Genomic DNA, 104468 nt, shown 5'->3' with positions numbered 1-104468 from the left:
TAAATCATTAAATTACTCACGAGTCACGAGTTGAGCTTTAGTTAGCCCATTACCCTAATTAACATTGATAAGCATAAGCTGGACTGAGAAGTGACAAGATGGAAACCAACCATAAATATACCTTTAATCCAAAGGGTACGTACAATACGTACAAGTTACAGGACATATGCAATTAGACGGTTGTTCTTGCCCTTTCTTATATGTTTCATTTTCATATGTGAATGCTTTGAAAAGCCACACTTAATGTATTCATAATAATGCATGTGGAACATGACGGTGGGAATTGCATCCACAGTGTTTTCTTCTTTTCTCAATCTTTTTGGTCTTAAATTAATGAGTTCAGTACCCACCACCAGCACCAGCAACAGCAACACAGAAAAAAGACAAGAAAAAAGACGACAATTTAACTCATACACCGACACAGAAGGAGGCCAAACTGCATGCATGGTTGGTATAGTTACCGTACGTTTACTTGACCCAAGTTTGAATGTACTCACATCCCCCTTTGAGATACAGCTGTTACTCATTTATGTACATAAAATTATAGTACTGTTTATAACTATCAAATTCAAGGGTTTGGGTCCATCAAGTGCTCTGCACATCTTCCACCGCCAAAGGGAATTTATTCTTCTTTAGTTTGTTTTTTTCATTGATCAACGAGGGAGAAGTGATTCGGACTTAGGAAGATGGGGTAGATAAGTACTGCTAAATCAAGAGCTAGTTGGAATCGAACTTAAGATCTCGGTAAATACTCTTAATCATTTGAACTACAAAATGTTCGACTTTAACTCAATATCACTAAACTAAAAACTGATTAACAAATATTATACAACAAAAGTGTATTTCAAATTAACGCGTGCTGTGCTGTGTTGAAGTTTGTCATTGTCGATTCGATCAATATAAGAAAGTATATATTGCAAATCAGTACGAATTGCAATCAATGACTAATTTGGAGTTTTTCCTCTGGTTGAATCTGACTCACCAAATAAGAATTTTGACAGTATTTGATAGTTTCTTTAACTTCTTTTGGAATATTTATGAGCAAAATGATAGAGGCACATGAGTTGGGTAAAAACGATGATTACTTCTGAAAGAGCCTGGCTGTGACAAGTCGTTTCATCTTCCCCTTTTAGGAGAGCAAGCAATATGAGCTACAGAACATGAAACATTAATCTTCCAAAACATTTTTTTTTTTTACCTTTCTTATTGAGAGGAACGATAATATCACACACACTACATGGATGTTAGAACTCGAACCCATGACCTTTTTCGGGAGAACAATTGCTCCAAACTACTACACTAGTGGTGCTTTGCTATAATCTTCCAAAACATAAAAACCAAGAAGTAAAATCTAAGCAAAGATTTCCAAATAAAGCTCGAGCCCCGTATAATTGAATCGAATCATATATAGATTGGAAGGTGAAACGATAGGTTAGGCTTTATATATCTAGCTTGAACAAAGTGATGATATATTGACTTGTGACCAGTGAGAAAGCATCTTTAAAGGTCACTTTAAAAAGTTTTGACTATTTTATTCAACCTTTTTATCCTGGATGTAAAGCTTTTGCATTAAGCTTGGGGGATCATAAAAAAGTGCAATGCATATATAGATTGACTATTTGCTCTCACAATCTCATTTCCAGCTGCAATGCAAGGCAATGATTAGGGTTAGATGTAAAAAAAATGGTTTTCTAATGATCATAATCAACATTTTGATTGCATTTTTTCCAAGATTTTGGAGCCCACTATTTCCCCTCATATGTTTTTTGGTTGGTTGGTCGAGCAAAGATCAACAACATTACCTTAAGCTTGATTTTCGCACAAAAGCAAAGATTTAGTAAACCATAAACCATGTGAATGTGGGGTTAATTAACACAATGCATCATCTTGTCCAAGCCATTTTGATGAAATTTAATTATAATCTAGTTAGGCAAGAATGCCAGGAACTAACAAGCTGTAGGGCACAAGGTGATTTTATACTAAAAAGTTTCAAATAATATTGAGTTAATATTTACTACTGTAATAAGGTTGAGGATTACAATTAACTTCATATTGAGGGTTAATAATCATTCATTTTTAAATATATTTTGTTCGGCTGTCCCTAAACCCTAGCCTCCCTTCGCTCTCTCAAACCTCTTTAGCTATTTCCGAGGAGAGGGGGAGGAGGCCACTCCTCCTCCTCTCTCCCTCTCTCTCTTTTAATTACCTCCCCACTTATTTTCCTATTCCCCACCTATTGGATTTGGGGTTTTAATTGTGGGGAGGTTACTTGTGTCTAGATCTGCTTGGATTTGTGGTTTTGTTGGTTGGTGTCTTAGTTGGAAGGTGACTGGCTGCAATCTCGGTGGTGTTCTTTGTCTCCAAGGCGGCAACAACGTCTATGGTGGCGGTGACAACAACGGCAGTAGTGGCTCTATTGGTTTTTGGTTGTTTGTTTGCAATTTCCTTATTTTGTAATAATTGCATCAACTCCTTGTGAGTTGGGTGTTTGATTGTTTTCTAGTCTCTATTTATATTTTGTACTTGTGAGAGTTAAAAGTTATAGTTGATTTGGGCGACGTGATTCATGTCTGGTTTGTTGCATGTATCTGGAGTAACCCTAGCTATGAGGTTACTATGCTTCTATATTTGTATTACCTCTTTATGGGCATTTGTATTTGCCCTTATGGTTGATGGTCTTTTTGCCTAATTTATGAATACAATTTTTTTTTCTTTTGTTTTTTTTTAAAACCATTCATTTTTAACACTTGTCGTTTTTTGGAACAATCACTCTACAAGAAGTTACTTCATCTTTCCTCCATGTTTGACTATTGGATTGCCTTGTTTTTTTTCATTCTTTTTATTTGGTATAGGAAGGGGGAGGGGGAGTATTAAATTGAGTTGCCTCAAGTTTGTCTTCTACGTGAATCGAACTTGGGTGCACTTAAGGGGGAAGAGGGAGAGTTTGGTCCACTTTTCCACTGTCGTACCACCCTACGACTATTGGATTGCCTTGTTGCTCTCACGTTTTTTGTCTATGCTTCCAGCAGATATAAGCATTCCTATCTCCACCATCTTCTCTTTTGAGGCTCTCCATCATCCGAAAGAAGTTTTCAACATCCACATTCGAGTCGAGAAAAGCTCAATGTTGGACATCCACATTAGAAGCAACCATTCATTTACAAATTGAAAAACATGGTTTAGCCAAAGAATTTACTACTGAAGTACAGTTCTCTAGAAAACTTTAAAAGACTGGGGTTTTTTTTTTTGGTCAAACGATAGGTGTATTGCATTTATGATGAGAGTGAGTTTACATAATTTGCTAATGTTGGATGAAGCCAATTCGGTGGCCACCTATTCCAAACATAAGCGCCATCAAGTTTTGCTGCAAACCCAGCATCTTCATGAGCTGCCATATTGCAACAGCGCGGTGCATGAGAAAAAGAGACACTGCAGAAGTATGTCAACAATTCTTTGTTAATTAGACCTTACAAAAATCTGCTTGACAAGGTCGCAAGTGCACGTCCTCAGTCGCTTCAATTCAATTCCCCAATATTGCATGGCACAGTACCTGAAATTGTAGAGGTGAAGAATTACGTCTAAGGGGAAAGAAGGCAACAAAAACCTTCTTGACTAAGTTAAAACACATTTCATGCTTATACAACATGATAAAGTATGTATTTCCCATCCCATAATCCTTACCCCAAATAAACATAGAGGAGTTAACGCCCCTATCACATTAACCCGTACTTTCCGACGGTAAAAGTTTATTCATACATGCCCCTTTAGAGCTGTTTACTAACCACATGGAATTAAAATAGGGAGTTGATTCTTATTGTTAATATTTATTAATTCTCATCATTAATCACAATCTAAACTATTGTTTGGAAATATAGGAGAAAATGAATGTCAATTGAGTCAACTATCTTTCTAGTTGGTTTAGTTACTGTTTTCGAGAGTATTGGATTACGTATTTTAAGACGAAACTCACATATTTTTTGTGTTAGTAAACGTGAGTGGAGTCATGCAAATGTGGCTTACGCCATAGTTGGTCAAGGCAATGTGCTCGCCTCCTTACATCCGAGTTTGAACCTCCTTCTCGTACATTCGAAATGTTAAAAACAAAAAAAAAAACTTGAGTGGAATCATAAATTAATACATTATCTGAAATGTTTGTAAAAAGAACTTATTAATTTATTCCATGCACATCCATACCATATCTAGCATATGTCGTGGTCTTCTTCTTCTTCTTCTTGTTTTTTTTTTCCTCTCTCTTAAATAGTAAATGCATACCATAGGTTGAAAGCTAATAAGGCCTTCATATTTTGGAAGGTTATTCTTGTCATAAAGAGACGTATCTTGAAAATATTATGTGATTATATTAAGTCGTGGAGTGATTTGTGGCTATAAATTACTATTTTATTCATCAAGAGGATCTAAAATATATTAGGCCATAACTTTTTCCTCAATTTAAATTACAAAAATACAAAATACATCATTTTATGAAGATCTCTCCCATTCCCCTCAATATTTTAACCAAAGAAAACAAACGCCAACTTTTCTGATTATAAAATCCAAACAAAACCATTTTTTTTGGGTGACCAATGTTAAAGTTTAATAGAAAATGCTGTTTTTATATATTAATAAAAATTAAAAAAAGAGAAACATACCATAACAGATCAGCTTTATTCTCTGTCAACCATCAAAACCTTTTTTCTCTCTCTCTCTCTCTCTCTCTCTCTCTCTGTGGATAAGAAGCTTTTCAAAGAGAAGATTCTTTCAGTTGGGAGATGGTCGCTTTGCATTTGCACCAACCTCCACCCTGCTTTGACCGTACGTACAATCCACGTGGACTCCCTGCTGACGTGTCAGATAGGAAGCCCCGCGAATCACTCCGCAAGCAAAAATAATTTCGATATTCCATTTAAAAAAAGAAAAGAAATATATAAGTAAATAAAAATGAGGAAAGTTCCTTAATGAGCGCTGCTGGGTGTGGGTGGGCATGTGAGTAGGCATTGCCATGTGACTCTATAGTCGGTTAGTTCATTTCTGGGTCCCACTGCGGACCCCAACCAACATTCGGGACCCACGACAAACTTTTGGGTTTTGGGAGAAAAGAGGTGGTTGGGGGTTCAGGCTTCGACCACCCATTTAATCCCCCACCGGAGGCTGGAGCCTGGAGATGGAGATGGGTGCGATGTTTGGTTGCTGAGAACGTGAGAGAAAAGAGAGAGAAAATGATTTATAAGATTTGACACTTTGCATTGCATCCAATTGTGTGCTTGCATAAATTGGGGTCTCTTTGCATCCAACTGTATTTATAAATAATGGGAAACTTATCTCTCTAAATAAATAAATAAATAATGTGGGACTAGACTATACAATTCTATGGAACTCTTTGATCTAACTATTTGCTTCTTCTTCCCCCCTTTTAAACTTTCATTTCCAGTTTCATGCAATACTATTTGTGTTGCAACCTCACGAAACTACTTTAATTTACAATAATATAGGAGTGCAATGTATACACATATGAAAGGGTGGGGTCCATGAAATTAAGAAAATTAATAATATCTCGTTGCATCACACATAATTTAATTTAGGTTAAAGTATGTAGACGCGAGTTAGGTCAACTAATCAAAGTAGCGTGTCTAATCCTTTTCACCTGAGTTCGATTCCCTATTTCATAATTAGAGCAGTTATCTCTCTCTCTCTCTCTTCTCGTAAATCCGTAATTGACTATTAATAAATAAAAACACATGTTATAATATGAGTGAATTAATAATAACTTAAAAAATTTTGCCGGCATAGACACATATATATGTATCATCTCATTCATGTTTTAAATCCATCGAATATATATTTATTGAATTAGATAGTTAATAGGTGGTGAAATTGGATCCGAAAATAACAAGTGAGCGAGTGAGCAGCATAAATCGTTCTCCATCCAAACAAGAAAAAGAAAATAAATGTGGTATTTAATATTTTGGTTAGATATGATTTGATTGCAACTCCTTAAATTTGCTAAAATAATATACAGAGGATTCATATATAGGTGATGTGTACAGTGTACAGTGTACGTACAAATGGTTCCACCATGCACATGGCAGTCACATGCATAATGTTGTAGCTCGATTGTCACCTCCCAACCAATGTACGTACCATCATCTTCGCTTGCAATTGGGATTGGATATATTCCGAAGTCAAATTAAATTAGGCCATGGAAAAACGAACACTTATCCAAATTATTTTTCAAAATTAATGTCATCATTTTCAAGACAATGTTGCATTGTATATATATGAGTGGTTGTGCACCAAGATCATACCATGTGCTGATGTGAACCATTATATATATATCATCATCATCATCATCAAGCACAAACCTAATCTGATTCAATATGAATTATTGAAGGACAATTATATATAGTTTTATTCTTTTTCTTTAAAGAATAATTTGAGTGCATTTGTTGGGACGACGACGCTGGCAACAATGTGTTGAAAAAGAGTTTCTTCAAATTTTCCTTTTTCTGAAGTCAACTGGGTAAGTGAAAAGAAAGGGGGATCTGTTCATCTAACAAAATTATTTTGATGGAGAGTGATTGATAGTCTTCTATGATTAATCCTTTAATGAAGTTTATTAGCGCGATGCCAAATTAACCATGCTTGCTAGGGTTGTAATTCCGTTCTCCAGTCCTAGAACAATGAGTTTCAGGACTGTAAAAATAACATCTAAAAGTCACTGAATGCGCGTTATATTTCCCTAGCTATTGAAGTAGGCGAAATGCCTAAATTCGTATTTTGTACGTACATTGCTGCGTTCGGTACTTTAGCAAACCATGTTTAGGTATATTAAATATTTGGTGGGCTTTCAATATTATCCCCATCCTTTTCTATGAGGTTAGCCACCCTACATGCTTCAATGCAGTATATATAATAACTACTTGCCTAATCCAACAACAAGTCATTTTGTTGGAAGCGAATGCGACCTAATGACATAACCCCCAAAATTACCAAATAGATCTACTAATTCGAGGTTGGTGAGATAATTAAGGGGCTAAAGGACGTCCATGGAAATTTCTGCTCCAATTGTGATATCTTGACACCATTATTTTGTTTGGGTTCAGTTTATGCATACAAGAGTGTTTTAGCTACTATAGGTTTGTTTGTTTAGTTTAGGATACCTTTGATTTGATTCAAGACGCCCTTTTTAATGAAATGTCTATTTTAGGTCAAGCATGAATGAATCTATCTAATGACAAAGTAGTTTTAAGCTTAAGGAAGTGGCTAATTATGATATTAACTGATAATCTAAGCCCCACACAGCCTATGCTAACCCACCAAGCCTCAACATGAACAAACTGTTCGGTCTGCTAGTTTTTGCTTAAGAGTGTTTCGTGTTCAATGTCACTTGATAAGTTGGAAGGGTGATAGCTCAAGCCTTTAAAACATGATTTTGGGGAAAACTCGGGGATCTTCTAACCCAAGATTATCGAGTTTATTTGGAGTGAAGTTAGGGTTCGTTTTGAGTGATTCTAAGACGGCCATAATCACTTATGGAGAGAAGCGCCTCCCACGTACTTCTCCATATAAAGTGATTATGGGCATGTATTTCTCCATAAAATCACTTAAACAAACCCTTAGTGTTATATTAATCGATGAAGTGATATTGAATACAAAAATTGCCGTTGCACGTTAAAGCCAAAGTTATACAAAATCGACAGAAGTTGAAGAATTGATAAGAGAAATAAACCAACATGGGTAAAATTATAAAATTGAAACCACATTTATCAAGATTGAAAATTGTGATAAACCATAAGCACCATGGCATAAGAATATGTAAAGAGAATCTAAAAAAAGGAAAAAAAAAATAGGTTGATTGGTTAATGGCCGAAATACTCGGCGGCTCAAAATGGTCCGTCCATTAGAGAACATTCCATTGCATAAATCAAGGCTCGGTCTCAAGTGAAGACTGTGCAAGTCCTGGCTGCAACTCACTTGCTTTGGGTAAAGGGGAAAAAAGCACAAAAGCTAATCCACTTCTGGTAGCAAAGCAAACATTGCCCTACGAAATCTGTCTTTTACTTTTCATTATGTAAAAAGATGCAATTGAGTAAAAATTAGAAGTCTCAAAAGCAACTCTCTCTCTCTCTCTCTCTCTCTCTCTCTCTCTCTTGCGTGTATGTCAAGTGTGAAGATTGTTCGTGCTTGATGGTTTTGTGGGGCCTCCTTCAATAATCTCACTCATCAACGTACCAAATTGACTAATCAAAAACAGTGATTATTATTAAAGCAAAAGAGAGAAATTAATTAACTTGGAAGTTGTTAATCTCAAGGGACAGAGATTCATTATGGTTAACTACATATCTGATTAGATGCAACCAATGTTGTGGACCATATCTGATTAGATGCAATACTTAATTTTTGCAAATATGTTTAGAGATCATAAGCGGTTTTACAAACTAACATAAACAGAGGTTTTACACAAATATTCATTAGGTATTTGAGGATTTCGAATCTCTGCCTACGTGGGTAAAGGTGGAAGAGCTCAACCAATTGAGCTATATATACCCGACCGACTATATTAATTGGATTATTCTTAATTTACTAAAGACACTCCTCTAATCTTAATTTGTTTCATAATATTAAGACAGCTTGTGACATTAGTAAAACACTTTTTTCTTAAAAGCATGTAGAAATAGCGTTGTTTTACTTTTACTTTTTTACAAGTTAATGATTCAATTAAGCTTGTTAACTCAAAAAGTCAAAGCTCTCTCAGAACCCAAACCCATGCAGCAAGATTGGTCCATACAATCAATGGCGCTGGTTCGAGTAGAAGATGATGATGGTGTTCCTGTGCATGTGTACCTTTTTGTACTGCATGATGAGAATTAAGGGCAAGACCTCAAGCAAATGGAAAGGCGTGACAAGTTTGCCATCATAAGAACCACTGGGTTTTTGCATAATAATCGTGCCCCCGAAAAGTTAATTAGTGAAAACCCTCCAAAATTCAAATTCCATTTGCCTAATTACCATTTAAACCTTTATTTGGCCCATTTTCTTGGGTCTAGCAACATTCAAGTTTGTGTTCCCACTTCCAAGTCCAACTTAACTACTGTTTCTTTTTTATTTTGCTACTTTTTTCGAATCGATTTTTTATTTATTTATGTGTTTCATTGCGGTGAATAAGTAAAACTTTAAAGTAATTAATTAGGGTTAGTTTGGGTCAAAAGGAAAGACAATTAGGGCATTTCTTGTGAACCGAGCAAAAACCCTAATTAGATATTACTTGCCCTCTTCTATTTTAACTTATTGATGTCTCCTTGTGGTGAATAAATAGAACGATAGGCTAATTAGAACGATAGAGTTTTGAACGTAAGATCATTTACGGAATTTCTTGTGAACCAAGAAAATACAAATTCCCTAATTAGATCATCACATACGGTACCTACCACTATGTACACACACATATAGACAGTACTTAAACGTATTTACTGCTTCTGCTTGTAATAATTTAGCATAAAATATAAAAGAATCGTAGCTCATAATTTATTTCATGGGAGGTTCCTATTGAAGATAAGAAGATGTATATAGTCACTGACGGACCTACATAGAGCCTAGTGTGAGCATCTGCCTACACTTAATTTACTCTTCAACCATGTAATTAAGCTACAATAAATAAGACATTTGACTAACAAATAAATAAAACCTTCAAGATTTTAACCCATATTTCCCGTATTCAAAATATTAAGGCCCCAAAGTTGAAAAAATATCAAGGCCCCACTGTAATATTGCAGTCCTACACTGAAATTCTATTGCATCATCCCTGTGTTTGAAACATATATCTATACATGCATATAGTTTGAGATGATAATCACCAATATATATCTGGTTGTTGTAGAGCGTTTAGAGAATTATCCGTTTAAACCCTAAGTTACCAATATAATGACAATACCTGCACCCTTGGAAAGTTTTATTTTCGTTTAGCATTAGTTATGCTCTGAAAGCGATCTCAAGTTTGAATCACAAACAATAAAAAATAGCTTAAAAGAAACGAAAGCGATTAGATGAATGATAAAAATATGAGTTGAGCTGAGATTGATAACTAATTTTGATAACGAAAAGGTGTCATATATTTTTGGGCTAGAAGAAAGGGCTGAAGACTTTGGCCACAATTTATCGAGCATTAAATTCCTATGCATTTTAGCATTTATAGCTGAAATTGATGGCTTCAATTCTGTTGCTACCAAACCAAATACGATCCCCGACTGAGAGTTTCATTTAACATGTGAAAGCTTTAATCATTCTTGAATCTGGTGCCTTGCACACATAGTAATTTATAATTCAAAATGAGCTTTCAAATTAACATCTTGTGTTGATGTCCAAATCTGGATACAACTTGTGGGGGGTTGAGATCTCCGGCAAAGGACGTAAGATTTGCAAAGGAAAGAAAAGAGCGATCATCAAGACCTTGGCACCGGTTTAGTTATGGATATGCATGGTTCAAAGTCTTTGTTGCCAAATTTGAATACTCAGTTTGTCTTTGGAATTTCCACACTCAAATTCTACACTGAATTATATAAATTTTAGCTTCACATGGGGATTTGCTGGAAATTGACGTTTTGAGTGAGTTGGTAACCACCATATAGCCATTAGAAGACTTCAAAGTTCAAGCCACGACCTAAAAAGAGAGAAAATTTAATTAAAAATAAAGACAGAAAAGCTGGGAATAAAGCCCTTTAAAACTGCCACCAAACAATGCCTTCAATTCCACAGCAAAATTAAATAAAACCCAAAGAGAAATATATTGCGTACACAGGCTGTAAGCATTGCCCCTCTAACCACTTGAAACAATGGGGGTAGTCAAACAAAGCCTTATGGCCGTGATTACCGCCTCGAATTGCATTTCGACCCAAACACGCCATTATAAAAAATAATAATTAAAAAAAAGGAATTTGCGTTTTAGTTTACTTCTTTTAATCCTAGCGCAAAACCAGCAGAATACCGTGACATCTGTTCCCGTGACAGTCCGTACTCTCTCTCTCTCTCTCTCTCTCTCTCTCTCTCTCCTCCGTAACGGCCGCTGCTGATGTGGCAAGAAAAGGCGTCGGTCGGATAGGCCTGCGGTAAAATGTTAGTTGGGGGTCTCGCAGTAAAAAGCAGTAAAAAGTAAAAAGGCGTCTGTATAGAGGGGCTGTGTTTGTTTGGGTGAGAGCAGTTAATGTTGGTGGTGGAGGTTGTTTGGTTGTTGGGTTAGAGTGAACCTAATCCCGGGGAGTCAAAAAAAATCAACGCTGATATTGGTGTTAGTTAGATAACTGTAAACGACTAAACGGCGTTAAAGAAAGGAGTGGGTGCACAATGCGGGTGTCTATATAAATGGGAGTGATTGTGTGAGCTTCCTCATTCTCTGACTCACACTTGTTTTTCTCTTTGCTCTCTCTCTCTCTCTCTCTCTCTCTCTCCCTCTGCATTTCACATTCATTTCTTTGTGTGTTTGTGTGTGGGCGTGTCTTTAATTTCTCTGCTCCACTTCACATTCTCTCCTCACAGCAACACAGAGAGATTGCAATGGCGGTGTTTGAGAGTAAGAGATGGGTTACTGGTGCTTTCTTGGCGGTGCTTCTTGTGCTTTGCTTCGTTGCTGCAATTGCTGAGATCTCTGGAAACAGGTTTACTTTTGCTTCTCTCTCTCTCTCTCTACTTCTCTGTTTCTATGGGCTTGTTTGGTTCAGTGGAATTTGAGTGAGTGAGGCAAAAGAGTGCTTTGCTACTTTAAGAGAAATGGGGTTCCTTAGTGGAAAAATGGAGCTACATTCGTCGTACTTTAGTAGAAATTACAGGTTTCTAGAATTTTGGCCAACCCCATTTTTCATGGCATTTTCCTTTTCTTCCTTAATTTCTCTTCTCAAAGTAGCAGAGCAACAAGAGCTCACTTGAACCTTAAAGAATTAGAGAAAGAGAGAGAGAGGGAGTTCTTGAACTTGTCCGTCAATGGGGGTGTTTGCTTATTTTCTGTGCTTGAATTTCATGTCATTACCTTTTATTTATGTTTCTTTTTTAATTTTGGAATTTTTTTCTCTGCAGAAATGGAGGAACAGAGGAGTTGCAGAGCTCAAGCAACTCATCAATGGCGGCCAGGTCCGTAACCAAACCAAAAACCCCTCCCAACGTTAATTCTTTCTTTTAGTTTTTATTATTTGTTCTTGTCCACGTGGATGGATCTAAACCGTTTCGTTTGTCCCCTCCTCCCGTTTAAGCCGTTGGATGATTCTGTTCTGTTCTTATCCCAACGGCTAATAACAATCTCAACCGTCAAGATCTGGATCTAAAGATCTGGGCCGTTTATTCCGTTATGTTTGTTCCCCTCGGATTCTCTCTCTCTGTGGCTTCTCATTTTACAACATTTCCATAATTGCCCTCAGCCAATACACTTAATTCCACATCTGCCCTCTCGCCGACTAGTTTTTTCTTCCCTCTGCACAAAAAACGCCCCTTAACGGTTTTTAGTCGACAGTGTCTACCCCTCGGCTATGGCCTCGAGCACTGCACTCGTACACACTGTGAATCGTGCTTTCCATAGACGCTGTGTCTTTTACTTTTTGTTTCCTACTCGCTTCCTGCGACTGAAACGTGTCAATCTCCGATTCGCCAATTTTTTTATTGGTCAGTTTGACCCAACCCAACGGTTTTTTTGGTGACAGTGAATGTTTTGGAGGTTTATGGTTTATTGGGTTTTGGTAATTTTTCTGGGTTTGGTTTTTGCTCAATTTTTTGTTGTTGTTGCTTAATTGCTTTTTCAGGGTGGCTGAGGATGATGAGAGCTTCAATAAGCATGCAGTTGATGACCCAGAGGAGGTTGTTGCCATGGTTGACATGTGGGTCTCTCTCTCTCTCTCTCTCTCTCTCTCTCTCTCAACTTTTATGTGTCACCACTGTGTCTATATTTTCTGGTATGAGCATGTGACTGTGAAATGCACATGGGGTATAATAAAATAAACCAAATTTTATCTCAAAAGAAGAAAGAGAACTGAGCAGATGAACATTTGACTGCATTCACTGATGAGAGGTTTTGGTGGGTGGGGTAGCTAGCTCTTATGAATTTGGACCTAACCCAACTGACCCAATTGGCAATTGCAATTAACTCAGTTTCTAATTTTGCAAATGCCTGAAGTCGTTTGCATTCTCATGAATTGGCCCTGCCTTCTATTTATGCCATTTTCACTTTGCCTTTTCTGTCATAAATGCTTGAAGTTGTTTGCATTATGCATTTTCTACTTTCCCTTTTCTGTCGGTCGTATTTTCCCTGTTCCATGTTAGACTTGGCATATACTTTCCCTTTTCCACATGCCTCTTTCCTTGTCTAAACATACACTATGTCCTACATTTGAAGGGTACCAAGCTTTTAGCTTTAGTTCTGTGTACTGAATTTGATAGTGTCTAGGACACACCACCTATTATAATTGCTGAGTGTTGGTCGAAATTTGATTTGTATATGCATGTCTATGTCACAGATTAGGCCAGCCAATAAAGATGCTATGGGATTTTTACACCCCTCTTTTCCTTGCTTTTAATGATCCTTAGTGTTACTATTATTAATCTTTTTGGTAAATCTTTGGCTGTAATGATTTTGATAGATTTAGATCTTATAGAATCAGGTCGCATTTTGGAACTTTTAACCAAATGTGATAGGTTTCACCCGTGCGCTGCCAAAACAATGATTAGAAGGTGTTTCTGTTTCTGGGCCAAAATCAAGAGAGCAATTTTCTATCCGTTACACTGAGCAATTTTCCCTCACAAATGGACAAAATACTTGCTTTTTCCTCTCTTTGTGTGCTATCCTGTCATGTAGTGTGACTAGGTTTTTGCCAAATACATTACATGACAAATGAAGAAAGTAGGGAGAAATTGCCACCACCAACATCCCAGTAGAAATTACTTTTAACTTTTTAAAGTATGTTTAGGCAATAGTGCTTTGTACTGGACACATATAAAGCAAAGAATAAAAGTAATTGTGTTTTTAATTGTGGTGAAAGAGCTTTTGTTTGAATTATGATGAAAGAGCTTTTGTTTTTTACAATAATGTTGACAGTAAAAAGAAACACTGTTGATATTGCAGGAGTATCCGAAACAGCACTGAGAGAAGGAAGCTGGGCTTCTTCTCATGTGGAACTGGCAATCCAATTGATGACTGCTGGCGTTGTGATCCAAACTGGCAGAAAAACCGCAAGCGTCTTGCAGACTGCGGCATTGGTTTTGGCAGAAATGCCATTGGTGGTCGTGATGGTCGCTTCTATGTTGTCACTGACCCTGGTGATGATGATCCTGTTAACCCCAGACCCGGTACTCTTCGCCACGCTGTCATCCAGAACGAGCCTCTCTGGATTGTGTTCAAGCGAGACATGGTGATAGAATTGAAGCAGGAGCTCATCATGAACAGCTTCAAGACCATTGATGGCCGCGGAGTCAATGTTCACATTGCTAATAGAGCATGCATCACAATCCAATTTGTTACAAATATCATAATTCATGGTCTACATATCCATGACTGCAAGCCCACAGGAAATGCTTTGGTGAGGAGCTCTCCATCTCATTTCGGGTGGCGGACAATGGCTGATGGTGATGCTGTCTCCATCTTCGGGTCGAGCCATATATGGGTTGACCACAATTCTCTCTCCAACTGTGCTGATGGTCTTGTTGATGCTGTCATGGGCTCAACTGCAATTACCATTTCCAACAACCACTTTACCCACCACAATGAGGTCTGTAAATTCTTCTGAATCTCTAATTACTATTTACTTCCATGTGTTTACTTTTCTGTTTAAATCTTGACATTGATATCTATGTTATTGAAAACCAGGTGATGCTGTTGGGCCATAGTGACTCTTATACCAGAGACAAGGCAATGCAAGTGACAATTGCTTACAACCACTTTGGGGAGGGACTTATCCAAAGAATGCCAAGGTAAGTCTTCAGTTCAATAATGAAATCAGATTGGCTTATCGACAGCAGAAATGCGATACCAATTTGTTGTACCGCTATTCGTTTTTGGTTCTGATAAGATTAAGACATGGACTATGGACAATGCAGGTGTAGGCACGGGTATTTCCATGTGGTGAACAACGACTACACTCACTGGGAAATGTATGCCATTGGTGGAAGTGCAGAGCCCACCATCAACAGCCAGGGCAACAGATATGCTGCTCCAACCAACCCCTTTGCAAAGGAGGTAATTTAGTCCTAATCATATTTCCTTGTCAAATAATGGTTGTTTGCTATGAATCATGATGAGGTTCACATACTAACTGATTGTTGATGACAAATTTGCATTTTAAAGGTTACCAAGAGGGTCGAGACACCGACAACCCAATGGAAGAGCTGGAACTGGAGATCAGAAGGAGACCTGCTTCTGAATGGTGCTTACTTCACTCCATCCGGAGCTGGAGCTTCAGCAAGCTATGCCAGGGCCTCAAGCTTGGGAGCCAAGTCCTCTTCCATGGTTGGAGCCATAACTTCAGGTTCTGGTGCACTCCCCTGCCGCAGAGGCCATCCCTGCTAGTATCTCATTTCCCATTTTTACCGATTATATAGCTTCTACCCAATTTCCACATATTCCATCAATTGAATTCTACCCTTCATCTTTTCCTATTTTAAAAAAATTTGGCAAGTGTACATTGATTTACACATGTCATCATATCGTCCAATCCATTTGCCTCCCTCCACATTGTCTTTCTGTTATTGGTCAACCTCGGTCTGCTTCAACTGAAAAATACAATGCCATTTTTAGGAGCAGGTGCAGAAGCGTTGTTCATTTTTTTTTCTTTTGCCCCCTTTCTCTTTTTGTTTTCCTTTTGGTCTCATTCTGTTTCATCCCATCATGTTCCAAGTTCTAACCACCGTTTGTGTGTCTATCTTCTTCTTCCTCCCAGTGTCAGTGTTTTTGTCTGCATACATTTGGGTTTTATAGGATATGAATGATTTTGTGGGTTTTTCCTTCTTCTTTTTTCTTTTGTCTAGAGTCTTACAAGCAAGCAAGCAAGCAATAGTATGATATGAATGTCAAATTTGAGTTATGAAAGGACGACTTTGTTTTAGTCAATAGAGCATAGCAGCAATTGCAGTGATGATTTGTTCCTTTTTCACTTTTTAAGCTTTTCTTTTTTCCTTTGGCAAATGGCAATGGAAGCAATCTTTTACTTTTGGTTGTGTAATTGTGGTTTCTCTTTTTCTATCATTATGCTCATTGTCAGTGTTTGTTTCTCTGCCGGCACTCGTTATTCTTCCATGTGCTCTCCCAAACACACCACATGACATCCAAGTCATTTACCAACCAAACCACCATAATCAAATCACCTTTTTCTTACCACTATCATCATCTTTACCAAATGATGAATTACTAGACGCAATTGCTTAATGGAAGAAGACAATAAGCATATTAATCATGATTCGGAATGTAATAACCCCAATATGAAATATGGGTATGTTTAGAATTGAACCAACCATCATCGATCCATGACGATCTACTCTACATAACATCTCCAAGTGAGAAATGAAAATGGTTTTCTAAAAACTAAAAGAGAGTTGTTATCAAAAGAGGGCAATTCAGAAATTCCCTTCTTATCAGATGTTGTCGGGTTGTGAATAAGAACCGGTGGCTAAATAGAATCATATCCTAATATCCTAATGCTTGATTATGATGATTCAGGAAATGCAAGTCATATATCTTGCAAAGTTAAAGGCTAGGGTTATTTGTGGAGGAGAAATTGTTATATCCCAAGTATATATACAATCCTTAAAAATACATAAATACAAACAAACCAATGCTGAGAAAGAAAGCAACGTATTCAAGTGCAACCAAATATCCCTAACGGATATATTCTGAACACTATGCAAGAATGTGCATCAGTTTCAGTGACCCAAATTGGTGTCCCAAATGCCCCACGCCCCACTATGAGTTTGTGGGGACAAGAAAAGAAATAAATGTTGGATTATGGCCTCCCCCCTAACATGTAGTGGCTCAGAGTATGACCACCAAACATGGATGGCGGATAAAGTTGGAAACAAAACAAAGGGGCCTTAGTTCGAAACATGGATATCAAGTTGTGATGTGGTTCCTTCGATACCTAGTTGTGAGTGTATTAATCTTCCAATCGTTTCCAATCGTTTGTGAAAAAAATGACTTGGGGGATTAGATTATAGATAGCCTTGCAATTTGCATGTGAGGCAGGGCCCCATTTGGCATGTGAGGGTTTTGATTCGCCCTAATAAATAGACATGGGATGGGACCATCTCTCATTCTCATTTTCTCTGCTGCCCAACTTCTTATTATTATTATACGCATATATCAACCTTAGCCTTATTGATTTGGCTTTGAATTTTTGAAATAAAAGTGATCTCCTTTTTCATGGGTTGCGTTATCTTGACCTGTAACACAACTTGGTTTCAGTGGTTTCGCATCTTCAGTAAAATTCTGATTATAACGGCAACAACTGTCCTTTCTTAAAGTTAAAAACGAAAAAACTTAATTATAGATATGCCCCCTGAATTCTGACTCGAGTTTCAATTTCCTCTTCTCCAAAACTTAACCCAAAAGAAAGCAAAAATTTCTGTACCAAGAATTCTGGCGTCTTGTACCGACAATCTCATTAGAGAAAAACAATTGAAAAAACAGTGAGATCGTGTTAAGGCTTCACATTGATCACGACACGTTTTCCCAAGACCGAAAAAAAAAAAGGACAAGTAAAGACTTTTGTTTTTTTTCAATTTTCTTGACCTTCAAAAGAAAGTCCATCTGAGAAGGGTATTAGCCAAAATAGTTGAAGTGACCGGGAGGAAGATGGGTGAGATGAATAAAGTGTTCATATACGCAAATCACAAGCGTAAGCATTTTATATTGCCAATCATAAATATGGACCAGTTGATCATTTTGATTTTTTTCTAAATGTGTGGTCCGGATGCGCAATCTGACAACACAAGTATTTGTAATACCGACGTATAGCATCTTCGATTGCCATGAGGTTTTTCAACCCTTGAGAACAAGTCCCTACATTTGACGTATTTTACTTGCGTATACTACGGTTGTTAGTGAGCATAATTTAAGACGAATGAGGCAGCCCTATTTGGTAGGAGTTAGGTAAGATAGGCTTTGAGCATTGCTTGGCAGAAAAAATAAGGTATCCAAATGGTTAATAGTGAACCCAATCTTACTTGTGGTCCAAATTAACTAGTTAAGTACCTTGTAAGTTGCAGTTTACTGGTTCTCCAAACACCAAACCCTACTCTAGATTTGGAACATATACTGAACGCTGCCTAGAACACACTAAATGACAACAACAGGTTCCAAATCTATCTTAAAGATCTTGTTTTAGTAGAACTTGGGAAACTTGTCTTAGGCTTTGAAAAGTAAAACTTGGGAAACTTGTCTTCTGTTTTGAACAGTAAGTCTCTCACTACTTTAACTGGTCTTGATTTTCCTATTAAGATCAACCAACAATACGTAGACTTGGTGCTGGGGTTGCGGCAGCTGAACTTCAGAGAAAGGAAATAAAGAATGGAACCAACGTTGTTTGTGTAAAATGGTCAATGTACAATGTAAGTGAACACCATGAACAGTAATTCGGATGATCAATCGGCAATGCTTTTGATCGACAATAAAGCTCGGCAAAGTCATTTCAAGTGTTTTGGTGCAGCATAAAGCTAGAGCAAGTTATTTCAAGTGTTTCTTGTGCAGTAAGTATAAAATAGGTAATTCACATTGCTTAAAGATTGCATCAATATATGGGGCAGAACAGAACTAGTAAAAATCCAATGGCTCGAAATAGAGTTATTCTTTTTCTATATCTAGTTCATAAATACTTTTGTCTGAAATGTGTGTAATCACTGTTATAAAAGTTTACAGCATATGTGAGAAAGCTGTTCCTCCACACTATCCTCTCCTATAGGGAACTGGAAACACCGCTACTAAGAGAAAAAACTTGCGATACTTTGGAAGCGTCTTATGTTGCAACAAGATAAGGAAAATTCACTCTTACTGAGAGTTAGTCTAGAAAGTGTACTCGGCTTCAGCAAAGTGAGACTTCACCAGTGCAAGAGCTCTGGAGCGATGAGAAATCTTGTTCTTTTCTTCCTTTGGCATCTCAGCATAACTACAGCAAAGGCAAATAACAAAATTCAGCTGCGAGTATTACTATGAACCACAGAGGAAGACAGTAAAAGTTGAGAAGTAATAAGATGAGCTTACGTTTGGTCATAACCATCAGGTTGGAACATTGCATCCCATCCGAAATCAGTTGGCCCCCTTGCTGGAACTATTTTCCCCTAGAATTCATCCACAAATTGCATGTTAGTGCCACATTAGTAAATGTTAGCCATCCTGTATAACCATTTCCAACAACTATATATTCTTTTTCATTTGAAAAAGCCACAAATTTCAAATTTAAAATTCCAATATTTGCCTGCTGAGTTAACAGTTTGCATGTTTTATTTGGATGTCATTCTAACTGAAAAGAAAAATGTTGTCATATAACCTAAGAACATTAGCATTTTTCTTGGGCGGAAGTTACAATCAAGCGGCATATGATGGCCTCAAAACCATGTTTGGAATGTTAAACATAGATAGTATACAAACCTTCTACAGGGGAATATAGCAAAAGAATAAAAGAAAAGAAAAAAGCAGACACAATTCGGATTAGAAACTAACTCTCTACATACCGGAGTTTTACCCAGGAATGTAAGAGGCTCAACGTTAGGTCCAGTTGCAAAAGAGAAGGAACACAATGCATACGCTGACTTATCCTCATATGCCATCAACAAATTGTAGAGACCTAAAGAAAATGAAAGACACATTTGAGAAAAATAGAACCACAAACATTTTCACAACAAGTAATAAAGAAGCAGTGGGAACAAAAATAAAAGGGAAAGTGCACAATAAGTACCTTCATGTCCAAGCTTCTGCAGGAACCACTTGCTGCGTTGTTGTAAAAAATATTAGGATCACATATTTGTTACTTGTTAAAAATGTCTTTATGTTTTTCAAACCAGAGTTGTAAAGAATATTAAGACTGTTAAAGAGACACCACATAACTGGAAGTCTAGCTATTTGTGAAAACAATAAGCATTAGACTAGATGGAGATGAAAAATAGACTGAAGGATCACAAACAAGTTTAAACATTGGAGCAAAATAGAATCAAGAGAAGTATCAACACGTGAGGAGGTTCTCTCTCACTTTAGGCTAAGTTTGGTAGGACGGAGGGGGGAAGGATGGAAAGAGGAAAAAGTGGAAGGAAGGAGAGTCTCGTTATTGTTCAGTAGGAGTGATAGGATCCCCTTTTTGCCCCACCACAACATATCCCTCAAAACATGGATGAGTTGGTGAAGGGAAAGATGAACATCTTAAACACAATACATGGAATAAAATTATCATGCCCAAGTCAACCCGCTATATCAAGGGTACATTTGTAAATAGAGTCTTATATTTTCCTTCCTCCTCTTCCACCAAACAAGGGAAAGGAAAATCACATCTTTCCTTCCCGTCATCCTTCACTCCTGATTTATCCTCTTTATCCTTCAGCTTTTCATCCTACCTAACAATGTTATCAATACTCAAAAGTAAACAAAAAATGAACAAATATAATGGGTCCCATGGGTCAACCAGAAGGAAAAGGAGCAGCAACAAGCAAAGTTACAATAAACTGCCAAATTTAATGAAACAACAGAGAGAAGCAGCAATAACAAATAGCCATCAGGCTGCAAAGGCCAGAGAAAAGTAGGTATGGCATTCATAAATATGATAAAGGATTGAAAAGCATAAAAAATGGAACATAATCATAATGTGCTCACCAAGGATTTGTTCCCTCAAACTCCAATTATTTTCGCAACTATAATAGGAGCAGCAACAACAACAACGACGACAACAACAACAATACTACTTTCTCACATTCTGAAAACTTTTGAAGCCAAATGTACAGATAAAAATACTATTTTATTTTCTCTCAACATTCCATCCATAAGACATTTTTCACCTTTCTCTCCCCCTTGGAATTTTCAGCTTGCACTAATACTTCAGCAATCCAATATATCTTCATGATCAAGAGTTACCGATATTTAGCTACAATTCTTTGAAATGGCTAAGTACTTTAGACAAACAACACCTTTTCTCCAAGTATATCACACATTGAAAAGGTAAAGTTCTAAAGGATTATATAACAATTAATAATAAACTTAGAGGGAAAACATGGAGAGTCCAAGTCATGCTTTACAATTTCTACAAAAACATGTAAACAAATTGTGACCCTGAAACAAAGAGTAGAGAGAGAGAGAGAGAGAGAGAGAGTATTATTCTAAAGTTATCATGTATGCTATTGCAGAAGTGTTCAACACATGTTGATCAATCTATTAGAGGGTAAATGGAACTACGCAACAGAAGAAGAAAAGAAAGGGAAGTGTGATGGGGAAGTTAGCAAGAAGTTGAAGCCTGAAGAAAAAAGAAGATAAGAACCAACCTTTAATAGATCAAGCACTTAAGTAGAATACTTTGTAGCCTTTCAATATTAAAAAAACATAAAGCCAGACTAACAGAGGGGTAAGAAAGAAATTGTCCTTAAATGCCACCAAATGGTTATTTTACATTAGTAGAAAAGATAAGCATAAAATGTTTTGTAGTATAAGCACTGTCATCAAATTCAAGATGCATGAAATGAACAACATCTTGCATCAGAAAACAACATGAAGCATCAAATACCACAAGAAGTGAGAAAATAAGACTGGGGAGAGAGTGAAGAAAAAGTTCATAAAAAAAAAAACAAAAAAGGAACAGAATTCTCCAAGTTCCAAACACCATATCATGAAAGAGAGAGGCCTACACATTTAATAATAAACAAAATGAATAGGGAAAACAAGGGTAAAAAAATTAATCATCACAACCAAATGACCAAAGCAAACAACAATACACACAACCAAATGAACATACTATAACCAAATGAATATAAGTATATGTCAAGGGAAATCCCCTATTTAGCTTCCAGAGATTCAATCTTTAAACCCTCTTTAACGATTCCATCCCTGCCTTTGGGTATGAGTCATGACAAACTAACCAACCAACCATAAAACCTCTTACCCCCCTGCTAATGGACCAGACCAAAGATATGCCGTATCAAATTTCTCCGTTAATAAAAGTTATACTTGAAAGAGGTGGTTTGTGGTTAGTGCCCAAATTTTTACCGCTATCAATATCACAGAAGATCATTAGGGGATAGGTTATGAATGTCTCTAATAGTGTCATCCATTGAATGTCATTCATTCTTTGAAATTAGAAAATAAGTTAAACAGTAACCAATCACTAATATTCACTCATAAAACCTACTAATAACATGAACCGATTAGTAATTAAATGAATTTAAATCTGCCCTTTACTAAAAAGTACAGTAAAATAGAGAGCAGGTAAATAGAACAACACCTGGAGAGAGCAAGCAAGATGAAAAACTTACATGTAAGGTCCTGCATTGAATTTAAAAGAACCCATCAGAAATAAATAATCCCAATATACAGAAAGAAAAAGAAAGGGGGGAACAATCAAGCAAAATACAGAGAGAGAAAGATAAATTAAGAAGGGGGCACTAACCAGGTAGACCTTTGAGGGCATTGAAGCAGAGGCAAGTGTCTTCCACAAGAACAGGACCATTTACCTACCAATCCATTCAATAGCATCATTCACATTATAAAAAAATATATATGTATATGCATATATGGGTATATATATATATATAAGATTGAAATAGAAGAAGAACCTGAAGAGCAGCCAACTTAGCCTTTTCTTTGGAGATTTCCTCCGGTTCGCCTTGCAATTCTGGCACTGCCAAAACCCAAAAAAACAGAAACCCATGTTATTAAATTACAAAATTAGAGAAAAAATGGGAGGAGGAGGACGAGAGGGTTTGCAATTTGTACGTACGGTCAAGCCTGAGGGATTGAAAGGGGATGGAGGAGCCCAAGATGGCACGAACTTCTTCGAGTTTCTTAGCGTTGCCAGTCACAAAAGTCACCGGCTTTGGCAGCACCAGCCCACTTACTCTTGCTCCCATTAGCGCCATTTTCCCGCCTTGTTTCTTTATCGTCAGCTGATCACTTCGGTCTCTCAGAGGCCCTTTGCCTATTTTGGGTTTTGACTCAAGTTAAGGGTGCAAGGGAGGGAGGCCAATTCTCTTTTGTGTGCGATATAAAAAGGAAGTCTCGTGGAATCAACCGAGGGAGACGACCTATTGCAATTTGCATGCGACGAGACTCCTAAAACCATTAACATCCTACTTTTGACAAATTACATTTTAACAGGTGAATTGTGAGCATACAATTTTCCGTCTTTTAATTGAATAAAAAATGTGACCAAAACTGGCTTTTTTCTTGGGTGTCAACTGCACGTTGGGCATGTCCACTTTGGAAGGCCCAAATTTGATAAGTAAAAGAGGGGCCCAACCCAACATGCTTATCCTCAATTCAAATGTATGTAACGGAAATCGGAAATTAAGTCACACATAACGAGTTATTTCATAGTGTTGGCTTTATATAAGGTCCTTAAATGAGGTCTTATCTCTTAATCGTTGGATCAAACTAAATAATTTAATCCAACGGTTTAGAGATAAGGCCTCAGCTATGGCTCTTAAATGAGACCCACATTATAGAATTCTTGCACACGTAATTGCTTCCCTTGCATAAGTTGACTCGATATGTGGCATAACAGGCATGTGTCAACTTATGGTGAGCCCAAACATCACAGGCTTCTAAGTCCGATACAAATCAAGCCCAAGAAGACACATGCATGCTCATGGTTTTGGTGCTGCCATTTTGGAAAGCTTTTAGAAAAGCAACATGGAAAGGAGCAGAAATGCTTTTGTGGCTTGTGCTTTGATCTTGTTTGTAAGTATGCTATTGAAACTGGATAATGATACAAATTCATGTGAATGGTCATGTCACAAATTACTCACACAACTCATCCCCTATGATTGTTAAAAAAAACTTACATGTAACGGGGATGACACTGTTTTACTATCCTCGATCAACTTAGCACTATTTTGCCGTTACAATTTACATGAGATTTTATCTCCTGGGACTGGTGTTTTTCCACTCCCTCCACACAACTAGGCTTTAGCTTGTTAGTTGACATGATAGCCAATTATGGCTAGTGCTACTAGCTAGGCAGCTAAAAAAGTTTTTGCTTCAAGTGAAATTGTGTTCATCTTCTTTTTCTTCAGTTTGGTGCTTGTGGAAAAAATAAAAACTGGGATATATTTTCATGGTCTGGTTAGTTTTGCAGATGAAGATGAAGATGAAGTGAATTATTTTGTGATCAATCTAATCCACTATGTTTATTTAGTCGTGCCAAAAGCAAGGGCGGAACCAGGAATTTTTTAACGGGTGGGCTAGCTAAAGTTATTAGCTTAAAATCTAATGCTCTTTTTATTTTATTTTTATACTTACAATTTCTATATTTTTCTAGAAATAAAAGTATATATTAAATCATATAAACCACACACATAGGGTGACACCACAATAGAAAAGTGGATCAAACTCTCCCTCTCTCCCCCAAGTGCACTCGGGTTCAATTCGCTAGTTCATAACTCCTTTGACTAAAGTTATTAGCCATCAAATCCAATTTTTATACATATTATTTGACATCTCCATTGGAGGTGCTCTTAACTGAGCAAACAAATTAAATATAAGATGATTGTAGGCCTATAGGTTGAGTGGACAAGAGGTTATTAGGCTACATTTGGGTGGACTACTAATCTTTTATAGAGTGAAATCACATAAAAATACATATAATATTTTAAAATATTTTTTAAAGGCTACCTGAGCTAGAGCCCATGGTAGCCTTGTTGCTAGTTCCGCCCATGGCCAAAAGAATACTTGGCGACTAACGCATGTAATCAAATTTGTGTTGAAGTACATATCTGATAAGATTACTATAGCTAGAATTAATCCTCATATCTAAAGCTGAAAATCAATAACAATTCTATTAACTTCTTCATTTCAGTTTGAAGTTATGTGAACTTGCGTTCTAGTATCGTATCAAGCAAAGTAGTTGAAGGCAGCTTGAAGCTACACGTCGTTGCTGGTGAGGTGCCCTTTTGTGTTCTTCTGTACAATTATATATATATATATTCTATTTATTTCTCATTTACATATTTGCTTTGAAAAGATTTGTGAGGTGGTGACAGAAACCCAACGTGTATAGATTCCACTAGGGAAGTTCCCAAAGTCACGACCCTTAAAATAGGGGCCTGCAAGCAGCTGCGCCGTTTACCTTTTTTTTATTTTCTGTCACTTTATGGTCATGTAAAATAGATTAAATCCACTATACTATAATAATATAACATTTCATAAATTACTATAAAATTTGTGACCGTACTAGTTTATTATTAAACACAATGTTTTGTTCAAAAGGGAGTTTGGTTTGGTCAGAAAAACAGAAAGAAATTAGGGGAAGAAACATATTGGATTCCCCATTCTCACGTGGATTGGCCTCAAAATGAGGGATGTGTCTTTGGTCTTGTTGTCTTCTGCTAAAGGGTTGAATTAAAGCTACCAAAACAAATCCACTCAAACCCATTTCCTTCCAAAAACCCTAATTATTTTATCACAAATGGCTTTGTTTTCAAACCCAATTCCCATCCTATCTTTCCTTTTTCTTTTCCTTCTTTTCATGATTGTGGAATGTTAGATTTGATTCACTTCTCATGTAAGGGGCCATGGGAGGGAGATGATCTTTAGGCCACATGATCTCTCACATTTTTGCTTATCATCACAACAATACTAAGATCTCTCTCTCATCCATTAGGTTTTTTTATTTATTATTTCTTAATCCTATATATTTTAAGAAGGAAAGAAGTCTCGTGACCTATATTTCAATTCCTTTACGTTGTTTTATTCATCATATTTAGAAAATATTATTACGCATAACGTGCTCTTCTTTTATTATAATGGGATATGAACTAAAGTTAAGATATATTCAACATAAAAAAATATCGCTAAACTAAAAACTACTTGGTATAATGAAATATTGTACTTAGACAAATTTATATAATGGTTTAGGGGAAAAAAAGATTTAAGATATACAAAACTTACCCATTAACAAAAGTCTGGTAGAAAGTAAAATTAACTCCACATCATGGCATTTCACAGTTGTGCATAATTGTATCGACAATATGATTAATGTCGTGTTCATATCAAGTGTCACATAGGTTGGAAAAATAGTTAAGAGAAAAAAGAGTTCTAGTGCACTTTCTTTTAAGTTTGTGATACTCTGAATCTCGCATCGGTAACCCATCGGGACAATTTAGGGTACTTAAGCAAGGCTTATGAATCTATAAGTTCAAGATTTACGAATGTATAAGTGAACTTCATCTAGCATTTTTGGACGAGGGCTTACATTGTTATTATATTAGAGCCTGGTTTTAGTTTACTTTCGTTGGACGCTCGTTGTCAATGTCAAATTGCTTGGATAAATTTTTTTAATTTTTGATAAAAGCTTGCCAACTTAAAATTATTTTGTTTCGTCAACCGGCATCTCACATCCCACATTTGCGGAATCGGATCGAAAAAATTTAGGGCTTGATGTTTATATCTCTACCGTATGATTGATAGAATGGCCTTTAAAAAGACACATTTGTATCATTCTTGCAATAGGATTATTCAAGCTACTTATGAGCTTGTATGGTCACATTATTTATACTATGTCTTCTTTCTTAGCTTATTACCTAGTTCCAATATAAAATTAACATGGTGACCATCTGATGACATTTGACTGATGAATCTAGGTGGGGCCGCATTGATTGAATGTTGTTGGTGACTCCTATAAGATGGGTAAAACGTGCATATGCATCCGTTGTATACCACATGTCTCATATATAATTATGTGCTACTCACGTGATGTTGTAAAGTGCTACTCACAAGTTTTCCTTCGCATAAAATATGTCTCCAAAATATAATATTGAAGCTATAAACTAAGCAATACTATTAAAATAGGCATGTTTCTGAAAGTCTTGAATTCTTGAGAGCATTCACAAATCACAAGTAAAAACTCTGTGCTCCTTGTGTAAAATACTGAAAGCTGAAGATGCACAGCCCGAAAATGCCATTGGATCCAACGGCAACCTGTTCTAATCCCATTTTTCAATGGATGATACCCTTACATTTGTCAGATTTTTATTTTTATTTTTATTTTTATAAAAGGAAAAATACTACATACGGTCCATACCGACTTGATTAGCGCGTGAATTAACACGTATTAAGATCTAATAATCTATGCAAAATGTTACGTCACGCTTAAGTCGCATGGCTTTGTGTAGCACAAGCTTGCTGAATTAGCAATCTACCATCATCGTTTCCACCCTCTAATCTTACAATTCACATGCATAAATATACATGTTCAGAAATTGTCACAGAATTTCCCATCAAACTTGTATTAATATTGGCACAGACTCAATAACTGTTCTTAAATTGCATTATCTTGTTGTTTGCTTATATTTAAAACTATTATTTTCCTTTTCTTTTTGTGAAGAATTACATGTTGTGATGTTGCATTGGTGGTGAAATTGAAACTGAGGGCTGTGATTAGTCAGGACTGGTCTAAGATCTTGAAGACCAATCTTTGTTATGTGCCCAACATAGGCATAATTAGAGCAGAAAGACTTGTATAACGGGGATATCACTATTTTTCTATTTCCAACCAATCATAGATTGTCACGTGAAAAAATTATCACGTGTGACATGTTGTGATTGGCCGGGGATAGCAAAATAGTGCTATCCCCATTGTACACAAGTGTTTCTCTAATTAGAGGACTGCATGGGATTTATGAGGGTTTTTTTTATCATGCCTCTGCTATTTTTCTAATCTTAACCTTTTTATGGTATAAAAACCAATGGAGAAATGTTATGCAAGGGATTTTGTTTCTCTTTAAGAACCATATGATTGACTTCCCCTGCATTAAATTCTAAACATATTAAAACAGTTTTTACTGAAGGACTCATGGATTGACTACATGCCTGCCCATAAAATTATAGATTGAATTAGTTTGACCCACTTATGAAGCTGCCTGCAGATTCATTTGGATTTCAGTTGACCCATTTATGAGTAGAACCAACTTTCTTTCTTTCTTTCTTTCTTTCTTTCTTTAGAATTGAGTAGAACAAACTTTAAAACTTTAAATGACATTGGTTTTCAAATTAGTTATTTCATGGACATTCCCATCAAACTTTAAATAGAATTACCAAATTAAGTTGGTTAAATAGCATAAGGAAAGAAAACAAAGGCCCTAGTTTCCCAAGTTTTTTTGTTTAAAGAAAAAAGAGATGTAAAATATATAAAAAAATGTTTCTACTTGAATAGTTTTCAATCATTCTAATGTATTTGAAGAATGTTTACTATCTCCTTTTATTTTCTCTTCTCATTCTAATCTTGTACTTTGTTCTCATGCTATCATATCTTAATGAAAATAGTTTTTTTGGTTGATTTTTAGTGAAAATAGTTTAATCATTTGATTATCATCGTTATCATTTTAGTGTTTAATTGAAATATTATGTTCATCTATTTATTTGATAATATATAATGACTCAACAATTTTCCCACCTATCACATAGGTAATCCTAAACAAAACATTGTTTGATGGATGGGAAGTTGAAGAAGCGGAGAAAAAAAGTAGAAATGAGAAGATAACTAGCATTTCTAAATGTTGGAGTTCTCTTGTCAATTAAATTTTAAGAATATTATTGAATTTAGGGTTTCTATATTTTTTACTTAAGCCTTGTTTTGGAATTTTATATTATCAGTTTATCGACTATATTTTAAAACTAATAATATGTTTATGATCTGAATTTGAATTGGATTCAGATTAGGATATAGGTTAATTTAATCCATGTCCAATGCTTTTCCTAAAATAATTTAAACCATTATGCACTCCTCACTCTTGCGAATCAAACTCGAACCGAAAAGGAAAGACTGAAAATGATTTTTTTTTTTTTTTTTTTTTGTTGGTATTTGAAAAAAGTTTAAGAACATGCATTTCATCTAGTCCCAATCCAATGTATAGCATTGCTCTAAAATAAATGGTAAGGTCCCTTGTAATCTATTCCCTTTTATAGATGTTCGACCTCTTTGCAAATAGTGTTCATTTTCTAAAATTGAACCATAATTGTGTTCCCTAATAAAATAAAATGAAGAAAAAAGTACCCTATAAGATTATCATGTACATGGATCACTGCCTGAAATAAAATAGCAAGTGCAACTTTATCTTCATTTTTTACGACAATTTATATTGCAAAAACATGGTAAACAAAACGTTCATTTTGGAAACATGGTAAAAGATAAAATGGCATCCCATAAATGGATGGTAGAGATCAGAGACTCAGAGAAAAGGCCAGTTGAAGATTTGAAATGTAACTGAAGCCCAGAAAAGCTTTCAATCACCAAATGTGTGAGTGTGAGAGTAAGCAGAGTGTCTGTTTGTGCATTTAAATAATGGCTGGCTTCAGATTGAGAGAAAAAACGACATTGGCTTGGAGTTGGAGCTAACTGCTCTCCTCACTTTTACTCTAATGGAGTCAAAAACTACATTAAAATAAGCAGCTCATCTCTCATCATGCATACAGAGAAGAAATACATACAATATATAAATTCATGGGTCTCTGCCATCTAGTGTCTCCCTTAACCTGCGCGTGAACCCACCAAGCTTAGCAACCCCCTTCAATTTTCTATTGAGAGAGAGAGAGAGAGAGAGAGAGAGGCATAAGGTGTGGGGTGGTGGTGGAGGGTGGTGGTGGTGCAGAGTGTTTGTTGATCTCAAGGCAATGGTTTTCATTTCTTTGATTTGTTTATTTGGTTAAGGTGCTTTTGTTTGTGTTCTGTGCTTTGCTTTGTATAGTATAGTTGCAGAAAACTAGTGTACTGGTCCTTGAGTTTGAGTTCAAAGCAAGAAAGCAAAAACACAGAGAGAGAGAGAGAGGAGAGAGAGGAGAGAGAGGAGAGAGAGGCTGCAAAACCCCAATGATGCAAACCCGAGAAGAAAGGTTTGGAAATTGAGGCAAATGTCTACAATGCTGCCCAGCTCGAGGCAATCCTTCTCCTTCTTCTACAACTCCTCCTACTCTTCTTCTTCTTCATTCTCTGTTTTTCTCTGTCTCACACTATTTTTTCTCTACACGCCTCCCTTTGTCTTTGCCACAAACAATGAAGCTTCTCTTCTCTTCTCTTGGCTCCACTCTTCTACTTCACCACCACCTTCTTTCTTTTCTAACTGGAATATCCTTGATTCTAATCCGTGCAACTGGTCCTCCATAACATGCTCTCCAAAAGGCCTTGTCGCAGAAATCACAATCCAATCTGTCCCTCTAGAGCTTCCATTTCCATCCAATCTCTCTTCCTTTGTCTCCCTTCACAAACTCGTCATTTCTGGTGCCAATCTCACTGGAACCATCCCCACTGACATTGGTGACTGCACTGAGCTACAAGTCATTGACCTCAGCTCAAATTCTCTTGTGGGTTCCATCCCTGCAAGCATTGGGAAGCTTCAAAATCTCCAAGACTTGATTTTGAACTCCAATCAGCTCACTGGGAAAATCCCAGTTGAGCTAAGCACCTGTATTGGCCTAAAGAACCTTGTGCTTTTCGATAATCGACTAACCGGGTCTATTCCATCAGAACTTGGGAAGCTTACAAGTCTTGAAGTGCTCAGAGCAGGAGGGAACAAATACATTAGTGGGAGAATCCCAGAGGAGCTTGGAGGCTGCAGCAATTTGACTGTTTTGGGGTTGGCTGATACCCAAGTTTCAGGCTCTTTGCCAGCCTCATTCGGTAGGCTTAGCAAGCTTCAGACACTGTCCATATATACCACTATGATCTCTGGTGAAATTCCTGCTGAAATAGGTAACTGTTCTGAGCTTGTCAACTTGTTTCTTTACGAAAATAGTTTGTCTGGTTCAATTCCACCAGAGCTTGGTAAGCTGCAGAAGCTGCATCAATTAATGTTGTGGCAGAATAGTCTTGTTGGGGTAATCCCAGAAGAGATCGGGAATTGTAGTAGCTTGACGATGATTGATCTTTCTCTAAATTCTCTATCTGGTACCATACCATTGTCTTTAGGAGGGCTTTCAAAGCTTGAGGAGTTTATGATTAGTGACAACAATGTCACCGGCTCGATTCCGTCGAATCTTTCCAATCTTACAAACTTGATGCAGTTGCAACTTGATACTAATCAGATCTCCGGTTTGATTCCATCAGAGATTGGGATGTTGTCAAAGATGACTGTGTTCTTTGCTTGGGCAAACCAGCTTGAAGGAGGCATTCCTGCAAGTTTGGCTAGTTGTAGTAATCTCCAAGCACTAGATTTGTCCCACAATTCACTCACTGGTAGCATACCCGTTGGCTTGTTTCAGCTGAAAAACCTCACTAAGGTTCTCTTGATTTCCAATGACATTTCGGGTTCAATACCACCAAATATTGGTAACTGCAGCTCTCTTGTTCGGCTAAGGCTTGGAGACAACAGGATCGCTGGAGGGATTCCTAGAGCTATTGGAGACCTTAGGAGCTTGAACTTTCTTGATCTGTCTGGGAATCACCTTTCCGGGTCAGTGCCTGATGAGATTGGGAGTTGCACAGAGCTACAAATGATAGACATCAGCAACAATACTTTAGACGGTCCATTGCCTAATACGTTGTCCTCACTATCAGGACTTCAAGTCTTGGATGTATCAATTAATCAATTTTCTGGCCAGATACCAGCAAGCTTGGCTCGTCTTGCTTCATTGAACAAGCTCATTCTAAGCAGGAATTCGATCTCTGGATCAATACCTTCATCGCTTGGCCTGTGTTCGAGTCTGCAATTGCTTGACCTTAGCAGCAACAAGCTCACTGGAACCATTCCAGTGGAACTTGGTAGGATTGAAGCCCTTGAAATTGCTTTAAATTTGAGCTGCAATGGACTCTCTGGGCCCATCCCACCTCAAATATCAGCACTCAACAAGCTTTCCATACTAGACCTTTCACATAACCAGCTTGATGGAGATTTGAGTCCACTTGCTGGGCTTGATAATCTTGTCTCTCTTAATGTGTCTTACAATAAGCTCACTGGCTATCTTCCAGACAACAAACTTTTCAGACAGTTATCACCAATGGACTTGGCTGGAAATGAAGGTCTTTGTTCTTCCAACCATGACTCGTGTTTCTTGAGTGATGTTGGCAGCACAGGACTAGCAAGAAATCGAAATGACATAAGGCGGTCACGGAGGCTTAAGCTAGCAATTGCATTGCTGATCACCCTGACAGTTGCAATGGTGGTTATGGGGATCATTGCAGTGATTAGAGCTCGAAGAGATATTAGAGACGACGATGATTCAGAATTGGGGAATTCATGGGCTTGGCAATTTACTCCATTCCAGAAGCTAAATTTCTCAGTTGAGCAAGTGCTTAGATGCTTAGTGGATGCCAATGTAATAGGAAAAGGGTGTTCTGGGGTTGTTTATCGAGCTGATATGGACAATGGTGAAGTCATTGCAGTGAAGAAGCTCTGGCCAACAACAGTTGCTGCAGACAATGGATGTTGTAATGATGAAAAATGTGGAGTTCGCGATTCATTCTCAGCGGAGGTCAAAACACTTGGCTCAATCCGTCACAAGAACATTGTTAGATTCCTTGGTTGTTGCTGGAACAAGCACACAAGATTGCTCATGTATGATTACATGCCCAATGGAAGCTTGGGCAGTATTCTCCATGAGAGGACAGGACATGCCTTTGAATGGGAAGTTAGGTACCAAATATTGTTGGGTGCTGCCCAAGGCATTGCCTATTTACACCATGATTGCGTTCCTCCAATTGTTCACAGGGATATTAAGGCCAATAACATCCTCATTGGCCTTGAGTTTGAGCCTTACATTGCTGATTTTGGCCTAGCCAAACTCGTTGACGATGGGGATTTTGCTCGGTCCTCCAACACAGTTGCTGGTTCTTATGGGTACATTGCTCCTGGTTAGTGTTCTTCTCTAATCACATACAGTTAGTTTCATGTTTCTCTTAACTTGATTACTTTGTTATGACATTTTGTTTAAAATTCACAAACAATCACATGATTTTCATGTTAATGATCACTTATAAATGCATGATTTAAGCCAATTAGCTACTTGAGCTAACTTCACTGCTCCTTTTCAGAATACGGATACATGATGAAGATCACAGAGAAGAGTGATGTTTACAGCTATGGTGTTGTTGTGTTGGAAGTCTTGACAGGGAAGCAACCAATAGATCCAACAATACCAGATGGGCTACATGTAGTGGATTGGGTAAGACAGAAGAGGGGAAGCATTGAAGTCCTTGACCCAAGCCTACTATCTAGACCAGAATCAGAGATAGAGGAAATGATGCAAGCATTGGGCATAGCCTTGTTATGTGTAAACTCAACCCCTGATGAAAGACCAACTATGAAAGATGTGGCAGCAATGCTAAAGGAAATTAAACATGAAAGGGAGGAATATGCCAAGGTTGATGTGCTTCTCAAAGGATCTCCGGCGAATGATGCTCGAGAAAATAAGAACTCTACTGGAGTTTTAGCATCATCATCAGCAGCAGCAATGAAAAGCTTGTTTGGCAAAAGCAACAACACAAGTTTTTCAGCATCCACACTACTTTACTCATCTTCCTCTAGTGCAAAAATGGGTTTCAAGTAATAAGTTATACAGAGCAGAAGATTGTGATGTTTTTAGTTTCTTCAGTTTCAAAACTCTTTGTGTTATTGATGTAAAGAAGAAAAGTTTGATATTTGTTATAATCAAATGCAGAGAAGCAAAATAAAACCATCAGTTGTTAGTACTCAAATCATTCATATTTTGGACACAGATAATCAAATCAATTCATATCAGAGAAAGATCATTCATGATTTGACCAATTAAAATTCTGTTGGGTAGGTCCCAAAATGAGCTGGCTCTCTGATTCCTTGCATGTGTGGTAGAATAATGGGCCCTGGACTTTATGTTTCACTTTTCCTCATTCCCTAGTCGGTAACAAGTATGAAAGAATTGATTCTCAATTTTGCACTCAGTGTACCTTTCCAAAGATCTTTGACTGATGTGCTGCTTTTATACAGCCAAGGCTTTCTGCACAAAAGGACTTCTGCACTTTCACTGATAAAGGACAGTGTGTGTCTTGTAAAAGACTTTGCACTATTAATTGATTTTTCATTCTTATGGGCATCTAAATTCAAATGATTTCTAAGTGCTAAGAAATCTTTTATTGTTTAGTTCCCAGAGCCAGTGAAAGATTTAAATATTTTCATGCCTATACTGTACTGACTGCTAGAACAATTCTTTTTTGTACCATTCTTGCCAATCTGACTCTCATTATTATCTATGAACAATTACACTAGTTACTAGCTTCTTTTTTTTTGTTGGAGAGAGAGAGAGAGAGCTTATTTGTACATTGAAGGGCTTTTAAAAGACAAACAAAGATTGACAGTTGGAGCACCATTCCTATGTGAGGGGTCTTTTAAAGCAAAAAGAGATTGACAACAGGGACACCATAATGCACTGAATCAAGGAATTACTAGCAGGAACAGTGTTTAGAGCCGGGTCTGGACGGTTAACATTTTACTGGAACAGGAAATCTGTCCTCCTGCTTAAGATGCAAAAACTGTGGGAAAATATACAGCAAAACACAACCTCTAACAGAATGACCAATTTTTTTAAATATATTATTAGAAAGTGATGAGATATACTGAAATCCAGTGGGTGTTTGATACTCTTCTTCAGGGTGAAGCAAGGACCAAGGATCAAGAAAAGCTCCCCAAAGCTTTAATTTTCATGAATGAATTGGCTGCTTGACTTACACATATAACCACATAAGTATCCTATGGAATCTATAAACACTGTAGACTTAAAAAATAATCTACACAATTGTGCTACTTCCATAGATGCAACAGTAGAACGATGATCCTTTTGCTGATGCCAAAGCTAGAGAATAACACAGTAAATTCATATTCCTTACCATCTAAGTATAATAAAAAAGACCATCCAATAAGAGTTTCCTTCTAACATGTTTCACATTGTTTCCCCATGACTTCAATTAACCGGAAAACAAATCTTTCATGGTCCTATCCATGAAATTCAGGGTAGAAGGAAATTAAGTGACATGAGATGTAAGTACAAAAGTCAAGAAAATGCCAAGAACAAGTATAAAATTCATTTCCTCAAAAATAAGTCAGGTTTGTAATTTCACAATGCTAAGTATATAAAGAAACTCACATCAAATGATGGACCATACATACATACATGAAGAAAATGTGGATTAAATTAACTTATTAGTGTTGGTGTTCTTCATGCTCTGTTTTTCACTTGCCCACTACTTTGTCCTTGATAATCTCAGTAGTGTTCTTGGCCACTCCCCATGCGCCTGAGACTGTGCCCTTTGTTTTGTCTGTGATGGTATCTGCTGTTTCAGATACCTTCTCTGTCGTATCTTTGGCCATTTTGGTCATCTGATCTCCCAAAACATTCAGAAGTTTAAGAACAAATGGTTTCATAGTTCAATTCACATTGATAAGTGCTGAATGGATGCAATGTTTTAAGTTAACATGTATATCTTTTGTTATTTTTGTGCATTGCCGGCACTAGCAGAACTAGGATTTTTAGATTAGGGGGTTAAAACTTAAAACTCAATTGTAAATGGCTTTATCATAGAGGGCATGATTTTGGCTTCGCCCCTACATATATATACTACATTCCTTGACCACATTGTAGAGCATACAACCTCTCACAAAATAAACAATAACAAGGTCGGCCTAAAGGTAAAACGCGCAAGCTTACATCTTGGGTTAAATAAACAACCTATTCCTTGGAAAAAAGAAAAGAAAAAAGAAACCCTATTCACTGGATTAAGGCCCTTGTGTTAAATGAAGTTTTATTTATTTGAGAGATTATTGTAAACATGAATTACGATTATTGTAATTAAATAGCTAAATCATTTATAATCGGATTTTTTTTCTTCCAAGAAACTATGATCATTGAGTTATTTGAAAAATAAACAGTTTGGATATGAAATCACATTTATGATCCTTATAAGATGTGAATTAAATAGCCAATTAGTTAGCGTAAAAACTCAGTTTTTTTTCTTAGGTTGGAGAGAAATTCAAGTCCCACAAGAAAATTGTAGATTTAAAACCGATCCACTAATTTGTCTCTGGAATCGCAGTGCTCCTACTCATTCAAGCATGATTAGTTTGTGTGAGTGGGTATTGAGCCTTACTGTTTTGGTAGTCTTTTCGATAGTGTCTCTCATGAATTCACAGGTATGTCTCACTTCTTTGGCTCCATCTTTGACTGCATCTGCTGCTTCTTTCGTCTTTTCACATGCATCTGCCTCGTCGTCCTCCTTCTTGGACTGTGGTTCACCAAAACTTTGTTAAGCAGCATAACATATATATAACATGATCCACACGTTATACAATAAAAGCCATTAAATTTTCAATGTTACTCATATTATAACACGTGTATAGTTATTAACACTATAATCTAAAGTTTAAACATGTTAGTATTGCGTGTTATAATTTTGGGTAGATTGAAATCACCATGTGGCAAGGTTATCGTCACATACAAAAATTTATTTGGTAGCATCATTATTTAAAAGGCCAATCTTATTATAACAAATAGCAAGTGTCTAGCCAATGACACAAAGAGGGGCATTATTTTGATGTTCTTACCATAATTTTTACAAGGTCATTGACCAATCTACAATAACTGCTAGTCTGGTACCGACAATGTCATAAAATATTTAATCAGTTATAAAAAAATGTACTAGGTATTGTAGATTGATACCGCATCGCAAAACAATTTGGCTACGAATTCGAAACATGAATTAGAACTCACTTGCAAAGGTCTTGTAGCAGCAGTGACAAAAACTCTAGTGCTTAGGCTGGTAAGAGCGCCTCTATCAGTTATTGTTTTGGTTGGGAGGGCTGCAGAGAGCTTTGCCATGAGCTTCAAGGATGACATCTTTTGCATATTGTTTGTTTTTATGGTTATGGGTTCACTTGCAGAAAGTAGTTAAATCTCTGGTTGGTCTTGATCTCGGATTACTTATATAACGCTTGGGGGAAGAGGAGGTAAATATGTTGCCATATTTCAATTCCTTAACATGTTGTGTCACAAATTGAGCGTATTTCTCTATTTTGTGGTCGAATGGCTGTTAATGTCAAAATGGAGCCTTCTATTCAGGGCACTCTGGTAGATTTTCCAGGAGTAATGTTAGGTGCTTCTGTTTCATGGTGTCAATCTTTTATATATATATATATGAGGCGGATTGGTGGCTTTATATATATATATTTTTATAGAAGTTATGATACAACTTTTTAACTATTAGGTCTCTAAAATTTCAAGAATTGAGATGTGTTATGGCAAAAATCCCCGCCGGGGCAAAAACAAATTGTAAATCTTAGGTCCAATCACTTTTAGACCCACAGATAAGAACTTGAGTGTGAGAATTTTGGTGTTGCATTGGAGATGACAACGTATCACTATTTATTGGGCTCAAACAAATTAAGAAGCAAATCAAGGAGGAACATCAATCTTTTAATTTTTGTTTTAAGAGAAAAAGAGTAAATGTGTATATGCGGGTTAGGCTAGTTGGCCACGGTAGAGTTCGTCCCCTCTTGCACTTAAATTCGAATACACTTCCTCGTAGATTAGAGTAATTTAGAATATCGCTTGTGTCATAAAAATAGAAGAAGCAAATGATTGAGTAAAGAATCTTATTCATTAATTTGTAGACCGATTAAGCATAATTGTCATAATAATTTATTCAAAAGAGTAATGCTAGGATAAGATTCTGTCTGGGATGCCCTCTCTATATCGTTGTAAGCCAGTCCTCATATAGACTGGCAATTCTGAAGTGAGACATTATGTTTCACAACAACAAAACTGATAAAATGGTGGCTGGCAGTCCCCTCCCTTGAAACCAATTCTCTGGCAAAATGCATTGCAATCAGGCTGGTCTTCACATTTTGCTCGACATTGCAAGTCGGCCATTCCTGAAACAATCCAAAAATTAAAACGTATTAAAACGAATTTAATTTGTAGCAAGAAAATTAATGGTCAAACATTGTATATGATTTCCAAATTTCAACATACCAAGTGAAGAGAAGACCATAGCGATGACAACCAACAAAATGGTTAATTTCTTGGCAATGATGCAAAAATACCCACTGGCCATTTCTCTTTGCTTTTGACTTCAACTCCTTGCAATGACGAGCCAATGGTGAATGGTGATGTTATTTATATGATTAGGAGAAGATCTAATTAAGGAAACATAATCCTAGGCTGACTCATGCAATTATGCCCAATATTTTTTCATCCTTCAATTCTCCTAAGCTTTTAAGGAATCATATCTCACTGTCAACCACTTGCTATATCTTCTATGTACATTATTATTGGGTTATTGTTGTCTAGATTTTTTTCCATTCTTCTGAAGGTAGTAATAGAGTTGCCCTAATAAGTGGATATCCAGCCCCTAGGGCAGTGAAACCTACCTTGATTTTACTTTGAAAAAACAAAACCTACCTTGAAAATGTTAAAAACATGCATTTTTTCTTTTTATATAATAAATATATAGACATTTTTCTCTAAAAAAAATAAAAATAAATACATAGACATTTTCCACATGTTTTCATATTTTTCATTCTTTTCCATGATATTGCATTAATTGAATTGAAGAGTCTATTGGAGCAAAAATGATTCAAGTAGAAAATAAGGCTTTTTCGAATTGTGACGTAGGTCAACAAACTCTATTTGTTTGGTAACTATATTTGCACACATGGATTTGAATTAAGAAGGGGCTTTACCATATAACGACAAATAGGAGGGAACGAAGACAAAATGGTCCAATGCCTCCAAAATTGGACAAATCGGCCCAGTCACTATCGGACAGTGACATGAAATAACTTTGAACAACTCTCGTGTCACTGTCCGACTGTGACATAAGAGTTATTTCATGTTACTATCGAATAGTAACTGGACCGGTTTATCCAAGTTTGGAGGCACTGGACCATTTTAACATTTTGTTTTTTGTAATGGACTTTTTAATCATTTTCTGAATTAAGAATTTCAACTAAAAAATTAAAGTATATTTAATTAAATAAATTTTCTTTAAATAATGCTATAAAATAAATAAATAAAAATTCCCAACCATTTAAATAAGTCATAACAAACTGCCATTTTTATCGTCCAATGTAGTAAACCTAGTGACATTGCAAGAGACGCACACAAGTCACAACACTACCAAATTTGGCAATGCGCAAGAATGACATGACATTAATTGACTTCCTTCAATTTTCCCTTCTTTTGATTCCACCTAACTTCTCAATCGATCTGATCCCAAATTCAAAGCTCTCATTCATTTTCATTTCCCTTCTCGAGACCATTGAAAAGCACCAAGTCGCATGCTCCTCTCCATTAATTACTACAACTCTTTATTAATTACCCTCAACTGTCCCCTCCCTTCGCACCTCTTCATCCCTCCCCTATATAAACCATGCACAAACCCCTCAGGTTTCGTTCAAAGAGAGCAACACCAAGTGTGAGTTAGAGGGTTTAGAGAGAGAGAGAGAGAGAGTGATCACAGATGGAGATGTGGCGTGTCGTTTTGGTGCTTGCTTTGTCATCAGAACTATTGCATGCAAGCAGTGCACGTAAGGTTCCTGGCGATGACCATGTTAGCCATAATGAGCAAACCGTGGTTGTGCATGCAAGTGCACCAACGGCAGAGTCACCTACTGACCTTGGTGACAAGAAGAACTTCATATATGGCGGCGTTGGTGGGTTTGCTGGGATGGGAGGATGGGCTGGAGTTGGCGGTGTGATGCCTATTCTTGGTGGAATTGGTGGTGGGATTGGCAAAGCTGGTGGAATTGGTGGTGGGATTGGCAAAGCTGGCGGAATTGGAGGTGTTGGAGGAGTAGGAGGTATTGGAGGTGTTGGTGGTGGTGCTGGCGGTCTCGGCGGTCTTGGAGGGTTAGGTGGTGGTGCTGGCGGTCTCGGCGGTCTTGGGGGGTTAGGTAGCGGTACCGGTGGAGTTGGTGGTGTTGGCGGGTTAGGTGGTGCTGGCGGAGCTGGCGGTGTGGGTGGTGTAGGTGGTGCTGCTGGCAGTGGAGTTGGTGGTGGAGCTGGTGGCATTCTTCCAAGTCCTTGATCACTTTTTTTCTAAATATTTCATTGCTTTGCATGCATGGCTAGCTGTCTGATTAGTAGAATGGTCTTTTGTTAATTAGGCCTATTAGGGATTTGTCCTTGCTTTTTCGACTTTATTATTATCGGTCTCTAGTTGTAATTGTTGGGTTGTCTCTTTGAGGCATGCATCCAATAATGGTTGTATCTGTTTCCATTGTTTTCTAATTATGTTTGAATTGAATGGAAGTTAGCCTTCATTGTCCTTGAAATTATTAGTCATGATGAATTGATTTATTAAGTTAATCCCCTACAGGCAGCGCTCTATATATCTCTTCAAACAATATAATTTTGATTGTTACCAAGCATAATATTATCATAACAAAAACAAAGTTTCGTTAAACTTCAAAAATGATAAACTTTATGATTTTCATACTGCGAGTTAAATGGCAATTGACTATCACCCTAGTTCAGGTCTTTAGTGTTCTACCAAGTGGTTTTAGGTTCAAGCTTCCTTCCATGGTTCATAGGTTCAAGCTTCCTTCCATGGTATTCGTGTGTGTGAGTTTCCCTCCTCTCGTTTTTAATTTGAAAGAAAAAAGGCCAATTGACTATCATTCCATGATACTTGTGTGCGCGAATTTCCCTCCTCCCTTTTTAATTTCTAAGAAAAAAAGCCAATTGACTATAGTAAAAGAAAGAATGAAATTTGAAATATATAAAAGTCCATAGTTATGTGATCGATACTGAACTTCCGTTTTGCATGGTGAACATCTGTACGGCTTGTTCTTGCCCGCGACAGTGTATGTGTTTGTTCTTAAATTAATGTCAGGCAAGCTCATATCTGACATGTAGTAAATTGGCTGAGATTATTATTAATGATAAAAAAGTTTATCACAAATTATGTCACTCTTATTCCATATGGGCAATTATTTCACACGATTATACTAAAGCATATGATTTGTTTTACATAGATCCAGTGCATGTGTTCAAATTATTGGATTCGGAAGTCATGATATGAAATAATCAACATAAGATTCACCATGTCTAGCAAATCAATTCACAAAATACATCTGAAAATTGAAAAGCTTTAATTTGGGTTAATGCATCCTAGAATCATGCCACAATTCTGAATTGAATTACAAGCTTTTGTGGAAATCCATGACGCTCTTCCTTTAGCCAACCCCACCCCCTCCACCTCCTCCACCCCCACCACCACCACCACCACCACCACCACCACCACCACCACCACCGCCACCACCTCCACTATTTTCATTATTGTTCCCAAAGCCAAAACCTCCACCATATCCCCCTGCATCCCCTCCACCACCACCGCCACCTCCTCCGCCCCCTGCACCACCTCCACCACCACGTCCACCACCAATATTACTACCACCTCCCCCCAAGCCTCCCCCACCATTCACATCTCCACAGCCACAGCAATCATTTTCGGTACCAGCAGCGTTACACTTATTGTCATATTGAAGTCTATTTCCACTCCCAACTCCGGCGCCATTGCTCTCTCCCGGCCTACAATTAATTTTACTCTCATTCAACATATTATCTCTAATCTTGGGCATGAGGCCACTACTCTTATACGATAATATAGACGACACAAGGAGGAGCACATGAAACATGAAAAATATTTCCTTCATGTTTGATGCTCTCAGAAAGCTAAAAGTACATATATTCATTTTACTTTGGAAACCTAATATCCATTTATATGGAGCACTTTAGCTAGAAGACAGACTTGGAGCAGTTGTATTTCAATGAAATACAAGCAAATGTGTTGCATGCATAGCCCCATGTGAATCTGTAAGGTGATATCTGTAACTCTCTCGTGAGCAGTCTCAGCACTGACTTCAGCATATTTGTAGACAGACATTAATTTATGCATGGACAGAGGGTCCTCCCGTCCGTGAATCTGATGGAAATCAGACCAGAACATTTACTGTTCCAATGTGGAATAGGCCCTACATTTCGGTCCATTAGAATTCTATTGGTACCTTATAATGTACTTTTGAATTTTATCAAGACAAAAAAAACTTTTGGATTTCTATTGAACTACATGGAGAGGAAACAAAGTCCACACGTACATTGATTATTAATTTGGACCTTTCATACAAACTCTTTACTATGCTTACTACTCTCCTCGAATTTCAATCCATTCAGGTTTTTAAACAAAATATGTCAAAAGATAATAACAACCAAACACATAGCTAGTAAACTTCAATGATTGTATATTCAATTAGGATTCTAGAGCATTTAAAAATTCGGGTATATTTAATTTGAATGTATATAAATTTTAAAAGAGTTTATTGTTGCTTCGATTCAGCTGCACCAAAATAGATTCAGCTGCATCCTCAACTTGTGATACTCGCAAGTGCACGAGCCGTTTGGTAGTATAGCATATGTAAGTGCGAGGTCGATCCCACGAGGATTGGTGATTGAATGATCCAATTCATTTTCCCTACACAAAACAGAAATGAAAAAGAAAATAAATAAAACAAGAAAAAAAGAAATAACTCAAGCAAATAAGTTCCCAAGTTCAATTAGATTAACGGATTGATTCTAGCTAAAGTATGATTAAGCCATGGTGTTTGGTCATAACCTTGTGTTCCTAATTCCCTAATTTGATCATTTGTTGTCTAACCTAAAACTAAGCATTAGGAACCCATTAAGCATAGAAGAACAATTTAAACAACCAAGCATGTATCTAATCCCTGTTGTCGAATGTCCATACATACTCTTCTTATTCATAGTTCAATTCGAATTAAAGCATGGTGTCTACTCTTAATTCAAACCAAGATAGCTAACATGCAAGCCTAAATGGTGATCAATCATTCAAACTAGCCTATTAACTTATAAGCATAATGAATAAGAACAAAAACCATAATTGAAACTTGGAAACTAATTAAACTTGAATACTTAAGAAAGAATGTACATTACAAATAAAAGTAAAGTAGAACTAAGAAAACTTGAAGGAAAATTTAGTAAACTCATTTTGTTACAACAATTGACAACTTGAAAGGAAACTAAGAGAATTTGAGGGAGAGAAGGGAATGGAGCTCTAGAGAAGTGTTTGAGAGCTCCCCCCCTTGGGGTGTGTTTTGAAGCTTGAAGGCTTCTCTATTTATAGGGCTAAGAGGGAGGAACATCATGATGAACTCCCACACCATCCTTCATCTTTTGCTGCACCTCAAGCATCTTCACATGGGTTCAAAGGTGATCAGTTGTGGCTGCCTTTGCTGCCAACCCATGTGGTTGCCTTTTGGTTGCCAACCCATGTGGTTGCCTTTTGGTTGCTGAAAAACGAGTTTTCTGAACCAGTCTTGGTGTAGGAAGGCTAGAGGTTTCAAAACGTATCCAATGGTGCTCAAATTTGGATATGTTATACTAGACACCCATTGGAACAACTTCTATGAAGAAAGTATTCCCATCGGAGCAGTAGAAGTGTGCGTTTTGGGCCTTGCAAGTTGGCAGCCGAACAGAGACTGGAATTGACTTCATTTCATTTCTTTGCTTTACATGCATGCACATGCTTTCTCTATAATAGCTCCAGCATGTACCAACTTGCTCCTTTAGAATTTCATAGCTGGAATGCCTCCCCACTTCACTCATTATGTTGGATCCAAAGTCAGTTGCAGCATGGGTGAGGCACATGGCTTAAAGGAGGAGACAAGGCTCAAAGCTGGCAGCTGCAAATCCTCCTGAGCATGGTTCAGTGTTGGACGGGCTAAGGACTCCACATATGTTCAATTGGGCTGAATTTTGGATATGTTATACTAGACACCCAATTGAACAACTTCTATGAAGAATGTCTCCTCATCCGAGTTGTCCAGATTGTTGAAATGAGACCTGCAAGGTGACTTACGAAACTGGACTGACAAGGAGTGTGGCCCAACTTTGGTTTTGTCTTTAAGCTCTTGCTCTTTGCCAATCAGCCCTTAACATGCATGGATTGCATCAAATGTGATCTCTTGCTATCTTAACCTACAAAACACACAAAGAGAAGTAAGTGACTCAAAATAAAGAGAAACTAAGCAAAATCAATAAGTAAAGAAGGCATGCAAGTGTATGAAATTATGGACTTATCAAAACAGAAAATGGATTAAAAGCACAAGTTTAACTCAATAACATAACCAAATCATAAGCTAGAAGGGTACAAAATGATATACAATTATGAACCGATCAAATACCCCCAAACCTAGATTTTGCTAGTCCTCGAGCAAAACAAAAGGAAAACAAAGATAAAAACAAAACAAGAAGTTAAGTAAACCACTTCCGCAGGTAACTCGATTGCATTGAGCATATGCAACAAGCCTTTAAACCTCTAGGCATCCCTAGTAGGAGGAGTTTTGTCTCCTGAGGGTTTAACAGAAACGATACCCACAAACGTTTTACTAACTCTACAAAACAAGGTGGTTAGAAAACTTATTAGATTTGTTAGTCCTTAAGCAAAATAAAATAAACACAAAAACCAAAATAAAAATAATTACAAAACCAAAATAAATAAATAAATAAATAAATAAATAAATAAAGTAAAAAGTAAACTCAAAACAATCTTTCCGAACATTTTCTGAAGAGAGATGACTCATGCGCATGACTCAAAAATAAAAGCTCAGTTTTTAGACAATATTTACAAGGTGGCAAAGTTCAAAACACAACATGCTCAAAGTGTAGTAGTGTGATAGCCAAATGCAACAAATTCCCCAATCTTAGTTTTTACACAATTTCAAAAATCATACAAAGCACAAGTTCAACTTCAAATCTCACCAAAGTTGTCCTCTCACAAATGAATCACTCAGAAGAGGGCTACAATGCATCACTCAGTTATAAACATGAGATTAGAGTTAAATCATAAAGGAGTTAACTCAAAATAGGAAGATGAAGAACTTGCATTAATATGATCTCAAGAAGGATGCCAAACACTTAAAAGTAAGAAAATGCATGCAATTCAACCATATGACATTTAAGATCAATTTAGGTCTTTATTATAGGTTGTAATGGGGCCAAGGGTGTAAGGTGAGTAAGAAATGAAAGGTATGGATAAAACAAAGTCCAATGAACTCAAAATGTAAGAGCATAAAATAATTATTTGCAAGACTTCGAATCATCACGATTAGATTTTTTTCTTTTATATGATCAAAACTCCTTATACCTTCATTTACAATGATTCATACTCCTTTCCAAATGCCAATTTATTTTGAAGGCCCAAAAATGAATTTTTAATCAACCACCACTTAATCACAACTTTTTTTTTTTTTTTTCTTTTTTTTCACCAATTGTGTGAATTTCTCTTCTTCTTTTTTTTTCTTTTTTTTTTTTCTTTATGTAATATCCCTTCCCAAACTTAGCATGAAAAACACATCCGAATTAGAGCTCATGAGTTCCTTAGAAAGGTAAATATTTGTTTTTCGGGCTAAGGTGAGGAAATATAATTGGTAAAATGAAAGAAAAGGTTTACATGTAGGCTCAAAATGGTTAACAATGGAAAATCATGCTTAAGCATGCATAAGGTTAGCTTGAAAGGCACAAACGATCCAAAGAGGGCCTTAATATCATTTCTTAAATGTCATGAAATCAAATTGCAAAAGAATGAATGACTTTTAAGTGTTCAACCAAATCAATGAATAATGAGATCAAACAACAACTTTGATGACAAGAAAATAAGAGTATGTGTATAACACTCATGAAATGAAGCACACGGCTCAAAAGCTCACATTATATGGTTATATAAGTCTAATTTATGCTTGATACAATTCTTTGGGTCATGCAAATCCTTTAATTGGAAAATTATGAAACAAATGGCAAGTGCAAAGAAGGTTTCGAACATATCATGCTAGAACGATGCCAAAATTTTATTTTTTTCATAATTAAATAATAATAATAAAATGAAATCCAATTTTAAGTCATGCAAACATTTATCACAATCTCATCATAAGAGTTCGGAAAGTGACTCAAAACAAAACAAGACTCAAAATAAAACAAGCAAGAAATTAATTTAAATTTGTTGTTTTTTTTTTTTTTAAAGAAAAACCAAATTTACTTGCTAAACTCCAATACCCCCAAACCTAGAAATGAACATTGTCCTCAATGTTTAAAAATTAGCCACAAGCAATGTCATAACAAGAAATGAAAGGTATTAAAGTAAATATAAATCACAAAAAAAACACCAAAAAAAAAAAAAAAAAAAAATTTAAAAAAAAATAAAATAATTACAAAAATAAAAATTACAAAGCAAACAACCAAAAGAAACGAAACAGAAAGCCCTAAACAGTCTTATGCAAACCAAAACCCAAACAATTCAAAGCTCAACCCAAAATGCAAACCAAAACCCAAATAATTCAAAGCTCAACCCAAAAGAAAGTTAGCCCACTTTGAAACCTAAACAACGGTGAAAACCCGACCCACAAAGAAATCCGAAGCCCACACATTTTTTATTATTATTATTTTTTATTTTTAAGAAGAAACGTGAATTGGGAGCGCAAAGGCGGGATTTCTGAAAAGAGAAAATGTGGTCCCTAATGCCTCGGTTCCTGGGAAGTCACAGGCAAAAGAGGTGAGGGACGTGTCGGCGCGCAGAGGCCGCTTTCACATCCCCCAAGCTAGAATTATTGGCCTCTTGGGTGAAGCGGGATGACTTACTTGAAGGTGGTGAAAGGTGAAAATGTAATTAAGGGGGGTTGGGAAACGGGTGCGGCGACAAATAGAGATAAGCCGTAAGGGCCGCACATAACCCAGAACCGCAGCGGCTAGGGTTTAGCAGACTAAGTCTATAAAAAGGTAAAAAGAACAGGTGAAAAACAAAAACTCAGAAACACACAAAACAGAAAAGAAAGAAGAACAAAGAGTGAGAAATCAAATGGCCTCTAACTACCCATTTTCGTTGGATCTCAACCTAGCTCCACCGACTCAGACACGAGGCCAAGCAGCGGCACCAGTATGGATGCCCTACTTTGCTTCCGCACGGGGGCCTGTGACAGTAACTGACTCAATACTCCTGGACAACGATGTTGCCATTGGAGTGGGCAGAAATCTGGTGACTCCTAAAGATATACGTGTGCTGGGGAAAAGGGATGACAACCGGGTCGTGAGCGATGCCCTGGCACTGAGCGTGCAGAGTACGGCAACAGTGGCAAGTTTGGGTCATCGCCTACTTGCGAAGTCCCATGAGATAGAGGTGCTAAAAGGTCAGTTGGTGGCGGAGCGAAGTATGGTTGAAGAGTGCCAGAGTGCTATAAAAAGCTTGAAAAGGGAGAGGGCAAGGATAGTGGAGGTGAATCGACACCAGCTAGAAGTATTGCGGGACGAGAATAAAAACCTATCAAAAATGGTAGAGTTGTACTCTCGCGACATGCGAAAACAGCTGGAGGACCTAGACCGATCGGGTAAACGCAAGCAAGCAGATCGCGAGAGTAATTACGCTCAAGCTAAGATTGCGATCTTTGGGAGCTCAAGTGATGAACCCCAAGAGGCTGTGCGTGAAAATCCAGAAGAGGACAGCCATATGGCCAAACTCAAAGCTCCAATGGTCGAGACACCGAGCACTATGAAGAAATGACTTCTACTGCATTATTGTTGTTTTTATTTTATTTTGTTGTTTTTGTATTTGGTTATTTTATTTCGGAAATAAAATAGTAAAGTTGCAGAAGGAAAAAGAAAACGGAAAAGAAAGCGCATCTCCCAAACTTAAATCAAACGAAGACGACAAACAGAAAAGAAAGCACAATTCCCTAACTAAAATAAAATAAAGATGATAGCCGAAAGGAAAAAGCAGAAACACAAAGCTCTAGAAAATGAAAGTAACAGGCAAAAATATTAAACACCAGAAAACACGGAAAAAAGAAAAGTAAAGTGAAAGTTAATGTGCTCCCCCTTGAAGCGATTAGGTCGAGCATGCCCGGGAAATCCGAAATGGTGTTGGTTCTCTCTCATCAGCATATGTCTATTTAAACCACACCTCTGCAAGCGGATGATACCCAGCATTTCTTCCTGCAAACTCAAGGAAAAACATCAAAAAATTCAGAAGCAAAACAAATGGCATCCTCATGCACTCACCTTGATGATCTCAACCTTGAGCTCTCACTTGCACCTCCGAATGCCCAAATAAGGGCTCCTCCAACTCCTGTCTTCCCAAACTCCACATATCATCATGGTACGGCCTCAAACTTTGCTGAGGCAATACCGAACTTTTCTGAGGCAATGCCGAACAGAGCAGTGCTGTTGGGAGGCATGATTGGCAGTATACTCACACCGGCAGATCATCTGCATGTGGCACGTAGGTCTGACAAGATGGCGGTGGATGAGTCCCACTCTTTATCTGTGCTCCATGCGGTCTCGGCTACCAATTTGGGCATGCGATTACTGGCGAGGATGCGGGAGTGCACAGCGCTGAACGAGGAAGTGGATTCCTTGAAGGCTATGGTGGCAGATTTGCAGAAGCGGCTTTACTGTGCCAATCAGCATGTGGAAGCACTGCAGAGAAAGAATGAGGACCATGTAGAGCTGCTGCAGATTCTACAAGTGCGAGAAAATAGAGGCAAGCCATGATGATGATGAAGATGAAGATGAAGAAGAAGATGATGATGATGTTGTTTTTTATTTTTATTGTTTTTTGTTTTTATTGTTTTTTTGTTTTTTTTAATTAAACTTGAAATAAAAATGTGTTTTAACACTCAGAAATAAACTAACCAACCAAACCACGTAAATAAATACATAAACTAACTTAACAAAACAAAAACAAAGACTATACAGAAAAGAAAACAAAGAAAAATAAAAAAATAAAAAAATAAAAAAATAATAATAATAATAAATAAAACTTAATTTAAAAACACACGAATATACAAGCAACTCACGGATGACCAGTTAAGGGCCTCAGAAAACACAGCCAGGGGATCCGGGAGAGATAGGATTCTATCATTCCAGACAACTAGAGAGCAGATTTTGGAGATTTGGAGCTAGGAGAAAGCCAAGGTGCAGCCAAGAAAAGTGGAGAAGAAGACTTCCACCATTGATGATCTTGAAGCTTTCATCATTTTCTGAAAATCTGTAAACTCTTTCTAATTTTATTTTGAGTTTGTATTTGGAATAAGTATGAGCAACTAAACTCCATAGCTAGGGCTTAGGTTGAAGCCCTAAACATGATTACCTTATTGTTTTGATGCTTGAGTGTATGAATTTCTAAATATTGTTGATGAATTCCAATTCACCAAATTAATCTATCCTTGATGTGTGTTTTTCCTTGGTTTGCCATCTTTGAAAGCATGCCTCTTGAGATTGTTGGGATTATGTGTATCTTCATGTTTTCCTAAGCAATAGATGGATGGAGTAAGAACCATCCATGTGAATTGGTTTCTTGAATACCTAATGTAAACACCATGCTATTAGGATTCTTGTGATGTTCATATTCTCTTTGAACTTAATGGGTTTTCCTTGTAATCGAATCGAAGTACGAACCATACCTAGGTTCGGTTATGAGGAGAGCACAAGTATTGTAGCACGAACCATGCACTTTACGTATATTAGAGAGAATCAATGCGTCTTGAGCCACGACCCATGGTCTTGATTGCGAACATTTTCATCAACACGTTTAGAGTTCATCACTTGAGTATTCATGAACTTTGGTATAATTGTTTAGGGTGGATTCCGAAACCCTAGTGTGTGTCACATTTTAATTTCACATCTTGATAATTCATCTATGCCATTCTTGTTAAATTTAGAGTTCATTTACATTCATGCAATAGAAATAGGTCACTTGAAACAAATCAAAACCCCCCCCCCCCCAAAATGTGTGTGTGAGTTGCGTGTTTGACACGTTTTGTGTCTTTGTTACTGAATTTTATTTGTTTCTGTAATTATTTTGGACTTTTGGTCCGCGTTGTGTTCTTGCATTTTCTGTGCTGAATCCAACCGTATAAAGAACGTGAAATTTGGATAAACGGTTGGAAAGTTATAGGCAAAACACTGGACAGAGGTCGAAACTGGAAAAACAGAGAAACGAATCTGCCCAAAAACGACCGGTCGTTACTGTTCAGCGACCGGTCGCACTGTTTACTGTTCACGGCACTGTTCACTGTTCACGGCACTGTTCACAGGTGATAAAGTGGTGATAAAATGGCGATAGAAAATGCTGTTTGTAATTCCCTAATTTGATCATTTGTTGTCTAACCTAAAACTAAGCATTAGGAACCCATTAAGCATAGAAGAACAATTTAAACAACCAAGCATGTATCTAATCCCTGTTGTCGAATGTCCATACATACTCTTCTTATTCATAGTTCAATTAGAATTAAAGCATGGTGTCTACTCTTAATTCAAACCAAGATAGCTAACATGCAAGCCTAAATGGTGATCAATCATTCAAACTAGCCTATTAACTTATAAGCATAATGAATAAGAACAAAAACCATAATTGAAACTTGGAAACTAATTAAACTTGAATACTTAAGAAAGAATGTACATTACAAATAAAAGTAAAGTAGAACTAAGAAAACTTGAAGGAAAATTTAGTAAACTCATTTTGTTACAACAATTGACAACTTGAAAGGAAACTAAGAGAATTTGAGGGAGAGAAGAGAAGGGAGCTCTAGAGAAGTGTTTGAGAGCTCCCCCCCTTGGGGTGTGTTTTGAAGCTTGAAGGCTTCTCTATTTATAGGGCTAAGAGGGAGGAACATCATGATGAACTCCCACACCATCCTTCATCTTTTGCTGCACCTCAAGCATCTTCACATGGGTTCAAAGGTGATCAGTTGTGGCTGCCTTTGCTGCCAACCCATGTGGTTGCCTTTTGGTTGCCAACCCATGTGGTTGCCTTTTGGTTGCTGAAAAACGAGTTTTCTGAACCAGTCTTGGTGTAGGAAGGCTAGAGGTTTCAAAACGTATCCAATGGTGCTCAAATTTGGATATGTTATACTAGACACCCATTGGAACAACTTCTATGAAGAAAGTATTCCCATCGGAGCAGTAGAAGTGTGCGTTTTGGGCCTTGCAAGTTGGCAGCCGAACAGAGACTGGAATTGACTTCATTTCATTTCTTTGCTTTACATGCATGCACATGCTTTCTCTATAATAGCTCCAGCATGTACCAACTTGCTCCTTTAGAATTTCATAGCTGGAATGCCTCCCCACTTCACTCATTATGTTGGATCCAAAGTCAGTTGCAGCATGGGTGAGGCACATGGCTTAAAGGAGGAGACAAGGCTCAAAGCTGGCAGCTGCAAATCCTCCTGAGCATGGTTCAGTGTTGGACGGGCTAAGGACTCCACATATGTTCAATTGGGCTGAATTTTGGATATGTTATACTAGACACCCAATTGAACAACTTCTATGAAGAATGTCTCCTCATCCGAGTTGTCCAGATTGTTGAAATGAGACCTGCAAGGTGACTTACGAAACTGGACTGACAAGGAGTGTGGCCCAACTTTGGTTTTGTCTTTAAGCTCTTGCTCTTTGCCAATCAGCCCTTAACATGCATGGATTGCATCAAATGTGATCTCTTGCTATCTTAACCTACAAAACACACAAAGAGAAGTAAGTGACTCAAAATAAAGAGAAACTAAGCAAAATCAATAAGTAAAGAAGGCATGCAAGTGTATGAAATTATGGACTTATCAAAACAGAAAATGGATTAAAAGCACAAGTTTAACTCAATAACATAACCAAATCATAAGCTAGAAGGGTACAAAATGATATACAATTATGAACCGATCATTTATACAAGTCTAGGTATATTCAATTCAGACTTACAAATATGGGTGTATTCAATTAGAATGATAAAAAAGTGCAATAAAATCTAGGTGTATTTAAAAAGTCATATATTTGGAATGATTTCATTGAGTGATAAATTTTGGTAGGTTTTAAGGCGAGATGTATACACTACTACAAAAAACACTTTGCGCGACGAAATAATTTTGTTGCGCAAAGTACAATTTCGTCGCGCAAAGTTTGCGCGACGAAATTTTGGTCGCGCAAAGTTTGCGCGACGAAATTTTGGTCGCGCAAGTTCTGTCGCGCAAAGATCGTAAAGAAAGGTTTTGCGCGACGAAATTTTTTTTTTGTCTCGCAAAGATACTTTGCGCGACGAACGATAACAACTTTGCGCGACGAATACTAACGTCGCTCAAAGATACTTTGCGCGACGAATTATAACTACTTTGCGCGACGAATACTATCAACTTTGCGCGACGAATATTAATTACTTTGCGCGACGAATAATATTATTTTGCGCGACGAAATATTCAATTTTTTTAAAATTTTGTTTTTTTTTTAAAAAATTTTAATTTTAATTTTATTAAATTTTTTAATTAAAATAAACTAGTTTAATAGTTTGCTCGACGAAATATTTTGTCACCCAAGGTTTTTGACATTTTTTTTTTAATTATTTCTCTTATATCAATTTCATTATATTAATTTTTCAAATTTTTACTTTTTAAATTTAATTTAATTGTATGATTTTATTTTTTTTAATTACTTTAATTTAAATTGAAATATTCAAAATAAAATTACATATGAAAAATAGTGGTCAAATTATCCAATATATATAATATTCAAAATGTACACATAAATTAACAAAGTACAATAATAAAATCTACAAGCCTATTGTGGTGATAGTGGCGGAGGATATGTTTCGATAGCGTCTAAATCCTCAACTTTAGCCGTCAAAGTCTCGATGATTCCCTACAAAAAAAAAACAAATATTGTCAAATAACAAAAAATTAGAATAAACTCAAAACTAACTCCAAAAACACATATTAATGAAAAAAAAAATTAAAGTTTGGAGAGAATATACCTTTTGGCAAGATTTTGAGTGAGTGAGAATGAGAGGGAGAAGTGAGTGTGAGAGAATAGAGAAGATAGTGAGAGAGAGATGAAAGAGTGAGTGAGAGTGAGAGATGATGAAAAGAGAGATAAGAGAGTGAGTGAGAGTGATAGATAGTGAAGAGAGAGATGAGAGATTAAGTGAGAGGAGTGAGTGTGAGAGAAAGGGTAGGATTTGGGGAGAAGGAAAGAGAGAGGAGAGGTAAGAGTAGAAGACATTGAGAAAATGGTGGAGGTGTTATTTTGGTTTTAAAAACCGTATCACTTTGCGCGACGAAACAATATATTGGTCGCGTAAAGTCTCGAAATTTTTTTTAAAAAAAATTTCCAATTTTTGGTGCGCGCCCAAATTTTTAGGGTTTTGCGCGACGAAATTTTGGTCGCTCAAAGTTTTGCGCGACCACAATATTCCCGCTTCCCATTTTTGGTACCCGCCCAAATTTTTCGGGTATACTTTGCGCGACGAACGACTATATATTGGTCCCGCAAAACTTTGCGCGACGAACGACTATATATTTGTCCCACAAAACTTTGCGTGACGAACTATATATTCGTCCCGCAAAGTCCTAATTTTTTTTATTTTTTTTTTTAAATTCCCATTTTTGGTACCCGCCGAAATTTTTAGAGTATACTTTGCGCGACGAATTATTATATTGGTCGCGCAAAGTCTTAAAAAAATTTAAAGCTACTAATAAATATATATACTATTCAATTTCTTAAGTGTTATACGTACAAAATAAACAATTTTAAAGCTACTCAACGATCCAACCGTCAAACTTGTTTGTTTATAATTCGAGATCATATACGCCAAAATTCAGAAAAAATAAACATTAAGAGATCAAGTAATGGGACAAAACATTTCGACGGTTATAAAAGAAAAATCAAGATTTAACGGTTATTTCAACTCTGATTTTGATGATTTTTTACAGCTACACTCCTTGACGCTATATGAATACAATGACTGCATTCGATCATCAATTGAAAATATTTACACTAGTGGATACCACAAAATCTTATGTTATATTTAATGAAAGTATAAATAAACTCTTAATTGTTAGTGAATATATTGTTTTGATGGCATACACATTCTACGAAACTAGTTTCAACGATCCAACCATCAAACTTGTTTGTTTACACATCGAGATCATATACGCCAAAAATCAGTAAAAAAAATATTTTAGAGATCAAGTAACGGGACAAAACATTTTGACGGTTATAAACGAAAAATCAAGATTTAACGGTTATTTCAACTCTGATTTTGATGATTTTTTTACAGCTACACTCCTTGACCCTATATGAATACAATGACTGCATTCGATCGTCAATTTAAAATATTTACACTAGTGGATACCACAAAATCTTATGTTATATTTAATAAAAGTATAAATAAACTCTTAATTGTTAGTGAATATATTGTTTTGATGGCATATGCATTCTACGAAACTAGTTTCAATGATCCAACCGTCAAACTTGTTTGTTTACACTTCGAGATCATATACGCCAAAAATCGGAAAAAATAAACATTCAGAGATTAAGTAATATGACAAAACTTTTCGACGGTTATAAATGAAAAATCACGATTTAACGGTTATTTCAACTCTGATTTTGATGATTTTTTACAGCTACACTCCTTGACCCTATATGAATACAATGACTCCATTTGATCGTCAATTTAAAATATTTACACTAGTGGATACCACAAAATCTTATGTTGTACTTAATGAAAGTATAAATAAACTCTTTCGTCCAAAAAAAAAAAGTATAAATAAACTCTTAATTGTTAGTGAATATATTGTTTTGATGGCATACGCATTCTACGAAACTAGTTTCAAAGATCCAACCATCAAACTTGTTTGTTTATACTTCGAGATCATATACGCCAAAAATCGAAAAAAATAAATATTCAGAGATCAAGTAATAGGACAAAACTTTTCGACGGTTATAAACGAAAAATCATGATTTAACGGTTATTTTAATTTCGAGTTTGATGATTTTTTACAGCTACACTCCTTGACCCTATATGAATACAATGAACCAATTTGATCGTCAATTTAAAATATTATATTTTTCTAACAAAATAATTTTTTTATTTTATTTATTTTTATTTTTGTAAAGACTTTGCGAGACGAAGTTTAGAAATTCGTCGCGCAAAGTCATGCAAAGATTTTTATAAAAAAAATTATTTTATTTATTTTTGTAAAGACTTTGCGAGACGAAACACACTTCGTCGCGCAAGATTTTGTGCACCGAATTTTATTTTTTCGTCGCGCAAAGTCATGAAAGATTTTTACAAATAATTTTTTATTTTCTTTATTTTTGTAAAGACTTTACGAGACGAACCAAACTTCGTCGCGCAAGACTTTGTGCACCGAATTTTATTTTTTCGTCGCGCAAAGTCATCCAAAGATTTTTAAAAATAATTTTTTATTTTGTTTATTTTTGTAAAGACTTTACGAGACGAACCACACTTCGTCGCGCAAAGTGACTTTGTGCGACGATTTGTGTTTCGTTGTTCAACATTTAGTCGCGTAAGACTTTGAGCGACGAAGTTTAATTTTCGTCGCGCAAAGTCACTTTGAGCGACGAATTGTGTTTCGTCACACAAAATTTGGTCGCGCAAGGGGTTTTTTTTACTAGTGATAAATAACAAAGACCATAATAAATCCAACCTCCCCCCAAAGATTTCATCAGACGCTAGTTTTTTCTCTTTGCATACGCCCTAGCTTTTCTCATCTGTGAAGTTACGCTCCCTTTATCTATATACAACTTTATATAATAACAATAAAAATATATGAAAGAGGTGCTGCTGAATCGATGCATGTTTCAAATTCCACTTCTCTTGATTGCATGTTTCAACTTTATTATGCAGTTTAGTTCAAACTCTGATTTGTTGAATGACCAAACACTCGATGAACAACTTGAAAAATGAATATGTATAAATAATAAATAATTAAAGTTATATTGTATGCTTAAATGACCACGTAGACAAACTAGCTTGATATTAACTTTGAATCAAATTAGCATAGAGAATAATTCTTATTAATGGCAGCATCCATGTTTAGTTGGAAGCTGTAGCTACCCTTTTCATTCTATAGGGAACATTGTTTTGATAATTATCTTGATAAGAACGTCCAATCCCTGTAGAGCATTGTTTTGATAATTATCTTTCAACATCTGTAGTGTTTTGTGAGTTTTGTATATTTTTTTTATGCTTTATTTGTAATTGATATGATAAAATTCATAATTGCACCACCCAAATGGAGTGTGTAAATGCACAACAAGTAATCGGAAAAGGGAAGGGCAAACAAGATTATAACGCTTGGAGTGTGGAAAAGAGTAGAATATTGTTGCAACTCATGGTTGATGCTGCATCTCGTGGATAGCGTGATGCTAATGGTATGCTAAGCAAGGCAACCGTAGAAACCAAAATACTCCCCAAGATTAATGAAAAACTTAGGGGGCGTTTAGTATCCTATTCAAATAGGGAACTCAAAAACTTTGATTTTTCTTAAAAACAAGGAGTTCTTAAATCCATTTTTAAGATTCAAAAACTTATTTGGTATGCAACTTGAAAACTGTTTTCAAATCTTAAAAATTTGAGAACTTGTGGGTTGTTAGAAAAAAACTGGAAAAACATATATTTTTTGTTTTTAATAATTGGGGTGTTTTTCAGTTGTTCTTGAGTTTGAGTTTTTAAAAATAGGGCTACCAAACAGGTTTGTTTTGTTTTGGACTCAAATTCTGTTTTTGAGTTTAAAAAGTTGGATTCAAGTTGAATACCAAACAGGCCCTTAGGTGCAACAAGGTATTTTTTATTTTTTTATTTTTTTATTTATAGTTTACATTAGGGCATACATTGGATACTAAAATATGTGTAATCTATTATCAAGTAAATTTTTCTTAGTGGATTGTGGATTTCCAAATCAATGCCAATTTTTAGCTCCATTTCAAGGTGTTCCATATCATCTCCAAGAGTTTGGTGATCAAGGTCATGAACCTGCAAATGAAGTTGAGTTATTTAATCTTGGTCATGCGTCCTTGAGGAATGTCATTGATAGGATATTTGGTATATTTAAATCACAATTCACAATTTTCAAGTCCGCACCTCCATTTCCATATATGACACAAACAGAGCTGGTGTTAGCTTGTGTAGGACTACACAACTTTCTTCGAAAGAAGTGTAGATATGACGAATTTCATGCTGAATTGGAGAACGAATCTTCTTCATATTCATCGTTACAAGTTAATGAAGGGGATCCTAAACTAGTTTTCCAAGCACAAGAACAACAATGACATAATGCTAATGAATGGAAAGTTGGTATAGCTTTGAAGATGTGGAGAGATGCTAGGCAAAATGACAACAATGAGAATCAAGGATAATGAATAAATGTTGAATATTTTCCTTAAACTTTGCTTTCAAATTTGTTATACATTTGTCACTATATTTCTTGTGAATTTCTTATGAATTTTACTTTTCGTTAAACATAATTTTTTTATAAAAGTTGTTTCATGTTGTTCAAGGAAAAGATGTGTTTGAGTAACCAATAATTCATGCTTAGGAATACTAGAGAATTTTGAAAGTGCGATCAGACCTTTTGATAAATGCAACCATGCAGCCCATGCATCATATATGTCTGAAGAATAGGAGGAGATCATGTATGAGATTGCGTGTTGGGCCTGATTGGCTTTTTGATTGTCTAGGTAAGGATGCCAAAGTTAGCATTCGTCTTTAAAGAAATATGTTAAAGAAATTATTGAAGTTTGGAATAAAAGCGATATAAATCTTAAGGAAGTTTATAATAAAATTATATAGAACTCTTCTAAAGTCTATATGAAATCTAAAAGTTCCATGAAATCTGGCACTTAAAAAATAATAATTTAAAATGCTCTAGAATCCTAATTGAATACACCTCAATTTTCCTTTTTCATAGCAAACATAAAAAAGAAAACTTGTCTCTTTGTCCTTGGAACAATAAACTTAAACTGCTAGCATTGAGAATTTTGTTAATGTTGTACCCACGGAAAGTCCCAAATATTGAAAACTATCCGGGGAGAAACTAGAATTGTAAAATTGGGGATGAGAATATGAAACACATCTATATTCAAAAGTTAAAAGTCAGAGCTACTCATGTATAATTTGTTGCAGATGAACCTGCTCTAAGACCACATATTAACATGTGAGCATCCAGTCCAAAATAATATTGACAATAGGTAGAGAAACCCAAAATCTTTTAAAGACTATTTCAAAGCTTCCATCTTCCAATGTGCGGCGCTCTCAACACCACATACATATGTAGCATGGCGTACTTTACGAGTTTGGTGATGCCATGCCATATGCTACAGTGACGATTGGCTTGTTATTAGGGAGCATTTTTCTTACCCAAGTAAGTATCAGTTATCTAGCTTTAACCCCAAACTTGGCTACTGATTGCAGAAAATGTGGAGAAGTCGAAGAAAGATGGAATCTTTTTAAAATCTTTCGGTTAAGCAAATCAAAACCCCCTGTTTCTTCTTTGATCAATATCCAAGTAGCTATACTCCCCTTGAATGTTCTTTTTGCCGGAAAGAAGACAATGCTCTTGTAAGTTGTAACGTCCTATGCGCAGATTTCCTGCAATATCGCATGGCATTAGCCATGAAAGCAGATCATGGCTATTGGCAGCCTTTGATTGTAACGCATGCCACCTCCTAAATTCAAAACAAAGGTGTCACCTTGCTACATGCCCGGTTTCATTTGTTAAATCTAAAAGTTGGAAGGAAACAAAACTTGGAGTTCCCATATTGAAATATGCCTCATCTTGGTAGACTTGGGTTCGATAGTACTTTACCTATCTCGTGAGTTGGCTCCACTCCTTGCCCTATATAAACAGATCATACAATGCAAACCATGCATAAATGTGAAAGTATCATAAAGTGTTTAATTAAACATGGCTCGGACACTACTGATCTACGTAGCCTTTTTCCTTTTCATAAGCTTAGTCCACTCTGTAAGCCCTCCACCGTTTTCTAAGACACCGGCTCCCACACCATCTCCGTCCATCGGCAGTAGAACTGGGGGCGGAGGAGGAGGAGAGGGCGGTGGCGGTGGCAGCAGTGCCGGTCCAGGTAGTGCAGGGTCAGGGTTTGGTTCAGGGAGTGGGTATGGCAGTGGAAGTGGTGGCGGTGGAGGAGGCGGAGGGGGAAGTGGTGGAGGAGGCGGAGGGGGAGGTGGTGGAGGTGGCAGCGGTGGTGGTAGTGGCTCTGGCTTTGGAGGTGGAACTGGCTTTGGAGGTGGTGGTGTTGGCGGTACTGGAGGATTTGATGGCTCTGGAGGTGTAGGCATGCCTGGGAAATTAGATAGGAAGAGTTCCCCAGGCTACCATTAATTTAGAGCAATTAATATACATAAGCTGTGTGTGTTTGCTCCTACAGTTCTACTTGAAAATCTTGTGTTGTGTGCTCTTTCTAGCTAGCTAGGCTTCTCCTACAACAGAGTGAATAAACTAGTAATCACTCTGTCACTTCTCTAAGTGAAGTAGTACTTCATGTGTGTTTACTACGACTATATGTATTGAAGTTTTATTTGTTAATTAAAGGGTTTGTTTGTTATCGATCATTTGATTTAATGACACACAGTTTTCACTTTATTGAAATAGGTACCAACTTAATTGGTAATGTTGAAAATTGTTAACAAATCCCCACAACTATCAATTGATGATTAAAATTATTCTAGCTCGCAACCATGTCTTAGGCAGTAATTATAGTGTGGTACTGTAGTATGGTCACGTGATATAACTTGGCCACGTGTTATAATATAAGTGGATATTTATTGATACTATTTCCTAAGAGTGGGAAGTCAACTATGTCATTCACGCATATTATAACAAGTAGAAGAGTTATACCAGATGATCATACTATATTGCTATACAATCCATGTATTGGGCATTGACATATACCATAATATTGGCCGCACCATGAACAACCAACAATCGTCACACTCGAGGTTAAGAGTTTTACTCTCCACACCCAACAAGATTATCATCACGCTCAGCTCCCGTATTCTGTCCAAACTTCCCAATTTTGACTTAGTATTATTATTTTTATATATTTTTTGAATGTAGTCCATAACCAAGCCCAATTCTTTAGCTTACACCAAAATGTTCCAAGTTCACAAATTTAAAAAACAGAAAGGGCCACGTTGAGAATTTAAACCTCTTAAAGGGGTGAAACTATAAATATGGTTTTCTGTTCAATAAAGTGTAATTATAAATTTGCCTCTTCTTTTTGAAAAGGCGGGAAATCAAATCCACCAGAAGAGAAAGTAGAGAGAGAGAGAGAGAGAGAGAGAGTGAGAGAGAGTGAAGCTGTACTGAGAGAAAGAGAAGGAAATGGAGGGAGGGAGCTCAAGCAGCGAACTGCAGAGTATACAAGACGCCATTAGATGCTCAGATGTATGTAATTTCAGTTTTCCATTTCCAATTTTGCAAAAATTTCAATTTGAATCTTAGGGTTTTCAGTCCATTCATTCTTATCTTTCTATTTCGCTGTAGTTTCTCTCACTCTCAGCTTTTAGCTCTGCATTTCTCAGCTAGGCTTTGTGTAGCTTGTACAAAATTTGAATTTCATTTTAATCAAAACTTGAACTTCATCGCAAATTTGATGGAAGTGGCATTTTCTTCGATTTTTCATTTTTTATTTTAATTCGCGTTTATTGATTTTTATTTAACCATGGCCTGGACTTCTGTGTTATGCAGGTCGTGGAGAATCGTATTGAACTACTTACGAAGCTTGGGGATCTAAAAATAACAGAGAAATCTGAATTGGCTTCCCTTGCGGAATCTCTCACAGTATCCAATTCAATGCTATTGAATTTTTTCTTAATAATATATTCCATTAAACTTATGATTTCTAATCTGTTCAGTGTTTGGAAAATTATGAAAATATGAAATGCACTTATTTTTGTTTTATACAGCCTTTACTACTGCATGGTCATGTGTTTCCCAATTTCAGTGAGAAACTAAGGATTATTTCAATAATGTTGTTTCAATGTCTACGTGCGCATGTAATGAAATGGAAGATAACCCCATTTTTTGGCTTCTTGTTAAGTGTTGATGAGAAAAGCTTTGCCACTGGATCAATTACTTTTTGTTTTCTCAGTGCTCTTATGATGACCTTTGTGTTTCTTTTGATGCAATGTTGTAGGCCATAAAGTTTCTTAGAAATATGTGTTTTCAAATTTACATGCATAGGAAAGCTTTCATGGCTAACCAGCCCACCATTATTTTCTTTTGCAAATGGTCATAATTCGGTATGCAATCCTCTCATGAACTGTTTGCCATGCAATCATCTGTTCATGATTTTGTTCTTAACAACAAACTAGACATTTTGGGAGGACTATACTTGCTTGGATATAAGCCAGTGCATGTTAAATGGGGCTATATTACAGGTGGCTGCAAAATACCTAGAATCTGATATATCCAACTGTCTAGCACATTTCCTTGCCCTTGGGACCAAGGTAATATGTCTTTTCTTGCAGTGTGCTTGGATTAAGAGCATGTATACTAAGTTTTTATTCTTGTTTGGAACCTGTGGTGTCTAATATCTTCAGCATGATTTACCCGTCAGGCCAGCATATGGTGTGGTAAACATCTAAAAATGACTCTTATGTCGACTGAGGAGTCTCAAGAAGAAGAGCATGCCAAGCTGTTCTTTGAGGTAGATGTTACTGCACACTGTCAGTCTTCTTATTTGCTTACAGAAAGAAATGTTACTTTTATATAAAGCATCCTTTGTCTTAACCTGAATACTAACACGACAGATTTCTTAACTTGGAGAGACTTCTCCTCCAGTTTAAAATGATTGAAATTTTTTTCTTGGAAAGTGTGCAAGTAGATGTATTAAATGTTGTTCCTATCAGCTTGTATTTTGTTCTTGAACCAAGTTATACCTTTTATTGGAGGGTCTCATGCTGTTTATTTCTTTGAGGGATTTTCTTCTGAAGTTCGTTGACATGTAGGACATCTGTAACGTTTCAGTCCTTTAGTTGCTGGTATTTTGGATAACATTCCATGCCAGATGTTAGTACACACTCAATAAAAAAAAAGTAGCAGATGCATGAACTGCTTCCATCATCTGTCTGCTGCATTGTGAACCAGCTGTCTTGTAGAATACAGTTTTCATTGACACCATGTACTTCATTTTGCAGCTGCTTCTGAATCTGCTGAGCTTTTCTGGTGCTAGTTTTTCATTTTTGGCAAGATTCCCTGTTTCTGTTGACAAGCTGTCATTGGATATTGTTGAGAAATTCTTCGTGGAACAGTTAAACTTGATCAAAGATTCAATATCAGAGATTAAGGTACTTATTGCATTGTGTTTCCTGTGATAATATTTATGGATCATTTATTCTAATAAAAGTACTTTGTTTATCTTATGGATCTTATATGTTATGTAGTAATTCATATTGAAAGAGGTCACAAACTTTGGGACGCCACAGAACTGTTAATGAAAAGAATGTCTTCACTTTTTTCTTTTCTACATTTTTGAAATTGATATTACTTTTCAAATATTTTCTTTTCGAAATGAATTTTAGTAATAGTTTAAGAAATGCTTTGCTAAATCGGGAACTGCTAAATACTTGGTGAGTCAGGGCTTATGAATTTCTGATGTTTAACAAAGAAAAAAGCTTACATTAACATTAAGGTTCCAATGAAGTGCCAGGGGATTTTGATTGGGTATTGAGACAGTTGTTTATTTGAATGAGCCAAGCTTGAGTGTTGATTTAAATCTTATTTCTTATGAGTTCGGCTAAAATATACCTGTGATGGATTGCATAAATAAATATACATAGGCCACTTTTGAGATATGTGTTACATGATGGTCCAGTATATATTTATGTTTTTATTGAACTTTAAAATATTCTGTTTTATTTAAATGAACACTTGTTGATCAATTGGTCAATTTGCCATTTGTGAACACTAATTATTATATATGTTAGAATACCGATCTCATCTCACATGAGACATTGCACAACCTAAATGCAGAGAATTCAGTGCTTTGAATCAGTAGTAAAGGTCACACTGGAGGTCATTGATGCTGTAATAAGACTATGTGGAGCATATGCCCGAGCTGTAAATTGGGAGTCCTGGGATGAAAAGCTTGCAGGGGACAAAACTGGAATGGACGTTGAAGGCATCAGTAATATGAATCATGTTATTAATGTAACGAAGTATACAATAGAAAAATTGTGTGAGATAGGCATTGTTGCTGCTAATAACGGGGGCAGTCTGGTAAAGGTTCTTAATTTTTCGTGGAAAGGTGTAGTTACTTTGCTTCAGCTTGGTGAGGGGGTACTCGCAACAACGGTGAATGTAGCAGATATAATTTCAAATCTGATCTCATTGGTCAATGAATCATTAAGATGTGCAGCTGAGGCTTGGTCATCGTCTCTGAAGGAAACCATTTCTGTGACAGAAGCTAGAAAGACATTTCTTCCAGTCAAGTTTTATCTGATTAATGCAATAAAAATATCTTCCCTGTATCCATGTCAAGCATATCTGGTACAAGGGGAGATAACAAATTGCATCCTAATGATCTCAACCTTCAAAATTTTATTGAGCAATGAAAAGCTCTTAAAAACTGCCGCTGATGTCTTGACAGAACTCTTGGAGAAAGCATCCTTGGATTTACTCATTTCTTTACTGAATTCATCTCAAATGAAGCAGGAGTTCAAGGGTGAGATTCTAGACTCTCTGTTCAGTAAAGGAAGCTACAGAGATACTGTTTCTAAAGATCTGAGTAAATTTAACAAGATAAGTTCATTGGATGAAATCTTTTCTTTATGTGGGGAAGCATTTCCTGGAGAAAAAGGCTTGTTGCTTGGTCGTGTTTCATTGTTTCTTGGGATTTTGAAATTTTCTGTTGATCTTGAAGAAGATGTAAAACTTGGTATTACCAGAAAGCTTGGTTGGTTCTTGGATATATTAATTGATGAAGATGTATATTCTTCCATTTTGCTTTTGGAAGTTCCTGGGTTATACGGGTCCGGAGAAACAGTGGAAGTTGTCTGGCAGCCTATGTTTTCTTTTCTTTTGAATGCATTGGAAATCTTCATGCTTGTGGTCTCTCCTAGTCCTGCTCGGAGGGAGTTGGAGTCTTTCCTTCTTGAGAATATATTTCATCCTCACTTTCTTTGCTGGGAAATTGTGATGGAACTTTGGTGCTTTATGCTGCGTTATGCTGAGCCAGGGATGGCGAGTGGCATTATTGGTAAACTGTGCTCATTATTAAAGTTTGTGGCATCTGCTGAATCAGTTCTTGTACCTGGTTCTGCTCTGAGAAAATTGGCAAGATCGATCAGCATGCTTCTTACTTTTGGAGCACAATCTATGGTAGACCAGGTTTACATGTCCATTGTTAGTGATGATGGAGCTCAATTATCATCAGTTATGCGTTTGGCCTTGTTCATGGAAGGCTTTCCAGTAAATTTACTCTCAGACAAGATGAAAAGTATAGCAACTCAAAGAATCATTACTGATTACTACGTCTTTGTAGAAAATTTTGATGACAAGTCGATGAGATCTTTCCATTCCGGTGCTTTTGGGGTTCCAGTCTTTGCTTTGTCTGCTTCTTTGCAGTCTCTGTAAGTAACTAGAAACCTTTATGCATGTTACTTGGTAGTAAACTGTTTTAGTCTAAATGATTATTCAACCATACAAGTTTATTTATTCAATATTTTTTTTGAGAACTGTGACTTACTAAGGTTAAAACAAACTTCCCAAACAATATGCTGCACAACCAATATTATTTCACTATGATATAATATTTAGGGGTTGTGAATATCTCTATTCTTTAGCCTATCCATTGTTTCTTGCAGAATTTCAGTTTAACAGTATCTCTATTCATAATTACTTTCTTCTGTATTGTTTTCATGATGCCATAAATTCCTCTTCATCCATTTCCAAAACCACTGTTAAATCATTTTCTTGCACTTTCTTCTCCACCTTTCATCATGGAATCTATTAACCACTATATTTAATGAAGTGTGTTTTTCTCTCTTGAAGCCCGATCAGCATATCTGATATCGATGTGAAGACCCTGAAGTTTTTAGTTGCTATCATTCATAACTACAGGGTTTCCTCCGATAAATTAGTGAAGGAGCGCTACTGCAAGCTTTTGAGTGAAACATTGGGGATCATCTCAAAAATGAACCACCTGTATGCATCTGATGAAATGGAGAAAGTAATCTTTGAGCTCGAAAACCTGTTTATCTCAGGACCTGCAGCTTCTGATACCCAATTGTATGAATGCAAACCAAATCTGGCTCTTTTCATGGCAGGCCTTGCTCATATGGAAATCAATGAAACTAATCAAAGTGCCAAGACCTCTGTTCTGTGGGACTTGTATCACATGTTGTTGAGAGAACGGCATTGGGCATTTATTCATTTGGCCATTGCAGCATTTGGATATTTTTCTGCTAGGACATGCTGCAATGCGCTTTGGAGATTCGTTCCGCAAGATGCAGCGCTTTCATACGATTTAGCATCTGCAAATGAGGCAAGCGTGGAGAGATTCATGTCTCAGTTTAAGATATTTCTTGAGAAGGAAACAGCGCTTCTTGCAATGACGCCTAGCTCTGACCAGCTTGGTCTGCTTGTGAGGGAGGGTCTAACTCTGAAAGAAATGTTTCAAAAGAAATCAAATGTCATTCCAGAGACTACGGTATGTGAAAACATGGAAATCGACTGCAAAAAGCAAACAGGGGAGATTAATGGTGGAAAGCAAACCAATAAGAAAAGGAAACTTCCGGATGGAATTAGGAAGGGAATGGAATTGTTAGAGAGTGGTATGAAGGTCATTGTTGATGGTCTTTCCCAGTGGCAGCGAATTCAATCCAGCTCGGATGAACTTCACGAAAAGTTCTTGTCTAACTTTTCTCGCCTTGAAGATGAAGTTGCTCAACTAATTGGCCTGGCTGGTACGGATTAGGCTGCAAATTTCTGTTCGGTCCTGGAAAGTTGTGTTCCAATGCTTAACAGGTGAGGTACTGAGTTGGATTAGATGTTCTGAAAAATGCTTTTTGTATATATTGTTATTAGAAATATAAATATAAATTTGATCCCTGGCCTTCAAATAAGGTTCCCATTGCAACCTCTACCATATTGGTTGCCTTTTGGTTCTTTACCATTTTGGTTTCAAATTTCACGAAGCTTTTCTCTTTTAAAAAAGGGTTAATTCTCAATTTACCCCCTGAACTTATATGCTACTTTCAATTTGCACCCTCAACTCTTTTTTGGTGGAAAATTAAAGGCTTAAATGTTAAAAAGGTCCCTATGTTTTACTCATTTGGCCAATTTAGTCCCTGTGTTTTTAATTTGGCTAATTTAGCCCTTGTGTTTTACTCCGTTAACCAATATTGTCCATTCTAACAAACTGCCATTAAAAAATTAATAAGAAAATTATTAAGTTCAGTTTGAAATAAAAATAAGAAAATAAGAAAATTTAAATAAAAAAATCAGGAAACCTAATCTTCTTCTCTTATTCCACCACCACCCCATTCTCTCTCTCTCCCCGATTCATCACACCCATGCCCACAACTCCTCCATCTCTCTTTCCTCTCCCTTCTCTGCTCGATTCTTTTTGTACATTTTCTTTTTGATCTATTAATCATTATATTTCTTAAATAATTAGAAATTTTTTTATTAGTTTAAATAATATTTAGAAATTCTTTCACTATCAACATTCATTATTGAACGTTGCACTCCTTCACTATCAACAAAATATGCGGCCAAGAAAACAGAGAGAGAGAGAGAGAGAGAGAGAATGGGGTGGTGACTGGGACTGCTGATGGTGGTGGTGGCGGCGGCATGAGAGAAGAAGATGACATAGAGGTTGTTGGGTTTCCAAATTTTTTATTTATATTTTGTTATTTTGTTATTTTATGTGTAAACTGAACTTAATAAATTTTTATTAATTTTTTTAACGGTACTTTGACGGAATGGACAACATTGGCTAACTGAATAAAATACAAGGGCTCAATTGGCCAAATTGAAAACATGTGGACTAAATTGGCCAAATGAGTATTATAACACAGGGACTATTTTAACATTTAAGCCAAAATTAAATACATGAACTAATTTTTATTGCCAATTCCCCCCATCGTCTAAATCTCAACATTTCATCCACTTTTTTGTTAAATTATTAAATTATAAATTTTGGAAAAAATTGAAGAAAAAGATAACATTAAATATATTTTAAAAAAAAGAAAAAATTTCCTGAGAACCCAGGCCCCCCATTCCCCCATGACCACCAACAGAACCACCTTCCCCCACAAACCCAGAACCTCAAGCCAACAACCACCTAGACACCCCCTACCGCCCCCCTCCCCCCACCCCCTCGGCCCGCGGACTCTTGACCCAAACTTCAGTCCCCAGCCTCGCCTTCATCCTCAAAGCCACTGCCATATAGCTCTTGCCCAGATCCACCAAGCCACTGCTATAAACCACACATGTTCATATGTAAGCCGTTGAGGGAGAGAAAGAGGAAAGGGGAGGTTTGTGTCTGGCAGTGGACGATTGCAAATTTCAACCTCGCGTCATCGTCGCCATTATTCTCTGCATCATCATCTTCGTCTTCAATGTCTACCTTTAAAGGGTCTAGGTTGTGACTGTATTGTGGGGCCTAACTGGGGTGATGGTGGGCATCGAGAAGAAACTTAGGGGCGGTTATTGGGGCTGAGGCCTAGCGGGTGAGGGAAAAAAGAGACAAATAGTTGATGGGCGTGTTGAGAAATTTTTTGGTGAGGAAAGGGGAGTGATTTATGGGGAGGGAAGGGATTATTAGGTGTATGGGTGGTTCGAGCCGCCCAGTCCATTAACGCCCCCTTTCCCCCGACGGGTGTTTTCTTCTCCCCCATTCCCTCATGACCACCACCGCAAACAGACCTTTTCTCCCTTCCACCGTTGTTGTCGCCTCCGTTTTCTCTCAATCTCTCTCTCTCTCATTCGAGCTCCCCATCCCCTCTGTTTTTTGTTTATTAAAATGATTTATTTATTTATTTTAGATTTCATATTATTGTATTTTATAGTATTTAATTATTTTGACATATAAAATGACCAATTTGCCCTCATATTTAACGGCAAATTGGATGAAATGTTGAGATTTAGAGAGTAAGGGGGGAATTGGCAATAAAAATTAGTTCGTGTACTTAATTTTTCACAAAAAAAGTTGAGAGTACAAATTGAAAATAGCGTACAAGTTCGGGGGATAAATCGACATTTAACTATTTAAAAAAAGAATAATTAAAGCAGTCAGTACACTAATCACCCAAGAAAACCCCCTTTCCCAATATTGATCCCCTCCCTCAATAGTCAATATCGCTTGTCTTGGAATGGGCCTATTTGTGGCATGCTGCAAGAATCTTGCCAATATGTGTACACCAATTGTGTGTCTATAAATATTTTTGATTTATTTCTTAAACCCACTCCAATTTTGATTTATTTAACAGTAAAATATTTATTTGATATGAAACATATTCAAGCCACAAATAAATCATATACTAACCTCTTCGTACGCGCTTTCGCACCTGCAAGAGGCTTTTTTTAAAAAAATTTAAATTTATTTTAGAATTAAAAAACATAATGTTGTGTTCCATAAAAATAGGATCCATTATCTGATTTTTCTTTTAATTTTAATTTTTTTAATATGAAAAAGTGTGAATTTACCATATTATTCTCATTTAATTAATAATTTCAATTCTTAATGTTTGCATTAACCAAGAGCATTTTATGGTATTTTGAATGTTTTACCATTCTCTGCCTTTTGCTTTATAGATAACTAGCCTCTCCGCACGCGCTTCCACGCCTGTGAGAGGCTTTTTTTTATTTAAAAAATGTAATTCATTTTAGAATTAAAAAAATAATGGGTAGTTGTGTTCCATAAAAATAGGATCCATTATCTGAATTTTCTTTTAATTTTAATTTTTTTTAATATGAAAAAGTGTAAATTTACCATATTATCCTCATTTAATTAATAATTTCAATTCTTAATGTTTGCATTAACCAAGAGCATTTTCTGGTATTTTGAATGTTTCACCATTCTCTGCATTTTGCTTTATATATATAGATAAACGGTCAACATAAAAAAAATCATAAATTTGAAAAAATCAATTATTGTAATGAAACCATCAAAAAATATTTTCATAAGAGCATGGCTTGGCTCCTTAAAACCACGGAGTAAATGAAAGCATATATAATATGAATTTAATTCAGGCGATTGTCACACAACAGAAATAGTAAAGGTATAGGGGTAGCCATTAAATTATCAGTTTCCATATTAGTGTATTTTTTGGTCAATAAACTTAAGTTGCTGGTTTCAAATTTCACAAATGCTTTTCTATTTAAAGGAAGCTACAGAAGCAGAACATTTTGGCTCGTTTGATAATTATTTCAATTTTAGTTTTTAGTTTTTATTTTTTGTGCTAGAATATAGAGTAAAAAGAGGGAGAATGGAAGTAAGAATGAGAGTGAAGATGAGATTAAGAGGGAAGATGAGAAAGAAGGATGAGAGGAAGGAGTAACAAAAGTGAAAACAAAAACAAAAACATGAAACCTATTTGAAATTGTTTTCACTTTTGTTACTCCTCCCTCCCCTCCTCCCCTCTCAATCTCATCCTCACTCTCATTCTCACCCTCATTTTCCTCTATAACATAGCACAAAAAATGAAAACTAAAAACTAAAATTGAAATGGTTATCAAACAGGCCTTCAATAACCATCTGATCAAGCATCTCCTCTAAGGTTCTGAAACAGTACAAAAATGAACAAACTGCCAAGTTTTCTGCTTCTTCTTCTACTGTCACTGTCCGTATGCAGCTCAATGGCTGATTTTCGGGTGACCCTTTTTAACGACTTGGCCGAAAACACCAATCTGAATGTTCAGTGCCAAGCCACCGGTGTGGATCCAAGCCAGCATTCGATCCTATTTTTACACGAATTTACCTGGAACGTCAACCCTAGTACTGTGTTGTCTTGTGACATGAGTTGGGGAAATGTAAATGGGCATTTCGACATCTTTGATGCTAAAAGAAATTCAACTAGGTGTTCCAGAAATTTCTGCGCTTGGCGTGTGAAGCAGGATGGCTTGTATCTCTTCATCGAGGCGCATAAGAGGTTGGAGTTGTAGTTTACATGGCCTCACTGATAATCAGCACGGCAAATTGCACTGTGGACTTGTTTGGTGTTGTTTAGGACCACATGCATGCAAATAAAGTTTTTCCTAGAAATAATGAAGTAGTTAGCTAGTTTTTTTTTCAATATGCATGCCTGCTTAAAGCAATATGTGGCGCTCACGCTGTTTTACCCATTTTGTTACATGATATTCATGATTTGGGTGTCTTGAGATTTAGCAATACTTTTGGGCAAACGGTTCTATATTACATATTCTTTATTCCTTAAGACCTCATTTGGTGGCTCGACTTGAATTGGATTGGAGTTGAGTTCAAGTGAGTCCTTATGAGTCAAGTTCCACCCCCTCTAGATTAGACTTATAAGAGCATCTCCAACCGATGTGTTAAAAGTGCCACATAGATATTTAACGGCTAAAAATAACATCTCACATCACTCCAACCGATGTGTCAAAACTGATGTGGAATGAAGGCTGGAGGTTGAGATGTTATTTTTGACATCCCAAAAGCAAGATGTCAAATGAATATTTTATTATTATTTATTTTATTTTATTTTTAATTAAAATAAATCAACACTAAAATGTAATAAAATAATTATTTAATTTGACATATCGGGTGGAGCGTAAAGCTGTGTAAGATGTCAAATTGCCACATCAGCCATCATATTTAAATTTGATGTTTGGTATTTGACATTTCCCTTGGAGATGCTCTTAGAGCATCTCCAACTGCGAAGTGTCAAAAGTGCCACATAGACATTTAATGGCTAGAAATAACATTTAACGGCTAGAAATAACATCTCACATCACTCCAACCGATGTGTCAAAGCTGATGTGGAATGAAGGTTGGAGGTTGAGATGTTATTTTTGACATCCCAAAAGCAAGATGTCAAATGAATATTTTATTATTTGTTCTTTTCTTTTCTTTTTAATTAAAAATAAATCAACACTAAAATGTAATAAAATAATAATTTAATTTGACATATCGGGTGGAGTGTAAAGCTATGTAAGATGTCAAATTGCCACATCAGCCATCAAATTTAAATTTGATGTTTGGTATTTGACATCTTCCTAGAGCATCTCCAATCGATGTGTCAAAAGTGCCACATAGACGTTTAACAGCTAGAAATAACATCTCACATCACTCCAACCGATATGTCAAAGCTGATGTGAAATGAAGGTTGGAGGTTGAGATGTTATTTTTGACATCCCAAAAGCAAGATGTCAAATGAATATTTTATTATTTTTTCTTTTCTTTTCTTTTTAATTAAAAATAAATCAACACTAAAATGTAATAAAATAATAATTTAATTTGACATATTGGGTGGAGTATAAAGCTGTGTAAATGTCAAATTGCCACATTAGCCATATTGTTGTCCAATTTAATATGTCTAATCCCAACATATAGGGTTAAAAATCTATATCTAATCACCAAAAAAACAAAAAACAAAAATCTGCAATATTGGAAGTCAAAAAAAGAAGAAACATAAATCACTCATATAGATAAGGTAAATAAATAAAAGGAATTAAAGTTTTTTTTTTTTGGGTTGAGAAAAAATAACAGGAAGGAGAACCAACATCACTGAGGCAGATGGAAACTTTAGAGAAGAAAGAAACAAAAGGGATATTACCTCTTACTTTTTGTTGCTACCCGTTTCTCTTGGCAGGGTAAATGGGCTTTAAAAAAAGTCAAACTATCCTGTTAATTGGCCTAAATTGACCCTAAAAAACGCCTGGATTATTCCTAATGAATGCATCCGTAATTATGTTTCTATATCAAATTTATTGTTTGGCTTCCATGAAGATTTGCTTTCAAGAAAAACCTAATGATTATAGTGGAAAAGAAGATCAAGAAAAAATGTAAACATGAAGAGAAAAAGGAAAACACGTATATATCTCCTTTATCAAAGCATCTACAAGGAGCTCCCTAAACCACCTCCTTAGCTAAAATTTGAGGAGGAATTGAAAAAATGAAAAATGTTAACGCAGCTTTCCTTCCCTAGCCTACACAGAAGTCAACTTCACAATCTTCTCCTAGCAATTAGCCTTTCCTGCTGTAAATTGGATTGTATTCATGTCTATATTATTTCCTACCTTAAGTAGATATCCTGTACTAGCATAAATAGGGACTTTGTGTAATATGTCAAATACAAGGAAATATATTTTCTACAATCTCCTCTAAGGTTCTGAAACAGTACAAAAATGAACAAACTGCCAAGTTTTCTGCTTCTCCTTCTACTGTCCCTGTCCATATGCAGCTCAATGGCTGATTTTCGGGTGACCCTTTTTAACGACTTGGCCGAAAACACCAATCTGAATGTTCAGTGCCAAGCCGCCGGTGTGGATCCAAGCCAGCATTCGATCCTATTTTTACACGACTTTACCTGGAACGTCAACCCTAGTACTGTTTTATCTTGTGACATGAGTTGGGGAAATGTAAATGGGCATTTCGACATCTTTGATGCTCAAAGAGATTCAACTAGGTGTTCCAGAAATTTCTGCGCTTGGCGTGTGAAGCAGGATGGCTTGTATCTCTTCATCGAGGCGCATAAGAGGTTGGAGTTGCAGTTTACATGGGCTCACTGAAAATCAGTACGGCAAATTGCACTGTGGACTTGTTTGGTTTTGTTTAGGACCACATGCATGCAAATAAAGTTTTTCCTAGAAATAATGAAGTAGTTAGCTAGTTTTTTTTTTCAATATGCATGCCTGCTTAAAGCAATATGTGGCGCTCACGCTGTTTTACCCATTTTGTTACATGATATTGATGATATGGGTGTCTTGAGATTTAGCAATACTTTTGGGCAAACGGTTCTATATTACATATTCGTTATTCCTTAAGGCCTCATTTGGTGGCTCGACTTGAATTGGATTGGAGTTGAGTTCAAGTGAGTCCTTATGAGTCGAGTCTCATCCCTTTAGATTAGACTTATAAGACACAATATATTGTATTGTTGTCCAATTTAATATGTCTAATCCCAACATATAGGTTAAAAATCTTCAAAAACCGAATCTATATCTAATCACACACCAAAAAAATAAACAAACAAACTGCAATATTGGAAGTCAAAAAAAGAAGAAGAATAAATCACTCATATAGATAAGGTAAATAAATAAAGGGAATTAAAGTTTTTTTTTTGGGTTGAGAAAAAAGAACAGGAAGGAGAACCACCATCACTGAGGCAGATGGAAATTTTAGAGAAAGAAACAAAAGGGGTATTACCTCTTACTTTTTTGTTGCTACCCGTTTCTCTTGGCAGGGTAAATGGGCATTAAAAAAAGTCAAACTATCCCGTTAATTGGCCTAAATTGACCCTAAAAAAGGCCTGGATTATTCCTAATGAATGCATCCGTTTTTATTTTTCTATATCAAATTTATTGTTTGGCTTCCATGAAGATTTGCTTTCAAGAAAAACCTAATTATTATAGTGGAAAAGAAGATCAAGAAAAAATGTAAACATGAGGAGAAAAAGGAAAACACGTACATATCCCCTTTATTATAATTTTTTGAGGTACAACAGAATGAAAGCATACATGTCTAGGGGTGGGAGCATTTTTGCTCACCACTTTAACCATAGGTGTACCCTCACCACCATCCTCAATGCTTGACACGTGTCCATAGGTGTAATCATGATTCCATAAATACAAAGCAAAAGTTAACTATGGTTATGTCTATGGACACGTGTCAAGCATTGAGGATGGTGGTGAGGGTACACCTATGGTTAAAGTGATGAGCAAAAATGCACCCGTCTAGGGGTTCAGCAGACAGCAATCCTACTAAGTAAAGAATATTTTCCCCATCATCATCATCATCTTCATGTTCTTGTTCTCCAGTCATACATTTTCTCCCACTCTCCAGTCTTGATGTGAAATAAGTAGATTCCACTCTCTTGCGGTCTCCATATGCAATGAGCTCCCACACCTGTCAATAAACGCATCACTTGGATAAAACACATCAAGCGTAACGATGTAATTCGCGTACCACATTGAGCATGTAAAAATTGTGTCCAAGCTAGCTCGAAATTTAAATTCCCACTCCTGCTGGGGAGCAAGAATGCGATAGCCAAGATCGTCCATTATGGATTCACAATGTTAGTTTAGTTGATGGTTGTCGAGCTTGTTCTCAATTCTCACAAAGTGCTTTTTCCAAGGCCAGAAGCCAAAGCAGCTTCTTGGGTCAAATGCCAAAGAAAGGAAGAGCACAAAATAGAACAACTGCCTCATTGCTTTTCCCTTCATTTGCTTCTTGCATTTGCAAATCTGCCTACATATGCTTTTACAGCAAAATTATATTATTTGGTTTTCATATTTGGTTATAATCTTGTCATATATATTTTGAGTAATGCATACACCGGACATAAATGAAAATTATTGTCATACACGTGCATGTTTTTATGGAAAACTGCATAAAGGATTGATTCAGACAGAATGACAACTTATGACAATCTGACGACACAAAAGTCGACCATCGCGAAATTGATGCTTCCGATTAACAATTTGGCACGTTTAGAAACAATAGTGCTAATTATTTCTTAATTTGAATGGATATTTGTCCTTTTGGAAATATAATTAATATTTTCATATAGTCGAAATGATTTTATTTTTTCGTGTTTTTCTTTTTTTTTCAAATTTTATATTTTGTCGAGAATCAAATTTGATACTTCAATTTTTACCATTGTCCCAATTCAGTAGCCAATCTTTAATTTGTGTTATAATTTAGCAGTCCCGTTCTCTTCTCAATCCCATTCTCAATTCCATTATCCTTCTTTTTTCTCTATACTTTAGCACAATAAATGAAAACTAAAAGCTAAACTTGAAATGATTATCAAAAGGGCCGCCCTTAATTAGGTTTTTTGCTGTTGTGTCAAATAAGCACCAAATGGACCAAATGGAATGTCCATACAAATGTTTACCATAAGAACGAAAGTGAAAAATAAGGCAAGCCAAACTAAACTGTAGGACTTAAATTGTCAAAACTCAAAATAAAAATGATAAGAACCAATTGGCAAAAAAAATAAAAATGATAAGAACCAAAGTGAAACATGCAATAAACATGACAAGGAAAACAAAAAGATGTCCCCTTTATTATAATTTTTGTGAGGTACAACAGGACTCCAAGGCACAACATTTCCCCTCTACAATATTCAACAGACAACAGCAACAAACATTTTCCTCAGCACATCTTCATGCTCTAATTTATTGCTGTCCAGTTGTACTTTTCTCCCACTGTTGAGACTTGATGGCCATCATATTATTATAAAATACATCAAAATGAACATGGTAATTCGGGTAGGACATATTGCAGGTAAAATTTATATCCAAGTCAAGATAAAATTTAAATTCCCACACATCATTGGGATTAAGGCTACGATAACCAAGATCATCATCATATGATCGAATGTGGTAGGTAAGTTGTTGGGTGGAGAGCTTGTAAACAATTCTCACGTAGTGCTTTTTCCCAGGAAAGAAATCGCAGCTGCTTGGGCCAAAAGCCAAAGCAAGCCAAGAGCAGAAAATGGTACAGCTTGCGCATTGCTTCTCTTCCCTTCATTTTTTGTTGAAACATTGAAAAAAAAACCTATTTTGAAACATTTTATATTATTATTTTAAAGAAAATACCTTCTTCTTAAATTTTGAAAATCAATAGGCTTTGGAATTGAAACGAGATGATTGATATGCCCTTGGAATATAGTGCGACTCAAGCTTGCTCAATTGGTAATATGTGCTGCAAACTTTTTCGATTGCCCCGATTCAAGTAACACCACACGAGACATATAATTACCCCAAATTTGTTTAGAGAATTTCATTGTAGTCTTCAATATCGTTGAACTCATTTTAAATTCACTAGCTTTACATTGTGGTTTTTTTTCCTTCTGATTGATCCAATCATGGCCTCTACACTACTTGTGGTGAGAATCTCACACCGAAAAAGCCCCAAATGAATTAGGAATGTTTGTGTAATATTTATGAGAAATAATTTCTTAATAGTCTAGGTGAGTCGAGAGCGATTTAAGAGATTATGGTGATGGAGGTAACAATGTTAACCCTGGAGGATATAATTTGTGTGTGCTGAAGGAGAGATGGTGCAAGGAGGTGGCCAAATGGGCTTGGAGTGTTATTTTTCCTTTACATTTTAATTATGTTTTAACAGAGTTAACAATGTTAATATATAGTTGGTTAAGTAAAAGAACATATGTCATTCAATTAAGCAAGGGACACAGAGGGACATGGGTTTGGGGACAGTGGATCTGCTCCTCTCAATTACTAACCCCAAGACGAGTCACAACCACAGCCAACTCAAATATGTAGCAAAGACAATATTTTGAGCTTTCTCTTTAGAGATCTCTACAACTCTGATTGTCAATTGGTTTTTAGGCGGAGTTTTTTTAGGCGGAGTTTCAACTTCTTTCATAATATCAGAGTTACAAGTGCTCCACGTCACATAACATGTATTGTTCAAGTATTAGACTTGAAATTTTGACATGTGAGAATGTGAAATGAAGATGACAAGAAAAAAAAAAAAAACAAGAACATATCCCTTTTATTATAATTTACTGTGGTTGTACAATCTAGGATCCCAAGTTATACAATACTTAGATTTTACTCATAATGTTTTTCCATATATTTCCCAATCATAAGATTTTTCCCAGAGACCAGTCTTGATGTGATATAAGGAGAGTCCAATCTCTTCTGCTCTCCATATGCAATGGGCCCCGCCACACCTGTGAACAAACTTAGTTACTGGGATAAAACACATCGAAATGAGCATGGTGGTTATTTGAGTGCCAAAAATCACAGGTAAAAATGGTCTCGAAGTCGAGATGAAATTTAAATTCCCACTCCTGCTGGGGAGCAAGAGTACGTTGACCGAGATCATCATCTTTTGAATGGCAATGGTAGACAAGTTGCTTGTTGTCGAGCAAGTTAACAATCCGCCCAAAGCGTTTTGTCATGACGGGAAGACCAGAGCAGATATTTAGGGCAAATGCCAAAGCCAAGAAGAGCACAAGAAAATAGTACCACTGCCGCATTGCTTTTCCCTCCCTTTGTTTCATGCCCTCAGTATGGACATTCTAGGCTTCTAGCTTTATGCTTTTATAGCAAAAGAACGCTAATTTTGTTTTCATATTTGGTTGTTTTCTATATACTTGGAGGAATTTTATGGATATATTTTTGCTCAACACTTTAACCCAAGACGTACCCTCATCACCCTTCCCAACACTTGACATGTTGGCGAGTCCTATTCTATTTGGGTTTTATTTATTTTTTCATTTTGTGTAGGTATTATGTAATTAGGATTCCACTTATTTCCTAATTAAACCCTACTAGGGTTTGTAACCTGTATTATAAATACCTTCTTTCGGAGAATGAAATATATCTGAAAATATTATACCCATATTGTTTGACTTGGTATCAGAGCCGACTTTCTGGTGACCTGTGTGTGTTGTGCCCACCCGTGTTCTACTGTGTGCCCTAATTTCTTTTAGGGTTCTTGTGTCTGTGCCTTTGTCGTATTCCGCTGTGTGCTCTGTCGTGTTTGTGCCTCTACTGTGTTCGTGCATCTCCCTCTACTGTGTTTGTGCCTTGTGCTCTGTCGTGTTCGTGCCTTTACTGCGTGCCTCTACTGTGTTCGTGCATCTACCTCTACTGTGTTTGTGCCTCTGTTGTCTTCGTGCATCTGCCATATTTGTGTCTGTGCTGTGATCTGTTGTATACCCTGCGTGATTTGTTGAGTTTCTGCTACAATCATGGGTGATAATTCTATTGTTGGTGCTGCTACTGTAGGAATTTCAAAATATTTTTCCAAAGTTCATTTGAATATTAAACATGCATTTAATCAAATTAATCGCAGCGGAAGTCTAAGGTGGTTGTTTAAATTCAAAAACAAAACTTTCTTCCAAGTATCTTAAGCCATGAACATTGATATGTTTTTCATAAATGAAAATTCAAGAGAAAGGATAAGATCTAATTACCCTTGAAGCAATTATATGAACCAATTTGTGTTTGGTCTTCTCTTGATGATTTCCTCTTTGTTGATCTCCTCTTTGATCTCTGATCTTTGCTCCTTGATCTTTCTCCTCCATGTGAGCCACAAAAGTATATGGCCTCTAAGTCTCCACACCAATGGAACCTTGAGATGAGAAGAAGTATATTGAGAATACTTGGATGCTAGTGCAAGATGCTCAAGATTGGTTTCAATCTAAACCACTTTGAAATATGAAAGTGTTTCACTCTTGAAAACTCTCTTTTTCTCTCTTTGATCTCCCAAACCCATTTGGTTGATGTTGGATTGTGTTTGTATGTCAATGAGCTTATGGAAACAATTCCCATACACATTCACTTAACCATTTTCGGCCAAACCCCATTGGGCTTCCAAAATTGGGCCTTATGACACTTAAACCATAATATTTAGGTGTCTTAAGCCCTTGGGCTTGATACCCAACCATTTGGGCTTTCCGTTAACTATTACTTAGCCCAAATACGTTTTTACACATAGTAAATCATCCACATCAAATCAATCAAATTGATTTCCTCATTCTCATTTGTATTACTCAAAGTTAACCATTTAAGGTGTGCGATCCATTAGGTTCTAATTAGCAAGGCAGTGGGAAAATATTAGAACTCTTTCTAACCAACTGGAATTAAAACCCCTTTTTAATTCTTCCTTTATTTGGATCGATCACAATCAATCCTAGGACTTCCACAAGCCAAGAGTGACATCTAGCAATATATCAAGGCTACCCAAGCTAACCAGAATAGATGAAGAACCTATTCAGTTGGAATTGCAATGCAATACGGTCCTTCTCTTATACAATGTTTCAAATCATATTATTAGGGTACGGATTGTTTATGTCAAACCCCTAATATGATTTATAACCTCATGTGATTCAAAAGAACATGATTAAGAACAACTTTCTAAATCAAGCTCAAAATACTTTGGCCAAAGATTTACTGAGTCACATCTTGAAACATTCTCCTTCTTTATCGAAAGTAGAGATTCCTTATTGTACATTCACATGCCCCTATGATGAATTAAGAGATCCCAACAACACTTAAGACAAATCTTTTACGGCTTGCCTTTAAGAGCTATCAAAGATCAATAACGCATCACAGGACAACCATGATGCCTCAGGTCTAAGGACTAATTTGCATTATTGCAACTATGAGTTCTCATTTGACATGTAGATAAATACTCCATATGAGAACTACGGTTGATCGCGTTCAGTGTACTCATTCACTAATGAGCACCCACATACTTGTATTAGTGTCAACTACACAAATGGTTTGAGACTAACCATCCTCCCAATTGAGCATACATAATATGTGCTAATCTTGACGGTCTATTAATGTCCATTTGATAACCTATGATTAGGAACATTTTGGGATGCTACAGTTAGAGATTAAAGGTCTCATGAATCTAATCTTCTTTAGATTACTTTATCTCTTATTTAGCATACCCTGGACATTTGTTTCTTTAGACGATGTAAAAGATAACAAATTAAGTTTGCCATTTATATATCATATATGAAATGTATTCTAAGGAGATTACATCAAATGTATTGGCTCTTAGGGCACATTTCTAACAGCTACTGCTTCTGCAAATTTGCGTGTTTCTGACTCTATTCCAGGTACTGGCTCTAATACTTGGATAATTGACACTGGTGCTTCTGATCATATGACTTATAATGCTAAATTTTTTGATGAGTTGTCTAGTAACACCCGTGACCCATACATAACTAGTGCTAACGGTTTGCCATCTCCAATTACTGGCGAGGGCACCATTTCTCTCACCCCAACTCTGTCATTGTCTCGTGCGTTATTAGTTCCCAATATCCATTGTAACTTGTTATCTGTTGGTCGCTTACTTGATACATTTAATGCTTCTGCTACTTTCTATCCTACCCATTGCTCTTTTCAGGATCTCAAGACTCACGAGGTGATTGGGCATGGTAAACGGATAGGGGGGTTGTATTATTTGACATTACCTTCTGCACCAGTTCGTGATCGTGTCGTTAATACTGTTCAACGTTGCAGTGTCAAAGACAAATAGCAAATCTGGTTATGGCATCGTCGCTTGGGACACCCGTCATTTGGCTACCTTAAGCGTCTGTTTCCATCTTTATTTCGCTCCTGTGATGAGTCTAGCTTCAAATGTGAGACTTGTGTAATGTCCAAGAGTCACCGTACTGTTTTTCCCTTAAGTAATAATGAAGCTGCCTTGCCTTTTGAGTTAGTCCATTCTGATGTATGGGGTCCTACTCGTGTGACTTTAAATGGTTTCCGTTGGTTTGTTACGTTTATTGATGACTGCACTCGCTTAACATGGGTGTATTTGATGAAGAATAAACATGATGTTGCCTCTATTCTCCCTGTTTTTTGTGCCATGGTGTCTACTCAGTTTCATGCTCATGTTAAAGTTTTTCAGACTGATAATGGCGGTGAATATGTGAATCATACATTGAATCAGTTCTTTCGTGATCACGGTATCATTCACCAAACTACCACTCCATTCACTCCTCAACAGAATGGCGTGTCTGAAAGGAAGAATCGTCAGTTACTTGAAGTTGCCCGCTCTCTTATGTTGGATATGTCTGTTCCCCATCATCTTTGGGGACATGGTGTCTTGGCCGCGGCCTACTTGATTAACCGTACTCCTAGTCGGGTTTTTGATTTCAAGACTCCACTTGATGTGTTATGTGCTCTTACTCCTCCGGTTTCGGTCTCTAAGTTACCTCCGAAGGTGTTTGGGTGTGTTGCGTATGTTCATGTTTACTCTCATCAAAGGAGTAAACTTGATCCTTGTGCTCTCCGCTGTGTCTTCATTGGTTATTCTACGACTCAGAAAGGTTATAAGTGTTATCACCCGCCTACTCAGAAGGTACATGTCACTTTGGATGTCACATTTCATGAAGAAGTACCCTATTATGTTTCTCCCTCCTCTTCAATTCAGGGGGAGAGGGGGAGTGAATTGAAGAGTTTCGGAGTGGAAAATATGGAATTTTTTGGCGAACAGGATGAAAACGACCGGTCGCTCATAGGACGCGACCGGTCGCTCGCGTCGAGCTGGGACTACATTACCGATACGAGCGAAGCGACCGGTCGCAGTGAGGAAACGACCGGTCGCGAATGAATCTGTCTGGATATCCAGACCGATCGTGTAGAAGTGGGCGACCGGTCGCTAATGAATCTGCTTGGAAATGACCGGTCGCACATAGGAAGCGACCGGTCGCCCGCATCGACGAGCGATAACAGTACCGGTACGAGTGACGCGACCGGTGGCGAGGAAAGCCACGACCGGTCGCCAGACGAGAATGATGGTGTTTTCGAGCCTATCTCAGAAGGACATAACAGTGATATTGGCGACTCTCGTACAGATGAAATTGATAATATACCCCCCTCTGCCCTGCCATTGCCTCAATCAAGTTGTGATAATGAGATACTTTCTACTGATATGCATACCTATTCTTTGCCCCCACGTACTACCCTTGGGAAACCTAAAGTACAATATTCTCCTGATATACATGCCAAGTCTAAATATCTCATTAACCATTATATGTCAACTCATCGTTTATCTAAGTCATATGCATCATATTTAGTCAATTATCTAGTGTATGTGTGCCAACTAAGTTGCAGGATGCTCTATTTGATCAAAACTGGGTAGATGCAATGCATGTTGAGATGGAAGCCTTGAATAAGAATGCTACTTGGGAGTTAGTTCCTTTATCAAAAGGAAAAAAGGCAGTTGGGTGCAGATGAGGAAGTGGATTCGGTGGTTTGGGAAACGATATCCATGGCAGCGGAAGGAAAATGGTTAGGGTTTCGGGGTTGTGTTTAGGGTTTCGGGATTCAGGATTCAGGATTCAGAGTGTGTTTAGGGCTTCGGGTTGTGTTTAGGGTTTCGGGATTCAGGATTCAGGATTCAGGATACGAGGATACGGGTTCGTGTTTCAAGGAATTCGATACGAGGGATTCGGGTTTCGAGAAATTCAATACTAGGATTTAGAGACAACCTAGGATCGATTGCTCTGATACCAAGCTAAAATATGAATACGGGTTTTCAATATGTTCAGATGCTTTATTCTTCTCCATAAGGAGGTATATATATGGGTTTACAGAGTGCTTTACAAGGAATAAGATTCAAACAGGAATTAGGAAAGTATCTCATAATTATACACAGATTTGTCAACTAAATGGAATGGGAAAGTAAATCCCTTAATTAATCAAGGAAATAATTCTCCTTGATTAATTAGGAGACTCACGTCAACAATGCTACAACAGACAAACTCACATCAAAAACAAAAAGAGAAGATTTATTTCACATACAAAATTATGTGTCACAATTCCTTCACCTTAGATATTTCTGGCTCTATCAAACGGTTCCAGATAGTGACCTCTACCCAAACAAGAGCGAGAGTTCTCTCTTACCAAATATGGAAGTACGTATAGAAAGTAAGTGAGAAGATGTATATATATGGTTAGCTAACTTGGAAACCGTAATCCACCAATAAAAAGTGGGCCACATGGGCTTACTTAAAACCCACCAAATGGGCTTTCAAACTTAATACCCACTACGGAACATTTTTTATTTATTTACATTTTTAAATATAAAGAATGCTATTTTCTTTTTGGCTTACGTGAAGATTTGATTTCAAGATAAAATCAAAGATATCAGTGAACATGAAGATAAAGCAAGAATCAGAACATTAGATGAACGGATTAATTTTATTCACTGTGAACAATGGCTACATAAACATAACAATTTGGAGGGTTAGGACCATACAAACAACATTTGGTAGAGTCATCCTTGTCAGCCTTATAAATATCGAAATACTGCAACTTACCCGACCATTTGAAGTGGCAAAAGTATAGCGTGGTGCGCATGCCAACAGATTCCCGGGGGCTGCTCTGTTTTCGCTTTTGAAAAGTATAGCCGTGCGGCTATACTCCATTTTTTTTCAAATTTTTTTTATAAAAATAGTATAGCCAAGGGGAGTTACTGGGTTTTTTTTTTAAATTGCCTTTAATAAATAGTATAGAAAAGCGGCTATAGTCTTTTACATATGTATATATATATACGTATTTTTCAACAATACATTCGTGTTCTATACACGTCTCATGTTTTAAAAAAAAAGTAAACATACAATAGTCGTATTGTACATGTACATATGTATTTCTAATGTTTTGTACACGTATTTTTTACAAAATTTTCAGTAAGACACATAAAATTCAAATCTTATACAAATAATTCTCACATATTATTGAATAAGAATAACATATGTTATAGAAATTATATTAAAATATCATATAGTGGAAAATTAATATGTACTTTGGATATGTTGCAAATTAATATAAACCAAAAGGCAGAGAATGGTGAAACATTCAAAATACCAGAAAATGTCATTGGTTAATTCAAACATTAAGAATTGAAATTATTAATTAAATGAGGATAATATGGTAAATTCACATTTTTTTTCCCTTTTAATTAGGAGTAAATTGGGTTTTGTTTTAGGATGATGTGTCAACTTAAATCCCTTAAATTAAATTTTAATGAAGAAGTGTATGGAGAACAAAAGTAAAGCAAATCATGACAGAGAAAATCAGAGCAGAGGATCTGGATCCATAGTTTAGACTATCGCTTATATTCAAAAACAAGATAACAGGGGGAAACAAAGCCATTAATATCAAATTATTTGTTTAGGTACATTAACACAGAAAGAAAGCTAAGCTTGGGGTCTCATCATCTTCTTCATCTATTAAATTCTCTGTATTTCCCAACGGTACATCAGAGACCACTGATCATGCTTGCTGTTGTACAAGGATATCCCATCCTCTTGCGCCCTCCATATGCAATGAACTCCGCCACATTTTTCCAGAAAATGTTTAGTGGCTGTAAATGCTTCGAAGCGATTATGGTAATTGGAGTAGGACATATCACAGCGGTAAAATTTAGTGCGGTAGAGGTTCATGCGAAATCCAAATTCATACTCCTCATTGGTGCCAAGAAGATGCTCACCAAGAAGATCATATGGAGTTTCGGATCCACACTTAACCAAAAGTTGCCTGTTTTGGAGATTGTTAACAAGACGGACGAAGTGCTTTCTCCCGGGGATTGGATGCGGATTAAAGCAGCTAATTTGACCAACAAAGGCTAGGGCAAGCAAGACCGAAAAAAAGTGCAGCTGCCATCTTGGGGTTGATCCCTTCATTTTTCTAATGGTAGTCGACATATAATTTGGTCCACTCTGTGCATTGCGCTCTTGCTGTGTGCTTTTTATAGCGAAGGATATGCTTTTCAATCATGCTTCAGTTTTCTCCATGAGCTTGAATTTTACTTCCATCAGCCTCAAGAGTCATGCCTTGATCATTGCCATCAATAGTCGTTATTGAGGAATTTTTATAGGGTATAATCTAAAAATGACCAGCTAAACTACTGTTAATTGTCTTCCAGTTATGCCTCTGTTCTCTAAATCAGCTTAACTAATCACCTCAATCAGCCATGATTTCTGAGGGATTTGATTTAAGCAGCAGACATATCAGACCTCCTTTAATCATCTCAATCAGCCATGATTTCTGAGGAATTTGATTGGATACTCGAAAGATCATAATAAGCTGAATTAGCTATTCAATCATGCTCAATCACCCTTGATTTCTGAGGAATTTGATTGGATAATTCAAATTATAGTAAGCGTAATCAGCTATCCAATCATGTGCCTTATTTATTTCTCCCCATCAGATTCATCAACCACTGTCATCCCTTAATCACCCCCATGAACTTTGATTTTCTCTTGGCTTGGCTCTTTAAAATTGAGGAGGAGCTCCTCTTTAACACCAATGGAGTTTTGACACTTGTCAGACAAAGTTTCAACAAAATAGAACAAAAAAATTTGACAAGTGTCAAAACCTCATTGGTTGCAAAGAGGAGCTCTTCCCCAGTTTCAACGAGCCAACCTTTTTTCATTATATTTTTTTCTTTATTTTTTTTCCTTTGTAAATATATTTGTGTAAAAACCTCCCCTCCCAATCGCTTGTACTCGAAAAAGATTTTTCACTCTCTCCCCAAGTCTCACACACAAAACCGTTGTCTTTCTTTTCATATATAGTATAGCGGAATGCAGCTTAAACATCTTAAGTAACAACGGAATATAAATTAAGCATTTTAAAAGAAACGGTTAATGTAATATGGACGCAAATGTTTTTTGGTATGTAACCTTCCCGAATCAGATATATGAGATTCCTGCCTTGCTACCTAATGGACAAGAAAACCTGCTCTTCAGGTCGCTACTTTTTTTTAACAAATGGAAATCTATAATATATTTTTCTTACAAAAGAAATATAGATGTTATCCCCGTTGTATGCATATTCTAGAAAAAATTGTTTCGACAGAAAGTAAACATTATAATTCACAACAGCCGATTATAGTTAATAATGTGGTGTGACGTCCAATAGGACTAGAGGTGCAACTTGCAAGTCGGATTGGAAATCCGATTTCGATACGAAAATTTTGAAAAAAGTTGGATTGGAATTAGACTGTATCTCGATATTCTGAAAAATTTTGAATTCCAAAATATATTGGGGTTTCAAGTTTAGACTACATACAATTACTAATTTCATGTTGAACTAAATATCATTTAATGAGCTTCTAAAAAAATATTATTTAATGAGCAAATAGACATAGACATGTTATTTCATGAAGGATAATATAGAGTTTTTCTATTTAACCCCACACTTCTTTTTATCACTCCATATTCTAAGTTCCCCCCAACTTCTAATTCAAATTTCACAATTTCTAAGAAAACCACACTATCTTCCCAAATTACTCTTAAATACACACCCATCAGAAAATAAATAAATAAATAACTCATCAGCCTCACACCCCAAACTCCGCTATCTTGCCCCTCACCACTCTAAGTTCATCTCAACCTCACATTATTACTTAATAATTCTGGGAGGAGTCCCAACCAAGAAATAATCTCACATTACATACCTTAATTGACGACATAGAAGCCACTCTTTGCATACAGTATTTAGGGTTTGTGAAGAGAAAATAAGAGTGTAGTAGGTTTCTTGAATTGAAATAGAAGAGTAATCTAGCAATAGGGTGTAGAGGAGTTTGTGTTTTTCTAAAACTTAATATGGAGAGTGGTGGGGTGTGTGTATAGATGTACTAGGGTTAAGTATTAAGTTGAATGACGTTTTTTTTATCTTTTTACACAATAATAAAACTTAAGAGCTTAATGATTTAAGTATGGGGATGAACAAAGAAAAGTGTGGGTCTAAATAGAAAATCCAACTACTAGCATATAATAGTTTTTCGAGCTTTAGATATGATTTTTCAATTTTGAGTCAATTTTAACCATTCAAATGGTTGAGCATGTTAAAAATTTTGAACTAGTTTCTGAAATTTGATTTAGGGTTTAATATGTTTTTTATACAAGAGATATTGGGAGGGGGGAACCGAACCTAGGACCTCTAGTGTAGGATAAATGCTCTTAACCAATTGAGCTACAAGCCCCTAGCATTTAAAGTTTTGTATTAAAAAATTAGCAATAATGCTATTACATTTTAATAGTCGCTTAAAATAACATAGTTTGGACATATATAATTACTTAATTCAACACATAAAGGACTACAGTTCAGCAGAGGATTTGAACTCCTCGTTTAATTAGAAAAAGAAACATCATGACTATTATTTCGTTATAACTTATATCTACCGAGTATATATACCCCATTTTCTGCTCATGATTAAGTCATGATCCAAGAAAAAAATGTAAAAACTTGAATGAGAAAGAAGACCGAGCAAAAAAGAAATAACAATGAAAACAAAAACATTTCCTCTTACTGCATACAATAAGATCCCAATGGCCGACATTTTCCTTGTCGTATGATGAACAAAAAAACCTAGCAATTGTAACGGAGAATTTAAAAACAAAAACAAAAGAAAAGAAACAGAAAACTAGCAAAACCATATGACTTGGCACACATCTCATCATATATCTTCTTAAAGGTGTGGTTTGTTTTCTGTCCAGCCCAACTCTATATACCATTCGTTCTCTGTGATGCTATACAAGGATATTCCATCCTCTCTGGCCGCCCATATGCAGTGGGCCCCACCACATTTTTCCAAAAAATCATCATCCAGGGCAAACGCTCGAAAATGAGCACTGTAATTTGCGTACCAAAAATCACAGTCCCAGTGTGTCTTGAGGAAGTCATTGCGAAATCCAAACTCCCACTCCCCATTGGGGAGAAGGCTGCGAAGGCCAAGATCATCGTCTGCCGATCGACAATGGTAGTCGAGGTGTTCCTTCTCGAGCTGGTTCACAATTCGCACAAAGTGCTTTTTTCCAGGGAAGATATCAATGCAGTGGCCATTTTGGCCTATAAACCCTAAGACAAGCAACAGCAGAACTGTTGATCCCCTCATTTTTCTAGCACTCGGATTTCTTTTTATCTTTTTTTGTTCTTTTAAGAGTCTACTGCTCGGAACGTTCAACTGTGTGCTTTTATATCCAAAGAGTGGCTTTCAATTATGCCTCAATTTTCTCCGTCAGCTTCCATCATGCCTTAATCACCTACATCATGTCCTGATGATTTTTGAGAAATTTGATAGGGTTATATTTAAAATTTAATAAGCTTAAGTATTGTTAATTACCTTCTAATCATGATTCAATTACTTCATCAGCCTTCTTATATCATACCTTAATCACTTCCATCAGCCACCGTCATCCATTATTATCTCCATTTCTTAGGGTGACTATAGTGAACCATATCGGGGTTGGTCAAATTTAACATTTTAAACGAAACCCCTTAGCACTTGTATATGATCCTCCTTCCGGTACATTAAAATGTTGGTTTGTAATATATATTATATATCTATTGGTTAAAAAAGGAAAAATCTTTTGATCTCGTGAGGACAGTTTTATGATAATATTCCGGTACATTAAAATGTTTGTATGTAATATATATTATATATCTATTGGTTAAAAAAGGAAAAAAAAATTTGATCTCGTGGGCATAGTTTTCTAATAATATTGTTGACGAAACAACAATTAGTTTTATAATAATAATTTATTCTACTAATTAAATAAATAATCTAGCAATACGGAATGAAATAAAAACATGAAATTAAATAACAAATAATAATGAAACACTTACTCTTTGTGCAGAGAGAGGCTTGCTGGATTGCAATGTCGTTGAAAAAGAATATCACCCCTACCAGGAATTTTATTTCTGGCAAATTATGTGTGTTTATCTCTCAGGAAATGCACACAAATATAGTGCTATGTCCTGCGAAGTCGATATTATTCACGGTATGAGGATTAATGATGTTTAAATTGACATACTGACATGTTGGAACATGTATCTGTTAAAGACACAACCCAATGCGGGACTACAAATTTGGTGGTGAATAAGGCATGGCACAAGATAACTCCCATGTGAATTTTGATCTCTTCCCATTTCCAACATTCGCGTAAACATATTTTATTTTATTTTTTCACTTTGTGACATTGCATTTTATATCCCTAGTGAACAAAATCATAAGTTGGAGTTGTATCCTGATCAAGTCCTTACTGATAAAGAGCGTTATCAACGACTTGTGGGGAAATTTATTTATTTAGCTCATACACGTCATGATATTGCATATGCAATGAGTGTCGTGAGTCAATTTATGTATTCTCCTAGTGAAGATCATATGGGAGCTGTGATGCGTATTTTGAGGTATCTGAAAGTAACTTCTAGCAAGGGATTAATGTTTTCCAAGTATGGTCATACATATGTGGAAGGATGTACGACGGATGCTGATTGGGCTGGTTCAATCACTGATAGACGTTCTACGTCTAGGTATTTCACATTTGTTGGTGGTAATCTTATTACTTGGAGTAAAAAGCAAAAAGTAGTGTCTCGATCTAGTGTCGAAGCCGAGTATTGTGGGATGGCTCAAGGTACGAGTTACTAAAGAGAAGGTGGATGCTGAGATTGTTTCTTTTCCGTTTATATCATCCGAGTATCAACTAGCAGATGTACTTACGAAAGTTATGTTGTGTCTGTATGCCGCGCAAATCTCACGGCCTGGAGTTCCGGGCCGAGGGGATGTGCGTTAACACGGGGTTTCCTGCTTTTGGGTGCGGTGCGGTTGTGCGCGGGCGTGCCAGCACGGTTTACCGTGCGTTGATGTTTAGGTGAGTGTTGGATGGGTGAATGATGCGCCTGTTTGATCTGTCTTGCTGGTCAAACGATTGTAGCCGAGAGAGGAACTGGTCTCGGCTGTTAGGTTCACGGCCTGAACTACAAGGCCGTCGAGTGATGGTGTTGGTGGTGGGTTTTGGGCGGTGCTCCGGCGCGCTGCTCAGGGAGCGACGGTCGTGTGATATATGGGGTGAGTGAACGAACAAACAGAGATGGTGCTCCGGCGCCTTGAAAATCAAGGGTCGTATGATATATTGATGAATGGATTCTGCTTACAACCTAACACTACTCCTAGGAAAGCAAGTAAAGATATTGAAAGTGCATTACAGAAGAAAATAAGTTGCTCCGTGGGAGGCTTGTTTTGGTGTTTGAACCCTACTACTCATCCTTGAATGCATGAGTGTATACACAACAATCTGATTCACATCTTCTATACCCAATCTTCATCATGAAAGAATCGAAGCACTTGTTCCACTGTCTTGGAGATTGCTTCAGCCCATACAAAGACTTCTTCAACCTACAAACCAGATTTTCTTTGCTTGCTTCAACGAACAGGTTGGCTCATGTAGATACCTTCCTCCAAGTCCCCATGGAGAAATGCAATCTTCACATCCATTTGCTCCACCTCCATGTTCTCTTGAGCTACTAAGGAGAGTAGTAGCCGTATAGAAGTATGTTTCACAACCGGAGAGAAAATTTCATCATAATCAACTCCCTCCTTTTGCAAGTATCCTTTGGCCACCAACCGAGCTTTGAATATGGTGGCTCTTTTCCCATGCATGTCTTCTTTCTTCATAAACACCCATTTGCAGCCAATAACCTTTTGACCTTTGGGTTTAGGAACTAACTCCCAAACTGAGTTTTGGTGTAGAGATTCCATCTCTTGCATCATAGCTTCCATCCAACTTTCCCGTTCCTCATTCTCAACAGCCTCTTGGAACGTGGTTGGTTCTTCTTCACTAGCATTTAGGGCATAGTGAACTGCGTCCTTATCCCATCCAAACCTTTGAGGTGGTTTGATGGTTCTCTTGGGCCTGGACCGAGCTATAGATGATGGCTCCACCTGTTCTTGAGCCTCTTCTTCTTCTTGAATTTGTTGTTGTTGCCCAGCATCTTCCTCCTCAATGTCGGACTCCACCTCCTCTTGAACGTCTTCAGTTGGCTGTTCTTGTGAAGTTTCCCTAAACACCTTATTGAGTGGAACTTCAATGGTTGTTTCTCTCTCAACAACATCCTCCTTTGCCTCTGAATTCTTGACTTTGTTCATAGGCATAGTCTTCTCATCAAACACAACATCCCTGCTGAGCATCTTCTTTTGGTTCACATGATCCCATAGCTTGTAGCCCTTCACACCACTCTCAAAACCGATGAAAATGCATTCAAGGGATTTTGGCTTCAACTTGGACCTTTCATCACTAGGAATAAGTGCATATGCACTGCATCCAAACACCTTAAGATTTGAATAATCAATTGACTTATTAGACCATACCTCCTCTGCACATTTGAACTCAAGATTTCTAGAAGGCGATCGGTTAACCAAATAGGCAGCGTGGTTAACTGACTCCGCCCAAAATGACTCGGGCAATCCCGCATGAATCCTCATACATCTCTCACGCTCCGTGAGAGTTCTATTCATCCTTTCCGCAGCTCCATTTTGTTGGGGCGTCTTCTTCACAGTAAAGTGCCTCTTAATGCCTTCATTTTTACAAAACTCAAGGAACTTGCTGTCTTTATATTCACCACCATTGTCACTCATTAGGATCTTGATCTTTCTTCCGGTTAGGTTCTCTACTTCTGCCTTCCACTCCTTGAACTTGGTGAAGACTTCGGATTTCTCCTTCATGAAATAGACCCACACCTTCCTTGAAAAATCATCTAAGAAAGTCACGAAATAGCGAGCTCCACCCTTTGATTTAACCGGTGATGGCCCCCATACATCCGTGTGAATATAGTCTAGCACACCCGTGCTTTCTTCCTCTTTGTTTCGCTGCTTGAAAGCCACCTTTGATTGCTTTCCCATGGTACAATATTTGCAGAACTCAAGCTTGCAACTTTGAACACCTTTCAACAACTTTCTGTTATGTAGTTCTTGCATACCCCTCTCACTCATATGCCCTAGCCTCAAATGCCAAAGCTGAGTTTCATCTTCCGAGTCCTTGCTTGTGGATACAGCTGCTCCACCTGTAATTGTTGTACCACACAATCTATATAGGCAATTAGGTTGAACTTCTCCCTTCATAACCACAAGTGAACCTTTTGAGATTATGAGTTTCCCTCCATTGGCTTTAAATGAATAACCATTCTTATCAAGAGTTCCAACGGAAATGAGATTCTTACGCAACTTTGGAATGTGCCTTATCATTCCAAGCGTCCTAACAGCCCCATCATGCATCTTCACCTTGATTGTACCGGTGCCTTTGACTCTACAAATTGAGCCATCCCCCATCATAACTTCACCACCATCTTCTTTCTCATACGTGTCAAACCACTCATTGTTTGAGCACATATGGTATGAGCATCCGAAATCCAAAATCCAATCGGAAGAGAAACAACTTGAAGAATTAGCCAATGCATTTATTTTAACATTGCTACTCACACATAAAAGCTCACCATCACTCTCTGTGACTTCCTCAGCTGTGTTTGCTGCATTCTTCCCTTTGTTCTTCTTCTCATTCCATATGGGGCAATTCTTTTTCCAATGCTCCTTTGACCCACATTCGAAACAACCGTCTTTTGCCTTGGATTTGGACATTCCTCTGTTGCCTTTCTTGCCTTCACGCTTCTTTGAACAGCCTCTCTCTCCGGTCTTTGCAACTAGACCTTCACCTTGAGAGTTCTCTCTCGAACGTTGAGCCATCCTATGGTGTCTCATGATGTCTTGAACCACAGGCTCAAAATCCAGAGTAACCTTCCCGAACATAAGAGTGGTTCGGAAGTGCTTATAGGACGGAGGTAAGGATGTCAATAACATGAGAGCCTTATCCTCCGTACTATAATTAACTTCCATTCTCTGCAAGTCAGCAACACATCTATTGAAACTACTTAGATGTTCCATTAGATTTCCTCCCTCCTCCATTTTAAGATTTAGGAGTTCTTCCTTGAGAAAGAGTTTGTTGGACAGCGACTTCCCTGCAAACATCTCTTTGAGTTTCTCCTATGTTTGCTTCGCCGTATCCTTCATCACGTTGATGAGCACCTCATCGGAGAGGTAGTTTTCGATGGCTCCTCTAGCTAACTCGTCAAGTACTCCCTATTCATCATCTGTCATGCTAGTTGGCTTCTTCTCCTTGCCAACTAACACAACATGGAGATTTTGTTGTGTAAGAGTGTCTGCCGCGCGAATCTCACGGCCTGGAGTTCCGGGCCGAGGGGATGTGCGTTAACACGGGGTTTCCTGCTTTTGGGTGCGGTGCGGTTGTGCGCGGGCGTGCCAGCACGGTTCACCGTGCGTTGATGTTTCGATGAGTGTTGGATGGATGAATGGTGCGCCTGTTTAATCTGTCTTCCTAGTCAAACGATTGTAGCCGAGAGAGGAACTGGTCTCGGCTGTTAGGTTCACGGCCTGAACTACAAGGCCGTCGAGTGATGGTGTTGGTGGTGGATTTTGGGCGGTGCTCCGGCGCGCTGCTCAGGGAGCGACGGTCGTGTGATATATGGGGTGAGTGAACGAACAACAAGGATGGTGCTCCGGCGCCTTGGAAATCAAGGGTCGTATGATATATTGATGAATGGATTCTGCTTACAATCTAACACTACTCCTAGGAAAGCAAGTAAAGATATTGAAAGTGCATTACAGGAAAAAATAAGTTGCTCCGTGGGAGGCTTGTTTTGGTGTTGAACCCTTTGAATGTAGCTCGAGTCTTGTATTTATAGGAAGAGTCCCTGGATGAGTAATCGAGGCTGAATTTAAGCATTGTGGAGTCTGATTAGCGCAAGTGGGCAGTCCAATCGACATTTGGGATCGTGAAGTATGGTGGTGAGACTCCAGAAATCCCGGTGAATCTCGGCCGCCGCTCTCGATCGTGGGTTTTGAACCTCTGGCCGTGGAGACGCATTTATTGCCTGGATAGCTGGTGAACCAACATCTCAAGCTGTCAGAATCCTTGTGAGAATGTCCACGTCTAATCACTCTGATCTTCATCACCAAATCCTGACTTCAGTCACTTCCCACCTTTCCTCATGCATTAAATGCTACTTTGTGGTCAATGGGTTCGCTGCATTAAACAGGCACTACTTCATTAAATGAAGCCTGGGACCCTGTTGTCACGTGATGATTTGCCTTTAATGCCTTGGCCGCAATTTTGTTTGGCCTCGGCCTCGGCCTACGTTTGAGGCCGAGATGATCATGCTTTAGCATTTCTTCTTTTATTCTTTAAGGAAGGCGAAATGCCCTGGCGAAACGCTGTGTTTCAGCCTCTACGAACAAGCGCCAGGGCCGAGAGAAAGGGCTCCTTCGGCCAGCTCATGGCCGTGATTTATCAGGCACAAACAAAGAGCTGACTTCATCCTTCGTTGCCAAAGTGTGAAGTTCTCCTTCCCTGTGAAAGGCTTTAACTCCACCTTCATGCTTGTTGCTTGTGGTTGCTTCAACTGCTGTGAACTGCCACCACTATCAACTTCCTTGTCACTTGCCATCTTCAACACACTAGCACTCCAAAAGAAGAACTAGCACAGCTGCCAACGCAGCTCTGATACCACTTGTTGTGAATTAGGATCAATTCACTCCCCTTTAGACCTTGTTGTTGATGGACTATGGACAAGACTCAATGATGGATGAATCTTACACACACACACTGAAAATAACCAAGCACAAATGACACAAGTGTTTATAGAGGTTCAGCAAAAATTTTGCCTACATCCTCTTGGTGATCCCCTTGAGAAATTTCACTAATGAAAATAGGTTACAACTTTGGTTTACAACTAAAAACCCCCTTAGAACACTACCCTCACAATCTATTTTTCTCTCACCCTTGCTCAACACCTTGATACACTTGAGAACTCTCTCTTCTACTTGACTCACTAGTTTCCAGCTACTTCACTCCAACACTTCTATCTTGCTTCCTCCTCTCTCAAATACACAACCCCTTGGACTTGAGAAAAGCCTAATCACATCTTCCCACGTTTTGCCCTTGTTTTACTGAAGTAGTTCACACCTTAGGCAGGCAAAGGGCTAGATAATGACAGCTACAAGTTCAGCTACCCAATAAAGGACCATAGGATAGGAACACCTTGAAACAAGCCAACATCTTTCCTTAATTTGCTCTCCTTGCTTCCCAGCAACTTGCCACCTTTCATTTAAGTCTGAAGTGACTTAAAATATCCTTGCAAGTGGGTAGAAAATGATAGCACACTAAAGAAACTGTTGAGAAACAGTGCAGATTTGAAACAACACGTGTTGGGCGACTAGTCGCTGGCCTCTTGCGACCGGTCGCTTTTTGGCAGAGTCGAAAGAGACCGGTCGCATGAGCTGGCGACTGGTCCCCAGAAGTTCTTGCTCCAGACTTCGAACCTGCCTGAAAACGACCGGTCGTATTCTTCGTGCGACCGGTCGCTTTTAGGCAGAGTCTCCTGCGACCGGTCGCTTCCTGTTCTGTCTCCGAAGCTTATATCCTTTATGTGAGCCAATTTTCCAACACGTCAGCCTCAGTACTTGTAATTAAAAGCACAACTAGCAGTGCCATAACAACATTTCTAATAGGAGGGCTCATTTTTGTTTCCTGCGGGGAAATGGTTCTTTTTTTCTTCTGGAATTCTTTTGATTGAAGCAGGACAAAGTTCAAGAGGGCCTTGTGGTTCATTTTATAGTACAAATTCCCCACGGCTAGTGTATATTAGATAAGCCATTTCCTAATTCTCCTGGAAATCTAAAGGCTAACAATGTTACCACATTTTCTTATATAAAATTAAAGGTATAATTAGATTCCAATCATTGAGAACCTAATATTTGGATTAATAAGAGTTTGTGTCTATTCCAATTATAGTTTTAGTCCTTTGATTTTTGGCCGCCAGCAATTTATTCTAAGATTTATTTCCAAAAACAATATATGGATGCACAAATGAGAAATGTTATCGTGTAAGCCTTTCCAAACTTGGAGACAAATTCTTTAGTACTCAAACGCTCCTTGCTATATAGGGAGGAAACCTGCGTTCAAGATTGAAGATGACCACTTTTTATAGGACAAAATCGATATGTTATTAGCCATTTTTGTGCTCTTCATAATGGTGACAGGATTGGATTGTATTATATTATATTGGATTGGCAATGATGACATTGTTTGGTGAGTATGATAAGTAGTAGGATTGGATTAGCTAAATCCAATGCCATGTTTGGTGCTAAAAAATGAATGCGGATAGGACACAAGCTAATCCCACCATATTCCCATAACTGAACAACAATTCAGTAGATTCAATTGCCTAGAATAAAAATAAAAAAAGTATTATGTGCATTTTTATATGATAACTTATCCTATAAAAAAAGGCGGGATATTTAATCCCACTACTCCAACCACTTGACCTCAAACCCAAGACTCAAGAGTAGGAATCATGACGTATGACACTAGTGCCAAGAGCAGGAATCATGACATGTGAAACTAGTGCCAATAAAGGATACTTATCATTTCCAATCCAAAATGTGATCCAATCCTATTTCCTAATTCAATCAAATCTTAGTTACCAAACATTGCCGATAAGTATCCTTTATTAGCACTTGTGTCCTTGTTCCTGGGTCTGGATATGAGGTCAACGATTGGAGTACTGGGATTATGTATCCCACCTTAACTATATATAGTATAAGTTATCCTTTAAAAAAATGCACATTCAAATATAGGAGTAAGTTATGATACAAAGGCCAACGTGGTCTAGCCAAGTGAAAAAGGGCCTTAACTTGCAGATAAGATGTCATGAGTTCAAACCCCCATGACATCTTAGTTGTGTGAGAGTGTATGTGAGAAACCTTCCTCCCATGTAATTTAGACTATCACTTGTACTAAAAAAAAGTTATGATACAAAAATGCACATTAAACAGTACCTAGGATTACCTTTTATCATATTCCTATTCATTGTTTAGCAACAATAATGGCATTGGATTAAGCTAACCCAATCCTATTACTTAAAGGAGTATGGTATCAAGGTCAATTGTCTCCCTCAAGCCCAAAAACTTTTATATAGGCTGGCCATTACAAAATTCATCCCAAAGAAATGAAGAAATCCTAGAAATGTTTCACTGGCCCCAACCAGAAGAAATAGATAAACACAAAGGCAAAGGCCCGTATACACTTGGGTTGGACTTTAGACAAGTCCAATTTCAAGTGCTATATAGCTTTTCTTCTTTTCCTTTTTTCTTTTTGTTAAGTGATTTGAAGTGCTAGCAAAGCCTGATAAAAGAGACCTAGAATATTTAGAAAGGAAAGGTGGCTGAATTAAGGTCGTCGGCATTCAATTTTGAAAGTGTTGGGATGTTGGGCAAAAAGAAATTCTTCTGCCATGATCATTATACTAGATTACATATCATAGGTTTTGGCAACAACAAAGAAGATTCCATATCATTGGCTTTGTTGTCGTTTTGCCTAGATTTCTAGCTTTAAGCCATACAGAAGATCTATGGACAACAAAGAACGGATAAAAACCACCTCTTATTCTATCATGTGCGGCTCTTTAACAGCAAAACGCTGCCACTGGCACCACTTGAGATATGCTAGATTACTCTTCATGTTTATCCACCAGCCTACAACTTGGTCTTAGTTTAATGGATCTTTTTCAATCCCCAATTATTACTCGTGGCAGTCCTGGTTGTCACATAAAAATTCAGATTAGGTTTGCTGAAAAGCAATGTTTTAAAAGGCGATGCGTAAGCCTTGAAACATTGAGGGTAAGCCTTTTGAACATTGATTTATTTTAATTAAAAAAATTATAAAGGCTTATTATCATAAAACGTCCCTAAGGTTTATGAAATTATCAAATTGCATCCTTAATGTTTTTTGGTGTCATTCGTGGTCCTCAAAGTTAGTATGTGTAATCACAAATGGTCCATGCCGTTAGGTTCCGTCAAAAACTCTGTTAGTTTGCTGACGTGGCATATATATATATATCACAAAACATCCCTGAGTTCACACACCTATCACAAATAGTCCCTAAAAAAAAAATTAATTTAAAAATATATATTATATTTTAAATACATGTGACATTATATTATTGTAGATGTGGGCTCCGTATATATGCCACATCAACAAACTAGTGGAGTTTTTAAAAAATAATTTAAAAATGAAAAAACTAAGAGTTTAGGGTTCAAAAATGATCCTCAAGATTAAAATCCTTCTATAAATGGTTTTTTCATTTATAAATAATTTTAAAAAGAAAACCAAAATTTTATAATTTTTAAATTAAAAAATTAAAAAATTTCGTAGGGACCATTTGTGATAGGTGTGTGAACCTCATGGATGTTTTGTGATATATATATATATATATATATATATATGTCATGTCAGCAAACTAACGGAGTTTTTGACGGAACCTAATGGCAGGGAGCATTTGTGATCGCACATACTTATCTTGAGGACCACGAGTGACACAAAAATACATTAAGGATGCAATCTGATAGTTTCGTAAACCTTAGGGACGTTTTGTGATAATAAGCCAATTATAAATAATACAATACATATATACTAATTCTTATTGAGCCAAAATATTCTATAAAAAAAATATAAATACTAAATGTCATTCAAGCATAATAATCAATCTCAAAACATAAAATACTTATTCAACATTAAAAGAAAAACTCAATTCATGCATCTCACTCCTCATCACGAAACATAAAATGCTATGATTTTCGGCATTTATGTGTGGACTTAAGTGTTATTTTTAGTGGGTTTTATGGATATTGTGTAGTCTTATAATTCAAGTGATTAAAATTATTTATCTATATACTCGAGGTCTTATCTTCGTATTCGACAAAATGAAAGTTAAGTATCAAATTGAGATAAATAATTTTAATCACTTGAATTATAAGATCTCGCATCAAAGTTAATGGCTGAAAAAGAAAGAAATATATCTGCTTGCTGCGTTGAAGTGTAGCAACGTCCGAATCACAAATAGATAATATCTAAAATGCTGGGAAGTGATGTGATATTGACATTTGCATGCTTTAAATTTATTTGGTATTCGTGTGGAGCCTTGCATAGTTGTACGGATAAAATTTTCATCAATGCAAAAATAGTGGTGGGAAGTTATACATATCACATATGATCTTACCTGTATCACGTATTGCATAACCAATATTAATCGCCTATATACCCAACAGTCTCATATAATTCAAATATTATAAAACCAATTATATCCAGATCTAGCACTGTCAAACATCATGTAAATAACTAAACATAAGGGTTGTGGCCAGATATTGATTAGGCAAGTTACTCGTATACAGTTACACCTGCAACAAAAGTTCGACTCTCACTTTCTCCTCTCCCGAATTAGAAAAGAGAGAAAATGTTGGTTCACTCTCCATGTTGTGTATCACATTACTTTCTTTGATCCTAGGACAGAAAAAAATCTTGTATACTTGTATATTTGGTATAATACTTGGTGGAGGTTGGTATACCATTATGACGTTACCATTTCAAGTTGGAAAACGATTTTTTCTTTATGGCCAGCTTTAAAAGCATTGCTCATTTATCATTTCCACCATAATATTACCTTCACTTCACAAAAATATGAAGATCCTCACCAGCATTCTCCTCATCTGTGGCCTAGCGTCCTTGGTGATCTTCATGTCAATACTACAACCCCAGAACTTCTACGGCATCGAATACGATATTCGAGTCATCAACGGCTTCACAAACAACTCCTCCCTGCCTCTTGTCATCTGGTGTGCATCAGAACACAGTGATCTTGGTGGACGTGCGCTTCAGGAGCATGATGATTTCAGCTGGAGGCTGAGGACCAATTTCTGGGGCACCAACGACCGTTTCAAATGTACAATGAAATGGGACCGAACAAGAAGGAGCTTTGAAGCCTTTAAGGCTCCCAGGGATGCACAGAGGTGCGGTCCTTTTAGGAAGTGTTCTTGGTTGGTCAGAGAAGATGGGTTCTATTTCAGCAATGATGAAGTAAACTGGAGAAAAGATTTTTCATGGTAAGATTAATGATTGGGAAACAGTTCTCATTATAATTAACAAAGTGCATGGACTACTGGAAAAAAAATTTGGAGGGTATTTTTGTTTTTGGGTTCCTTTTTAAAATTAAATATTTCCATGTTGCTTTGCTAAGTCACAGATGGAACCCCAAGTTGAATTGTGTTATGTTAGAAACGACTGTAATGCAATTTTGGTTCAATTATGAGTTTACTCTAAGCAATATGTAATAAAATAGTACTCTTTTTTCCATAGGGCATTGGAATTGTAATGCTTACCTGAATGTTAATGGCAGGCCTTTTGTCGGTTTGGAAAAAAAATTTCTTCCCAAACTTCCTCTGTGGAACTTTGTTTTCTTTTTGCGGTAAAATTGTACAAAAGATCTATCAAACAAAAATATCAAAAAGAAGGAGAAGCCAAATGCAGGCAGAATCCAAATAGTATAATTTCAGGTTTACATGGATTCCATATTTACCATTTCAAGGGCCGTTGCCATGATTAACATTATGTGTCTCATGGCTAAAACATTTGTGCAAGTCCAACTGTTTATTAATTTTCTTTTTTATACAAGCGATATTAGAGAATGGGGGATTCGAACACAGGATCTGAAAGAGTAACTGTTATATTTTCGTCTCACCCAATCCTCATACGATATTTTTACAAACAAAAAAAAAGTAACGGGAGCTATTATTGACATTTCAAACAAGTAATCATAAACTCCTCGAAATACAATTCCTCCCGTGCGTTTTATAACAAGGAAAAAAAGAAGAAAAAACTGTGAGCAGAATGTACGATGTCCCAATGAAGCAGTGCTGGTACTAAAGGATTGAAGAAGCATCATGAGGATATGGCTATGTGTCGATTCAAAACGGCGTGGCCTGGCTTAGTGGAACAAAAGCAAGTTTATCTCTCCCAGAGAATTGAATATAACTTATCAGTGCAAAAGCAAAAGTCACAACAAAACCAACATTTGGCATTTTCAATCCCCATTACGTGCTTCGAAGATAGAGACCATTCATGCCTTGCACCACATCTGCAGTCTTTTTCTGTTTCCGTATCAAGGAAAAACAATTGCTTTCCAACTCTTCATTTTATCTATGCACTGTTCCCTTCACAGTGTTTTTTTTTTCCCAATCTCATAACAGCATAATTCCAGTTACTCTTCTCAATGATATACTTCAAATACAATTGGATGGGGACACACTCTCTTTCATTCAAGTATTAATCAACCTGAAATCAATTGAGTGCGTATCTCAATAATATAGGCTCAAATGTTGGACATGACACGCTCTGATGTGGAAGTATTGGACCCAAAACCAATTGATTACTCATCTCAACAATAATACGGACTTTAAATGTAGTATGAACTAAAAATTAATACGTACTTCAATAATAATACATGATATTACCGAATTTTAATCTAAAATCAATTGTGACGTTCGGAACGGAGGAAGACAAAAAAAAGCCCTTGGAAAGGCCCAATAAGGAGAAATTGCATGGAACCAGAATTTGTACTTTTCTAAGGAAACAAGAAAGTAGAGTCTATAGATATAACTCAGTTGATTGGGTTCTTCCACCTTCACTTACGTGGGCAGAGATTTAAAACCGTGAGGCACCCAATGAATATTTGTAAATCCCCCTCCCCAAATTGCTTGTACTAAAATTAAAGAAAGTAGCAGGGAGGCTATAATGAGGAGTTTAAAGTGAGGAAGCTATTTGAGGAGGTCAATCTCACCATTAACAAATGTAAAGAAATCATGAAACTTAAACATTTTAAATATTTTGATGGTGGGATTAGTCCCCTCAAATAACCTCCTCATTTTAAACTCCTCATTGTAACATCTCCCAAAAAGTAGAGTCTAGATCTCCCGATCTACACTAATCGGGCCAAACATAACATAACATAAAGAAGCCCAAACTTTAAAACAGTGGACATAGGGGCCCAAATAACACAACAACAACAAAAACACCCAATAAAATCAGATGTTGCCGCCATGATCGAGCCACAACCGATCACCGGAAAAGGAGGACCTGAGCGTTGGAAACCAAATCAGTAATGGTAACAGGGGAGTTGGAGAAAAACATTCAATACCCAGTAATTTTCCAGGGAGCTGATTTCCCCACTCCCCTTTTCTCCACTTACACTCCCTTTTGCTTTTTAATACTTTTTAATCAATTTTGTTCTTTCGCTTTCCTATTCTATCCTTACCCTACATTAATTTCTTTTTTACTTCACTTTTATATTATTTCTTTATATTTATACTTAATTTTTCAACTTACACTCCATTTTCAGTATTAAAAGGAAAAAAAACTTAATTTCTTACTTGATTAAAGGAAAAAAAAATACTGAAAATAGAGTGCAAGTTGGAAAATTAAGTATAAAGAAAAGAACTAATATAAAAGTAAAGTAAAAAGAAATTAACGTAGAGTAAGGATAGAATAGGAAAGAGAAAGAACAAAATTGATTAAAAAGTATTAAAAAGCAAAAGGGAGTGTAAGTGGAGAAAAAGGGAGTGGGGAAATCATATCCCATTTTCCATATCCATTGCTTTTCTCAGCTCGGCCCATGCCATTCCTGCTCTTCTGCTGAAACTAGCATCTCAAATCCAACTTGCGCGGTCAAGTTGTCTAGTTTTTTGTTTTTGGTCTGACGGTCAATTTGTCTAGTTAGTATTTTGTATTTGCATGAACTCAACGTATTTTTACTAATGTGTATGGTACCCAACTTTGCAAATTTATTGAACTAATTATAAATAAAAAATGTTCCTTCTTGTAGTTAGAGGATCACCAAGCCAGATGTAAATAATTGAGGATGTAAATGAAGAAACTGCCTGGTATATGGAAAAAAAAACACATACACATTCGCATCTAATTTTACATCTTGTAATGATAACATTACAAGATGTTATCATTGGATTGGAAATGATAACATTAATCCAATGATATGTTTGGTACTACTAAGGACTAAAGTATCGATAATATCGTTGAAATATGGAGGATATTATAGTTTTTTCGGGTCTAGGATATTTTCGAACATATCCATACACATATCGTATAAGTATCGATAATATCGAAAATAATATCGGAAAATATTGACGTCAATAATTTCTCTCACACTTCAGCAACATTTGGCCAAAATATCGCTATAATATCGATAATATCAAGATGATGAAGGCAGTGGAAATTTGAAGAGTTATTTACACTAACACCCCCTAAGGTTTCTTGTGTTTTCACAAAACCCTCTCAAGTCTCAAAAATTACACGAACACCCCATGAGGTTTCAATTTGTTTTCACAAAACCTATTTTCGTTGATTGTTTGTCAAAAAATTGATGATTTCATTGGAAAAAAAAAACTTATGCAAATGACAAAATTAACCTCAATGAAGTATATGCAATCTAATCTCAAAGGTCAACTTTGTCATTTGGGGAATTTTTTTGTATAAAATCATCAATCTTTGGATGAAAAGTCAATGAAAAGGAGTTTTGTGAAAACAATTTAAAACCTCAGGGGGTGTTCTTGTACTATCGATGTTCCGTGTTTTTGGACTATCGATATTTCCGAAACCATCGATATTTTAGACCTTGGGTACTACACAAAATTAAGGGTTGAATTAATTAAAATGTGCTATTACATGACTTAGTAATCCAATCCACCAACTACACAACATTTTTTAGACATAATCCAATCCACCAACTAAATCCCAACGTTTTGGTAAGATTCATAATCCTACTATATTTGGGCCAAGTAGGTTCAGAAAAAATCTAATCCAAGTTGTTTTTAGGCCACCAAACATTGACTAGGGTTATGAATCCTATCCAACTACATAATCCAACTCAACAAAAGGGCCCTATAATAATGGAAATAATACATAGGGATTCTTTCCTATAATAATACTATACCAAAAGATCAAATTAATCTTTCCTTATAAAATTACATGTGGAATATGGATTTTGAATTCAGTTGGACCAAATATAGCATAACCTCAGCATTTCCAAAACTCAGAATAAGAGAATGATGATTCGCACACACCCTCTAATGGGAATGTATTAAATTGGATTTACCACATATGTTATATAAAAAAGACACAATAATTGGATTCAAAATTGTTTACCAAACCCTTACAATTGTTGCATAAATATGCAAATGCGTGATCGCCATTGAAATCACCATGTCAAAAGTAAAAAAAAAAGAATCTAAAAATGTGCAATCCTCTTCTTAGCAAACATGTCTTTCTGCTTGTGTTGTGCATTGCTGTTTGGAATCTGCCAATCATCTCTGCAAGAAAACAAGCAACCTTGGCATCAGACCCACCATTAACCACTGTTCATATCAACAACAATCTTCCAATTGCTTTGGAATATTTTACAATTCACTGTAAAACAAATACTGAAGACTTGGGAGTCCATGAAATAGCTTGCAACACTGCCTATGAATGGAGTTTTCGCTTTGGAGGGGTCACGCTTTTGACTTGTGGTATAAATTTTCGACGCTACCCGCAGGGTCGTTTGGAGGACGTGTTTGGAGTCTTTGACATGTATGTTGCTGATAGGGATAAGAGTAGGTGCCCCACAAACTGCATTTGGAATGTGACTGAGGGTGGAGTTTATGGTTATAGAGACTACAATGTCGGAGACAATGATATCTCTCTTGAGTGGCCTAAACCACCACCACAGATGAGCTAATAGTGTTGCTAAAATAATGAACATTACAAAAGCTAATTGGATTTCTGCTCATAATAAGAAATGTATGGGAGCCTTGTTGCTTTGGAATAAATATTTTCTTAAGGAATTCGTTGGTTATTGTTCGTTCTATATGTTGAAATTTTGTTTTCAATTTGTGAATGAAAGTAGATTATTTTGTATCGGGTAAAAATTTAGAGTATTTGGTGTATGGTGGATATTGATATTTTTCATATATTGTTTTGGTAATCACTCCCAAACGAGCCCTTAGTCGACAATTATATTTGAAAATTTCAGATACTCTTTTGGTATTTAGTCAATAGTTAGATATATTGAAGGGCCTGAAC

At 36.8% G+C, this 104468-nt stretch overlaps 8 protein-coding genes across 8 annotated transcripts; 6 read left to right on the top strand and 2 right to left on the bottom strand.

Moving 5' to 3' along the window:
- The first annotated feature begins 11366 nt into the window (after window positions 1–11366).
- Window positions 11367–16233, top strand: LOC110750875 (putative pectate lyase 8). The gene is made up of 7 exons (XM_021951253.2): window positions 11367–11645; window positions 12061–12114; window positions 12777–12851; window positions 14093–14735; window positions 14834–14937; window positions 15064–15202; window positions 15311–16233. Exons 1-7 carry the CDS (start codon window positions 11545–11547, stop codon window positions 15530–15532), a joined length of 1338 nt encoding a protein of 445 aa, XP_021806945.1. The 5' UTR covers window positions 11367–11544; the 3' UTR covers window positions 15533–16233.
- Window positions 16234–18781: 2548 nt separating this feature from the next.
- LOC110750928 (Inosine triphosphate pyrophosphatase family protein) lies at window positions 18782–23269 on the bottom strand. Its single transcript, XM_021951318.2, is given in 8 exon segments — window positions 18782–19118; window positions 19214–19290; window positions 19684–19796; window positions 19908–19939; window positions 22459–22468; window positions 22593–22656; window positions 22759–22823; window positions 22923–23269. Coding segments are annotated over 8 exon segments (618 nt in total). The 5' UTR covers window positions 23062–23269; the 3' UTR covers window positions 18782–19000.
- A 6192-nt stretch (window positions 23270–29461) lies between these two features.
- Window positions 29462–33796, top strand: LOC110750858 (uncharacterized). Its single transcript, XM_021951235.2, has 2 exons — window positions 29462–32981; window positions 33162–33796. The coding sequence occupies exons 1-2, from the start codon at window positions 30047–30049 to the stop codon at window positions 33674–33676; spliced, it is 3450 nt and encodes a 1149-aa protein (XP_021806927.1). The 5' UTR covers window positions 29462–30046; the 3' UTR covers window positions 33677–33796.
- Window positions 33797–35195: 1399 nt separating this feature from the next.
- LOC110750851 (uncharacterized) lies at window positions 35196–37055 on the bottom strand. The gene is made up of 3 exons (XM_021951227.2): window positions 36866–37055; window positions 36246–36380; window positions 35196–35478 (listed from the first exon to the last, which is right to left on the bottom strand). Exons 1-3 carry the CDS (start codon window positions 36998–37000, stop codon window positions 35332–35334), a joined length of 417 nt encoding a protein of 138 aa, XP_021806919.1. The 5' UTR covers window positions 37001–37055; the 3' UTR covers window positions 35196–35331.
- Window positions 37056–39561: 2506 nt separating this feature from the next.
- LOC110750898 (glycine-rich protein) lies at window positions 39562–40428 on the top strand. Its single transcript, XM_021951281.2, has one exon. The coding sequence runs from the start codon at window positions 39615–39617 to the stop codon at window positions 40179–40181; it is 567 nt and encodes a 188-aa protein (XP_021806973.1). The 5' UTR covers window positions 39562–39614; the 3' UTR covers window positions 40182–40428.
- An 18408-nt stretch (window positions 40429–58836) lies between these two features.
- Window positions 58837–59570, top strand: LOC110750897 (uncharacterized). Its single transcript, XM_021951280.2, has one exon. The coding sequence runs from the start codon at window positions 58903–58905 to the stop codon at window positions 59338–59340; it is 438 nt and encodes a 145-aa protein (XP_021806972.1). The 5' UTR covers window positions 58837–58902; the 3' UTR covers window positions 59341–59570.
- A 684-nt stretch (window positions 59571–60254) lies between these two features.
- On the top strand, window positions 60255–66086 carry LOC110750855 (holliday junction resolvase). The gene is made up of 7 exons (XM_021951230.2): window positions 60255–60405; window positions 60709–60801; window positions 61335–61469; window positions 61580–61669; window positions 62160–62309; window positions 62995–64592; window positions 65014–66086. Exons 1-7 carry the CDS (start codon window positions 60343–60345, stop codon window positions 65936–65938), a joined length of 3054 nt encoding a protein of 1017 aa, XP_021806922.1. The 5' UTR covers window positions 60255–60342; the 3' UTR covers window positions 65939–66086.
- Window positions 66087–98970: 32884 nt separating this feature from the next.
- LOC110750931 (S-protein homolog 21) lies at window positions 98971–99642 on the top strand. The gene has a single exon (XM_021951322.2). It carries the CDS (start codon window positions 99021–99023, stop codon window positions 99444–99446), a length of 426 nt encoding a protein of 141 aa, XP_021807014.1. The 5' UTR covers window positions 98971–99020; the 3' UTR covers window positions 99447–99642.
- The last annotated feature ends 4826 nt before the right edge of the window (window positions 99643–104468 follow it).

The sequence above is a fragment of the Prunus avium genome, chromosome 1, assembly GCF_965620075.1.
Source record: "Prunus avium chromosome 1, drPruAviu1.hap1.1, whole genome shotgun sequence".
Lineage (NCBI taxonomy): Eukaryota > Viridiplantae > Streptophyta > Magnoliopsida > Rosales > Rosaceae > Prunus > Prunus avium.
Note: the sequence above shows the minus strand (reverse complement) of the source record. Positions and strands in the feature narration are given on the sequence as shown.

Excerpts from the sequence above, each read along its gene's own strand:
- LOC110750858 (XM_021951235.2), top strand. The coding sequence starts at position 30,047 with ATGTCTACAATGCTGCCCAGCTCGAGGCAATCCTTCTCCTTCTTCTAC. Across the intron at positions 32,982-33,161 it reads TTATGGGTACATTGCTCCTG|AATACGGATACATGATGAAG; the intron begins GTTAGTGTTCTT and ends GCTCCTTTTCAG.
- LOC110750851 (XM_021951227.2), bottom strand. The coding sequence starts at position 37,000 with ATGCAAAAGATGTCATCCTTGAAGCTCATGGCAAAGCTCTCTGCAGCC. Across the intron at positions 36,381-36,865 it reads CTGCTACAAGACCTTTGCAA|TCCAAGAAGGAGGACGACGA; the intron begins GTGAGTTCTAAT and ends GGTGAACCACAG. Across the intron at positions 35,479-36,245 it reads TCGAAAAGACTACCAAAACA|ATGACCAAAATGGCCAAAGA; the intron begins GTAAGGCTCAAT and ends TTGGGAGATCAG.
- LOC110750898 (XM_021951281.2), top strand. The coding sequence starts at position 39,615 with ATGGAGATGTGGCGTGTCGTTTTGGTGCTTGCTTTGTCATCAGAACTA.
- LOC110750875 (XM_021951253.2), top strand. The coding sequence starts at position 11,545 with ATGGCGGTGTTTGAGAGTAAGAGATGGGTTACTGGTGCTTTCTTGGCG. Across the intron at positions 14,736-14,833 it reads ACTTTACCCACCACAATGAG|GTGATGCTGTTGGGCCATAG; the intron begins GTCTGTAAATTC and ends ATTGAAAACCAG. Across the intron at positions 14,938-15,063 it reads CTTATCCAAAGAATGCCAAG|GTGTAGGCACGGGTATTTCC; the intron begins GTAAGTCTTCAG and ends TGGACAATGCAG.
- LOC110750931 (XM_021951322.2), top strand. The coding sequence starts at position 99,021 with ATGAAGATCCTCACCAGCATTCTCCTCATCTGTGGCCTAGCGTCCTTG.
- LOC110750855 (XM_021951230.2), top strand. The coding sequence starts at position 60,343 with ATGGAGGGAGGGAGCTCAAGCAGCGAACTGCAGAGTATACAAGACGCC. Across the intron at positions 60,802-61,334 it reads CCCTTGCGGAATCTCTCACA|ACATTTTGGGAGGACTATAC; the intron begins GTATCCAATTCA and ends ACAACAAACTAG. Across the intron at positions 61,470-61,579 it reads TCCTTGCCCTTGGGACCAAG|GCCAGCATATGGTGTGGTAA; the intron begins GTAATATGTCTT and ends TTTACCCGTCAG.
- LOC110750897 (XM_021951280.2), top strand. The coding sequence starts at position 58,903 with ATGGCTCGGACACTACTGATCTACGTAGCCTTTTTCCTTTTCATAAGC.